General features: G+C 32.7%; 7 protein-coding genes and 4 long non-coding RNA genes across 19 annotated transcripts; 6 read left to right on the forward strand and 5 right to left on the reverse strand.

Annotated features, from left to right (window-relative positions):
- Positions 1 to 19,356: 19,356 nt before the first annotated feature.
- LOC112749247 (uncharacterized) lies at positions 19,357 to 20,286 on the reverse strand. Its single transcript, XM_025797509.1, has one exon. The coding sequence runs from the start codon at positions 20,284 to 20,286 to the stop codon at positions 19,357 to 19,359; it is 930 nt and encodes a 309-aa protein (XP_025653294.1).
- Positions 20,287 to 36,679: 16,393 nt separating this feature from the next.
- LOC112751294 (uncharacterized) lies at positions 36,680 to 41,965 on the forward strand. The gene is made up of 2 exons (XM_025800376.3): positions 36,680 to 37,571; positions 40,769 to 41,965. The coding sequence occupies exons 1-2, from the start codon at positions 36,913 to 36,915 to the stop codon at positions 41,433 to 41,435; spliced, it is 1,326 nt and encodes a 441-aa protein (XP_025656161.1). The 5' UTR covers positions 36,680 to 36,912; the 3' UTR covers positions 41,436 to 41,965.
- Positions 41,966 to 53,317: 11,352 nt separating this feature from the next.
- Positions 53,318 to 55,431, forward strand: LOC112751296 (acid phosphatase 1). The gene is made up of 3 exons (XM_025800378.2): positions 53,318 to 54,000; positions 54,557 to 54,766; positions 54,997 to 55,431. The coding sequence occupies exons 1-3, from the start codon at positions 53,600 to 53,602 to the stop codon at positions 55,172 to 55,174; spliced, it is 789 nt and encodes a 262-aa protein (XP_025656163.1). The 5' UTR covers positions 53,318 to 53,599; the 3' UTR covers positions 55,175 to 55,431.
- A 425-nt stretch (positions 55,432 to 55,856) lies between these two features.
- LOC112751295 (leucine-rich repeat extensin-like protein 2) lies at positions 55,857 to 57,285 on the reverse strand. The gene has a single exon (XM_025800377.3). It carries the CDS (start codon positions 57,283 to 57,285, stop codon positions 56,023 to 56,025), a length of 1,263 nt encoding a protein of 420 aa, XP_025656162.1. The 3' UTR covers positions 55,857 to 56,022.
- Positions 57,286 to 77,751: 20,466 nt separating this feature from the next.
- Positions 77,752 to 80,392, forward strand: LOC112751297 (phosphatidylglycerophosphate phosphatase PTPMT2). 2 transcript variants are annotated; one of them, XM_025800379.2, is made up of 7 exons: positions 77,752 to 78,092; positions 78,175 to 78,399; positions 78,824 to 78,946; positions 79,051 to 79,144; positions 79,285 to 79,367; positions 79,458 to 79,547; positions 79,633 to 80,392. In XM_025800379.2, exons 2-7 carry the CDS (start codon positions 78,202 to 78,204, stop codon positions 79,894 to 79,896), a joined length of 852 nt encoding a protein of 283 aa, XP_025656164.1. In that variant the 5' UTR covers positions 77,752 to 78,092; positions 78,175 to 78,201; the 3' UTR covers positions 79,897 to 80,392. The 2 variants fall into 2 exon arrangements, with proteins under 2 accessions (XP_025656164.1, XP_025656166.1); XM_025800381.3 differs by having other exon boundaries at positions 77,780 to 78,060.
- Positions 80,393 to 82,627: 2,235 nt separating this feature from the next.
- LOC112751299 (uncharacterized) lies at positions 82,628 to 89,930 on the forward strand. Its single transcript, XR_003813895.2, has 4 exons — positions 82,628 to 82,766; positions 82,858 to 82,952; positions 83,044 to 83,202; positions 89,315 to 89,930. It is a non-coding gene; the product is annotated as an uncharacterized lncRNA (long non-coding RNA).
- On the reverse strand, positions 86,737 to 89,466 carry LOC112751301 (uncharacterized). The gene is made up of 3 exons (XR_011872842.1): positions 89,280 to 89,466; positions 87,588 to 89,035; positions 86,737 to 87,459 (listed from the first exon to the last, which is right to left on the reverse strand). It is a non-coding gene; the product is annotated as an uncharacterized lncRNA (long non-coding RNA).
- A 2,178-nt stretch (positions 89,931 to 92,108) lies between the features above and the next one.
- Positions 92,109 to 95,656, reverse strand: LOC112751300 (uncharacterized). Of its 3 annotated transcripts, XR_011872839.1 has the most exons (5): positions 94,963 to 95,595; positions 94,476 to 94,814; positions 93,870 to 94,239; positions 92,779 to 92,983; positions 92,109 to 92,640 (listed from the first exon to the last, which is right to left on the reverse strand). It is a non-coding gene; the product is annotated as an uncharacterized lncRNA (long non-coding RNA). The 3 variants fall into 3 exon arrangements; XR_011872840.1 differs by lacking the exons at positions 92,109 to 92,640; positions 92,779 to 92,983 and adding an exon at positions 93,186 to 93,596 and having other exon boundaries at positions 94,963 to 95,594; XR_011872838.1 differs by lacking the exons at positions 92,109 to 92,640; positions 92,779 to 92,983 and having other exon boundaries at positions 93,655 to 94,239; positions 94,963 to 95,656.
- LOC140179229 (uncharacterized) lies at positions 94,497 to 95,727 on the forward strand. The gene is made up of 2 exons (XR_011872837.1): positions 94,497 to 94,996; positions 95,272 to 95,727. It is a non-coding gene; the product is annotated as an uncharacterized lncRNA (long non-coding RNA).
- Positions 95,728 to 102,734: 7,007 nt separating this feature from the next.
- LOC112751302 (NAC domain-containing protein 75) lies at positions 102,735 to 108,889 on the forward strand. Of its 3 annotated transcripts, none has more exons than XM_025800384.2 (7): positions 102,735 to 102,972; positions 103,663 to 103,974; positions 104,284 to 104,461; positions 104,743 to 105,341; positions 105,881 to 106,156; positions 107,069 to 107,176; positions 108,128 to 108,889. In XM_025800384.2, the coding sequence occupies exons 2-7, from the start codon at positions 103,840 to 103,842 to the stop codon at positions 108,215 to 108,217; spliced, it is 1,386 nt and encodes a 461-aa protein (XP_025656169.1). In that variant the 5' UTR covers positions 102,735 to 102,972; positions 103,663 to 103,839; the 3' UTR covers positions 108,218 to 108,889. The 3 variants fall into 3 exon arrangements, with proteins under 3 accessions (XP_025656169.1, XP_025656168.1, XP_025656170.1); XM_025800383.2 differs by having other exon boundaries at positions 102,829 to 103,088; XM_025800385.3 differs by lacking the exon at positions 102,735 to 102,972 and adding an exon at positions 103,240 to 103,346.
- A 5,330-nt stretch (positions 108,890 to 114,219) lies between these two features.
- LOC112751303 (general transcription and DNA repair factor IIH subunit TFB5) lies at positions 114,220 to 118,909 on the reverse strand. 4 transcript variants are annotated; one of them, XM_025800386.3, is made up of 5 exons: positions 118,475 to 118,909; positions 116,453 to 116,678; positions 116,200 to 116,256; positions 115,598 to 115,663; positions 114,220 to 115,372 (listed from the first exon to the last, which is right to left on the reverse strand). In XM_025800386.3, exons 4-5 carry the CDS (start codon positions 115,630 to 115,632, stop codon positions 115,195 to 115,197), a joined length of 213 nt encoding a protein of 70 aa, XP_025656171.1. In that variant the 5' UTR covers positions 115,633 to 115,663; positions 116,200 to 116,256; positions 116,453 to 116,678; positions 118,475 to 118,909; the 3' UTR covers positions 114,220 to 115,194. The 4 variants fall into 4 exon arrangements, with proteins under 4 accessions (XP_025656171.1, XP_072073997.1, XP_072073999.1 ...); XM_072217896.1 differs by having other exon boundaries at positions 118,376 to 118,909; XM_072217898.1 differs by having other exon boundaries at positions 116,453 to 116,809; positions 118,475 to 118,900.
- Positions 118,910 to 144,179: the final 25,270 nt, after the last annotated feature.

The following is a 144,179-nucleotide window of genomic DNA, read 5'->3' on the forward strand; positions in this document are numbered from 1 at the left end:
ACCCTCTATGATGAACTGTTTGCCATATATTTGTTATCATTTTGCATTTAAGCCACTTTACGTTTCGACCATTCACTGTTACCATTTATAAACTACTTGTCATCTCCTCCTTCTTATCGGCATTCATTAATTATTAATTAAGCCACCACGACGAGCAAACAGTCTTAGGCCGATACGGTAACCCGGAATTGATCACCCCGGGAACCATAAAATTATACGCCAAAATATGCGGCTATTAAAAAAGAAAAAAGCCACGACCTGGCTTTGCTGATTACCAACTAAACGGTAAAACGTTCATGAAAAAATAGTTAATACCAACAAAACGGTAAAGAGCAAAAAGAAAAGTAAACGCCGACAAGGCAGAAAAAAACGGTTTGTCACATGCCGGCCAGGAGGCAAACAAATTCGAATAGTACAAAAAGGTTGCAAACATTACAAGTTACAAAAGCACAAATTACAAAGGGGGGTCACTTCTTCGGAATATCGACGATCTTGCCATCCCTGATAGTCTTGAAAACGCCAACAGTTGAGGTGTCAAAGTCGGGAGACAGTAGCTTCACTTGAGCCTTGAGAGCTTCCTCGGTCATCAGGATGGCATTCTTGCCCTGCTTGACGGTCTCCTTATACTTCTTCTTAAACTCAGCAGTCTCAACTTGAGCCGTCTTGATCGAGGAAAGAGCAGCATAACGCTCTTTCTCCAGTTCAGCCACCCGACCTTGAGAAGAGTTAAGTTGACTCTCCAGGGTAAGTTCCCGCTCAGTAAGCCGGGCCACGACAGCGTCAGAGGTTTTCACTTTCTCCTCCGCGGCCTTCAGCTTGTCGTCAACAGACTTGGCCATCTCTTCGGCTGACTTAGCCTTCTCTTTGGCTAACTTGGCCTTACCCTCGGTGGCTGAAAGCTGCTCCCGGAGCAACTTCACCTCTTTTCTATACCTGGCGTTAGCCTTAACAGCAGATTCAAGCTTCACCTCAAGAGATCAGGTTCCCACCAAGGCAAATTCAGCCTTTCGAGCTAGTGCGGTACATCCACCTCGCCTGAGAAGAAAGGTCCCCACCAAAAAAGAAGTCCTCCGTACCAGGAAGCAATTGGGAGTCAATGAAGGTCCCGGCATCGAAGTTCATCTCCATGACGGTAAGAACCCCCTCAGGACTGGAGGATGGTTTTCTTTTCCTTGGGTTATCCACGATGACCACCTCTTCATCCAACTCCGCCTCTTCCCGGGGCTCCGGTTCGACCTCCACCTCAGGACGAGGACCTGCTCCAGAGCCACTACCAGCCACCCCCCCTCTTGGAAGGGCTGGGACTGAACTTCCAGGTTAACGGTATACCCATGAGATTGAACCTCTGGGTTGACGGTGTCCTCAGGAGGCCACTTCTTGAGCGGGGGTAGCAGAGTCGTCATCACTACTAGCCAAGAAGGCATTGAACAAACTCTCAAGTCCAGTCACCTCGGCAGACATTGACACTGCAGCAAAACACGGAAAACAATTAACCGTAAAATCGGGCAGATAAAACAAAACATGTAAGCAAAAAGAATTCACTAGACGACTACTCACGTATATAATTTTTGGCCATATCCCGGTCACCCATAAGAAGATGAGGGTTAACAAGGTTTTTCCCGAAAACAGCCAACAAGACGTCGGCAACCCTCTTGTTCTCGGGGGACAACCCTTTATACGTTATCTTGGTAAAGGCATTAGCCCCTGCCCCAAAGCTCCAGTACGTCGGTATGCGACGTTCCCCTCTAGAGTCAACCAAAAAGGATGCCGACCTTCGGCCGAGCGGACCTTGAAGTACTTTGTCCTTAAAACCATGATACGAATCTTCGAATACACCGAAGATCTGCCGACCCTGGACCGACCGGAAGGACATGTAGCCCTTTTTAGCCCTCCCCTCCTTGGAAGGATTTGTTAAAGTAAAAAGAAAAAGAAACACTTCAACCGACACCGGCAGCTCCAGATGTTCACACACCATCTCGAAACAGCGGATGGAAGCCCAGCTGATGCATTCGCATATTTGCTATTTTAACTAGTTAGTTTAGTTGGTTTTAGCTTGATTTCATTTATTATTACTAGAATAAACAAGCAATTTTGTGAGTTTTCTCTACATGCATTCATAAACCAAGAATTAGGTGAAATTTGGCATAACTCATGCAAATGATTTAAGAAGTTTATAAACAAGTTGATATGAATGATGCTCTTGAAATTCATTGCAAAAGATGGCAAAACTTTGAGGAAGATTCTTTGGTTTATGTTAGGTGATGAAGAAAGAAGATGATGGAGCAAGAATTGGAGCAAGAAGGTTTGGAGATATATCAATCTTGGCAAGGAAACAGAGGAAGCACGTTGCCAACTCTGGAGTGTTTGTGGACAACGCCAGGAAGCTTGAAACAGAGCAAGAAAAAAAGCTTGAAACAGAGCAAGAAGGGGAGCTTGAGAGCGTTGCCAGGCAGGGAATGAACTGGCGTGTTCCCTGGCAACGCCCATAACAACGTCTAGGCCAAGAATTTTGGCTAGAGGAGCTCACTAGCACGTTGGTGCTGGCGTGTTCCTTGGCAACTCCAGCAAAAACGCCCACTTCAAAGCACCCCTAAAGAAGGCTCGAGAGCGTTGCCCAGTGAGGGATGAACTGGCGTGTTCATCAACAACGCCAGTAACAACGCTGGTCCCTGCAAGGTGGCTATGGAAAATGACCTTGGGCGTTGCCAACTTGAAGTTGAATATGCGTGTTCCTTGGCAACGCAAGGCCAAGAAAGTGAGCCAAGGAGAGCTCGAAGGCGTTGTTGCATTGAAGATGAAGTGGCATGTTCATCAATAACGCCAGCAACAACGCCAAGGCTAGGAACTTGGGCCAAGGGAGGATTGAGCGTTGCTAGTGGCGTGTTTGCCAACAACTTTACCAACAACTCCAACCAAGGCAGCCTGACCTTACCCTCTTCAATGGAGCATAACTTGAGCTAGGAAGGTCCAAATGAGGTGATTCTAGTGGCATTGGAAAGTAGACATCAAGAGATTTCCAATGATATATAACAGTTCATATTGAAGCAAAGGATTAAAGCTCAAAGTTCAAGCAACATCAAGCATAAAAAGTGAAGAACAAGCAAGTGTTTGGCAACAACTTGGGCAACAACGCCCAAACACCATGTCCCACTACCAGGAAATTACCATGCACGTTGCCAACGTGCATCAAGGCTGACGTGTTTTCCAATAACGCCAGGCCATTGGGCCAGAGCAATGAAAATGAGCCTTGTTTCCTCTGTTTGACAAGAATTCTTTTATGAAGCAAAATCAACGAGAGCAAGGCCCAAATTGCTAACCCAAAAGGAGAATTTTAAGGAGTTTTAGGAATAGTATAAATAGAGAATAGTTTTGTACTTAAGGGCACTCTTAGACACTTTTACAATTTACATCATAGTAGTTACTTTTACGAGCTTTTCACTCTGCTTGGTGCTACACTCCCAATTGGGAAGCATAGCAGGGAGGAAGTTAGTTTTCTTTTGAAATTTTTGAATTTCAGTTTTCAAGAACTTTTTCTTCATTCTTCATTACTCTTCTCTATTCAATTGGAATGTTTACTTTTGCACTTGTTGTTGAATTTAGAGCTATGATTCACTAAACCCCATTTTCATTAGGGGGAGGAGCTCTGCTCATTTGAATGGGTTGATAACTTTTCTTTTCCTTCTCAATTCAAGTGGCTCATCTAAGAGGAAACTCTTGTTCTTCACAGATTTAATCACCATCGAGAGAGGGATTGAATCTATATGAATTATGTGGTGAACTTGAGAAAGGTGCTACATAATTCAGTTTAGAGTTCATCCTTTCATGATTTCTTTGATCAATACACTTTGGGTTGGTATGTGAGATGTAACCTCCCTTAGTTGAGATTCTGAAAGTTGTGTGGCTTGGATTAGATATTGAACTTCATCTCTTCTCATGAACAATTAGATCACGAGAGTGGTAATTGGTTGTGTTGAGAGAAATTGAGTTATCAAGAGATTGGGACTCAATTACCCACAATTTGCCATGGATCTATACCCATGATTGAGAAGGAATTGATCAACATCAATTCATGAGAATTTGCATCTATGATCCCTAATGATCTTTTCCATCATTAATTCTCATTTCTTTTGCTCTTTAGTTGTTTGAATACCCATTACCTAATTCCCTTCTACATTCTTGCAATTTATTATTCTTGTCATTTACATTCTGTTTCTCTATTTCTTGCGATTTACTCTTCTGCTCTTTAAAATTCTGCAACCTTTACTTCCTTGCAATTTATCTCTAATGTCATTTAAGTTTCTTGCACTTTAAGTTTCAGTCATTTACTCTTATCTTCTTTCTTCATTGCAATTCTTTAGATTCCTTGTCATTTAATTTTTGCAATTACATTCAAGAATTAAAATCTCATGAAATTAAAACCATGTCTGCTTGACTAAAAATACCATTTAACTAAAGTTGCTTAATCTACCAATCTCCATGGGATCGACCTCACTCTTAGTGAGTTTTATTACTTGATACGACCCGATATACTTGCCGGTTATACGTGAATTATTAATTTTCGCGTATCACCAGCTATTCGGATGTAATTAGGACGGTGCTACATCACATCGATTGAGCAGCGCAATTTGAAAAGGGGAGAAGGGAAGGCGGACTCCCAAATGAGTGAACATGGCCTTATACAACCACATCCAATCAGCAACCTAGGGAGAGTGCAGGTTTAGTTCATATATTTGCTCGTTATCGGCAGGAACGAAGGCTGCATAATTAGCTTCCTCGTCGGTTCCTCCACAAAGGTAGCCGGCCTGGCAGAACTCCTCCAGTTCCTCCAGGGGCATTTGGTTCGGGGTCTCCTTTACATCCGATGTTACCCATGCGTATCGGTCGTACGGAGCCGGCCTCACGACCCTTACGACAGGACGCTGAGCCATACCTACAGTGAGGGCACCACTCAAAATCAGTCTATAAGGCCGGGAGGTCGGAAGTACTACCAGAAAATTACAGCACTACCAGAAACTACAATTTGCCTATCCATCCACTATAATCATCAAAATAAGGCCAGGAAAACAAAACCCTATAATGGTAACCCCCTACAGTATCTACCTAATGCTAAAACATAGGCAAATACGCAGTTCACATCAGGCAGTTCAAACCAATAGTGCAAACGCACATGCAAAGCCAAAAGAATAAACATCAATACTAAGAAAAAGAACAGGAAGCTTACCAGGATGAGGATGATACTCGAAGGGGATCGAAAAATCGATAGGGATCTAGAAGAAGCAATGGTTAGCGGTGGAGATTTTTGAAAGAAAGAGGAGGAAGCAAAGAAGATGTAATGAGACCGAAGTGAAACCAAATGAAAACTGCAAAGGAAACCAACTACGAGAAGCGCGAACGACAAGGGCATAAGGGTCTATTCTCGCGGGGTTTTGAATTGCCATTAAGAGCATTAAATGCGCAGCACGATAAACGAGACGACGAAGGATGCACCCCCGCAGCGAGCAGGTCCACACGCGCATAGAAGGCGCATCTTCGTCACGGGCAACCGACTAACCGTACATGTCGTGGAGGAAAAAAGGAACGCGCCATCAACGGTGCTCACGACCACAGCTGGCGCTTTGGGGGCACTGTTACGGCCCAAGCCAGCTGAGCACAATGGCTGCCCGGCCCATGAGCAGACCGGTCCGTGCGGTCAGGTCGAACCCGCTCGATCTGCGACCCGGACACGCATCCTTGCTACCAGCTGCCTGATAACTGTGGGAAACGAAGCTTCCTGGAAGGAGGCTTCCCCTCGTGGGACCCACCCTACTGACAGGGTATATAAGGGGAGGGTCCTACCCCTCCCCGAAAGTACGTCACCATAACTTTTTCTCTCCGCCACTTACACACCCACTGACTTGAGCGTCGGAGTGTCCTTGCAGGTGGCACCCCCCTCAACTCTAGAAGTTCTCGGAAAGTCGGCTGCACACACCTTTCAGAACCCAGATCCAGGCCGGGACTCACCGTCACACTCGATAAGCAACCCTAAATCGTCCAGTAATCGACCTACTGAACACATTTATATATGTACAATAATATTATTTACTCATCTAATTTATTTCATTTTTTTGCCCCAATAAATAAATATATAGATTCTAAATATCAAAGGAAAACCAACACAAAAAAGTACAAGAATTTAACACCATCCTTTAGCACAAACTAGGGATATTCATAGTCGAATTGGACCAAGTCTTAAAATATCACGGAATCTATTTTGACCTGTCCTAAAAATAATATAAAATAAACTGGATTGATTTAATGTAAAATTAGTATGTACAAAATTATAAAATTTATATATTAAAATAATAAAATTTTAATTTTAAAAATTAAATTTAACAAATATGATCATAATTATAGTAAAATAAATTATTTTAAAATAAAAAGTAATACTATATAATATAAAAAATATTAATTAAAATATGAAATTATAATATAATATTATTAATTTTATTCTATATATATATATATTATAAAAAATTCAGATTAAATAATTCAAAGCACGACCTAAATAATCCAATTCAAAATAATATCGAATAAAAATAACAAATCCAAACCCAATAAAATAAACTTCGAATTCATGTCGAGGTCTTGAACACCTCTAGCACAAACTATATCCCAGCAATTACATGTAAATTAATTGACACCAAAATAAAGTAAACCCCATTCCCATTACAAAATCCAAGTAAGACAAACATCACAAAAACCTAAATTGATATCTATTTAAAAAGTCCTATTAAAAATGAGATTAAATTTAATGTACAATAACATAGTGACATATATATAGTGTCATTGCTTGACGGCACATGACACTGGGCATTGCCTATCTGATCTGGATTCAAGTATGGAGAGAGAGCAAACAGCCAAAAACCTTCCATTATTCATTCATTAAAGAAAAAATACCTAATGCATTATGGAAACCTTCTTTTTTAGATGCATGCATATTTCCTAGTTTCCATTATAGAATCTAGCTTATGGTCAAAGGGTATAAGCCTATAAGGACCATGCCTAGTACCTAGCTGGAAATATCTATATTACACTAAGAATTTTTGCGTGCGTCAGTTATTTGTTAGTTAATGTTATTACTAATATAAAGTTCAAAAAAACAAAAATAGAGTAATAAGATAAATAATTCTTTATAAGCTTTTTAATAGACTTATAGCTAGGTTTTAAGAGAAAAAAAATTTTTTGTCGAAGAATATTTACAATAAATTTATAAGTTCTTAAAAAATTTAAGTCTGAAAGAATTATAAGTTATAACATTAAATTTATAGACATCTAATAGAATGGAATAAAAGATTGACAGAAACTAAAGATGAAATATATTTCTTTATCTACTTAATAGTAATAATAATTAAATGGAGTCAATTTATTATCAATGGTAATAAGGTGGTCTTTGAGCATGGGAGGGGGGCCAGAAAAGTTTGGTATATATTGGTGCAAAACTACGACAAAATGGGGTTCGGTGAATTAGGCATATGATTATTGATTTATAAGCATGCATTAATTCTTGAGCTCAATCATGTGGATTGATACGAGATATATATAACGATGTGTTGTGTGCTTCATTCAACTTTCCATTCTTCATATATATATAAGGTGTATATAGTAAGTTGCAATTCACAAGCATGATTTACAAGCTAAGGTCAATTAAGTTATATTTGTGGATGGAAAGGATATAAAACTCATAAAAGGATAAAGTGTTTGTTTAAGTACTATTAAGTTTGATAGAAAAATAGATTTTTTTAACGTGTTTAATAAATTTTTAATAATAAAAATAAAAATACTAAAACATAAAAATTATCTTTTAAGAAGTTATAATTTATATATATATTTTTAAAATTTTTAAAAATATATTTTTTACATAATAAATAAATAAATAAATATTTTTATATTTTATTATACGTACTCAAACATAATTGATAAATAAAAAAAAATTATATAAAATATTTAAATATAAAATTATTTTTATTTTTTATAAGATTTTTTTTAAAAAATAACTCAAAAAAAAATTTTAGTAGCGTAACAAAGGCAACAAAAAATAATGCAATGAAAAATAATCAAGGAAAAAAATAAATTAAAAAAACAATAATAAATTAAATAAGAAACAAACAAGCTATGGGATGGCACACTAAAATGCTTGCTTCCCACGCTCCGATCATAGAAATGAAATATAGTGGATAGAGGTCCCCACTATTTTATGAAGAGATCTTTCTCAACATGCATTATCTCTTTTTCAATTCCTTCTTCTTATTTTTATTTATTTTTGCAATATATAGTTGGATAAAGTAAATAAGCATTTCAGTAGGGGAAACAATTGAGTAAGAATTTTATTACATCTTTTTCATCTGTAGAATGAAGATCCAACATTGGATTCATGGAAAATAATGGAGCACTTAGCTTCCACTTAACTATACTGCTCAAAATTACTAGGTCCAAAAAGTGCTAAAACTCACACCAAAGTAAGACCCCCGGGGGATATCCGGATATGGTTGTTTAGAGAAAATTTTAAATTTAAAGAATTTTGTCGTGAAAGTTTTACCATTAATAACAAAATAATGTGTTTCAATTTTCTTTTTTAGCTAAAACTTTAAAATTTTTAAAAATTTATCGACTCAAATGAAAAATTTAGGGTGCATTTAGTTTGCGTTTTCATTTTTTTTTTATTTTTAGTGTTTCTATTTTTTTTAGATTTTGTAAAGGAAAGGAGAAAAACAAAAAATAAGATTTTATTGTTTCACTCTTTCCTTTACAAAATTTAAAAAATAGAAAACACTGAAAATAAAAATACAAACTGTTTTGAGAGTTACCTGAAACGTTGATTTGGGTCCAAACATGAGGTTCAGGTTTCTATGTATGGCAGCATCAGACTTGTTATGCCGAGGTGCCGCTTGCCCGAGTTACTCGTGAGGAGGTAGGGGTGGTACTTGCAAGAGACTCCGATACTTAAGTTAGGAAGGGCTTTGAGTAGGTTTTTAGTAGATTAGAAAGTGAGTTATACCTGGGGGTGCCAATGTATTTATAGTAGAATTTGATGACTTCCTTGGTTGCGGTAGTTTCATCTTATCTTATCTTATATTTTGGGAGTTCATTAGAGTCTATCTTTTAGGTGGAGATAGGGATCTAGTCACTGCTTTCTAAAAGTAGGGACCTTGTCGCATTGGATAAGTGGAGCTGGGCTCCTTAGTTGATGTCCGACCTCTTCAAAGAAGTTGGGTAGGGGGTGAGAAACCACCTTCCAAGGTTGGTCCTTTTATTCTTATTGGACTTGGCCTTATATTTGGGTTAGGGTATGAACAGTGCCCCTGCTTGAGTCTCGATCTTTTTGTAAGGTTGAGCTCGAACATTTCGTGGCTTCTGTCTAGACATCGGGCACTCCTTGAGGTCGGGGTTTTGTTTATTAGTTTGAAAATTTGAACGTTGCCCCACTTTAGATGGGGGATGAATTGGCGCGACAATTTTCTTGATCTTCGTGTACGTTTTTAAAGAGAAGTTATTGAACTATTTATTCTTTGTTTCCTTATAAAAGCATCATGGATCTTTTCTTTCTTCTTTCTCCATTTCCGCGATTCTCTTCATTTTCCTTTCTTTGTGAAAAGAACTTATTTCTTTCTCTGTTTGTTTTCGTTTGCTCTAGTTTCCAATATTTCCTCTATCTTGGATTTTCTAGGGGCTTCTTCTTTGAAGAAGATCGTTCGCGTTGTTGTTGCTTGCCGTGCTCTCCTTTTTCGACTTTCACTCAGGTTGGTGTTTTAATGACTTTGTGTTTTTGCTTTATTTTTTGTCCTTTTGGGTGGTCAACATGAATGCTAGTAGTTGTTTCGTTGCCTGATTCTGTTTTTGATGACGATTCTTTGCATCTCTTGAAAAAGTTTCTTGCTTGACTTGCTGTTTCCTTGGAGATTTCATTTTTGCTTGATTACTGCTTTGTGAAAAGGTTCCTTTTACTTTGCTTTGCCTTTTTGTGAATTTGAGGGATTGTGGTTGGTTTGCTTAGGCTGTTTGCATCTGTGTGTTGCCCCTAAAGGTGTTGCTTGTGATGCGACAATGTTGCATGGGAGGGACACTTTTTGTTTGAAAATATTTTGAAAAGACTGTGTTTTGATTTTTTCTGGTTTTACCTGACATCTTTTGCCCCTGTCTGAGTTGTTATGGTGACGATATTTTTGTTGTTTGTATTTGTAGGTGTAGCTGTAGCTATATGTCTCGTCTTGTCTTAACGAAAATTTCCACTAAGGTCCCTCCGGGTCTTCATAATTAGGTAGATACCGTAGTCCTTTCTTGTGTGCCTATAGTGGATAGGGAATACTGTGACGAGTTCCGTAGGTTCCATAGGATTTGTGTGAATAGAGAGGATGAGAGGAATTATGAGCTAGTTGTTCCCAATCCTAAGGAGAGAGTTTGTTTTCCTCCTTTGGACAACTCGGAGCGTCCTTTCTTCTATGCTTATGATGGTTTTTTCACTAAGTTGGGTATTGCTCTCCCTATTACCGATTTTGAGATGGAGATCCTTTGGTCTTGTAACGTAGCTCCTTCTCAGCTTCACCAGAATTCTTGGGCGTTTTTGAGAATTTTCCAGCTACTTTGTCAGGAGTTAGACGTCCGACCTTCTGTCGGCCTTTTCCTTTATCTGTTTGTCTTGACAAAACCTGGGGCGCAAAAGGGGAAGGCGTCTTGGATCTCTTTCCGTGTTGTTCAGGGTAAAACAGTTTTTTCTATTTTTGACGAGTCATTTCATGATTTTAAAAATCATTTCTTCAAAGTTCGGGCAGTGGAGGGTGTCCGGCCTTTCTTCCTTGATGAGAGTGATGAGCTTTCCTTTCCTCTTTTTTGGCAAGAGAACGTTGTAGTAACAAAGTATACCCTAGATAGTTTAGATGAGATCGAACGGGCCTTTGTCGGTGTGTTGGAAGAGTGCTGGGGTCGAGCTCCTCACTTGGATACGAAGAGATTCTTAGGGGATCCCAGTCTTCTCCGGTCCGAGTTAGGTAGTTCTCCAACCTCTAGCTTTTCTCATTATCTTGGTGCTATATTTTTGTGATTATGACAATTTTGTGTCTTCGAGCTCTTTTTCAGAAATGGAATCAAAATCTTCTTCGATGAGATTCCTATGAAACACGAAGAAGTCGGTTGCTGCTCGTAATCTCCAGATCCAAGAAGCCATAAACTCTTCTTCCTGACCTTCGCCAAAGAAGCCGAGTTCCGGTCCGGCCGCTCAGTGAAAGATCATTCCTACTCCCTCTGTCCGCTTAGTCTCTCCCGAACCACCGTTAGTGAGTTCGGGGGCCCCGTCATCCCCATCTCTTTCCGAGCCATCCCCCAAGAGGCAGAAGACTACTAGGGAGTTAGGTATTAATGACAAGGATTTCGACGGCTTTGCTTAGAGCGAGAAGCATATCCTGCCTAATAGTCATATATCAATCGATGACGTGTCCATTCTAAACCATCTGCAGGACATGACTCGCAACTGCATTCGGATGGCTGGGGTGAACACTGCCTTGGCTAAGGAGCTGAAGAAAGCTCCTATTCGTGCCTCTCAGGCATTCTTGAACTCTGCTCGAGCTAATGTAGAGAGGTTGAGTGGTTTGATGGCAAAGATGGAGGAGAAAAATGCTAAGTTGGAGTCGGAATTGGAGAAAGCCCGTGCTCGAGCACTTAAAGCTGAGGCGGCTCACTACTGGCGGAGGAGATGAAGAAAAGGGCCAAGGGAGTTATTCTCGGACTTATGGGGAGTTGATCAATATGCGGGAGGATCTGAAAACCGTCCGGGAAGACTTTGCCGAGCTTCAGAGACATGTGGTCGGGGGTATGAATGAGATGTATGAGAACCTAAAGGCCCAAGTTCGGGTTCTGGCCCCCAACCTGGATCTTTACTTGTTCAGTACTGATAATATTGTTGTTGACGGGAAGATTGTCCCTGCCCCGGATGATGAGGAGGAGGAGCCCGTGTCCGACCCTAAGGCCGGTTAGACTCCTTCCATTTCCGAGGTTCGTGTTGGGAACCTTGTGACCCTAAGGCAGCCCGAGGTCGTCAATGTGGAGGCTTCTCCTTCATCTCCTGAGGTCATCGAGGCTGTTCCAGTCACTGTTCTTCCCCGATCTTCCCTTGTCAAGGATGTTGTGACAGGGGAGAACCTCAACTCCCTTTGATTTTCCTTCAGTTTGTCTTTTTGAGATGGCCCGACTTGTGGGTCTTTGACACTTTAATTTTGTAATAGTTGGTATTCGCTTTGAACTCTTTATTATCGATTATCTTTTGCAACTTTTATAATAGTGCTTGATTCAAACCCTTTTGCTTTTTGAGATGAAGCTAGGTTTTTCGTGGTCGTTGAATTTCCTTTCGTAGGTCTGACCTCGAGTAGTTGGCCTTTAGTAAGTTACTTTTACTGCTTGTTTTTAGTCCGATCTCATTGAGATCGTTTTATACGAGCTGTTTATGTAACTTCTTACATTAATTTTGACCTCGTCGCTTTATCTTGCTGACTCTTTTTAAGTCGGACAATGATTTTTGCGATTTGTCAAGCTTAAATTAATGTGTCTTCAGACAGGAAACTTTTTTAAAGGAGTAGAGATGGAGAAAATGAGATAGGTCATTTATTAGAAAGAATAGAACTTTTTACAGAATCTTGGGTGCTTGGGCACCCCTAGCCCTTGTGCTGGTGCCTCATTAAAAACCCTAAAATTGGGAAAAAAGAGTACACCTCCGCACAAGGTTTGCTTTCTAATTATAGTACCTTCGTAGGTTACACGCGTGCCAAGACCTCGGGAGCTCCCGCCATTGGAGGTCGGACACTTTGTAGTAACCTTTGCCTTGGACACCTGTTATCTTATAAGGTCCTTTCCAATTAGCGGATAACTTTCCTTCTCCTGAATTTTGCACCCTGATGTCGTTCCAGATCAGGATGAGGTCGTTGGTGCTGAAGTTCCTTTTGACCACCTTTTGGTTGTATCTTAGAGCCATCCTTTGCTTTAGAGCTTCCTCCCTAATCCGAGCTCTTTCTCGGACTTTTGGGAGGAGGTCGAGCTCTTCTTTTTGTGCCTGGGTGTTAGCTCTTTTATTGTAGAATACTACCTTAGGTGATTCTTTGGTAACTTCTATTGGAATCATGGCCTCCATTTCGTAAGCAAGTCAGAAGGGTGATTCCCCTGTCGTGGAGTGTGGGATAGTCCGATATGCTTACAAAACTTGAGGGAGTTTGTCAGCTCAGGCCCCCTTTGCGTCTTGTAGTTGGCGCTTCAACCCGACCAGTATAACTTTATTGGCTGCTTCAGCCTGTCCATTGGCCTGGGGGTGTTCTACTCAAGTGAACTGGTGTTTGATTTTTAAGTCGGCCACCAACTTTCAGAAGGTGGAGTCAGTGAATTGGGTACTGTTGTCTGTGGTAATGGAGTAGGGGACTCCGAACCTTGTGACAATATTCTTGTATAGGAATTTTTGACTTCTTTGGGTAGTGATAGTTGCTAAGCGCTCTGCCTCGATCCACTTAGTGAAGTAGTCAATCCCTACTATGAGGTATTTGACTTGTCCTGGAGCTTGTGGCAATTGCCCGAGTAGATCGAGGCCCCATTTTGCGAACGGTCATGGTGAGGTCACACTGATTAGCTATTCGGGCCGAGCGACGTGAAAGTTGGCGTGTTTCTGACATGGTGGGCACCTTTTGACGAACTCAGGTGCTTTCCTTTGTATGGTCGGCCAAAAGAAACCAGCTCGGATCACCTTCTTAGCTAGTGGCCGAGCTCCCAAGTGGTTGCCGCAGATGCCTCCTCCAAGACTTCCTTTGTATTATAAGTTAGTACACACTTCAAGACGGTTATTGAGATTCCTCTTTTGTATAAAACATTGTGGACTAGCGTGTAATTTTGTGAACATGCAAGTATTTACTATCATATAACTATAAGCATTAAAGAGATATATCCAAACAAACCAAACAAAATGCAAACAAGAACAAAATTTTGCAAAAATTAAGGAAAAAAGAACAAAAAGAGTATTGCAAAGTGACTAAGAAAAGAAATTTTTCCCCCCTTGAAGTTAGCAATCCCCCCCCCCACACTTAAATAATACACGGTCCTCCGTGCATGCACATGATCCGGGGGTGAAGGACTGTGAGGCTCCACCTTCAGCTGGTGGGCTCCGGGGGCTCCGGGTTGCTATATAAAGAAATAAACAATAATTGAGGAGAAGTAAGTTGTGTGTGGTGTTATGAAAGGCAATGTGTGTATTCTAAATGCGCACGGTTTAGAACACACACATTGGTGGGGTAAAAATAGAAACCTCATAATCAAAAGAAATAGCACAGTCCTCAATTAAGTAGCCTAGGTTGCAAGGAAACTTAAGGCACAAGCAACCCTAGGTAACTACAAAAGTGAATTGAGTATAAAATATATTGGATAGTGAGATTGTGCAGGTGAAAGCGCAAGGTGAAAAAAAATGGCACAATCAACAATAACCAATTTCATGATGCAAAGAGACTACTTATGCATCCTTAGGACTAATGAAATAATTACATATATAAGGTGCTTGTTACAAAAAGTGGCAAGTCTTGATAAAAATCAAGTCAAGTCGACTAAAAAAAATGCAAAGCATTAACAAGGAACAAATACCTTGTTATGTGATTATATTCACTTAAAAATCATGATGAATGAGTAGTTCAACTTAATTTCACTAAAGTAAAAGTGCAAAATTCAAGATGCCAAACAAGGATAAAGTCTAATGCATATGGTAGCTACAACATACGAATCAAATTCACAATTTTTCTAGGCAATTAAACAAGGCTTCAATACTCAGTGCACATATTCATTAACAATTAAACCAAAATTCAAGCAAGAAGCAACCCAATCAACATCAATCAAACACTTGCAATTTATTCAATTAACAAATAACTAAACAAAACTAATATAATTATGAAAATAAAAAAGAGATACAATGGAAACTAAGTAAAACAAGTAGAAAAATAAGGTAAAAGCAAGAGAAGAGAAGGGTGGAGGGGAAAAGAAGAGAAGAAGTAGAGAGAAGAGAAGAAAAGAAGGAAAGTGGTGAGAAAACAGGGGTGTGCGTACGCACAAGTACGTGTGTGTATGCACACTAGGCGAAAAATGGGGTTCTGCGCGCACACAGCAGGGTGCGGGCGCTGCGAGCAGAAGGGACATAAGGGTCTGTGCGCATGCACAGAGGTGTGTGTGGACGCACAGAAGGGAAAAGAGGGGGGTGTTCCCACGCACAAGGGGTGCGTGTGCTGCGAGCAGAGGGGTTGCTGAGGGTTGTGCGTGCGCTCAATGCTGTGCGCACGCACAGGTAAGGTTTTTTTTTTTAAAAGGATCATGTGTGTGCGCGCACACAGGTCCATGCGTGTGCAAAGAAGCTAGAAGGGGCAGGGGTTCATGCGCACAAGTTGTGCCAATGCTCCCAACAGAAGGGATGCAAATTGGCATGCGGACGCACAAACCTGTGCGCTGGCACAAAGGGTGCGAAAGAGGGAATACGTGCGCACGCACAGGTACGTGCGCACGCACAGGTGGCAGAAAACAGAGGAATGCGCGCGCACAAGGCATGCTGGCGCTGCAAACAGAGGGCATAAAGGCTTGTGTGCGTACGCACAGTTGGGTGGGTGCGTACGCACAGAAGGTGAATTTTCGTTGTTGTGTGCGTGCGCACAAGGGCGTGCGCACGCACATGCCCTGTTTTTCCCAAAATTTTTCTTCAAAATCTAAGGTACCAAGCCTTAGCCCAATCAAAACATGCAAGAACCCATAATTCATGATCCAAACCAAAATTAACCTATCTAAACTCAAAATTAAACTAATTCTAAGCTAACTTAAACAAGCAAGCATGCAATTAAGCCAAAATATATACAAAATTAAAAGAGAAGAGTTAGAATAATGTTACCAAGCACTTTTATTTAATGTCTTTAAGTTAGACAATTAGGAGAGCCCTTGCTATGGTGGCTTGTGCTTGACTTTCCCACCAAATGCTTGAATCTCCAATGTCCTCCGGGATCCCAATTCTAACCATCAACAAAAACAAAAGAGCACCAAAGAGCAAGCTATTTACATATTAACATATTTACAATAGCCAACAACAACACCATTGCAACTCCCCGGCAACGGCGCCAAATTTGATATAGAGAATTATTTCCGGTTTAGAATCAATCAAAACAAGAATCAATTCGTTGGTAGCATAGTCCAAACCAACAATGAATTCTCATAATCAAATATTAAATCCAATACAAAATAACCGAGAGTATTTAACTCTCGGGTCGTCTTCCCTAGGAGTTGCAATTAAGTGCTAAGATTATTGGCTATGGGAGGAAATGGGGTTGGATGATTGCAAGAGAGCAAGTAATGTAAATGGAAAGAAAGTAAATGATCATGTAAGGAATTAAAGGAAAGCAAGTAAAGGCAATAAAAATGGAAATGGAATGCTAAAAAGGACTCTTAGCAAGAAGTGGGTAATTAAGGATTCCTATCCTAGTTATGGACCATAAACATGGCAATTATGTGGAATTAATCCCAATTAGTCAATCCTACTAGAGAATTAGTCAAAAGGGCATAATTGATTCCAATCCCTAAGTCCTAAGTCAACACTAGTGGGTCAGTTAGAGTCGAGGGAAACCAAACCAATTAATAATTCTCACACAATGCGGAATGGACATCCACAACTCAATTCCACCTCCCAACACCCAATTTCTCAACCAAGAGTGTGAAACTAAGCATGCAAGAAATTAAACATTAAAGCAAATAAAAGTCAAAGCAATAAAAGTCAAAGTAATTAAATACAAAGAAAGAAAACTTAAAATGCAAGAAACCTCTTGGCAAGTAATTGAGAGCTAGGGTTACCTATCCTAATCATTGACCACAAACGTATGATGATTATGAAGAGTTAATCCTACTTAGTCAACCTTACATCGAAGATAAGTCAAATAGGCATAGTTGATTTCAATCCCTAAGTCCTATGTCAACACTAAGGGGTCACATAGAGTCAAAGGAGACCAAATCAACTAACTACTCTAATATATCAAACAAGAATGGACATCAATGACTCAAGGATCACCAAAGTCACCAATTTCAAGCCAAGAGTGAGGAAAAACTATGTAAAAACTAAGCCAAGCATTTTATCAAACACTTGGTGTGCATGAAAATAAAATAATATTAAAATGCATTAAAATAAATTCTAAAGCTACCACAGCAAGAGAATAGCAATAACAACCAAAGAAAGCAATAAATGAATATAAAACATAAATTGCATTAATTGAAATTAAAATTAACAAAGAGTGTTCATAACATAAAAATGACAAAATAAAAGAAATATAAGAGAAATGAAGAAGATAAAGACAAGAAGGCATGAAAACATAAATGAAACTACACTAAAACAAGAATTAAAGACTAAAATTAAAGGAAATTAAACTAACCTAACCTAATTCTAGAGAGAGGGGGAGCTTCTCTCTCTAGAAAATAAGAGAAAATCATGTAAAAACTAACCCTAATTGTCCCCCCCCCCCTTTTCACATGGAGTGAGGTCTTGTTTAATATAGGAAGAATCAGCTTCAGAAAGTCCAAAAACTAGGCTCTGGAGGCCCAGAAATTGCCCTCAGCGATTTCCATTAAGTGAGTCACGTGCTGGGACATGTGCGTACGCACAGGTGTGTGCGTACACACACATGCTGATTTTCTTCTTGTGCGTACGCACAGGTAGTTGTGCGCACGTACGTACACTCCAATATATGCTTCTCCTTTGTTTTCTTCATGCTTTCTCCCTTTGTACATGCTTCCTTCCACTTTTGCCTTGCCAAACTTGCCTTTAGGACCTAAAATTACTCAACAAACATGTCATGGCATCGAATGGCATAAAAGTGGGATAAAAGTGATCAAAATAAGCATAAAATAGCATGTTTTCACATTTAGACTCAATTAAGGGAGAGAACACAAAAGCATGCTATTTGGATGAATAAATGCGGGTTTATATGATGAAATCCATTCAAATCAACCCAAAATATACCGAAAAATATGGACTCATCACGGACGCTACGGCCCGACTTTCCACTACTAGATTGGGAACGAGCTCTTCTCCTTTTATAGGTCGGGTGAGTATAGGTGGCTGACCTAGGAAGTCTTTGAAATCTTTGAAGGCTTGTTCGCATTCTGGGGTCCACTCGAATTGTTTGCCCTTCTTTAGGATAGAGTAGAGGGAGTGTGATTTCAGGGCTGATCCCGCTAGGAACCTGGATAGGGCTGCTAATCTCCCATTTAGTTGTTGGACCTCTTTGACGCAGGTCAGACTCTTCATATTGAGAATTGCTTGCTACTTGTCCGGATTTGCTTATATGCTCCTTTGGGTGAGCATGAAGCCTAAGAACTTTCTGACTTCTACCGCAAAGGTGCATTTTGAAGGGTTCAACCTCATTCCATGTTTGCTTATGGTGGCGAATACCTCAGAGAGGTCGGACAACAGTGTTGTGCTCTCCTTGGTTTTGACGAGCATGTCATCTACATACACTTCTATGAGTTTTCCTATGTGGGAGGAAAATAGTTTGTTCATCAGTCGCTGGTATGTAGCCCCTACGTTTTTCAATCCAAAGCGCATTACTATGTAGCAATAGTTTACCTTCAGAGTAATACACGAGGTCTTTTCTTGGTCTGGTTTGCACATAGGGATTTGATTGTATCCCGAGTACGCGTCCATGAAGGACAGATATCGGTAGCCCGAGGCTAAGTCGACCAGAGCATCAATGTTGGGAAGAGGGTAAGGATCTTTAGGACAGGCTTTGTCAAGGTCGGTGTAGTCAACGCACATCCTCTATTTTCCATTTTGTTTTTTCACCAAAACGACGTTAGCTAGCCATAGTGGGTACTTTACTTCTCTTATGAATCCTGCCTGTAGTAGGGCCTATACTTGCTCTTCTAAGGCCTATGTCCTTTTGGGCCCGAGCTTCCGACGCTTTTGCTAAACAGGTCGGGAGCCTGGGTATACTGCCAGTCTGTGGAACATCAGGTCGGGGTCTATGCCTGGCATGTCCGAGGCCTTCCACGCAAAGTTATTTCTTGAAGTCTCCTTTCAGATTAGCCCCTATGTTGGTGGTCTTATCCGGGTGGTCTCCGATCTTTATTTCTTCCGTCTTGCCTCTGGGTTGGGGGTGTAGCTATTCCCGAGTTTGGATTCCTCCCAACTTAATTGTATTGACCTCCTTGCCTCTCAAACTCCCTTTTAGGTTGAGGCTTTCGTTATAGCATTTTCGTGCTAGCCTCGATCTAGTCTCCTTTAATGGTGGCAATCCCTTCTGTTGTGGGGAACTTCATACAGATGTGAGGCATTGAGACAACAGCCGCAAGTTAGTTCAGAGCGGTCCGACCTATCAAAGGGTTGTACACCAAGTTAACATCAACAATGATGTAATCTATGCTTAGTGTCTTTGATCTTGTACACTTTCCAAATGTGGTGTATAGGGAGATGTACCCGAGGGGCTGGATTGGTGTGTCCCCTAACCCGAACAGGCTGTTCGGGTAGGCCTTTAGATCCCTTTCTTCCAGCCCAAGCTTATCGAAAGTGGATTTGAATAAGATATCCGCCGAGCTACCCTGATCGTTCAGGATTCTGTGGAGGTTGGCATTTGCTAAAATTATCGTTATTACCACCGGGTCGTCGTGTCCTGGTGTTATCCCTTCGTCGTCCTCTTTAGTAAATGAGATGGTTGGCAAATCGGGAAGTTTAATGCTTTTCCCAACTTGATATACCTCCTTGAGGTGCCTTTTCCGGGATGATTTTGATATTCCTCCTCCAGCAAACCCCCCATTGATCATGTGTACATGTCGCTCTGGGGTCTGAGGTGGACGCTCTTGTTGTTCTTCCCCTTCGTCCCTTCTTCTTTTCTTTGGATCATCCGATCTGCTGGCTAGGTATCTATCTAGCCGGCCTTCTCTTACCAGCCTTTCTATGACATTTTTTAAGTAATAGAACTTATTGGTGGAATGTCCGTAGAGCTTGTGGTATTCGCAGTACTCTATCCGACATCCTCCCTTTTGTGTTTGATCGGATGTGGGGGGAGGGGAGAGCTTCTCCGTGTGGCATACCTCTTGATACACATCTACTAGTGAGACTCTAAGGGGAGTGTAATTGTGGTATTTCCAGGGCTTCTCTGTGCTCTGTTCTTCTTTCCTTTTAGGTTCCTTATCTTTCTCGCCGGCTTGGTAGGGCAGGTTTGGCCGAGCCAGAGGTTCCCTAAGTCGAGAGTTCTCCTCCATGTTGATGTACTTTTCTACCATTTCCTGAATTTTATTTAGAGAGCTCGGATGTTGTTTGGAAATTGACTAGGAGAATGGGCCTTCTTTGAGACCATTGACTAATACCATGATCAAGCTTCAGTGGGTAGGCTCAGGATTTCCAGGCATGCCCTATTGAACCTTTCTATGTAATCGCAGAGAGTTTTTTCGACCTCTTGTTTGACCCCTAGCAAGCTCGGTGCGTGTTTTAGTTTATCCTTCTGAATGGAGAACCTAGTCAAGAACTTTCGGGATAGGTCGTCGAAGCTAATTACTGATCTGGGAGGTAAGGTGTCGAACCACTTCATGGCTGCCTTAGTCAGGGTGGTCGGGAATGCTTTACAACGGGTAGCGTCTGAGGTACTTGCTAGGTACATTATGCTCTTGAAGTTGCTGAGATGGTGCCTGGGATCAGTCGTCCCGTCATAGAGGTCCATGTCAAGGGTTTTAAAGTTCCTCGGGACTTTGGTCCGCATGATCTCTTCAGAGAATGGGTCATCTTCCCCCAAGGGGCTGTTTTCCCAATTTGTCCGGGTAGTTCGGCTTCAAAGATCTGTTTCTAATTTTAGGGGCTTTTCCTCTAGCTCCCTCCGTCATCTTACTTCTCTCTGTAGTTCTCGTTCGGCCTCCGTTGTCTTTTCGCGTGGTATTTAAGTTTCTCTAGTCGATCTCGCTGACCTCAGACGAGGCCTAGTATTTTGGCTGCTTGTGGGGGTTCTTCTTCTTCGGAGTGACGAACTTTTGATCGTACCCGCCTTGGTCGAGGATTAGCCGTTAGTCCTTCTCCCCGTGGTTGAGGTAGTGGTGGTGGTGGCAGTATAATGGTGTTGCCCTTAGGTTGAGCCTCTCCTTCAGATTCAGAGGCCGTATGGCCATCTTCACGCTGGTTGCTCGTCATCGTTATGGGACAAATTCCAGGTTCCCAGCAACGGTATCAATGTTCCGAGAGTTACCTGAAACTTTGATTTGGGCCCGAACGTGAGGTTCAGGTCCCTATGTATGGCAGCGTCCGACTTGTTATGCCGAGGTGCCGCCTGCCCGAGTTCCTCATGAGGAGGTAAGGGGTGATACTTACAAGAGACTCCGATACTTAAGTTAGCAAGGGCTTTGAACAGGTTTTTAGTAGATTAGAACGTGAGTTATACTTGGGGTGCCAGTGTATTTATAGTAGAGTTTGAGGACTTTCTTTGTTGCGGTAGTTCCATCTTATCTTATCTTATATCTTGGGAGTTCGTTGGAGTCTATCTTTTAGGTGGAGATAGGGATCTAGTCACTACTTTCTAGAAGTAGTGACCTTGTCGCGTTGGATAAGTGGAGCTGGACTCCTTAGTTGATGTTTGACCTCTTCAAAGAGGTCGAGTATTGGGTGAGAGACCACCTTCCAAGGTTGGTCCTTTATCCTTATTATGCTTGGCCTTATGTTTGGGATAGAATATGAACACAAACTAAATGCACCCTTAATTCCTCGATAAAAAAAAAATTCAATTTTCTTATTTCTCTATCTCGTTTTCAAATATATTTATATGCATTTATTAACACTTAAAACTAATATGTAGTAAAACCAACTACATATTTTATGAATAAAAAATATGTGAACACTAAAATTCAATTATTAAATCAATTATCATATATTTTTATATAAATTTATGTATTATTTAATATATTTTTTATGTATATTTTATACATATAATTAATTTAGTAACTTATTTTTTATATACATGTAATATAATTATTTATGAAGGAAGATAATCTAACTATCTGTTCGAGACATACATATCATTTTGAAAATACAACTAATTTGATTATCTTAACCAAACAAAAAAATAAAAATTAAAGAAAATTTAAATACAATATTTAAATCCCCTTTCAAGTTAAAATACACTAAAATTTAAAAATAATTCATCCAAACAACATATCTAAAATTTTAATATACATTTTATATTTTACTATATATTTAATATAAATGACTGATTGTGTAGCTGTTGATTTTTTATATAAGAGTAAAGTATCGATTTTGTTCCAACGTTTGGGGTAAATCCTAAAATTGTCCCTAACGTTTCAATCGTTCTATTTAAGTTTCTAACGTTTCAAAATTGACTCAATGTTGTCCTGTCGTTAGGGATCCATTAACAAAATTGACGGCGGAATAAAATTGAGACGATTTTGAAACGTTAGGGATATAAATAGGACAACAACGTTGGAAATAAAAACGATACATAGAAATAAATTTTAGTTTTATCCTTCAATAATATCAATTTTTTACTGTGCATGGTATTCAATTATTTTTTAATCACATCTAAATAAATTACACTTAATCACATTACTTTCATTCTAAATAAATTTATTTTTTTATAATTTTACACTTACAGTTATAAATTAATATAAAAATATAAAAAAATTTATTTAGAATGAAAGTAGTGTGATTAAGTATAATTTAGTTAGATGTGATTAAAAATAATTGAATATTATATACAGTAAAAAATTAATATTATTATAGGATAAAATTAAAATTTATTCCTATGTATCATTTTTGTCCCCAATGTTTTCGTTCTGTTTAAGTTCCTAAAGTTTCAAAAGCGTCTCAATTTTGTCCCGCCGTCAATTTTATTAACGGATTCCTAACGGCAGGACAACATTGAACCAATTTTAAAACGTTAGCGACTTAAATAGGATGATTGAAATATTAGGAACAACTTTAAAACTTACCCCAAACATTAGGACAAAAACGATACTTTACTCTTTATATAAAAGTTAAATAGTTGTTAATCTAATACGAGTAAATGTAAAGCATGGTGTATGTGCCACAACTACTCTATATTACTATGGTTTCTTCTACTATTTTAATAAAAGCAAGTCTCAACAGTATATAACATTCTTTTTCTTCTCTTTTATCTATTTTTTTTTTATCTATTTTGTACATTATTATTAGTATGTGAATTCTACTATTAGCAATAAAATTAATTTAGTTTAAGAAACTGTGATTATCTACACACGAATTTTGTTTTTTTTTATCTTTTAATCAATATGCTATTTTTAAGACAAGACAAGACAATACATTATTAAAAATACTTTTTGCTTTTTTCCTAAATTAAACTATTTCCTCCCAAATAAAAGTTGAATTCGATTCCACATTTAGTTAAACCGCAATTGACACAATTTTAAAATTCCGTTGTCTTTTTGTAGCAGGTTTAGGTTGAAAAAAAAAAACTTTGTCTTTAGTGAACAAATCTGTCAAATGGCACATGGAGCTATATTTTAATTTTTAGGTATAAATTAATTAAAATATTTAAGTAAGAATTATATTCAGGTCCTCATCAAATATTCCTATCTGTTTTTTTTTTTTTTTTTTCTCTTATTCTAGACAGACATAAAATAAAATGAGATCTCATCAACGCCGCAACCATGATATGGTTTTCCATTCCTTAAGATCAAGCTGGATTTATTAGATAACTAACTTCCAAATTGGAGGGTCATACAAGTTTATACTATAGGAATTAAATTATAAATTCACAAAGAAAAAAAATGAAATGAAATCAAGAAGATAGATACAGAAGAATTAATTCATCATGAACTCTGCATGTGAACATTGAGACTTGAGAGAACTTTGGGTTAGTGCCATATATTTTAAAAAAAAAAATTATAGTTTATACTTTATACTCATTTTATTAATTCATTTTTCCATCGTTGATATGAATATAGCCATATATAATATAGGCTCATATAATATGAATTTTATATTCTTATATTTTATCTAATAATAGAAAAGAATAAATTGGTACCTTCAAATAATCCAACAAGGTAAGAATGTCCATTAAAAGTGAAAAAGAAAATATTGAAACGATATATTAAAAGAATTACAAGAATAATGACTTTTTCTAAGAATTTAGTTATCATGTTAAGATTGCTGCTAATAAAAATTTTTAAATTTTTATTTTAATAAATACATAACAAATACATTAAAAATTTATTTTTGCATCTTTTTTTATAATTAATAATTTTAACTTGTAATTTTAATATACATGTCAACTTTTTTTTAAATTTGTAGAAAAAAAAATTGCAATAAAAAAGTTGACACCACAAAATGCAAATTGAACTGAGCATGATTAACAATCAACAACTCATGCCTTTACCAAACATTACAACATCAAGAGCAACAATAACAACAAAATAAATTAACAACCAAACGAATAAATAATAAAAACTCACGTAAAATTATTTTTACGTGAAATTAATATTAAAAAATTATTAAATAATTTAATAAATTTAATTAAATTATTATTTAATAATTTTTAATTATTAATTTCATAAAAAAATTATATATGAATTTTTATTTAATTAAATAATAAAAAGAAGAAAAACGAAAAGCCGCGTCAAGTAGTAGCAGACTAGCGGCGTCGCAGTCAAGACTCAAGAGTCAACTCAAGTATATTATAGCAAAATAATTTCTGAATCAAATAAATAAAAGATGGTTTTTTTTAAGATTAATTTTATTTGAAATAGAAATAGTAGTTTTTTTTTTTTAAGTTAAGAGTGAAACTCAAAATTAAAATTTTTAGATAAAAAAAAAGACTAAGTCATTTAAAATAGAAATAGTAGTTTACTAGTTTATTTAAAAAAAAAAAAACTATATTAATATGATGATTCTTTAATCATAAAACTTTGAAACTATTATTTCATTTATCTTAACCTAAAAATGCTTAAAAGTTAAAAACTTTAAAAGTAGTTTACCTATCTAATTCAAGCTCGTCCTTCTATTCCTTTGGAAACGTGATGACAGCCTAATCCAGCTGTTGAGGACCCCCAACCCTTTTGTGGGACCCATATCTCCCTTATCCTATATAGAGAAATAGATTTTCTCTATTTTTTTAATGCTTGAGAGAATAAAGTGTGATCTCTCACATTTAATTTTATAAGTGGAACCAAAATTTAATAAAAAAAAAAAATAATAAAAAATGAGATTTTATACTGAAGACTATCCAATTTTTTTTCTACTAAAAAAAATCTACTCCCTCCTATATAGTTCTCACTCTCTTTTAAATAAATAAATAAATGCAGTTAGATATCTTGAGATAACATGATTAACTCCAATCAAGATGTCATAACTCATAACCTATGTTATTAATTTAGTAAATTATTTTTCCTACCTTCTATTCATAGAAACTTAATTGAATAAATTAGCTTATGCCATTTACTCGCTTGTATTATTGAAAAATATTTTATTCTTCTAATAAATTTTTTAAAATGTTATTTTTGGTGCTAAATAGAACATTCATCATATACAAAAAAAGAAAAGAAAAAGTCAGCATTCATCAAAGTAATTTAAAAGCTAACTAGAATATCTTTCATGTTAGTTTAAGTTTGATTTCATTTTAAAATTTATTAGATTTTATATTATACATAGTGATTTAAAACTAAAAATAAGATTTATCATTTTAATATTTAGTCTCAAATTAATTAAAATTTTACATTATTTTTAATTATTTTATCAAGATAATTATACAAACGATAAAATTTTAATTTTTTATCAAGATGACATTATCTTTTTAATATAAAATTATTTTCATTTTATCTATCAATTTAAATATAAATTATCATTTTAAATTAATTCACTTTTAAAAATATAAAAAAATAATACTCTAAAATATTTATTTAAGTTTCTAAAATAAAACACTTTAGTCTTTTAAATGAATTAATATTTAATTTGATCTTTAAATTTATACGTGACTCTTAATTTAATTCTTAAAATTTTAATTATCTCTATTTAATTCTTAAATTTTATAAACGTCACATTAATTATTTGGACAATTTCTGATACACAAATACTTTTAGAGTCCTGACATAGATAGTCAAATACCATACTAAAACTTATAAAATATATCATTTTGCAGTGACACAGTCACATAGTGAGAAAGGGGAATAATGACCTCCTAATTTTAATTTTTTACATATAAATTATATGTAAATTTCAGTTTAGCCTCTTTTAAAATTTTATTTTAGTTTTATTTTATTGTATAAATATTTTTTGTCTCCCTCTAATATTTTATCTAACTTCACCCCTGTCGTTTTGGTTAATATTGACCTCAAATTGTCCAAAATTGATGCCGGATTACTTGTTTTGGGAAGAAAATTTTTAATAAACACAGTTTATGATGTTTTTTCAGCTTTTAGAATACCAAAATAAAAATGACGACGTTTTATAAAGTCTAACGTGGTATCCGGCTATCCACGTTAGCTAGGTAGCGTTTGTTTTTGGGGGGCAGGACACGGAGACATGGACAACACTTGTTTAAAAAGTGTTTGGAAGCAGAGACATGGACAGTGTACATATTGTCCGAGACAGTTTTTTATACTTTTGTGTCCACTCTTTCACGAAGGACAATAATGGACACAGGATTTGGAAGAGTGGACACAGACAATTTTATAAATTTTGTTTTCTTTTTTTTTTCGCTATTACCCCTTCTTATTTTTCCTATTGCGTTGTTCAGAGATACTTTTTTCTTCCTGTTCTTTCTCTATCTCTTTCTTTTCCAGGTACTCTCTCCTTTCTGTAGAATTTTTTATTGGGGGTAGATAATTCTTTTCTTTTTATCGTTTTACTTCAATACCATTTTAACCTTATATTATATTATTTGATTTGTAATAAAAATAATTAATCTTAAAACTTTTGAAAGATAAATATTAGCAAAAGTAAAATTGATCTTTTAAAATGCTAAAAAATAATTTATAAATTGTAATTGATTTTATATAATTTAAAGAAAAATCAGTTTTTTATAAAGAAAAATCAATTTTTATATAAAAAAATAGTTTTTTTTTTAAATAAAAATAGATTTTTATATGCAAAAAACTAATTGTTTTTTCATGTAAAAATTAATTTTTTTTAAATTAATTTTTTATTTAAAATTAATTTGGTTTATTAACTTAAACAAAATTTTTTATTAATCAAACTCAAATTTATTTTTTTTGTTAATCTTAACCATATGTATTCCTACATATTAATAATAAATTTTAAAATAAAATAATTATATTTATTAATTTTTATTTTAATATAAATACTAATATATTTTTTTATTAAAATTTTTTGCCTCTTCAAATATTTTTTTCAAGTTTCGTCTGTACTCCTATGTACTCTTATTTTTTATTAAATTAATTTGTATTGATGTAGAAAATTTAGAATCATAGGGCCATTTTAGTCATTTCATATAATATTTTAGTCTTGTCCATGTGTATCCAAACATAATACTAGACATTACATTAGTGTCTTGTCCATCGTATCCAAACACAATACACAAAAGATAATTTTTAGTGTCTCTGTCCTATTGTCTCCGTTTCAGTGTCATGTTCTGTCCTGTCTCTAAAAACAAACACAACCTTAATGTTTGTGTGTCGAAAATTATTCGAGTGACTAACATGAGTCACATTCGCAAAGTCAGAGACTAAATAGAGGCAATTAAAATTTTAGAGACTAAATTAAGGCTCGCGTACAAGTTCAGGAACTAAATTGAATATTATCTCTTTTTATATTTTAAAATATATAGAACAATCCCTAATATTTAGGTTTGTTAGACAATATAATTCCTTTCCATTAGTCACTAAAAACGATTACTGATATAAAATATTAATTCACACACATAACTGTTAAATATTCACATAGTCAATCTTCAGAGTGAAGTACACAACAGTTCTCAGCAAATTTTAAAATTCTCAATACGATTTCTAAAAAATTTTTTAAATTTTTAAAATAATAGTCCATTAGAATATTTTTAATATTTTATAAAATAAACTTTAAAAATATTTCTAAGTTAAAAAATTTATTTTTTTGGGCACAATTACTAATTTTAGTAGCACAAACAATTTCAAATAAAAGTTTATTTTTACAACATTACAACTAGTAAATTCTCAGAATTTTTTAAGAAACATAAAAAAAAACACTTGAATTTGCCAAGATTTTTTTTTCAAATATTATAAAGTATTAGGAGTTTCATATTATTGAAATTTTGTAAATGATCCACATTGACCTTGTAATTGATCAAAACTTACAAATTTAAATTTCGAAATAACTTAATTTGCATTAGACGCAAGTTAATTCTAAAATAATGCCTTCATAAGTATTTATACAAATATTTCTAATTGTTTATATAAAATTTTTTATGTTAAATGGGAGTTCTCTCATTTCTTCAAAGAATATTATCTAATTTATTTTTTTTTCATTATTAAAGAATGATCATAGAATATGATATCTACAAATTAAATTAAAATTTTGTACTATCAAAAATAAATATGAGTTCATTTATTTTAAATTATTTAATTTTTTTAAAAATAATGTCTTTTCAAAATAATTTATAATTTATTTTAAAATATATAAAAAGATTTTGTATATATAAATAATTGATTTTGACTAAATGGAACAAAAATTTTAGAATTAAAATTTATTAATTTAAAAATAATTATATATAAATAATTAGAAGGAACTGTTTTAAAGACAGTTTTAGATTTTTTTAACATTTCAAAGACGGTTATATACTTTATTATAGAGATTGATTTGTTCATCTCACATACATAAATACTTTATGATTACGTGTCAATTAATATTTTATGTCAGCATCACTACTAGTGACTAATAGAAAAAAAAATCGTATTATGTAATAAAAATAAATGTTGAAAATTATTTTGTATATTTTAAATTCTAGAGGATTAAAGTGTTTCATTTTAAAAATTTTATGGACTAATTCGAATAATTACTCTTATTACTTTTATAAATAATTAATTCTACATTATTAAAAAATTATTTTACTTAACAAATTAATATCAGTTTTTCGTCCTATATATAAATTTTTTTCTTTTAGTTTTAATCCAGTAAAATTTATAAGATTTCTATTTTGGTCTATGTCGTTCAATTGCTCTGTTCAATGCTAAAAGTGATTTTTTTTTTTTTTAAATAGTATGATAAGAATAAGATGTGTCAACATTTAACTTATTGTATCAATACTTAATGGAACAAATTAACGGAGCTAACTAGTGTTAAATAGTAAATACTAAAGTTAAGACACTTAAATGTTATTGGACTAAAGTAAAAATATATAGAGGAAAAAAAAGACTATTTTATGAAATCCAAAAAATGGTTTAAATCATTAATATAATATTAATTTTGTCAAGACATATCCCTAAGTAATGGACGAGAGAATAATTATTCAAATGTAATTTTATAAATTATTTTTTCTATTTTCATAAATTCAACCATTTTAATTATACTTTTAATTTCAAATAAATATTTAACAGGGAACAATTAGATAGAGTGTTACGTATAAATTAAAGGGAAAAAGACAAATAGGTCACTGACTTTTTAAGTTTTTGACAAATTCATCCCTGACAAAATTTAAATACAAAAAAGTCCCTGACTTTAACAAACGGAGGACAGTTTAGTCCTTCCGTCTATTTCCCTCTCACACATCAAACGGAACAGGCTGACGTGGCTATAACGGTGTCCAGGTGTCCGTTACGGTGCCACGCTGGAAGGAAAAAAAGATCGAAGGACAAATAGGTCCTTACTGATCAAAACGACGTCGTTTTGATAAGGTAATCAATTCTTAATAAAAACCCTTTGCCAACACAGAAATTACCATATACTGCCCTAACCCCTTCATCAAGCCAGAGCTTCCTTCCCTGTGGCTCGAAACTGAAGTGTCATCGAAGAAGGTGGAGTAGGAGAGACTTAGTTCGTATGCTGAAGAAGTTCAATCATCAATCAAGGTAAGCAAGTCCACAACGTTCATGATGGCATTCGCGTTAGAGTTCCATTTAGTGTATGGTGTGATGCATGTAAATGCATTCTGCTATGGTTGCTTTCTGTTTTAATCTATTTGAAAAATGTTATTTTGTCTTCATTTGAAAGATTCTGAGGGTTCTATGCATTGTGGGTTGATTTTTTTTTGTTTGAAAATTACAGATGACTGATAGATATGTAATTCCTGTTTTTCACCATGGAAGAAAGTTTGTGAGGAATGGTGATGGGAGACTTGTTTATGTGAATGAAAAAGTAGAAAAATTTCCAGAGATGGACATAGATTTTATAAACTTTGGTGATTTGGTGAAGTTGTATGAGGGTTTAGGGTATCCTGGCTACAAGGCAATATACTGATTTGATAGTACAGCCAGTAATATAGAATCTGGGTTTCATCGTTTAACAGGGGATAATGGGATTCGTGAATTGTGTGACAATTTGATTAAGAATGAAGAAAAAGATGAGTTTCATGTTTACTTTGATCATGTTGTCAATGAACCTGAGTATGTAGAAGAAGCAGGAGGCGGGAATGCAGGAACTGGAAATGTTGAGTCTATAGAACTAGATGACATCTGTGATAATCTGATGACATCCTCCTCTGATGACGGCTACGAGAGTACGGAGGATGAACCTTACAAACCTCCACCTCCGGGGTATAATGATGATAGTGATGATGAGAATAGCAGTGGAGAAGAGAAACGTACCAACAAAAAGAGAAGTATGACTTACAAGGGAAAAAAAGTGGCTGTACCAAAGAGGAAAATGAAAGAGAAGAAGAAGAAGGATCCACTAAAGAGGCAGGATGCACCAAGGAAGAATAGATCAAATATTGGTGGAGAACTTCCCAATGTACAACCAGGTGTTGGACCCAGTGTAGACCAACGAGCTGGGCCTTCGTTGAAAACTGGTGGGCCTAGTAGTGGGCCTAGTAATGGGTCTGACCAACACTCAAGCTGCACTGATTCAGAGTATGATTATGAATACCATTCAGAGGATTTGCATACCCCTGTTTCCTCTGATGAAGAAGCTGAGAAGCAACACTGGCCCGAGTTCAATGATGAGTATGGATTTGGAGAAGGCCACTTTGAAGTAGGCACCAAGTTTGCAACTCTTGATGATTTTAAAGAAGTGGTGAAGGACTTGTTCATATCTGAGGGTAGGCAGCTTCAGTGGATTAAAAATGATAAAGAAAGGGTTCGGGTGGGCTGCAAAGGAGAAGAATGTCCATGGGTTGTACATGTATCCTACAATAATTCTCTTAGGTGCTTCCAGGTTAAAACTTTTAAATCTGAGCATACATGTGCAAGGGACATGGGGAGTAATGCTGCTGACCAACACTGGCTGAGCAACAAAATTGAAAAAAGGCTAGCTATCCATCTTCAGATGACTAGGAAGGAGGCTAGTGATTTTCTGAAAGATGAGTTTGGGATACACCCTAATGATAAGATGGTTTACAGGGCACTAAAGGAGGCAAGAGACAGAATTGTCGGAAGCGAGAGTGAGCAATATGGAAAGCTGAGGGATTATCTATTCGAACTCTTACGCAGCAACCCTGGATCTACTGCACTCTTAGAAGTGATTCCAATTCCACAATCCCCACCAGTGTTTGATAAGATATATATATGCCTGGATGCATGCAAAAAAGGCTTCAAGAGTGGCTGTAGACCTTTAATATATTTGGATGGATGCTTTCTCAAGGGGTACTTTGGTGGACAGTTACTTTCAGCGATTGCCCAAGATGCCAATAATCATTTCTATACCATTGCTTATGCTGTTGTCGGATCAGAAACAAAGGAGTCATGGAAATGGTTTTTAACTCTCTTACAAGAAGATCTTGGGAATGCAAGTGTGCATGGATGGAACTTTATGTCGGATCAACAAAAAGTTAGTAATATATTTGTTTATCCTTATGTTCTGAAATCTAGTTCATTATGCTTATATTATGAGGCTTTTGGTTTATAAAATTATGCAGAAATTAAGTGTTGTTCTGTTTCTAACTTTTTTTTACTAAATTGCAATCTCTAAGTTTTATCACATTAGTTAGCATTAGTTAGCATTAGTCAACATTAGTTAGCATTAGTTAACATTAGCCAAGGTTAGTTAGCGTTAGCATTAGTCAACATTAGTTAGCATTAGTTAGCATTAGTTAACATTAGCCAAGGTTAGTTAGCGTTAGCATTAGTCAATATTAGTTAGCATTAGTTAACATTAGCCAAGGTTAGTTAGCATTAGTCAACATTACTTGGCATTTGTTTATTAACATTACTTTATTTATGCATTTGATTTAATTTTTCAAAAATTTATAAACTTGAGTTATTGAGACTTACACCAGATATTTAGCTACAACTAATTAAAGTGTTGGTGCTGATCTTTAATTTGGATTGTGGAGCTCTCTTCATATGACAGTGTCATGTTCGTTCTATGAAATAAGCCTTTGGATGAATGTTTATTATATTAGACCTGTACCTATGTGAATTGCCTTTGCTAATGTGTTAGATGGTGTTTTAATCAATGAACAAGCTTTTACTCTCATTAGCCAAGGCAGGGGCTGCTGCATTAATTTTTCACTTGCTGATATACCCTTGTACACTATTGTTGAAGTTCCTGTATTTTACTCTTCAACATTCTGTGAACTACATCACACTTTTTAATGCTTTTTTGTTTATTTTGAGATGATATTCTGCTACTTTCAGGGTCTTCTTGAAGCAATGAAAGAGGTGATGCCCGAAGCACCACATCGTAATTGTGTGATGCATATGTGGAAAAACTTCATCAACCGATTTAAGGATCTGCAAGTCAGAGATGTGGTTTGGGAGTGTGCAAGTTGTTCAACCCCTCCTGAGTTTGTAGAGACTATGGAAAAGCTTAAGAAGATTAATGAAGAGGCGTGGGAGTATCTTACAAGATTTGATCCTCGGGTGTGGGTGAAGGCTTACCTTAACCATGGCCCCAAGGTTGATTCTTTGACAAATAATATGTGTGAATCCTGGAATGCCAAAATAGGAAAGTACAGAGTGAAGCCCATTCTTACAATGTGTGAAGAGTTGCGCTGTTATGTCATGCGGAGAATGACGAAGCATATCACTCTACTATCAAATTATCCTGGAAAGCTTGCTCCCGTACAGCAAAAAAGACTTGGCCGATTGATTAAGCCCAGCAACAGATGGAATGCAGTATGGACAGGTGACAACGAGAGGAAGCGGTTTGAAGTGAGTCGCAAAGCATCAAAAGTTGATGTTGATTTGATGAAGCATACTTGTTCATGCAACATGTGGCAACTAACAGGTTGACTTACTTACTCTTTGATTGAAAACTTGTTTTGCTAAGTAATGTATTCTAGATTGCTTATGTGATTTTGGAATTATAGGAATGCCTTGTGTTCATGCGATTGCTGCTATTAGGAAGAAGCATGATAAGCCAGAAGAGTATGTGCACAAATGGCTTTGCATGGAGTCCATCTATCTGACTTATGCACACTCAATCCAACCAGTTCCCAGTGAAGAATATTGGCATAGAACAGGTTATATCAAGCCAACTCCTCCACCTATCAAGAGGCCCATTGGTAGGCCAAAGGTGCATAAAAGAAAGAAGGATCCAGTAGAGGATTTGATCCAAGGGGACAAGGTAAGAAAAACATTTCGCATAACATGTAGCAAGTGCGGCGAGAAGGGTCACAACTACAAGACATGCAAGGGAGCACCATCTAATCCTAACTGGAAGCCTAAAACCAGGAAACCAAAGCACCAGAACTCAAGTAGTCAGGCACTAGTGGAACTTCCATTATCCCAATCTGCTCCAGAGCCTGAGGTAACAAAGCACGTGAGGATTTAGTTGTCCTCGTTATGAATGATAAAGGATTTATGTGTCTTCATTATAAATGTTAAAGGATTTATGTGTCTTCATTATAAATGTTAAAGGATTTATGTGTCTTCATTATAAATGTTGTAGGCTGGCCAGAATACACAACAGGCAGCTCCAGCTGAACAAGCACAGGACACTTCTTCACATGCAGCACCATTCAACCAAGCACCAATCAAGACAACAAAACATACTCATTCCAAAAAACCAGCTAAATTTAGGCCAAAGCAACCAATCAAAAGGCCACCTGCACCAACTACAACTCAGACTCAAGTTGCTCCACAAATTTCAACAAGTGTGACAACAACATCTAGTGGAGGAGTATCAAAGGAGACACTGGCAGCAACAACTTCTGCCACAACAGGACTATTCAAGTTTATACCAAATCCAGGCTTCAAGAACCAAACAAAGTGACGTGCTTGTTCCAGACTTATTTTGGAAACAAAAAATTAGTTTTTCGCTGCAATAGTTGGTTGTAATACATATTGGCAAACTTTATTTTAGCCAATTTAGTTGCTTATGAATTTGTATTTTGGAATCCGCGGGCTGATATACTTGCTACAGTTACTTATCCTAGATGTTATTATGTTGTGGTATGACAATATTCCTATAATATGGTTTAGGTTGAATGAATGAATTATTATTGATTGAATGAATTATATATGGCTTCTTTCTGATTTAGGTTCATCTCTTAAAAGTAAACATGTATGTTACACACATTCTATATCTATTTCAAGCCAACAAGATATAGATAATTAAAATCTTCTTTCTTTCATTTATATTAGCTAAAATAGTTAACAGATATAATTCATTACAATCCACATTTTTTTCATATTTTTCATACCCTAAATAAACAAAGACCAACAACTACAACAATCAAGTTTAGAACTATGACCCAGAAGTTACTGCTTTTCTTGTTCTCTAGGTAATTTATCCTTTGCTCTAGATCAGCCATTCTGTTCTCCAATTCAGACTTCCCAAAATGTTCTTCAACATTTAAGCTCTGATTGTCACCCAATTCTTTTGTTGGCTCCATGCACCCAATTCTTCCAACATGGTCATCAACCCACACAAAGAATTTACAATATGGTTGTTTCACCTAAATCAATTCAGATAGTATGAAAATATGTTGGTAAAAAAAAAACTCTCCACTTCATCCGTATACACGAAAAATTGTGAGCTTACCTTGAAGAATGGGCATCCGAAGAATAGTCTGTTTGGGTTGGCATTTGTCTTCGACATGTAAAATATCGCATACATCCCGCAGAAGCATTTTGGAGCGATGCAATCTTTCTCATCCCCAGCTTGAACTGAACATGGATCTGCATTTATAGAAGAGCCTTCCTGTCGTCTGCTAACACCTCCGCGTTGTCTCTTGATTGATGAGCTTCCATCACTGGCCATCAATTTAAGCAACACCACCATGAACAAATCTGAACAGGTGCTGCGTATGTTACTTCAGAAAACCCAGTTTAAATCTCATTAGGGTTACCTTATCAAAACGACGTCGTTTTGATCAGTAAGGACCTATTTGTCCTTCGATCTTTTTTTCCTTCCAGCGTGGCACCGTAACGGACACCTGGACACCGTTATAGCCACGTCAGCCTGTTCCGTTTGATGTGTGAGAGGGAAATAGACGGAAGGACTAAATTGTCCTCCGTTTGTTAAAGTCAGGGACTTTTTTGTATTTAAATTTTGTCAGGGATGAATTTGTCAAAAACTTAAAAAGTCAGGGACCTATTTGTCTTTTTCCCTAAATTAAAAGGGCCATTGGCCAGAGGACCAAGACCTATCTAAAACTTTAAATTCTGAATGCAATGTTGAACGGGCAATCCACCCTACAAGTTTTGACCATCTTTAATTTCTTCCCCACTAAGGTGGAAGGAAGTTCGAATGCATTATTCTAGAAAATTACAAAAAAAAATAAAATAAAATTAAACAACAATTAAATTTGCACGTAAATAATATTGTAATTTATATATTTATAAATAGTCATCACTTTAAATAATAATAATAATAATAATATTAATAATAATAATAATAATAATTGTTTTTATTATTATTATTATTATTATTATTATTATTATTATTATTATTATTATTACAAGAAAACCTCACAGGTGAAATAAAAGGTTGATTATATTATGATCCATCATTTTATATGCCATGCATAACGATTCTTTTTATAATATAATATATATATACCAAATATATAGGGTAACATATATAGTAAGTAATTTCACTGAACATATTGCATATATATGTTCTAAATAGGTTATCTTATATCAGATATGCCCCTTAAAAGTGATTCCATTTTCAACACATAAATTCATATTAATCTCGCTAATTAATTGGTCTTAGATATAATATATGAGTAATATCTACGTATATAAATAATTTTCAACTGAGTATTCAAATTAAAATACATGTTTTCCTTAGCTTATGCCCTTATTTATTTATTTTCTTTCTTTTTTTTTTCTCCTTTTGCATTTTGGTATAATTTTCTTTAAATATTCTATATTTCTATATTATTTTAACAGAATTTATATATTATTATTAGTTTTGTACATTTTTTATATATATTATTTTGTACCAATAAATTAAAAAACTGAAAAAGGTGAAAAATCAAAATAAGAATAGAAAAGTGATACACACTTAAAATTTACCACCAAACGTTATTAATTACTTATAATAAAAAATAAAAATATATAAGTAAAAAGTAGATACATATATAAATAAGAAATATCTTTAAATATAAGAATGTTGTTGGTAGAAGTATGATAAGAAGTATGGATAAAGAGTGAAAGTAGAAGAAATGAATGCCTGAAAATTTTCATGTGGACAACAGAAATGTATGATATATATTAAAGAGTGGGATGACATGCAAACTCTGAAATCAAAACAAAACAAAACAAAACCTCCCCCAAACAGAACTCTTCCACACTTTCACTCTAATTAAAAGCAATTCAGTTAGTTATATTCTGGTATTCCAAATGGATCCGTGTCCGTACGTGAGACTCACCGTGGACTCTCTCGCACTCAAGCTTCCCTCCTTCACCAGACGCTCGCCGCTTTCCGGTGGCGTTCACCCTTCAACCACGCCATGCTTCTGCAAGATCCGCATCAACAACTTCCCTTCACACACCGCCCTCCTCCCTCTCCTCACCTCCGACGACTCCTCTCTTTCCAACTCCTCCGCCGCCTTCCACCTCGACTCCGCCGCCATCCGCCGATTCTCCGCCAAGCCTCTCACCCTCCGCCTCTCCGTCTACGCCGGCAGCATCGCCGCCACCTCCTGCTGCGGCTTCTCTGCCGGCGCCAGGCTCCTCGGCCGCCTCCGCATCACCGTCCCGCTCTCTTCGCCGTCGCGCTCCGCCACTTACCACAGCGGGTGGTTGAGCCTCGGAAAGAAGAATAAGAAGAGAAAGAAGGAGAAGAAAGAGAGTAGTAGTGAAGGAGGTGAAGCGGGTTTGGAGGAGGAATGCTCGCCTCGGGTTCACATGGTGGTTCGCTCCGAACCGGATCCACGCTTCGTTTTTCAGTTCGGTGGCGAACCGGAGTGCAGCCCGGTGGTTTTCTTGGTTCAAGAGAATAACATCAGGCAGCCAGTGTTCAGCTGCAAGTTCAGCGCGGATCGCAACTCCAGAACTCGGTGAGTCAACTCACTTCAACTCGCTCAGTTCTTTCTATACTTCTTTTTTATTTTATTTTTTGGTTACGTGAATTGTACAGTGCATGTTAGTTCATTAATCACTACTACAAGTCTACAACTGTATAAAAAGTGAGTCCATGAACCACCTGAATTACCATATTTCTTAACAGTTCAATTAAACTTTTTTTTTTCTTTTTTTTCTAAGGGAACCTTAAAGTTTTCCTAAAATGGTTTTTTTTTTCTAAAATTGTTTTAAGATTTTTTGGGTTACTTTTTACGGAAAAAAGTATTTACTAGCAACTGAAAAGAAAAAGGAAGAAGAAAAATCATGTCTTTACTTTTTATTCAATGTAGGTGAAAAATAAAAAAATTGCTTTCACCATAGTAAAGTGTTATTTTATTTCTTCATAAATAAATGTAAAAGATGATGTATTAAATTGAGAAAACAAATGTTATTATCAATCTTCTTTTGGTATTTATTTTCAAATTTCTGTTTGATTATGATAATAAATCAACAGTAAGACGGAAGATGATATGATCTCTTTCAAACATTGAATTGCTTTTTTTTTTTAAATAAAATAAAATAAAATTGTAATGACCATTTAATGAGCTGTGTTTTTGCGGAAAATTAGCTTTTTAATTATTTTATTCTTTTAATTTAGCCATCAAAAGATGGATTCTAATACAGATTAAGATCATCTCCAATAGGGAACTCATCTCAGTCCCTATTTATGGCCCACTTGTCATAAAAAGTAACTCTACATAAGCTTTTGCGTTATAAACGGTAAATAGGAACTTAAAGCATATCTCTTCTCTATTATGAGGAACTAACTTTAGTCCCTGTTGTGGTCCCACTTAATTAATTAATTAAAATACTTAAAATTAATGTAATTGATTTTTTAATAATATTATTTAAATTTATAAATTTAAAAATAATTTACTATTAAAATATATTAATATTAAATAAATTCATATATAATAATAATACATAATATATAATTCGGGATTACACTAATTTATAGTTTTGTGTTTACAATTGCTAATTTTAATAATATCGTTAGCATTTTAAATTTTAAAAATAAAAATAACTAACTCAACTAAGAATTATTTTGTAAGGTGTAAAAATTAAATTTATTTTTTAATGTAAGTAAATTTAATTAATTATAATTTAATATAATAATATAAATAATATTCGATATTAATTATGATATAAATAATTAATATAAATTATTAATTAAATAAAAATATAATTATTTAATATAATTATTACTAATTTAATTATTATTTTATTATTTAATATAATTATTTAATTATTTCAGATTTTATATTATTATTTTTTAAAAATAACTTGCCAAATGACAAGTTATTATTGGTTAACTTGAGTCCCTATTTAGAGGGACTCCCTCACCTTGAGACCCGTGCGAAAACTCATTCATTCTCTCCTCCAATGGTTAGAATTCCTATGTGTCAGAAAAAAGTAAAAGAGGAACTCACGATTGTAGGTGCTCTAAGAGAATGATCCTGGTCAAACTTCGAGTTACTATGTTATCTTTAAAATTCTAATAAAGTTGTTTAATATTCGTTGGTTTTTAGTTTATAAGTAAATAAGTAAACAAGAATTCAACGTTGAAAAGACATTTGAAGCACTGAAATTAATAAAATTATTCTAGTAAAATAGAACGAGTATTATAGTGCCAATCAATTTGTTTTTACTTTCTATTAATATATACAGTATAGAACTATAGATTAATTCCATTTATTTTATATATAATAATCAGGATATAAGAGTCAAACAAGCTTGAATTTCATACAACAGTAGTTATCATAATAAACTGAAAAATTTTAAAATAAATATGTAAAAACTAAAAAGTAAGTCAACCAAATATAATAATTTGTCTATACAAAAGAGCCAACAAAAATGATTAGTGTGCTATTAAGGTTTTGCTAACTTTACAAGCAAGAGTGCAGGACTAATGGGTACGAATAGTTAGGTTCATTAATTATAGCTATGAGAACATTAAAGTTATGATTAAGATTTAAGATGAGGTTTAATATTTGATTAGGCATGTGGGCTGGCTTGTCAGTGTCTCTCAGAGCTGGTACCTAACAAATTCATCATTCACATGCCTACTAACTTAACTTGGGGCCTCACTCACCACCTTATCCAGCTCAATTTCATTTTCATTTCCATTATGTTTCTGTCTCTAATTTTGCTTAGTTGTTTGTTATTATAACATATCCTTTTTGTACTTGTTTTTCATTTTGGTGAAAAAACATGATATACACCTTCTGCAATTTGTTCCTTTCTCTTTTTTATGGTGAAAGAAACCTTGAAAATTAAAAATTGGAAAGTGGTACCACCAATCTTTCATTTTCATACTGTCTATGTCTATGGGCTGGCAATTTTATATTCCAACTCTGGAAAACCCCTGATACACACACTCTCTCTTTCAATTAATTTGTCTTTTGCCATATTATTAATCACAAATAATAACACTCTCTCTTATCTGAAATAAGGATTGTTCAATTATAATAATGCAGATGTATTAAAGAAATAATCAAAATCATATTTATTATACTTTGAACCATGCTTAATCAACCTTCTGGTTGAAATAAGTTATCTCATGATCTTTCATTAAATAGCAGCATTGAATTCATATATACTCAGGGTTGGTCAAACAGACAAGCTGAGATTTTCCAAACTGTTTTAGATAACTGCACTGGATTCCCTACCATGTGCTAGTATCTGGTGGGGGCGCACTCTCAATATCTCATAGGACTATAATTTTATTCTCCTAGCACGTTTGACATTTTCGTTATAATGTTTTGTTATTACTCCTTACATTATTTGATTTAGTTAACTAACATATGAATATGATTATTTAGTATAAGCTTCTTGCCAACAAGGGTAGTGATATTGAAAAATCTAAGAACCAATAATTCTTAATTTATATTGAATAATATTTTTAGTCAACAATCCAAAATTTTTAGTTTAGCCATCGAGTATCATTTTCTTAAGGTGGAAATTCAGGTGCAGTCGACTTCACGTGAAGTTAATACCTGAAAGTCGTTAGATAATTTCACTTCAATAGACCTCACATGAGTTTTCACTTTTTTTTTAAATAACATTTTTAAATATTACTAGTTAGTTATTAATCAAAATAATAAATTATGCTGATGCTTTAGCATAATTTCAGGTCAACTCCCTCAGATTTCACGAAGCAGCGAAGCAGATGGGAGAGAACCTTCTCAAGTGTGAGGGAGCGGCAAGGGAGGGAGAGAAAGGGTTGGATGATAATGATCCACGACCTCTCCGGCTCTCCGGTGGCGGCGGCCTCCATGATCACCCCATTCGTCCCATCCCCCGGTTCGGATAGAGTGTCGAGATCAAACCCAGGTGCATGGCTCATTCTCCGCCCCAGCCATAACGGGGCGACCCCAATAAGCAGCTGGAAGCCATGGGGCCGCCTCGAGGCGTGGCGAGAACGAGGCCCTGTAGACGGCTTAGGCTACAAATTCGAGCTGGTGACAGAAAGCAACGGGATCCCCATTGCTGAGTCTACAATGAGCACAAAAAAAGGAGGCGAATTTTGCATTGACTATAGAGTGATGAAGGATAACGGGGTGTTGTATGTTCCACATTATGGAAAAGGGTTTGTGATGGGGTCAAGTGTGGAAGGTGAAGGTAAAGTTAGCAAGCCCGTTGTGCAAATTGGTGCACAGCACGTGACTTGCATGGCTGATGCCGCTTTGTTCATTGCACTCTCTGCTGCCATTGATCTTAGCATGGATGCATGCAAGCTCTTCTCACATAAACTCAGGAAGGAGCTTTGTCATGAACAACATAATCTCTCCCTCTCATAGCTTCATCAACCATTATACTACATTATCGTTTCTTCTATGCAATTTTCATCTCATAATTACATATGTTTCTTATACATATATATGCTGCAGTGATAGCCATTTTGTTCCTACTTGCTATTATTCATATTAAAAAAAAAATTAGACACGGCCTTTTTTTTCTGTTAACATTCAGCTAACTTTGTTTTTGTTTCTTTTGCTAAAAGAATTTTAAATCTTTTGTTAGCTGTTTGTTGATTGAACAAAAAAGGTTAATGTTCTAATTTCAAGTATTTATAGTGGAGAACTTTGGTTTGAGCAGTTAAATACAAAAAATATTATGTATGTGTATATTAAAAACTTATTATATATATATTTTGTGAGTTAGTTTTAAGGGTTGGGTCTTTTTTCTAGCTATTTCACTTTTCTCTCTGATCCAGATATAGATTAGAGAGTGTAATTTTAACAGTATTCTTTTTAACTTTGCTTCGATTGTGTAAATTTGAACGGAGGATATGATCTATATGGGAAGCGCACAAGCAAATTAATGTCTATTTTATGTATATTTATTTTACGAATTCTATATAACTAAAGAAAAAAGTTTGGTAACCAAAATTTTTCAACCCTAATCAGCCAAAACTTTTCATATTTTACTTCATTTATATCACTTAATAACATTTTTATTTTTTACTTCACTCTCTTATCATTATACTTATCACCGTTCATTCTACTTTGCTAATTAATGATATTAATTAGAAAATTATATCCCTTTTTATTAGGCACTATTGTAATCAATACTTAATATTCTTTTTTATAATTTGATTTTTATATATAAAAATACAATAAAAATTAATAATAATTATATTTAAGAACGGTAATTATAATATTAATTATATTAAATAATTGCAATTAATTCTTTGTTGGTTATGATATTTATCATCAATTATTTAAACTATATTTTATTATGTAGTTCAAATTATTTTACATATATACTAATAAATTATTATTCAAAATATTTTAATATTTTATTTTTGAAGACATTATACATTTAAATCAACGTATAATTTTTTAAATCACCGTCTTTGATAATTTAAAAATTTATTTCATGTTTTTCAAAGTGAAAATGATTTATTTTAATTCACATATATTTCTAAATTTTACTATAATTAGATTTGAAAAAAAATGTCAAATACCTAAATTAATTTATTCAATTAACAAATTTATTCATAACATCCACAAGTTCATACACATAACATCCATAATTAAGTAAGATACACATAACATCCAAAATTTTATATTAATAACATCCATAATTTCATACTCATAACATTCATAATTTCATACATATAATATTTATAATTAACAAATTTTTACAATTAATATTACCAAATTTTAAACTATATGTCTTGTTATATATTTCAAATTATCTTACATGTACACCAAAGGGTCATAATTTTAATATTTTTTATTTCCTATTCATATGTATACTTATTTATTGATTTTAATACGACGAGTTAATAATTATTTTTTAAATTTTATTTTTTAATTTTAATTTTTTTTATTTTATAATACCCTATATGTAAAATATGAATTGTATACCAGAAGTTGTTAAATTCTCTAATTTAATATCCATATTTTTATACGTATAATATTTATAATTATATATATATATATATATAATATCCATAATCAATAAATTGGTGCTAATTTATTATTATTTATTATTTTATTTTGCAGGTCATGAACCAACAATTTTAGATATTTTTAATTTTCAATAAATAAAAATTGATCAAATTTAAAATATTTTATTTTTTATAAAATGTGTTGAGGTGATTTGAGTTTTTTTTTTAATTAAAAATATAAGAATTTGAAATTTTTATATGGAAGAAAAAAATTATACAATTATAATTACATATAATAATAATGAAAGAGAAATTTTCACAATCTGATTCACATTAAATTTGGAATTAACTTTTAGTATAATTAAATAAGGAAATATAATTAATAATAAAAAGAAATTAATTGCATCAATTAAATTAGGAGAGTGATTCACACTCTCTTATAAACGTTAATACTATTAGTCATATACCTTTATTTATTATCTATAATATTTTGGTTACGTAGCATTGTCCATAACTAAATCATTTGATAATTAAATTGGTTTAATAGTGTAAACATGGATAGTAAAATATTTTAGTTGAAGAGAAAAAAAAGAGTAAAAACATAAAAGCAAAATAAAATTAGTTAGACTTAATTACAAAAATAACTTGTTCATTTAATATTTTTTTTATCTTATTAATCTCTGCATATATATTATACTGTATTTTTTTGTTCTGAAAACGTTGAATACTTATCATTAGCCAATGATATTTGTATTCGTTTCAATTTTAATACTATATTATTCTTCTTCTTTCTCGTGATAATAACGACATCTTTTATTCATTTTAGGGTTATTGTTAATACTTTGATATTTCTGAAAATAATTTGTATCTAAATATTTCGAATTGTAATACAATTTAAAAATAAAGAGTCTCCCCCCCCCCTTTTTTTTTATCATAATTGATTTGAGTACATAAACTTTTAACTATCGAAAAGGTAAACTAATTTGATATACTTATTAGAAATTGAATTAGTTTCATAAAACTATCCAACGACTCATTGTAATTTTGAGCTAACTCAAAGTATTAAATTAGTTTATATTTTTTTTTATTATAAATATATACATTCAAATCTTTCATAATTAGGAATTACTCAAAAATAAAATTTACACAAAAAGTCATCTATTAATTCCACAAAAAACTATGGGTCGTTTTGATAGGAAAGTCTAAAATGTTTCTTTTACCAAAGTCAATAATATAAATTTACTTGTCTACCAACCTTAAGTTTTTGGATGAATATGCTTAATTACGGACATCTTAACTTATTACATGCTCCACCCAGCTAACATAGTAATAATGGAACAGATAAATAAATAGTGTACATTATTTCAAAATAAGGAACTTGAATAGAGGTCAATGAACTATAATTTAAATGGGGAGAATGCTACGGTGAGGAACATTACTTTTTTTTACACATGAGAAATTTTGTTGGCTTCATTGTTAAACTGCCATGTGTTCAACTGAAGAGACAGTTCTTACAGGCCTTAATGCAGAAATTATGAGACTTTCAATATGTGTCAGTAATTTAAAAGTGTATTAAAGTATGTAATTAATGTCTAATGCTTGAGTTATTATTTAAAAATTGTGGGCTTATTTCTGGACATTAGATTAGGGTTTGATTTTGGATTAAGTTATGTTTTGTGTATTATTTATCTTAGTTTACTTCTCAAAAGATATTTAGTGGAGTTGATCATTTGACAATAACGACAAAATTAAATTTATACATAATAAACATATTTATATATAATTTGAAAATTTTATAGAAGATTAATTTCTTCTCATTAAATATATATTTTAAAAATTTTTTCAGTTTAAATTTATAATCTTTAATAAAAAAATCTAAATATTTAATAATTTAACTAATTTTATATTGATTATTTGTTTTTGCTTACATTATTAACACTCACTATTATTATTATTATATGTCATTTTAATATATAAAGTTTATCCTTTTTTTTTTGAAATACAATAGATGACAATAAATATATTAAAATTTGTTAGTAAAAAAATTTTTTTTTCATCAACTGTGTATTTATTGTGGTGAACACACTAAGTATTATCAATAATAAAATATTTTAACCTTTTTTATACCAAATTTATCTTTAATATCAGATCAAATTTTAACTCTTGAAAAAAAATTCTTTAGACCTTAGATCATTTTACATTGAATATAATCACATTCAATATTAAATAGTGTATTGAGTTAATAGACCAATACAAAATTACTTACTTTAATATTCAAAATAAAAAACAAACAAAAATTGCAAATCATTTAGATAAAAGACAAAAAAAAGTGAGTGTCTGTAAAAAGCAAATTATCAAATATTATCTCAAATAAACGGATTAATTAATAAGACTTTATGTTTGTCAGTTTGTGCCTAATTGAGTTATAAAAAAAGTGCAATTAATTATTCCTACAAAAGCCAAAGTCCAAACATAAACATAAGCCAATTAAAGTCACCAAAAAAAAAAACATAAGCCAATTAAAAAAAAATAGCCCACAACTTAAATAATAATTCAAAGTATTAGAGAGTTAAAAAAAGTTTAATTATATTTTTTAATTAACTGCAATTTACTGATACCGCATTAAATGCTTTGTAGATTTTACATTGTGGTATGTAAAAGATTAAAAGTTGCTCTTTCAGTTGAACATATGGCACTTTGATAAAAAATGTTAACTAAATTTCTCATGTATAGAAAAAAATAATGTTTCTCATCGTAGTATTTCTTTTTAAATGGTATAATCTTTCTATACTCATACTTATTTAAGAAGTCGCGAGTTTGAATCTTATTTTTGATTTAAAAAAAAATATGAATAGAGTAATGGTATCTTCTTTTTTGTTGAAGTTGGGCCGGAGAAAACTGAAATAGGTGAAAGTGGACCTGGGCCAAAGCAAAGAGTAGAAGCTGGCCCAAAGAGATTGAGGGCGACGACCCCAATTTAGATGCAGGACTAAGTAATAGATATTGCAACAGCCAATAACAAAAGCAGACGAAGAAAAAAAGATATGAGATTTGGTAAATAAGTAATATAATTGAGAACAATTCTATTAAGGAAAAGTGGAACAGAAAACGATAAATTCAAAAATCTTTTTGATAAAATAATTGATTGAATTGGAATTGGAATTAATGGTTTGAGAAAAAATAAGAAGCTTAAAAAAAGATATAATTGTTGTGATATGAATGTCTATTTAATAATAATTTTTTTTATAATATAGGTGGTTTAATTTTTTAATATTGAGAGACTTAAGTTATTAAAAGACACCCACAACATTACATAAAATACTATTCTATTTATATGTATGCTCATCAATATATAAAGAGTGAATATATATAAACCATCTCAATATTGAGATAATAATATTAGTGAATATTAATATAAAATTTTTTATTTATATTTTTATTTTATTTATATTTTTATTTATTTATTTTACAACACATTATCAGTATGAGATTTTGATCAAAATTTAGAAAGACTCAGTTAATAATTTTTCATTACGTTAAAATTCTCTCGTCTTGAATTTAATGCTGTTAATGTATTTAGAAATAATTACTTATCATGTATATTAGATGTTAAAATTCATCTTGATTTAATGAATTTTGGAGATATTATTAAAGTTGGCAATAAAGCATCCTAAAAGGATAAAGTCAAAACCATGATCTTCTTTTGTCGGCATCTTGACGAAGGATTGAAAAATGAATATCTCACACTAAAAGATTCTCCAGATTTGTGAAAGAATCTTGAAAAAAGGTATAATCATCAAAAGACAGTGATATTTTCTCAAGTCCGATATGAGTGAACACACTTGCGTTTACAGAATTTTAAATTCATAAATGAATACAATTCAGCAATGTTCCACATTACCTCATGAATGAAATTATGTGGAAAAAAGATAACTGATAACGACATGTTAGAAAAAACTTTCTCGACCTTCTATGCCTCGAATGTGCTCTTGTAACAGTTGTATCGAGAAAAAGAATTTAAAAAATATTCTGAACCCATTTCTTACCTTCTTGTTGTTGAACAAAATAACGAATTGCTTTTAAAAAATTATGAATCACGTCTAGCTAGCGCCGCCCCATTTCTTTAAGCAAATGTGGCAAATTATAACCCTAGAAAAGGTGAATGACAAGGCTCTAGTTACAAGAAAATTATGAAAAAAAGAAAAATTATTTTCACAAGACATTATCTCACCAGAAGTGGGATAAACAAAGAAATAATAGACAAAATAAATCAACAGAAGATAAATATTTTTGTTGTAGTGGAAAAGGTCATTGGTCACATACCTGTTGTACCCCAAAGCACTTAGTTGATCTTTATGGAGCATCCTTGAAAAAGGATGACAAGAAAAATGAGATAAATTTTATTTCAAAACATACTGTTGAAAATTACACCACTCATTATAAAGTATCTAATTTTTTTGAGGATCTTGAAATAAATATTAGCCATTTAATCAATGATGACAAGTTTAATATATGAGTTCTTTATATATTAATGTTAATAAATAATGTAAGAAAATTTTTATTAAATTTTATCTCATATGCATTTTGAATTTTAAGTATGATGTATATAAATAATATTTAATAAAATATTATTGTGTTTAATAAAATATTATTGTTTATGTTTAAAAATTTTAAAATCACTAAATGTGTCCAGTTCTAAAATAATAATAATAATAATAATAAAATTTTTAGTGTGTAATACTATTTTTATATACAGTGTTACTTAAACAAATAGTTCCAATATGAAATACAATTTTATTGTGCATGTACCTTTACTTATTTTATATTATGATCTTATTATTATTTGTCTTTGAAGAAAATGACAGAAATATATAATGAAGATAGTTACCTTGCGGATAGTGTAAGTTCGCATACTATTCTCAAAAAGTAATATATATTTTACTCATTTTGTACTAAAAGAAGAATGTGTTAATAGAATTATTGGCTTAGGCAATATGATAGAAGACTCCAAAAGAGCTATAGTTTTGTTTTCCAGAAGAATAGAATTTATAATAAATAATACATTATTGCCTACTAAGTCTCTAAGAAACTTATTGAGTTTTAAAGATACTTGCCGAAATGGATATCATATTGAAATAATAAATGAGAAAAATCATTAGTACTTATATATCACAACTCATGATTCAAATAAAAAAATTATATTAGAAAAGTTACTCTCATTTTTATCTGAGTTATATTATACTAAAATCAGTGCAATTAAATCACATGTAATTGTAAACCAGAAGTTTACCAACATAAATGAATTCATAATTTAGAATGATCGACTGGGGCATCCGGGAACAACCATGATGCGAAAAATTATTGAAAACTCCCATTAGACATTTACTAAAGAATCAGAGAAAGTTAATTGTAAGGTCATCACCAGTAAAAATTATATTTGAGTCCCCTGAATTTATAGAAAAAATTCAAAGAGATATATGTGGATCAATTTATCCAACATGTGGATCCTTTAGATACTTTATGATTCTAATAGACGCATTCTTGAGATAGTCACATGTGTGCTTATTGTCTTTTTGCAACCTAAAGTAGGAGTGCACAGACCCAGACCGGCTCGAAGGCTCGGCCCGGTCCCGAACACTTTAAGGACTAATTTGGTGTGATTTCATCGGGTTTAGGGTCGGGTACGGGTCTCAAAAATAGACCCTGTCATTATTTCGGGTCGGGTCCGGGCCATAGCTCGGGTCACCCGAAGTCGGCCCGATGACCCGGTCATCATACACAATTAATATTTTGTGTTATTAGTGATGGATCATGACTATTCTTATGTGGAATTTAAGTATTGTAAACCTTAATATTTTGTGTTATTAGTCATTATAAGACTATAAATTAATGTTTTATGTTTAGAATGCATAAGACTTTAGACTAATACATAAGATTATGTTATTTGTATTGATTTAAATATTTGGTATTATTAGACAATATTAGTATTGATTGTGGTTATGTTTTAGTATTGATTGTGGTTATGCTTTAATTTTGAAGAAGGGTTGGTTCTTGTTATATTTTTCTAAGTGAATTTTACCATGTTAACTAATGGTTGGAGTCTTGAAAATTTGGATATTTTTACATGCTATCTTACAAGAAGGTATCAACGTAATGTAATGTTAACGGCCCGGTTTTCACCCGGTATAATTGTGGCCCGAAAGTGTATTGGTTTCATCGGGTTTAGGACCGGGTTCGGGTCTAATAAATAGATCCGGTGTATATTTCGGGCTGGGTCTGGGTCACATCAAACCCAACTTCACCGGGCCCATGTGCACCCCTAACCTAAAGTTTGCGAGATTACTTGCTCAAATTATTTAATTGAAAGCACATTTTTCAAAAAACCATTCAACGCAATTCGCCTTGATAATGTCAGTGAATTCGCTTCCTAAGCCTTTGATACTTATTGTATGGCTAACGGAATACGTGTTGAACATCCAACAGCTCATGTTCATACACAAAATGGATTAGTATAATTACTTATTAAACGCCTCCAATTAATTGCTAGACGACTAGACCCTTACTTATGAGAACAAATCTCTTTATTTTTGTTTGGGGCATACGATCGATTTTACATGTCACAACATTTATTCGTTTGAGACCAACAAGTTACCATCAATTCTCTCTTTTACGATTAACTTTTTTCCAGTAGTTAAATGTTTTCAATTTGAGAATATTTGGGTGTGCGATATATGTTTTAATTACCTCACCTTCATGCACTAAAATCGGACTCCAAAGAAAATTGAAAATTTATGTGGGATATAATTATCCTTCTATAGAGAAGTATCTTGAGATACAAACAGGAGATGCGTTTAAATCACGATTTGCTGATTATCATTTTGATGAATCAATGTTTCTAACATTAGAGGGAGAGAATAAGCCACTAGAGAAAGAACTTAATTGGAATGCATCATCGTTAATGCATCTAGACCCACGATCAAGACAATGTGAACTAGAAATTCAAAAGAATATACATTTAAAAAAAAATAGCAAATGAATTGCCTGATACATTTTTTATACAAAGAGGATAACTAAATCTTACATACCAGTTGAAAATGTTCTAATTCGAATTGATGTTCCAATTGGACAAATGGCTAATGAAACAAGTACATGCCAGAAGCGTGGTAAACCAATTGGTTCCAAAAATAAAAATTCTCGAAAAAAAAGAGAGGCATTTCATATTACTAAGACAATTCGTACTCCTGTTGAAAAGGATAAAGACATAAAAATTAAAAGACACAGTAAGTATCCAAAATTCTGATATAGTTTTGACATTAGAATGCGTTCAGGTACTTGAAAATTCTGAAAATGATAAGATCTCAATAAATTATATCTTTATAGGAGAAAAATAGAACCGAAATAAAATAATTGTCAATAAAATATTTGTATATAATATGCATTACACATCATGCATGAAAGTAAGGGTCTTGAACCAAGAGCAGTCGAAGCATGTCGACAAAGGAATGATTTGCCAAAATGGGAAGAATGAAGGTCAGACTCACTTGTAAAACGTGAAGTTTTTGGACCTGTAGTCCGTACATCAGAAGATGTAAAACCTATTGGATACATATGGATATTTGTGAGAAAATGAAATGAGAAAAATGAAGTCGTACGCTACAAATCTCAACTTGTAGCACAAATTTTTTCACAACGGCCCGGTATAGATTATGAAGAAACATATTTCCCTGTAGTAGATGTAATAACATTGCATTATTTGATCAGTTTATCCGCATACCGTAAACAACATATGCATCAAATAGATGTGGTGACAACTTATTTACACGGATCATTAGATCGTGATATCTATATGAAAATTTCTAAAGGACTAAAGATATCTAAATCATCCAATAAATATTCGTAGAAGTTATACTCAGTCAAATTGTAAAGATCTTTATCTAGACGAATGTGGTATAATCGTCTTATTGAGTATTTGACTAAAAAGGGATTCAGAAATGATGATATTTGCTCGTATATTTTCATGAAGAAATATGCATTTGAATTTATTATAATTGTTATGTACGTTAATGATTTAAATATTATTGGAACCTCGGAAGATATTTCAATAATTATAAAAGCTCTAAAAGAAGAGTTTAAGATAAAAGATCTCGAAAATATTGAATTTTGTCTCGGTCTGCAGATCGAGTATACAAATAATGAGATCTTTATTCATCAAACAACATGCATAGAAAATATCTTAAAGAGATTTTATATGGATAAGTCACATTCATTAAGTACTCCAATAATCGTAAGGTTGGAAAATGATCAATTTTGTCATAAAAAAAAATATCTTTGGTCCTGAAGTATCATATCTCAGTGCCATTAGAGCACTAATATATTCTGCTAATAATATACGACCTAACATATCATTTGCTGTAAATTTACTAACAATGTATGGTTCCTCTCAAATATAAGACATTGGAATGAAATTAAACAAAATTTTTTTATATCTTCATGGAACAGTTGATATGGGACTGTTTTATCCATATGAATTCAAGTCACAATTAATCGGCTATGCAAATGCAGGGTACTTGTCTGATCCACATAAATTAAGGAAGATCTCAAACAGTATACCTATTCACACATGGTAATACAGCTATATCATGGAGGTTCACGAAATATACGATAGCAGCGACATCTTCTAATCATGCTGAAATACTAGCAATACATAAAACAAGTCGCGAGTGTTTTTGACTCAGGAGTTTAATCCAATATATTCTGTCATTACGTGGACTGACTGATCATCAAATAGTTCCAACTATTCTATTTAAAGATAATACAGCATGCATTGTTCAACTTAAATGTGGATACATCAAAGGTGATAGAACAAAATATATTTTTTCTAAATTATTCTTCATTCATGACCTTCAAAATCAAGGAACAATTGATGTCCAATAGATCAGCTCAAGCAATAATTTAACAGATTTATTTATAAAGTCACTTCCAAAGTTCTTCTTTGAGAGATTGGTACATCAAATTAAGATGCGCCGATTTCAAGATATTAAATAATGTCAATAAGAGAGAGGGAGACTGTATTCTTTTTTCTTTGGTCAAATTTTTATTGGATTTTTCTTGACAAGATTTTTAACGAGACAGTCTTACCACAAAGAATATTGTACTATTTTTTTTCACTAAAATTTTTTATTCCATTGAATTTTTCTTTAATAAGATTTTAATGAAATATAACCATAAATAAAAATCTAAGGAGGAGTGTTGTGATATGGATGTCCATTTAATAATAACTTATTTCACAATATGAACGACGGAATTTTTCAATGTTGAGAGGCTTAAGTTATTAAGAGAAATTAAATTTAATGAGGTTTAAAAAAGATGACCTTTGTAAGTGTATAAAATCGGTAGCGTAATTTTAGAAAAAAACATACACAATATTACATAAATTACTACTCTATCTATATGTACATGTACGCTTATCAACATATAAAGAGTGAATATATATATAGTTATATTGAAATAATAATATTAATAAATATTAATATTAAAATTATTTATTTATATTTTTTATTATTTTATATTTATTTTTTTATTTATTTATTTTACAACAATAATAACTCAATAACAAAACATTAATATATGAGAATTTACGGTTTTCAAAACATATGAAAAAATTAGAGGCATTTATCTGATCCATTTAAGCATGACATAAGATTTTGGAGATATTGGATAATAATGATGACTAATTAAATGTTGTTATGAGTAAAACATGAGATAGAGGAAGAATATTCTTGTGGGATTATTTGTTTCAAAACATTGAATACTTGTGATTAGTCGTGTGATATTTGTATTCATTTCATTAAAGTATTAAATTGTATTTTTTAGTATTTGTTTGGGCGCTGTTAAATTGATAAAAAAAAATTAATTAAAAAATATTTTTTTTATTTTTTAGTGTATAATAAATTTTTAATAATAAAAATAAAAATATTAAAAAAATTATTTTTTTTAAAAAATTATAATTTATAATTTTTTTAAAAGATAATTTAAAAAAATATATATATTTTATATAATAAATAAAAAAATATTTTTATTTTATTTTATTCAAATATTATTAATAAATAAACAAATTTTTTTACATACAATATCTAAACATAAAATTATTTTTTTTTATAAATTTTTTTAAAAAATATTAAAAAAATATTTATTAAAAAGAACGTCCAAACAAGTCTTTATACAATTTTAAGGTTATTGTTAATAATTTGGTTAACATATCTTAATATAATTTGAGTCTAAAACATTTCAATTATGAATAAATCTAAAAAATAACAGATACTCAAAAAGTTATCTATAAATTGCAGAAAAAGCTATCGTCGTTTTTGATAACGAAGTCTAAAACGGCACGTCGTTGTAAGAAGAAGAGTAATTCTCAGCCATTCGTCGTTTTTCTTAAAACTTTTCTAACCAGTGAGATGCTTTTCTTTTCTTTTACGATCTGAGAAAACCGATTCTTTTATATTTTTTCTTTTTCTTTTTAAAAGGTCGCCGGAAAATCGTTCTTTCAAGGATCGATTTCCGGCGATGGCTTCGGGTGCATCATTCTTCTTCCCTCTCCTTCTGCTCCTCTCAGCGATCTCTGGCATCTCTTCCGAAACCGCGATCCGTCTCCCGTCGGAGAATCTCGTCGCCGGAGGGAATCGGAAGGTCCGCGCCGACGATGGCGTATTCTGCGATAGCTGGAAACTCGCCGTGGAGACGAACAACGCCGGGAATTGGAAACAAATTCCGGCGAGGTGCGCGGCCTTCGTGCAGGCGTACATGACGGGGGGACAGTACTCGTCGGATTTGGAGGTGATCGGAAAACTGTCGTCGGAGTTTGCGAGGAGCGTGAAGCTGGTCGGAGATGATAGAGACGCGTGGGTGTTCGATATCGACGAAACTCTTCTATCGAACTTGCCGTATTACGAAGAGACCGGGTTCGGGTAAGTGGTTTTGCTTTCGAACTTTTTAGCCGTTGGATTGGTCAACTAGGTTAAGGTAATTGGTCAACGGTATTCGTATGAATAAATAGAAATACCTAGTAGTGAATTTGTTTCAATAATTAGTGAATTTATTTGATATTTTGGAAGAAATTTATGCAATGAATCACTCTCGTAAGTAAATTTGTTTCAAATTCAATTATTAGTTGACCAATGCTATACAATGTTTATATTGAATACAAAAGATTATTATTATAAAGAATGAATTAGGATGACTTATTTTTACTTATGTATGGATCAACAAACAGGCTATGGCCACATTAATAACAGAAATTCTGTGTATATGTGGTCATGTTGGTTAGTTTGTAGCAGAATGACATCATGAGAATTTTTATTGAAAAACACAGCAGAGAAGGGGCATCTTGACTGCACGAATCATAACTAGTTGACTGACTTTAGAGTTTACATATATGTATGGGGTTGTTGGTGTGAATTTCTATGGTTTAAGTACATAACAATGGGTTATGCTTATGGCTTGTTTTAAAACTTTGGATACCAGGACAGAGATCTTTAATGAGACATCCTTTGATGAATGGGTGAAATTGGCCAAGGCTCCAGCTTTGCTACCAAGTTTCAGTTTGCACAATGAGCTTCAGGAGTTGGGATTCAAAATAATTCTCTTAACTGGGAGAAGTGAGCAGCAGAGGAGTGCCACTGAGGCAAACCTTCTATTTGCAGGGTACAGAAACTGGGAGAGGCTTATCTTAAGGTACATAAAGCAAAATAATTGTTTCTTACTGTTTATTGGTAATCTTCTTAGGATAGAAATATAAAGACATTGAAAGACACAGTCCTGTTTGAAGAAAGAGAGATACAAAATCAGACGAGATGCCTCTCTATCTCATGTCTTTGTATTTTCTTTCCTACACTTACCCCTTAGTAAGGATACACATTTTGTTGTTCTGTTGAACTTAGCTTGAAATTCCTTGTATGAAACAGAGGCCCTTCTGACCAAGGTAAAACAGCTGCTCAGTACAAGTCTGAGAAGAGATCAGAATTGGTGGAAGAAGGCTACAGGATCCATGGCAACTCTGGTGATCAGTGGAGTGATTTATGGGGTTTTGCTGTGGCATCACGCTCTTTTAAACTCCCAAACCCAATGTATTATATTGCTTAACAGAGAAATGGTATCCCCAACTTGTATTCTCTTCTCATGATTGCTTGTTGTGTATTATGAACATGAATGTCTCTCCATTGTTTTCATGGCCGAAGCTATGAGTGGACCATACATTCATAAGGGCTGGTTTGGGAACAATTCTCCTAACTGACGAAGATTCATTGGAGACCAGACAATTGTAAATGAGATTCTGATTGATGTTAGTTTCTTATGTACTACATTGTTAGAGATAAAAGTTGTTTCACTGGATTTCATTATTTTCACCCAGTATAACATAGAATAGCTTAAACTATTGGTTATTTTCAATTAGTTACACTTGTTTTGATTAGTATGCATGGCCTTCTCTGCATTTCTCAGCCAATTCATATGGTAGAGCTGGCACTCTAGGGTGTAGAGACTTGCTACTTTTGGCACCCTTTTGAATTTTGATTGTGGTTTTGTAATCTAGATGCTAGAGCATTATATTGTTGCGAAATTTCACTATTCAGAAGTAACCTAATAGGGGCCTTGTGGAATGCTGGGAATGAAGTTTCAAGGCATAATTTAAGAAACCCGTGATAAACTAGTGCGCATAAAGTATCCAAATCAAGCATGTCACGTGAAACATAAATTGTCTGGCTTGTATATACCATCAGGCATCAGGTGTTGTCTTTCTATAATAATCATGAAACATATTAGAAGTCTCGGAAGTCAGCAAGTATTTTTTTGATAATAATATTAAACATGTATGCTGAATGAATCTATGAAGAATTAAATTAGCAGGTGTGTAAATTGAGATTGGTAACACTAATTAGTGGAGAAGCCATGACCAACCTGTAACTAATAAAGTATACTGTAATAATTACTATTCAAGGAGATGATGAAGTAGAATTAGTGTGCTTAGAAGCACTTACAGCCAGAGAACCGCAAACAAGAGGCTTTGGTGTTGGAATTCTGAGACAACTTAGACTACCACCTGGGATCACAGAACACTCAGGTTGAGGTCTCTGCATGTCCCTTCCAGGAATGCAGTTAAGTGAGACATCAAAACCCACATTCCTGAAGAAAAGCCTTGAACATTGTTGGCTGAACCCAGAAAAGAAATTGTAAGCAACAGTCAAATTTGCAAGGCTCCTCAGAGAGCATATTACATCTGATAACTCCCCAGAAAGCTTGTTATGTGCCAAGTTAAGGACTTGAATGTCTTGCAGACAAGACAATGTGTCTGGCACATGACCCATGAGAGTATTGTAGCTAACATCCAGAACTTGAATCTCAGTGAATAGCCCCACTCCTTCAGGGATGCAACCAGTTAACTGGTTATTCAGGAACAGAATCTCCTTCAATTTAGAACCCATGAATCCAAAACTTGCTGGGATGTTCCCACTCAACTTGTTGTTGGCTAAATTTATCACTGATGCAGGGGAATTTCCAAGATTCTGAGGGATTTCACCTTCAAATTGATTGTTGTTGAGAAACAGTGCATCAAGATTCTTGTAGAAGAGTTCTTGAGGGATTGTCCCGGAGAAGTAGTTGAACCTGAGGTCCAAGTAGATGAGGCTTGGCATGTACAAAGTAGCAGAAGGGAAAGAACCTGAGAATTGGTTGTTGCTGAGGTCAAATTCTTCAAGAGTGTCGAGGTCTCTGAATTCATCAGGAACAGTACCAGTGAACCTGTTACTGTTAAGGTGGAAAAGGGACATGTCAGTGAGTAAAGATAGCTCTTTGACAAGGGTTCCTTGGAGATTTGCATGGTTGAGATCTATGCCTGCAACTACAGGGAATGCTGATGCAGATGCACCCATTTCATCTTCAGTAAAATCACAAAAAACCCCTTTGTAAGAACACACATTTGGACCAACCCATGTTCCTAGAATTTTCTTTGGGTCATCAGTGATTGCAGATTTCCATGCCTGTAGCGCTGTGTAAGCTCCATCCAGCTTTGATTCTGAAGAAGATCCAGAGGGTTGTGGGTTGTTAACCCCTCCCCCAACCCAAACCACTCCTCCTCCACCACCATTGCCAACACCAACACCAACACCTACACCACCAACAACACCAAATTCAGCTACTATTGTGTTTGAATGAAGGGTGAGGATCATAAGAAAAGCAAGTCTCCAGGTATTGTCCATGTTTAGCTGAAGATACCAAGATGCTTATTTGATTGTATGCTTGTAATGTTGTCCAAATAAGGTTGCTTGCAGCATTGAATGCAGAGAGAGAGAGTTTGTGTGAGAGTGTGGTGTAAGTGTAAGTGTGTAACTTGGTCTGCTTATTTGTCTTGAATGTGTCCCATTCTATTCTATTCAGCAAGATTTCTTTTTTGGTTTATGTAAATTGTAATGAGCTTGAGCTATACCTTGGTACAACTTTTTTCTGTAAAAGATGTTGACTTGTCTTGGATGAAAAATTTTCTGTGTCAGAACATAACGGTGGCGGTGAGTGAGATTAGAAGGGTGAGGTGAACTAAACAGCAAACACCACTGCTTTTTGTGTTCTTTGAGGTGGTGTTTGTTGTTATAATGGGAGGCTGAAGATAATCAATAATAATAATAATAATAATAGATACTTTAGATAGATGCAGCGTTATATATATGTGTATATATTAAATGCATTTGGTAGTTATGTTTTAAATAATGGATAAATAATGGTGAAGGTTGCATATTAAAATGTTAAATGGAATTGACAAAAATGATGGGTAATGGTTGATGTGAACGTACGCCTCCATTATTGCAGCATAGGCCACATGTTATCTAATAACGCATGCTATTAAGAAATAAGATTCTCAATTTTCAAAACACAGTTAATTTGCAACAATGTCAATGGGCAATTGCCACAAGAATGAAGTCAGATAATATAAAATATATGCACAAAAGAGAGTTTTTTTTTTGTTAATGCGGGACGAAAGGCCCAAACAAACAACAAGGTCTTGATCTTTTTGGGTCTGAAAATCCCAATTACATCACTGAATAAAAGGTGACTCATTATTTCAGGAGATTCATTCCAGTATTGTATTTCTTAGTTCTTACTCGTGGTCTGCCTTATCCATCCAATCAGCACAAGTATTTGCTTCACCGTGGGTATGAGTGAGGTCTTAGAGTCTGTTTAGAAAGTAGGAGGTTACTTTTTTTTTTTGAATTATAAAAAGTTATAGAATACGTGTTTGGTATCATTTGAAAAAAAAGTTTTAATTTTTTAAAAAGTTAATTCATAATTTTTAAAAAAGTAAAAATATATGATTTTTTTTTCAATAAATCATTTTATCACTTTTATAAAAAATATTTTTTGTTTCTTCTGGAAATACTAGTCTTCCATTTAAGGGTGTCAAAATTTTTCGAAGTGCGGAGATCTCTGTGGGGACTGCCCTGAATGGAGATCCGAAGGCAGAGAATTTTTTCTGTAGAGATGGGGATGGAGACTAAAATCCTCCCGAGATAGGCACGAGGACTCGAGCGAGAATCCCCGTCCCGTCTCCGATAATTCCCCAAATTCTTAAGTTTATTTAAATACCTTGAATTTATTTTTAATATAGGGACTTTTTAGTAATTTCACCTATGAAAATCCTAACCCTACCTTATTGAATGTCTTCCATTCTCTTCTACTACTCCACTTAGCACCGTTTCGAAGCCCTAACTCTCCAGAAAAGTTCAAAACTCCCAATCCCCATAATTGTATCCACAGTCACAGCCATAGCAGCATACCCCCTCGCCAGTCGCTACCGGCCACTCTTCCTGCTCAGTGCTTACCCCCTTATGCACTATAATTTGTTATGTTATATTTCTTGACTTATAATCTTGGATAAGATATGTTTGTAATAATGTTTTGTAGTTTTTTTTTTAATTTTTCACTATAATTTTCATATAAATGTTCAACATAGGGAGATGGGGAATGGGGCCCCGCGAAAAACACGGAGAACGCGGGAAATGGGGATGGGGACAATTATCCCCCCATGGCGAGGATCGGGGCGGGGATGGGATCGATTCTGGGGGCGGGGACGGGGAGCAAGGAGGTATCCCCTGCCCCGTCCTGCCCCATTGACATTCCTATCTTCCACCATCATTTTCAAAAGTCTTTTGAACAACCTTGGCATAATCCTAAATAATTATGAGCTATTTGGGGTCTCATGAAAGATTGTTGGAATACCTTCTTATTTCTTCAACTCCACATCTTCCAACATGCTACTACAAAGATGTTGCACCACCTGGTTTGCGATGCATTTTTCCAATTCGATCCCAAGTATTTGGAGATCCAATCCTTCAAAAGAACGAAGAAGAAATTCTGGAGTTTTCTTTGCTCTACTAATTTTCAACAAATTTGCGCTGCCCTGGAGCAGTCCCTTAAGACATGAATGGTGCTTTCTATCTCAGTTTTGCAGTGGTGACATAACGGCGATGCACCATACCATCTCTGTCTCATAGAGTTTGTTTTCAGTCTATCATGCGCAGCTTGTAGATGAGATTTTTCATTCTCTGTGGTTCTCTCCAACCCCAAATTCTTTTCCAAAGCTCCTCTACATTGTCTATTGCTTGAGCTATGGCTTGATATGCTGATTTAACCGTGAAGATACCATCATGAGTATGTTTTCAAGCTAGGTTATCTGGAGGATCCAATTCCTTAGGAGCTGGGTTAGCCCGCAGCCAAAGTAAACATTCATCTGGGAGTAGCATTTGCAGATCATCCCATTTTTAATTGCTATCCGCTGTTACATACTTCTTGACTTCCACCGTTGCATTTGGTAGGATATAATCTCTGAGGCAAGATTTCCATATTCAGCCAATTGTCCACCCAAAACTTGGTATCATCTTCATTTCCAACCCTGTGAATTACTCCTTCTTCTATGATTGGACAGCAACTGTGCAAAGCTTTCCACAAATCTAAACCACTGCGTTTTACTTGGAGGAGAGTGTTTTTCACCTCAACATGGTACTTGCTCCACAACACCCTTGTCCATATAGTTGGTTAGGTTTCATTACCATCTCCCAACAAATTTTAGTCAGGAAAGTAGTATTCATATGCTCAAGCCTCTTGAACCCCAACCCACCTTCATATTTGTGTTTGCACAATATGTCCCACTTTATCATGTGGACTTTTCTATTGTCTTCATTCGATTCCCATACAAAGCTTCTCTGAGTCTTCTCAATATTGGTACAAATAGTTTTAGGAACTCTTCCATGTTGCATTGCAATGTTGGCTACTGGGCCAATTGCTGTTTGCGCAAGAACTACCCTACTTACCATAGACAAGATCTTTTGTTTCCACCCCTTCAACTTTGACTTGACCTTCTCAAGAATGTGTCCATATCTTCTTTTCATACCCCGCCCCTCAATAATGTGTGCTCATAGATACCTCCCAACTTCCTTTGTTTCATTGAACCCCAATGTTTGAATGATCATTCTACGAGTCTCATTTCCAACCTTCTTGAAAAAATACACTTGGGTTTTCTGAGAATTCACAATTGGCCCCGACGCAGCACAGAATTTATCTAAGCAATTTTTAATAGCATTCATTTGTCCTTGTGAAGCTTCTGCAAATAATATCAAATCGTCGACGGACAGGAGGTGGGATATAGTGGGTTCATTTCTACCAACAGTGATTGGTTTTCACGTATCATTGTTAATCATGTCCTCTCTTATATGAGATAACCGATCAAGATAGATGACGAATATATATATGGAGACATTGGGCCATGTTGTCGAATGCTACAGGACGGTTGAAATTTCTTGGTAGGCTCTCCGTTCCATAGGATTTGAAAGTCAGGTGTCCTTATACAACACATAATAATATAAGGTATTGAGAAATCATAAAGGCATTGCTTGATGAATTTCCAACTTAGGTGGTCATATGCCTTCTTGAGATTGATTTTTATTGCCATGTGCCCCTTCTTGGCAGCAGATTTTCTCATGGTATGGATGAGCTCCTTGGCAATAATTATATTGTCCTGTATCCTTCTTCCAGGTACAAAGCTGGATTGGGCAAGGGAGATTCTGTCGCTTAGTATCCTTTTGATTCTGTTAGCGATGATCTTTGTTACAGTTTTATACGAAACATTACACAAAGATATCGGTCTAAAGTGATTAATAAACTCCGGGTGTTCATTTTTTGAAATAAGGGTTAGGAAAGTGTTGTTAACTTCTCTAGTAATACCTAGGCTGCTCCAGCATTTCAAGACAAATTCCTTTAAGCTTTCCCCTACCACTTGCCAATTTTGCTTATAGAATCCCGCTTGAAGTCCATCCTCGCCAGGTGGTTTGAGGGAGCCCATTGTGTTGATGGCCTGAATAACTTTCTTTGGTATGACGGGGCTTTTCAAACTCTCTTGTTCACCACTCACTAGAGCAGGGTAGAAGCTCTTTATATTAAGCACACAAATTCTATTTAGATCAGACTCTTGGAACAAATTGTTATAATAGTCGCAAGCAAGGGTCCTTAAGGCTTCATTGTCTTCAATCCATTTTCCGTTCGTCCCCTTCAATTTCATGATCTTATTCCTCCTTCTCCTAATTATTGCCTTGGTATGGTAATATCTCATATTTCGATCTCCATCCACCATCCAATTTTCTCTATAGACTTTTGAATCCAAAAGGTTTGCTCCCTATCCAACACCTCTTCTAATTCTTGGTTGAGCTCTTCTTCTAAATTTTCCAAAAACACATTGTAACCATACCTCAGTGAGTTCTGCACACCCTTCAGCCTGTTCAAAATGACCTTTTTTTTAATAAGTGACCAAAAGTATCCTGATTCCATTTTTTTCTCCGCAAAAGTGGAAGTAGCAATAGGAAGTGACATGTTTTTGGGCCAGGCCTCAGTTATAAAGGATTTGAAATCATGATGTTGCATCCACATGAACTCAAATCTAAAGGGTTTAGTTTTGGGTAAATAATGCTTACCTTCGCATCTTATAAGAATAGGATGGTGGTTAGATCAGACTCTTGGAAAAGTTTCTACCATCACTTCGTGAAATGCCAACCTCCATTTTTTGTTGTGTAAACTCCGGATAATTAGTAAATAATTGACCCATAAATTAATTATTATTTAAAAAATTAAAAAATTAAATTTTATAGCTTAATGGAGTAGAAATAATTAAAATATGAATTTTGACACTAATTTTAAAGATTTTGGCCCAAAGTTGGGCCAACAATTAAATCGGATGAACCGGGCCCAGGTGGGCCTAAGCCCACCTACACAACCCATATATATAAGCTTGCTTTAGCCACCCCCCCAAACACAATGAAACACGCTGAACTTGGGAGAAAGGGGAGAAAATATGAACCCTAACTCCACTCAATCTTCTATCCTCCATATCTTTCAATCTGGAGCTCCGATTGACAAGCCGTAAGTGGTAATGCGTTTGTCTCAAAATTCTCTACAAAACCCAACCAACAATTTGGTAAGAAAATTCTGATTTCATGCCCAGTTATCCCCTTTTCAGTTTTGTGATTTGAGATTTGGTATTGAGAGATTTTGTGATTTTGATGGTTTAGGGGTACTCTACCAGTAGATAATTATTGGATTTTGTCTAATTAATCCGCGGGTAAGATAATGAAATTCTAAACCCTTGTGATTATTCAATTATATGAACCCTAGTTATTAATTTAGTAAATTTCATGAAAATACATTGAATTGTGTTGAATTTAGTGTTGAATTGGCAAATTGGAGCTTGATGGATTTGGAGTCTTGGAAGCTTGACGTTTGGTGTTTCGAGCTTAGGGAGGAATCAACCAAAGTATGGTTTTTGTTTCTTGTAGTTAATATATAATATTGCGTGAAAACTTAGGCTAGTTATCTGTAAGATAGATTGAACGGTATGAGTTGATTGAGTAATGTGGTTAGTAAATGAGTATTTGTATATGTATGTATGACATTGGTGGTAGTATTGTGAATTTGAGTTGTTGATATTTAATGTTGATGTTAGATTTGGTTGTGAGTGGTTTTTGTTTTGTATGGGTTACATGTGTGTATATATGTGATATATGATGAGGCTGATGATGTATTGGTGGGATTTATGTTAGAAGGGAATGTGTTGAAATTGATATGTGATGAATATGATGAGGATTTGAGGGTTATGAAGTGATGATAATTGTTGATGTTCGTGAGGATTGGGGATACTTATGAATGTGTAATGTGAATTGATTTGAGAAATTGGGTGTAGAATGATTGAGGAAAGATGGAGAGGTAATTGGTAGTGATTTATATTTGGAATTGAAGTAAGTTGGATCGAGGATTTTGGAAAACTAGTGTTTAGAAACTTTTGGTAAAAGATTGATTTTTTACTAACTTCGGTGGGTCGTAACTCAGCTTCCAGATTCCCGATTTTTGCAAAATTTATTTTGAATTAAAATTGAGTCCGTGAAGTTTATTCCGTTCAAAGAACGGATGAAAAATCATTTAAAACGAAAAAGTTATGCGCGATTGAAGTTTGGTACAAATATTTGGTTTTTTGCAAACTTAGTAACTTTTCAGGAAAAAGAGGTGGTCGCGTACGAAAACGTGCACGCGACGCGGGATTTGGGCTCTGCCTAGGCGTTCCACGTACGCACACTTGCAAATTTGGACGCTCGCGTACGCGAGCAGTATACGCGACATGAGAATCCCCATTGTTTTGAAATCTCGCGTATGCTGACATAGTCTCGCGTATGCGGAACCTCTGTTTTATCCAAATGTGATATTTTTGAATGTTTAACCAAACCTCTAGCTTTTCAAACCTCTTTTATACTTGTTTAAGGTCCGTTAGTGAGTCTTTAAGCCTTAGAACGGGGATGAGTTTGTTAAATAAGTTGAGGAGATACTTGGGAGGATTTTGCGAAGTGTTATCTGAATTAATGAGGCATTGGTAATATTGAATAAGAAGTAAATAATGAAGATAATGATAATAGTAATGAAATTTGGTTGAGTTTAGAGGTGTTTGATGATGAGGTTGGCTATGAGAAAGAAGAATAAGGAGAGTTGAGTTAATTATGAACTTTGAATAAAATAAAATGAGATTGATTGAGATATATGAGACCGGGTAAGATGCAGTGGTGTTGTCAACTTGCTCTAGGTAAGAAATAAAGAAGAAGAATGGTTGAAAGTGATTATGAAGACAATGATTATAAATGTGAAGTGTGAATGTATGTTCTGTTTTATTTTGTTGCATCATTTTCTCTCTTGTAAAGTGTGTCGGACACTATATCCCATGAGTGTGACGGACACTATATCCCAAGAGCATGGCCGGCGCTATATCCCAAGAGTGTGAGAATAATTTATCCCAGGAAATGTGATGGGCACTATATCCCATGAATGTAGCGGGCACTATATCCCAAGAGTGTGACGGACATTATATCCCAAGAGTGTGGAGGCATGTCAGAAAGACAATATCCGGATTAGCTACCTGGTGTGTCGGGTTCTGACAAAGTAACCGACACGTGAGCTCACAGCCAGTAGGACAGGCATACATAATATGCATTTGTATGTTTTGCTTGAGTGTGCATTGTTTTGGTTTGCTTAACTTCTTTACCTCTGCTTATCTGCTACTTGTTCTACTTGCTGTAACTGCTATCTATATCTGTGTTTTCCTTGTATGTTTTGTTTGTCTTTGCAATTGAGAGGTTCCTCATTTGGCGGAGGTGTAATGAGGGTAGTTCCACTGGTGTTTTGGAGGGTTGGAAGAAGCAAAAGTGAAGTGTTGAGTTAGGATTAGATTCAAAACTTGAGAACCTTAGACATTTACCAAATTTCTGGTTTAGTTATTCGTTTAAGTTTAAATCTGAGTGTCAGAGTTCTAGGATTGCCTCTGACTTTTTCGAGATGTTTTATATTAACTATGACGACACCTTTACCATACTGAGAACCTCCAGTTCTCATTCTATACATATATTGTTGTTTTCAGATGCAAGACGCGAAGCACCACACTGAGCATTCTGGAGACTCTTGGAAGCGAAGAACTATCTTGGGACTCGGTGTTTGTATTTTTGTTTATATTTATGTATGTAATAGATTCTCCACCTTGTATTTTGTATTTTGTCCCTCCTAGAGATTGACTTGGAGAAATAGGGATTATGTTTATCTTTTAGTTTATTTTGTATTATCTTCAACTATATGGACATGGATGGCTTGGTTGTGTCTACTAATCTCCTTGACCTATATATTCAGTTTATTCCATATTAATCAAATATCGCTTAAAAATTCATTAGCATCTACAATGAGATAGTGGTTGAACCCTGCCTTCTTAATGGAGTCCTCTGCCACCCTGCCTGCACATCTTGTTTCTTGAATAGCAATCAAGTCTGATTTGTATTGAAGGAAAGATTGCTTTAAAGCTCTTGTAAATTTTGGGCTAGTTGCCCTTCTAGAATTTGAAGAAAAAATTAATCATCACACTTGATTAAAAAAATAAGCCCATAGGCTACAAATCTCAAATTAAAAAGCCACAAGACAAGGAGGCCCATTTAGGCCAGCTCCATATCACCCCCTGTCGGGGCTTTTTTCTTCCTCCATTCCATGACCGCTTGAGTCTCTTCTGCCATAATATCATCCAATTTCATCATAGAAAAAGTGGGCTTGGTTAGGTCAGGTGGTTTTGGGTCCATATTTTTCTCTAAGAGTGTTTCCATTACCATGGTGTATTCAGTTGAAGTATCCATATAATTTGGGTTAGGGTGTTATGGGCTGGGTATTGTCTCAACGATGCTTATGTGGATGGATTCAGGTGGGTTGTCGATTGGGCTAGCCAAAGGGACCACTATTTGGGCTTGATAGCTGTGTGATTTTCTTTTAGGTGTAGATGTTAGGGTTTCACTAGGTAGGTTTGCATGATTGGGCTCAGGTTATGGTGTCTTAGATAGGGACTTAGCTCTTCTCATTTGGCTTCCCATTAAGTATTCCTTGGGAGAATCTCCTACTGACGTTGTTTTCGAGGATGATAGCTGTGTATAGTTTTGTTGATTATCCATCATTTCGTTCCCCAAATCATCTTTCTCCAGTACCTCATACCTTGTCCTTCCTTCCACTATCTCCCTTTTGTCATGTTCCTCTTTCTGCTTGCGCCCATTCTTTGCATTGCTTTCCTCTTTGTTGGTTACCATTTTTTTGTCCTTTTTGGTTTTTGGACAAACATCCAAGCACTAAAATTGGAGTTTTTTGTAATTACACCATTGCCCTTGTCGATTCTATATCCCTTTCCTGCTCCATTGGTTTCATGGTGATCTGCTGTCCTTGGCGGGTTCACCGTGGTGGTACCACCTCCTTTTTCCATCTCTCCATTTGCTTTCTCATTAGTTATTGCTTTGTTGGAGCACTCATCATTTATGTGGCCAAATCTTCCGCAAGTGAAGCACACCATGTGCAACCCTTCATATTTTATATAGTAGCTTCTGCCATTCACCAGGTACTTTGCTTCCAGAGGTTTGCTGAGATCTAACTCAACGCAGAGTCTTGCAAACTTGTCTCTTGACTGGTTTTCTGTATTCATGTTCACCTTGAGGGTTTTACCTATTTGGTCGCCAACCGTCCCCAGAAAATGCTTGTCATAGTATTCAATTGGAAGATTGGGCAAACGTAACTATTGATGCGTGAGCATCTTTCCTATCTTTTCTTAGTGAATTTGCATTCAAATTATTGAGTTTAATCAAGAATTAATTATCTTTTATCCACTATGGATGCTACTTTGAGTCGTGTGTAATTCTGTTTATTTTAGGTGGCATTCGGATGGATTTGACTTAGTTTCTGCATGATCCTTTGTTATTTCAATTCTTAAGTTCTATTTTGATTTTCTATTTTAATTCTGTTATTTGCCTTTAGTTCTAAAAAATGTCTCATGTATTGCTCACTGAGCTTGAATTCAAAAGAAAAAAAAAAGAAAAAAGATGTATTGCATGAGAAATAGAGTTATATCAAAGAGCAGTCTTATTCACCTAATGTGGTGGTATTCTTTGTGATTCTAAATACATGACACGAACTATGCATATTTGAATTTGAATCAAATAATGTTGATGTATAAAGAACAGGAATTTAGAGAACTATTATGAATTCTCTGAAGTAAACAAACGCTTAATTCTTGAAGCAAAAGAAATATAAAAGTAAGGTCCAAGGCTCTAAGCATCAATGACTAGGGAGGTCAGACATGATTAAAAGCTCAAAGAGTTGTTTCCCTAGTCATATGCTTGTGGTGTAAATGTGTCAAGTAATCATTGAGACAGAGCACTAAGAGTCGAGATCAAATGCATTTAACAGAGTATGCCAAAGGTTTTAAGCACCACTGTCTGGGAGTAACTGAAAGAAAAATCAGAACTTAAAGAGAGTTCCCCAGTTAAGTGCTTGTGGTGTTTTTGTATCAAGTGAAGCTTGAGACAAAACATTTAAAGTCACGGCTAGGCTCAGGATGCAAAGCATAGAAGAAAAGAGAATTAAAGAAAGTTTTCTGTGTTCAAGGATTAAACTGAAGTATAAAATATTAGAGAATTCATAATATTATCCGGATTCTAATTCCGAATGACAGTGACATTCCTCTTATTCAAAGGAGAGTGAGATGCCAAAATTGTTCCGGATTGCAGTGTATAAACCCCACTTTAAGAAGAGACGTGAGCTTAATTGAACTCTCACTCTCATACAAATTCACATCTTAAGCCTGTATCAGTTTTGGTTGCTTGAGGACAAGCAACGATTCAAGTTTTGTGTTGTGATGCGTGAGCATCTTTCCTATCTTTTCCTAGTGAATTTGCATTCAAATTGTTGAGTTTAATCAAGAATTAATTATCTTTTAGCCACTATACATACTACTTTGAGTCGTGTGCAATTATGTTTATTTCAGGTGGCATTCGGATGGATTTGATGGAGTTTTTGTAGAAAAAGAGAAGAAAGCGAATGATATTGTCAACCCTGACCTCCCTGCACTCTAACATGAATAACTTGAGTTACAGAGGTCCAATTGATATAATTCTAGTGGCGTTGGAAAGCTAACTTCCAGAGCTTTCCAATAAAGTATAATAGTCCATACTTCTTCTCCAGCAATTCGGCAAGAGTGGCGCCTAACTTGGGAGTCTCCAAGTTAGGCGCCAAGACAAACTTAATCCATCAAGTCAAGGCTGCATAGGTGGCGCCTAACTTGGGTTTTACCAAGTTAAGCACCAGGACAAAGGAAAAGCTTAAAAGGGACACTACCAAGGTGGCGCCCAACTTGAGGTTTCTCAAGTTAGGCGCCAAGTACAAAAAATGCATTCACTTGGATTCGGCCACCTCCAAGTTAGGCGCTAAGTCCTCCAAGTTAGGCGCTAGCTATAGGAATCAAAGTGGTCCCCATTCATCAATTGAAGATGCACGAAGATCATCATTTAATTTTGATTAAAATTTTATTTCATTTATAAATAGAAAAATATATTATTTAGTTTTAGAAAATATATTTTACATTAATTAGGATTAGATATAAAAGGGAAAAGAATCAATCCTTCGGACTCTTCTCTCTTCTCTTCTACCTCATTCCGCACTTTACAGTTTTACCGAATCCTTGTTTTCTCTCTGAACTATGAGCAACTAAACCTCCACTGTTAAGGTTAGGAGCTCTGTCTATTGTATGGATTGATACTATTATTTTTCTATTTTAATTCATGTATTGATTTCTATTTCAAGAATTATTTTCGTTCTTTATCTTATGAATATGGGTGGAACGGAAGTATGACCCTTGTTCTAATTGAATTCTTATGAAACTTGGAAAAGCTCTTTACTTGAACAACAGCTTGAAAATAATTTCTCCTAAATTTCTAATTATCTGGACTTAACGGGATACGTGACATATAATCCTCTTATATTTGGGTAATTAGGGTTTCTGTGACATATAAACTAGAATTGAACTTAACCATCTAATTGGAATCAAGTGACCAAGGAATTGGCAGTTGATGAAGGTTAGAGGAAACTAAAAAGGTCTAAGGAATTAGGGTTTAGTCACATATAGTATACCATGAATTGAATCTTGCATGATTAAAATAGTTAGTAAGAAAAGTCAATCCGGAAGATAGATATCTCTAAAACCTTAACTGTTTTCTCCCATATTATTCACACCAATTTACTGCTTGCTTTCTGATATTCTGAATTTACTGTTAATGCTTTTGAACTCTCAAAACACCATTTTCTGTTTGTCTGACTAAGCCAATCACTCAATAATTGTTGCTTAATTCATCAATTCTCGTGGGATCGACCCTCATTCACTTGAGGTACTACTTGGTACGACCCGGTGTATTTGTTGATTAATTTGTGGGTTATAAAATCCGCATCAACCATGCAGCCACTTTGTTAATACTAGTCTCAAATGGATTGAATTCTGGAGCCCACCTTCTAATGGTAAGGTAGTGATAAAATAAGAGCCAGGGATCTCCTTCTAGCACATGCCAGTAATCCTCATCATTAAATAATCTCACCACGTAGAAATTATTTCCTAGGTCAATAAGATCCATCCCTCCAGATTTTGCCCATATAGTGTCCAGCCGCCTCTTGAGAACCTCATAAGCTACTTTCCTGCCAAGAAGTTTTATAATCAAGGCATTCTTCCATGGCTTTTCAAGCCTCTTTCTCTCTGCCTTATTCATCTCTATACTGATGGTACCGTTATGGAGCTTCTTTACCGAGAAAGCTGGGTTTCCTCTTTCCTTTTTCTGTACTCTTTTGATAGCCTCTCTCTGAAACTTGCTCATGGTAAGCATGTCCCCTCTCTCTTCCTGGTCCTCTTCATCTGAGGAGTCTTTTGATTGGCTATCCTCAGTCTCCTCCGACTCTGAATAAGGATCATCACTACCATGCATGACCAAGTCTGCATATGTCCTTCTTTTGCCATTTGCTCCATAGAAAGAGGTTCTATCGCACATCCACTCTTCCTTCTTGACTACTCTGGACGTCTCCCCTTTAAACTCTCCCATGTCATTTCGTAGCTTTTTCTTGCTCCTATTCATTTGGTCTGCTTCTTCTATGATGGTGTTCGGTAACCGATTGCTCATCAGTTTTTCGTAAAATTGATGATGTCACGAATAATTTTTTTAATTTAGACTCTACACATACTTCTTCCCTAATTTCAAATTATCCTGTATTTACAAAAGAGAGTTAATAATTTGAAATATTCTGATCTCTAAGAAGCTAAAAAATTGTTTTGTGTTTTTTTTTGTCATTACTAAAATTGTATTTAAATAATGTGTTATTCATGGCTCTACCGAAAAAGATAATCATTCATTGACTATGTACACCAATCATTGGGCCAAGCCACCCTAACCCAATGATTCAAGCCCTATTTTTATCCTCGAGGCACAAATTTGTTTGTCACTTAGTCAATCTACTATTGGTAATTTGGTATTAAGTATTAACTATGGAATGCCAAAGAAAAAATAATAATAACTATGAAGCACCATACTTTGAGTCAATTCACCAAGGAAAAAATAAATAAGAGAATGAGAATGTGAAACAATAATTCAATATTGATTGATAGGCATAAACAAGAAATTATTCCAAATTGGTATGCATCTATTGGACAAAAAGCTTATGCAAAAGCTATATGTTATTTACTGCAAATAAATGACTATTATCATACATAAATGTTATATCTATATTTCTAGTCTCCATGGTGTATGGATACTCTTCACATTCTCTTCTACAGCAAAGAAACTAAGTTGCATGCTCTTTCTCCAATAAGAATATGGTTAGAACTTAGAAGAGATTAGGTGTAGTGTGGTCTCAGATAATTAATGCAACATGAGTTTGATTTAGGTCCCATATAATACATATAAATATAACATATTAGTAGGTTTGTCCATAAATGTGGGTCACGTATGTGCCTTGGCTTTTAATTCTCCGTCTATTATTGTTATTGTTCATACGGATCTTGGTATGCTGCATTTAATTACTACCGTCCCATTGTTTGCAAAATTAGGACTAGCAAAATAAATGGTGGTACAAGAGAATTAGAAAAATATATCGTTTCGTGATTATGATTTTCTGGGTTCCTAAGTTGAGGAAATTATAGGACTTAGGAAATAAGACTATATATTAAGACTTTTTGTATAATGGGCAACTACAAAAAGTTTCAATCATTGACAGAATTGAAAAGCTAACAATATTAAGATTAAAATAATAAAATATATTATGCGTGCAAAATGCGGGAGGATAAGATTTTTATTTTTTTTTCCTTTCATTTTTGTCTTTTGGGAGGATAAGATTGAAATCTATGTGATAGGAATCTTAGTTCTATAACTCAAATTTATAGCGAATATTGTTTGTGTGATGTTTTTATATTTCTGAAAATTTTATATTAAAAATTATTTTAATATACAAGTTTTAGCGTAATATAAAAAAATTATGTGAATCAGATAGTTTAGATAATTTAATAGAAAATATAGACATGGAGCTAGTGAAATACTTAATTTGATAACTAACTTTATTTTAGTTGAATCAACTCAATTATTTAATATTTTTTTAAAATTTATTTTAAATAAATAAATATAACATAATATTATTATCAATTTATGAAGTCAGTTCAATATATTTTAAGAAAAGCTTCTAATTAATACTAGTAAAAGAGCAGTTTTATCCAAAATTTAAATTAGGCCTGGATTATAGGGCATGCTATGTGTAGGAGCAGTTATTAGTTATTAACATAGAGCGTCAAAGTAGGGTGCAGAACGGTCGTCAAGAAAACAAGTGCGGAATTGACGAAAATCATTATATGAGTAACTGTCAGTTGATATTAGATTAGTTTATAAATAGAATTTTGGACAAACATTGTAATCAGTTCAGTTCTTCTTGAAAAATACTTGGAAACTCAAAAACACTCTCAGCCTCCCTAGCATCACAGAGTAAAACTGAAAATCTTAAATAATTTTTATGAAGTCTGAACTCAAACGTATACTTTATTTTCTATTTTTAATCAAAGCTCTTTATTTTTATTTGTTCGTCTTCATCTTTTTCTTCCATTCTCTTTTAATTTCTGCATTTTACTTTGCTTCCGGCACTTTGCATGTTTTCTTTTTATCTTTAATTTTACTTTCGAAACTATAATTGAGACCTTGAGACACCCACAAAAGGAGTCGTTTCCGCTCCTTGAATTAAGATCATGAAACAAAAAATCGAGTAAAACAAATTGGCACACCCAGTGGGACCTTGTCAATAGATTGTAGTTTGTCAAAAGAAAAATCAGGAGTTTTGAATTTGTATATGGTTACGTAGTAAAAAGATTGTGTTCCCAGAGACCAAGAAATCAGCGTCAGTTGACATGTTAAATACATCTGCAGCATCTTCTTCTACTTCCAGCGAAGAGACTAGAAGAAATGAGTCAGAAAATTCTCCCGTGATTTCGAACGCAGAGCCTACCTTGCTGTCGTGAGACATGATGGTGTTGGCCATGCCCATCCAGGGTTAAATACAACTCACATAAATACCGTGGGGTGGCCGTCTTATGGCTTGCCACTGGAGTATGTCCCCCATGGTGACACAAGGATTGCCTATGCCTTTCTACTCAACTTTTCAAAATCTTCTTTACCAGAGTCCATATGGCATGTCAAATGTACCTCTTTCTTGGGTGTCAGGTTCACATATGTCACAACAAAATTTTTCACATGTTATTAACACAGGAAATAACAACGCATCTAATTCTACTACACCTACTGTTATTAGAATAGAAAATTCCAAGTCTGTGTTTTCTGACATGTCAAGAGCAATGCCTGTTAATCAACCTAGTCAAACCATTGGATCTTTAGCAAATATTAGGCAACAGATGGATGAAAGTCCCCATGATCTAGTAAATATGTTAACTCATCAAATGGTGACTGTTTTGAGTCTTTTCTTAGAAAACACAAATATTAGAATTGAACAGTTAAATAGGAAAGTTAATAGAATTGCTACTGTGGTCAATTTAAAAGAAAATGACAACTATGATTTAGGATTCGATAATGTCAACCAAAATGATGGAACAATTCTTAATTATGATATTCATATGTTTAAACATTGTCAGAATGGTTATAATATGTTGGAAAGACTTAGACAAAACAATATCGGGGGGCAAGATGTCAATCAAGTGATTGAATAAATTGTAAAAAGATTGGGATTTAATGTTGGATTTGCAAATCAACCTCAGTTTATGTCTCATTTTCTTGAATTTATCCAACAAACTAAATTGCCTGAGGGATGGAAGTTTCCTAAGTCATTAACTACATTTTCTAGAAAAGATGAAGAATCGTCAGTAGAGCACATTACTCGTTATACTATCAAAATCAACGAAGTGGCATCAAATGAGTACTTAAAGATAAAATTCTTTCCCTCCTCATTGACAAGAAATGTCTTTATATGGTTTTCTAACCTAAAGCCAAATTCAATTCACTCTTGGATGCAATTAGAAAAAGATTTTCATAAACAGTTTTTTCGTGGTGAATTAAGAATTAGTTTAGGTGATTTATTCTCCATCAAATGCAATGTTGGAGAATCAATTGATAAGTATTTGGCTAGGTTAAAAAACATGAGAAATAGATGCTTTACTCCAGTTCCAAACTCTGAAATTGTCAAAATAGCTATAAATGTATTAGAATTTGGAATTAGGAAGAAGATTGTAAATCAACACTATCATGACATGACTCAACTTACTAAAATGTTAAACAAATTGAACAATTGAAAGCTGAGAAAGAAGAGAAGTATAAAGAGATGATAAAGAAAGATTGAATATTCATAAACATCTCATTAAGTAAGCCATATAGAGGATGATCGAAAAGAAATTTTTGAAGTACAAGATAAATGACTTTTCTGCAAATAAGGGGTAATTTTGATAAACAAAAAAATAAGACAAAAAAAATCTCATCTTCTTTGTTTTTTTATTGGTTTTCATTTTTTTTATTCTTATCTTTATTTTTTCTCTTTTCTCTTCTTTCTTTGTTTCTCTATATCTTTTCTCTTTTCTATTCATCCTAATCTTCTTTGCATTAATTTTCTCATTTTTCTTATCTTTTAAATTCCTATTTCTTTCTTATCTTTTGGTTCTAACTTTTATTTACCTTGTTATGGTTTAATTTTTTATTTTTTAAATACATCAAGTTTAAAATCTTAGACAAAAATAATCTCTCATTGATATATTCATATTTGGGTATGTAATTCATAAGTACAAAAGCCTAATTGACTTAGAATTTTTGTTAAATCTATTAGTGCTTAGAGTCAAAACTATTAGAATGTTAATGTGGAGATTTTATAGTATTAAAAATTTTATCAAATCTAATTGACAACTAGAGCTTAACATATAAAAGAGATGACTTCACGAAGTTAAGATTCTGTTACTTCTGAAGTTAGAAAAATTGTGTCAATTAGAACAATGAAATTGTATGTATCAAAAACTCTCAACTGAAATGTCAAAGGTTAAAACAAAGGTCAATTGACACACATTTAATACGCCAAAATTAGAATGGATATCATTTGATACACTTAAAAGCTTCGTACAAAAGAATAAACTCCATTGACAATTCAACTATAATGTAAAAGCTAGCTTTACAGTAGGCTTAGAAATTCTGTTAAGTCTAATATTAGTAGGCATTCAATTTGTCAAGTAGATGTGTCTAAAGTGTCAACTGACTCTCAGTGTCAAAGATAAGATAAATGTCAACAAACAAATAAGTTTTCTCACTTTTCAATCATTGCATATTTTCAAATGAGAAATCTTGGAGGCATCTTGTTAGACAAAAAATATTATTACTTACAAAAAAGAGTTATTTTAAGTAAATAAATATAATATAATATTATTATCAATTTATGAAATCAGTTTCAATATATTTTAAGAGAAGCTTCTAATTAACACTAGCAAAGAAGCAATTTTATGCAAAATTTAAATTAGGTCTGGATTATAGGGCATGCTATGTGCAGGAGCAGTTATCAACATAGAGCGTCAAAGTAGGGTGCAGAATGGTCGTCAAGAAAACAAATGCGGACGGTTATTCAAATTTGAAAACTGACCAAGATCATTATAGGAGTAACTGTCAGTTGACATTAGATTAGTTTATAAATAGAGTTTTGGGCAAACATTATAATAAGTTCAGTTCTTCTTGGAAAACACTTGAAAACTCAAAAACGCTCTCAGCCTCCCTAGCATCACAGAGTAAAACTGGAAATCTTAAGTAATTCCTCTAAAGTCTGAACTCAAATTTGTACTTTATTTTCTATTTTTAATCAAAATTATTTATTTTTATTTGTTTGTCTTCATCTTCTTCTTCCATTCTCTTTTGATTTCTGCATTTTACTTTACCTCCAGCACCTTGCATATTTTCTTTTTATCTTTAATTTTACTTTTGAAACTACAATTGAGACTTTGAGACACCCACAAAAAGAGTCGTTTTTTGCTCTTTGAATTAAGATCGTGAAACAAAAAATCGAGTAAAAGAAGTAGATAGACAAAAATATATATAAAAAATATAGAAAAGATAAAAGTATATCCTAAAAATTTAGAAAATAGTTTAATACGCTTCAAAAATTATTTTTATTGGACAAATTTTTTTTTGTTTATTATTTGAGTTTCATTAACATTAAAAAAAGTGTCTAGACAATAATTATGGCTAAATTTTTAAAGTGATCCTTCGTATTGGTCCTACACTAATTTTACTCATAACTTTTTAATTGTATCATTTTTATCCTTGAGATTGAATTCTGGACTCGATAAAAGCCCTCAAGTCCATTTTGGGCACAAATCAACAAATTGGAGTGCTGATGTGGCAAGTCACTGCCATACTAGATATAAGGGACGACATCGTTTAAGGCTTTAGTGTCTAATGAAATAAAAACATCACCATTTTAGATGGATGAGGTAAACAAAACGTTAGAGGCATTCATATTTTGATCATATAGACTTCTTCTCCCTTTTTAGAATTGAAATTATACTCAAATAAGTCTGACTTGGTGAAAGTATTTAGCTCTAAACTCAATATTGTAAATTTGTAACAACAGATCCTCACTAATAACAGCACGAACTCCACTAAAGTGTTTCTTTCCTCTATGGTGGAGGTGAAAGAAACATCGCCAACGCTCTTAAGTGTGTAGCATATTAAGAAAGAGAAAAAGAGACAGATACAAATGTGAAGAATGTTCTGGAAGCTAACATTCAAAAAATACAGTATCCTAACCATTGCAACTTCTTTTTAGGATTAAATTTTGCGTTTTCTGCATAATTTTTTTAATTTAAAAAAAAGGTAGAAGACAAGAGCCAAAAAGAAAAATAAAATAAACAAAAACCTAAAAACAATACCTATGTTGTCGGTGGGATAGAGCTCCTTAGATAGGTTGACAACTGTAACAGCCCAGACCACTCGCTAGCACGATATTGTTCGCTTTGACACACAAGGTCTCACGGTTTTGCCTTTGACGATAGGGATGATAGCTGAAACCCCCCACACTCACTCGTCAAAACGCGTCATGTTAGGGAGAGGTATCCACACCCTTATAAGGCATGCTTCGTTCCCCTCTCCAACCGATGTGGAACCTTACAATCCACCCCCCTAAAGGAGCCCAGCGCCCTCGCTGGCACATCGATCCAGACTCTGACTCTGATACCATCTGTAACAGCTCAGACCACTTGCTAGCACGATATTGTCTGCTTTGGCACACAAGACCTCACGGTTTTGCCTTTGACGATAGGGATGATAGCACGATATATATTATTATTTATTAAAATAAAAAATATTTTAAATACTTTATATAGTTAAAAGAAGACATTAAAAATAATTTTATATTTTATATATATATCGTGTCCCATGTCTTATAAGATTTTAAAATTGATGTGTCTATATGTTTCGTATCCGTGTCAGTATCCGTACATTATAATGCAAAACAGACAATTCAATTTTAGTTATCCAAAATTAGATGTAACATATAAATTATAATCCAAAGATAATAAGTTAAGATTATTAATTAATTAATTTTTTTATAAAAGATATAAAAAATTTAAATTTTTAATATATTTAGAGTAATATTAGAAAATAAAAAAAATATTAATTAAATTTTTTAAAATTATTTTATTTATCTTAAATTTTAAATTTTAAGTGATAAATTCTTGATTTTACATTTTTAATTATAAATTTTAAATTCTAAATTTTTTGAAAAATGATATTTTTAGAATTTAAAATAAAAATTGGCTAATATTGTTTGAGAATTTAATTTTAATACACTATCAGTGTAAACTATAAAATAATTTTACACATGTATCGAATCATATGATATCATATTGGAAAAAATAAGCTACAAAAAAAATATTTTTTTATATTAACTTAAGTGAATAGCTATTCAAAAAAATAAATATAGTTGTACGATTATATAAAATTTTTTACGCATCAAAATTAAACTCTATTATCTTATTAAAATTTAATTTTTTATTATTTTTTATATATTCATTATGAATTTAATTTTAATACATGTATAATTAAAAATATTATTATCTAACTAGATTCAATATTCACATGTTTAAATAATTTTTTAATTAATAAATTTAAAAAATAATTATTTTTATTGATATGATAATATATATTTTTATATTATATTATTCTCCGGATATTAAAAATAAAAATTAAATTTATTTATTAATTATTTATAACAAAAATCTATAATAAATATTATTTTGAAAAAAGATAATATTTGTGTTAAATATATTCATTCATATTCAACATTTTATTGGTTCTTGTAGCGTTCTCACAACATTCAATTCCATTTATTATAGCATCTCTCTCGTTTTGGTTCTTCTCTGCAAAACCATGCTCTTTCATACTCTCTTCCAAACCCCTCGTTACTCTAACTCTTCCGTTTAGAATCCATCAAAACTTTTTAGATTCAGTTTCTAATTTTTAATTTCGCACCTCAAAAAACCGTAATTCCCATTTCTCCGATCCGTTTTTCCCCCTAGCTGATTCTGCTTCAAGATTCAGTTTTTCATCTTCCTTGATTCCCAAGTCAGTAGAAAGTTCTCGTTTTCGCACATTTTGTAAGTTTCTACAAGTTTCTGTTTTAACCGATTGTTGTTGTTTTTTTTTTTTTTATAATATATTTCTTCGTTTTTATTTTAGGGTTTCGTGAATTCGCTGTGCCTGGTGATGAAGATTGAGGAATTGGAGGATGGGGAGTGTGTTATGGATGAAAGAGGGAATCACGAGAGGCAGATCGTGAGGGTTGATGCGAAGAGAGCGTTGGTTGGAGCGGGTGCAAGGATCCTGTTTTACCCTACGCTTTTGTACAATGTGCTTCGGAATAAGATTGAAGCTGAGTTCAGGTGGTGGGATGAAGTTGATGAGGTTTTACTCTCACTCCAACCTTTTTTTTATGGTGGTTCTTACAGTTTGTTAATTTTTTTTCCCTCTGGCTTAAGCATGTTTGACTTTTTTTTTTTTGCTATGGAAAAGGGAAAATTGGTTGTGATTGTTGCAATATTGAGGTTGAGAATGGGTTTTTTATGTTTGGATTTTTTTTTTCTTGTGCCTTGAATTTGTGTTTGTGTTGCTCGGGAAAATGGGATTTTGATGTTTTGATTCTTTGCAATGGGAGGATTGTTATGAGTATGATCAATGTTTCATAATTGATCTCATTTAGTTTCCATGGATGCTATCCTATCACTGAATTCTACTAGTTTGCTGCTGCTGCTTCCGGTTTCAATTTTGATTGTCTTTGTAGTTAAACTTAGCTTATAGTTGCTGTTCTGTTGATTTTTTCCCCCTGCAGTTTGTGTTACTGGGCGCTGTTCCATTCCCAAAAGATGTTCCACACTTGAAGAAACTCGGTGTGGGTGGTGTAATTACTCTAAATGAGCCTTATGAAACTTTGGTGCCTTCTAAGTTATATCATGTAAGTGATTTCTCACTTTCACCGGGTTGTGTGTATAAATTGGTGGATCTGTTCTACTCTTAATGGTTGTTAATATTCTTGGTTCATATTTTTATTTGTTTCAGACTTATGGGATTGATCATCTGGTAATTCCTACAAGGGATTATCTCTTTGCCCCGTCATTTGGGGATATAAGCAAGGCTGTTCAATTCATTCATCGTGAGTGATTTATTTAAGTTTCAGAAGGGGAGGGGGGAGGGGGTAAATGTACCTATCTACCTATAGAAATATGTTTTGCCCGATGCAGTTTTCCTGTTTTGGGGTTTAATACTATCTTCTTTTTTTATATACATATACAGAGAATGCAAGTAGTGGAAGAACTACTTATGTTCACTGTAAAGCTGGGCGAGGGAGGAGTACAACAATTGTTCTTTGTTATTTGGTAATGTTTGGTCCTAAAGACTAGTAGTTATGTTTGCCCGGGGCATTAGTTAAAGCTTTTGATACTGATAAGTTTCCTCATATTTTATAGGTTGAATACAAGCACATGACACCTGCTGCTGCAATGGAATATGTGCGATCTCGGAGGCCTAGAGTGCTATTGGCACCGTCTCAATGGAAGGTATGGTGTAAATATCGAGTTTTTTTTCTCTATGATTGTACCCTTTTAGTTTTACATATTCTTGCTTGTTGATCATGATATGCAGGCTGTGCAAAAGTATAGCAAGCATAGAGCTTCTTCTTTGCCCTACTCTCCCTCTGCAGATGCAGTTCTTATAACCAAAGACGATCTTGAAGGCTACCATAGCACATGCCATGCTGGTATGGAACTGGCCATTGTACCTAAAGTCACGAAAAAGACCATGCCCATGATAGCAAGATTGTCTTGCCTGTTTACATCGTTGAAAGTTTCGGGTAGCAGTGTACCAACATCCCGGCGGCTGCCAGTATCCGAGGCACTTGCTTGCTAAAGCTAGCTTGAGATGAACATTGCAAGCTAGGGGAATGAAACTTAGATGAAGTTCTTTGTATGCTTGTGGTGCTCATCTCCAATAAAAACCAAAGGAGTGAATTGTTTTTTGTTTTTCTCTTAACCACTTCAACCCCTACTTTAATCCCTTGCTTTCAAATAGATTACTTGTTATGTTTTAGTTAGAGGGCAGCACCACCAGCAACTGAAGCACTTGATCTAAACTTTTTCCCTTCAAGCAGGGGCCTGTACAAAGAGGTATGGTTCATAATGACATGATCATGGAAATAAATAATTTCTGATCATTTCCAGTGTTAGAACATGAAAGAATAGGAAGAAAGAAAAGGAGGGAAATATTTCTCCAATGTTGTGTGTGAAGATATTATAGGAACATGTTTGTAGTCCTGTCCCCGTGTACATAGATTTCAAACACAGTTTACTTGTCCTTGAAGTAAATACATGTTTTGTTGATAAATAAAGTATGTTTTGTTTGTTAATCCAAGTGAAACCCTCGTGTCAGTAAAAGTAACATTGAAGTTGAAACCAACAGAATCTATGCACTTCTTACCAAACTAAGATGCATTTATGGGAAGGCCGTTACTAAAATTGAAAGCTAATTCAACTTTCTTTTCCCTGTTTTTGTGCCACAAAACAATGAAGGTTGTTGCAAATCTAAGCTGTGATTTTTATCTCTATTCCCTGTTCTATCTTGCAGCACCAAGAGGAAATTACGTAGTGGGAATGAAAGTGGGGAATCTTTGTGATATAGTGTGATGTTCCTCTGTCACTCTCAACATTAATCAATATCTCTCATGGTTGGTACACATCGTTTTCTTGGCCCCCAACAAGTGTATTATGTTGCTCGTAGGGTATATATAATATATCATATATTTAAGAGGTTTTACTCTTATTACAAAGTACATTTTATAACAATTTTATCAATTGAAATTTGAAAGTGGCAATATTCACCTAGATAAAATTCGGTTAATCTCTTTAATTCATAGCCTCATTATTGCTAGGAAAAAGAGATTGATGAGGACACTGTTTTCTCTTGGTTATATGTGTTTTACGTATATAATTTATTTATACTTTTGACTTTACATAACATTTCGATTTTCTCTACTTTGGTTATATTGTTTAATGAGAATGTGTGGTTACTGGTTACCAAAGCTATTAGGTAGCGTTTGGTGGAGAGACAGAGACGGAAAGACTGAGAGACAGAGACTAAGAGACAGGGATTGAAATAAATCTCAGTATTCTGTTTGGTACAAAATGGGAGACAGGAATTGAAACAAGAATGAAACTCTAATTTAATTTGCACAAAGGGTAAAATTGGAATTAATTAATTGAAATGAAAGTATTTTAGGTATAAAATGTTATTAAAATTTCAGTCTCCATCTCTAAAAATTTCAGTCCCCTGTGTTCCTACTTTTTGGAGGTACTGAAATACTGAAATTTTAGAGACAGAGACAGAAATTTTAGTACCAGTCTCTGAACTAACAAGCACGATACTGAGTCTGAGTCTCTATTTCAATACCTCAAAACAAACGCTACCTTAGAGTTGGTCTAGTGCTAAGAAATAAAGAAATTTGGATTGCATGCATAAGTCCTAGATTCAAACTTAATAATTACCATGTAACAGGAAAGAAAAAAAATGGTGGTTACCATTATTCATTGCATGAAAGATTTGTTTCTAAAAGATCCAAGTTTACACATTTAATTGTATTCAATCTTTTGAGGTACTTAGAAGATATAGTTGCATTGATCCGAGGCCAATGAGAAAAATTTACGCTTTCAACTAATTATTACAAGCACTTTGGATTAAGAAAATACTAGTAATGGGTTTGAAGGCAAGTTGTTGTTATCATAGCCATTGGAAGTTCAACCTAATTGCGCCATTGGAATAAAATTATTATTCGAAAAAATAAAAATAGATTAATTTATATTAAAACTATGTTCAATAAACAGGAAAAAAGAACACAAAAATAAATAACAATTCCGTGTGTATTAAAGAAGTTGAAGATTTGATGAATCATCGACATAGAATATCCTACATATACTATTATTATTATTATTCACTTTTTTTTTTTGTTTTTGTTTTTGTTACATTTTTCTCCCATAGCAAAATAGACTAAAATTGAAATAACAAAACAAAACCGTATTTGCTTAATCAAATTTAACAAAAATATATAAATAATGACTTTTTCTAACCGCTAATGAGTTATACCTTAAATGACATAATCTCTCCATATTCAATTAAGATGTTGCGAGTTAAAGTCTCCTATTTTTAATTAAAAAAAAAAAGAAAAAGACTTTTTCTAACCTTTTTTTATTTCGGACGTCAGTAAGGTCGGGAAGATCCGACCCGTCCGAAAGGCACCCTGACCCAAATCCTACATTCAAAACAGAAAGACCCACCTCTTCCCTCTCTTCACTTCAGCGACACCAAATCCTAAACACCACCATCAACAAATCATTATCGCCGGCATTGATTATGGATACGCAGCAAAAAGCACCAGAATTGGATGGTAAATTTAGCTGCTCTAGATGCTCTCCGTCCAGCCGTTCTCTGGTGCGGATCCTCTCTCCACAAATTCTTCCTGCTGTTCGATGCTAAACCCAAAGAAGATGACTACTTGCAGGTCAGCGGCGGATGGATGAGATAATAGGGACACCGATTCCGCGTGACACTCTTGATGAGCGGAGATGCTGCCCCACGGATGAGACTGAGGGAGGAAACCAACAACTTACCAATTTGAAGAGTTAGGGCAAAACGACTCAAGGAAAAGGAGATGGGCTTGCTGTGCAAATGATAGAATCTGGTATAGGCAGAGAAAGATAACTGATATGCATTTCAGTTCCTTGATTGCGGTAAGCCCATCCTATCTTTTCTTGAGATACTTGCAATTTGATTAGTTGGAGATAAAATCCAATTGTTGTTAATTTGACCTTGTAATTTCAGATTGGCAATTATGTGAGCCAATTGGTTTCTGATGTCTTGCAGGAAGGGGTCTATTTACCAGATGGCTCTTCTAGACTTGAGGGCTTCCACCAAAGGTAGGCATTCGGACTCTATGGTCACTCTTTCCATGTTAAGATTAGCTGCTAAGATTGTTGCTTCCCTGATTGCCCATGCTTCTGCTGCCAGGCTGGAGTTTGCGTGAAAGGTTGCAGATGTTCCACCTCTTATCCTCCCATTACTGTCTCTAATGACTACCACTGCAGCCCCCTTTTTTGGAAGTAATCGAGAAGGCCGCGCTCACATTGATCTTTAGCCAACCTTGTGGGGGAGCTCTCCAAATTACTGGTACAACTCTTGATCCTCTTTGCTTGTGGTTACTGTTTGTGTGAGAGTCTAACGATTTATATATTTCTTGCTCAATGATTCTTGCTTGTATTAGAGTAGATATTCGATTAGGATCTGCTTGTTGAAATTGCTTGTTATTCCTTGCTTTCCATATTGTCTATTGTCTAGGTAGTGACTCCAATTCTACTCCAATTCACTTTCTTTTCTTTTGTGTCTCCTGTTTTTAATTTGTTGAGCTCTTCTTGTAACCATACTGCAACTGATGTCACTGTTTTCCTAGTTGGTATGTACTGAGTTTGTGAGCCGAACCAAACTGCTCTAGTCCAGTCACAAAGTAAAAGGGCATGTACAATAGTTTCTTCCTCCTGCATACAAATAGGACATAGACTGTAGTGAGTGACTTTCTTTTTTATTAAATTTGTTCTTACCGGTAAGATGTCATGAGTTGCTCGCCATAAGAACATTTTTATTTTTTGTGGGACCTTCATCTGCCAAATTCCTTTCCATAAGTCCTCCAACCTATTGCTCCCTGGTGACATGCTTATTTGTGCATATTCCTCCTCTTTTTTTGCTATGTGGTACCCAGTCTTCACTGTATATTCTCCATCCTGTCTGAAAGGCCAAATCAGCTTGTCTTGACTTCTAATCCTGCATACTGGGATTTGAAGTATTTTTTCAGCTATGTAGGATGAAAATATGCTTTGAACTTTGGATGCATCTCATTCTCTAGCACTAGTGAGGAGCTCTTCCACTTTAAAATCGCAGGGATTTTCTTTATTTAAGGGATAAGTAAGACCATGAATCCAATTGTTCTCGAGACGTTTATCTTATCACCCTGACCTATACTCCATTTCGCATGATTTTTTAGGAGCTCCCTTCCCCGAAGTATACTGTTCCAATCCAAGAGCCTTTTCCTTGTTTTTCCACCTCCCAGAAATCACAATTGGGAAAATAAATAGCTTTGAGAATTTTAACCCAAATAGCATCTGTGCTTTTGACGATTCTCCAAGCTTGCTTTGTTAACTGAGCTATGTTCTGGTGATGAAATTCCTTGAATCCAATGCCTCCTTCTTTTTTGCTAGTGCATAATTTAGACCATGCTTTCCAATGAATTCCTCTTTCTTTTCCATGGTTTTTCCACCAAAATCTAGTCACTTTTGCGCACAGCTTCTTGCAGAATTTTTTTGGGAATTTGAGGACGCTCATTGCATAGGTTTGGATAGCTTGAATAACTACTTTGATGAGGACCTCTTTTCCGGCTTGGTTTAAGAGACTCTCTTTCCACCCTTCGATTTTACCTTCTACCTTTTTCGCAATCCTCTCCAGGGATTTGTTCTTTTATCTACCCCATTGGGCTAGTAAACCTAAGTATTTTCCCGGTCTATCCCATGTTGGAAAGTTCAAAATTTTTTCGATGTTGACTCTGGTTTGGATAGTAAATGATTGCCAAAGGTTATTCCTGATTTCTCCAGATTGATTACTTGTCCTTATGCGGATGTGTAGCGATTTAATACTTGAATGATTTGATATATCTCTTTTTTCTTGGCTCCTGAAAAGATAATGCAATCTCCAGCAAAGAGTAAATGAGTTATAATAGGGGGCTGATGGGGCTAATTTTATTCCCGAAATCAAATTTTTATTAAGAGCTTTGTCCATTAGAATAGTAAGAACTTCCGAAGCAATAATGAAGATATAAGGGGATAGAGGGTCTCCCTGTCTCAGTCCTTTTTGCGGGATGATTTCATTTGGGAGGACTCCATTGATTTTGAACTTGTAGCTCACACTTCTGATGCATTCTATCGTCAGCTTGATCCACTTTTGGTGGAAGCCAAAAGCTCTAAGTACCTCCTCTATGTAATCTCACTCCATTCTATCATATGCTTTGTTCATGTCCAGTCTGATAGTAAGATCTTGAAAACTTCCTTTCCCTTTTTTGGTTATTTTATGGAAGGCCTCCTGAACTATTATGATGTTGTCTTGTATCATTCTTCCTCTAAGAAAGGCGCTCTGAGTTGGAGAGATGAGCTTGTTCATGATATTCCTAAGACTAGCCACCATGACCTTGCAGATGATCTTATAAATAAAGTTACAACAGCTTATAGCTCTCAATTGGCTCAATGATTCTGCTTGTTTGGTTTCTGGCACTAGAACCACTTGAGTTTCATTGACTTCCTTGGGTATTGTACCAACCTGAAAGAAATGCTTGACCACAGAGCATATATCTTCTTTGATGGTGTCCCAGTGTTTTTGGCAAAATTGGCCTCCTAAGCCATCCGACCCTAGTGCTCGATTCTCCTCCATGCTCAATGCCACATCTTTTACTTCCTCCATTGTGAGCTCTTGGAGGAGATTCCTGTTCATCTCTTCGGTCACTCTATTAGGGATGACTTTGATGCATTCTGTTAAATTAACCTTGCCTCTGGTTTTGTACAGCTCCTTGTTGTACTCTTCGATCTTCCTTAGGATATCAGTTTGGTTTTGAACCCAATTACCTCTTGTATCCTTCAACCTGTCAATGTGGTGTCCCTCCTTTGGATAGTTGACACATGAAAAAACACAGTGTTGCTATCACCTACCTTAAGCCATCTAATTCTAGCCCTTTGTCCCCAAAATTTCTCATCCTGATTCCAAAGCTCTTTTATCTTCTGTTTGGCTTCCTTGATCTGATTTTGTTGGTGAGTTGTGTGTGGAGAATTTTGGAAGTGCTGAACTTTTAGTTTCCATCTTGAGATTTCTTTGTATGCCCTTTTGAAATTTCTTCTATTCCATTCTTTTAGGTCAGTTATACACCTTTTAGTTTTGTTGATTAGTGTCTCCCATTCTTTTCCCGACCTGATTCCATTTTGCCAACCTTTCCTAATAACCTCTTTGTAGTTGGTGTGGATTTTGAAAACCACAAACTAACCGACAAGTGCATCGGGTCGTATCAAGTAATACCTCAGGTGAGTGAGGGTCGATCCCACAAGGATTGATGGACCAAGCAATAATAGTTGAGTGATTCACTTAATCAGACAAGCAGAAAAGAGTGTTTTGAATTCAAATTGTATTAAACAGTAAATCAGAAAGTTTAAGAAAGCAAACAGTAAATTGGTTGTGAGAAATAATGTGAGAAAACAGTTGAGGTTTTAGAGATGTTCAGATTTCAGGATTAACAATTCTTACTAACCACTTTGATTATGCAAAGATTCAATTCACAGCAAACTTTAAGTGATTAGATTTCAATTGCTTGGTAATTTAATCCTTCTCTAACTTAATCAACCGCCAATTCCTTGGTCACTTAATCTAATTAGAGGGTTTAGGTTCAAATCCTAGTTTATAAGCCACATAAAACCCTAAAGATCCAGAGATGATATGATTATATGTCATATGATTATATGTCACATATCACATTAAATCCAGATAATTAGAGAGTTATGAGAATTCAATTTCAAGCTGTTATTCAGGTGAGATAACTTTTCCAAGAGTCAACAAGAATTCAAGTTAGAAAAGAGTTATTTTCCAATATACTCTAATTCTTAGGATGAAGAACGAAACTGATTCTTGAATGTAAAATCAATGCATAAATCAAAAGTAGGAAACAATAGTTATTAATCCATCCAAATAAATAGAGCTCCTAACCTTAATAATGGTGGATTAGTTGCTCATGGTGTGAAAAACCCTAACAGAGAAAAGTGTCAAGTGCGGAATAGGAGAAGAAGAGCAGAGGAGAGAAGAAAGAGAGAAGCCCGAAGGGTTAATCTTTTCTCCTTTTATATCTAACCTAATTGTTTTGAAAATTAAATTCAGAAACCTAATTAATATCCTTTTCTAATAAAAAATAAATTAAAATATAATGTAAATACACGTGGGGACCATCCTGGGTGCAGTTGGTGGCGCCATACTCGGAAGAAGTGGTGCCTGACTTGAGCATCACTTGAGTGCATGGCGTTTGGCTTAGAGAGAGTGACGTCCAACTTGAGGAGTAGGTGTGGCGCCATACTTGGTAATCTAGGCGTTTGGCTTGAGGACTTGTGATGTATGGCGTTCGACATGGCGCCAAACGCCGTGACGTGGCGTTTGGCGCCACCTTCTGCTCCAAATCCAGCGAGTAAGTATAAACTATTATATATCGTTGGAAAGCTCAGCTTTCTAGTGCCGCTGGAACCGCGTCATTTGGACCTTTATAGCTCAAGTTATACTCGTTGGAGTGTGAAGAGGTCAAGGTTGACAGCATCCACGAATTCTCTTTGCACTTTGCCAAACTCGCCCAAATGCCACCTGTAATGAATCAAATTGCAAAACAACTCAAAGTAGCATTCATGGTGGCTTAAAACACCTAAATCTCAGAATAATATAGAAATCCACATGCAAATTACTAAGAAAAGATAAGAAAGATGCTCACGTACCAACAGTCTTTCCTGTCATCCCAATATGATTCATATCTGAACATTCTAGGTCTTCTCTGCTCTGGTTTAGTGTTGAGAAGGAGGGGCTAGTGGTCAGATGAAATAGCTGGTGTAGCTATGAGTGTGACATGTTCAAACATTTTTCTCCAACCCCAATTCACTAATGCTCTGTTGATTCTTTCTCGGGTGACAATATTGTCTCTTGGATTGCTAAACCATGTGAATTTACTCCCCTTAAGGTCAATATCCATGAGCTCCCTCTTATTAACTAGCTCTCTGAACTTTTCAATTTGGTTTTTGGTCTTGGGGTGGTTGCCGGTTTTCTCCTCCTGATTTAAGATATCATTGAAATCACCAATAAAGCAACATGGGTCATCTGCCAAGTCACTGGCTTTGGCCAGCAGCTTCCAAGTTTTCCTCCGTTGCTGAAAAATGGGATTGCCATAAGTAAAACAACACTTTCATGGTTGGTTAGCATTAAAATTATGGCACCAAGAATAAACTGAAACATCCACTTTTTCATTCCTCAAGTCACATAGCCCTTCGGATAAGCCCTGGGCTCTACACAAAATGCATTCTTGAAATGTAAACTCCTAGCTAACTTCCTAGTCTTTTCTTCTTTGGCTTTAGTTTCCATAAGATAGATAATGACCGGCTTGTACTGTTTGCACAGATCTTTTAACTCAAAAACTGTCACAAAAGCCGCCACTCCACAACAGTTCCAACTGAGAATGATCATGGCTGAGTTGGGGGCATCATAAGACCCGCCTCTTCGGCCATAGATGGCGCTCCTTGGTCAGCAGTATCTCTGTTGCTTCTCCCTTGGTCATTTCCTGCCTTGCTTTTCTTGTTAACTCTTGATTGTTGGTCTTCTTCCCAACTCTGTTCAGTTAATCTCATGGGGATAGTGTTGTCTCTCTTTCTTTTTATCTTCAGATTTTTTTTGAAGCCTCTGCTAAGCACTTCCTCCCATCTTGCCATGCCCCTGCTCTTTTGGTTGTTGGCCTCTGAGTCTTTCTCTTCATTATCCGATGCTGGCTCTACAAAGTAGGTTTCTCCTTTCTCTGTTTTGTGAATTTGCTTTCCTTGTTGTTCGGAGAGTACTTCATTGCTTCTTTCCCTCTTATCTCCCATTTTGATCGAAAAATTCTTATGGCACGGCCTCTTGTACTATAATTTTCTCATTGTCTTCTTTTTTCCATTCGGTGCGTACCTTGGAAAGGGGGAGATGATAGTCTTTGGGGCCTTTTCTTTGTTTGAGACATTTTGGGGAGAGGTTTGGTTATTTTGTAGGTCCATATTCATCTCATTGTTACTTGCTATTTGGGTTTGGTTTTCTATGTTGAATTTTCCTTTTTGTGTTGGATTGGGCCCTGTCCACTTTGATGGTTCAGCTATACATTCTCCTGTATATTGCTCATGTTGAATTTGTGCCCCATCTTTTTTCCCTGTGGTTTTGGCATTGACTTTGTTTAGGGTGTGTGTGGTTAAGGGAATATTAGAGTATTTTCAGAAATATTTAGATGGGAATATTTTATTTCTATGTTTGTTTTAAAGTTTAAAAATATATTCTCAGATAAATTTTATTCTCTGGAATCAAAATATCACCAATTTCATTTCCATTTCCCTCTTGGTTATCTTTAATTCCAATGGAAATAGAATGTGTATAACAAAGTAAAAAGACTAAAATACCTTTACTAATTTAACTTTTTTTTCTCTTTTTTCAGATTTTTCCCAACTCATTTCATCAAAAAACCAAACCCTAGCGGAGTCCTTCCTCCATGAAAACCAAACCCTAGCAAGTTTTTTTCCCAAATTCATGGAGGCTCCGTCGGCGCCGCTTTGCCGCCGATTTGGATTTGCATGACCACCGTGCTCCTTGTTTGCATTTGTGTTCGTCATCACATCTCACCTCGGTTCACTGCGACTGTATTTTCGCACCACCATCGTCATGACTCTATTCGGATCCTTTGCGTTGTGTGGTCACGTCTGTCCTCTCTCCTCCGTCGCCTCCGCATTTGCTCGAGTTGTGCTTCCTGTTCGTGTCGTCTCCCTCGCCTCTCTCCTCGCGTCTCAACAATAACCATCAAAGCATAGAATTTTTTTCAAGCATAGAATCTTCTTCTTGAGGTAAGGATTTTACATTGTTAGCGCTGTATGACTTTCTGCTAGAACTTGTGGTTTGACATTGTTTATGTTTGGATTTTTATTTTTATTTGTTATTTATTTTTTTTCTGAACTCTGTTTCTGCCCGAATATGACATGCTAAATTGAATATGACATATATATTTGTACATATTATGGTGGATTGAATCAAAGGTTGAATGCTAAGGTTATAAAACAGAGTTGTGTTTCACCTTTTGATCAATGTATATATAATACAAAGGCTATGGTAGATTGAATCAAAGGTTGAATGTTGAGATTATAAAATAGAATTGTATTTTTTTTCTACTGATTCTGTTTTCAATCACATGAAATTGATAGGCATATATTCTGCTGATTCTGTTTTTTTTTTCTCCTGAGATTTTAAGACATATATTTGTCCTTTGAATACTTTTTTTTCCAATTTTTTGCCCTACCCTCAGAATAATTATTGCATACTGTAATGAGTCTAGTGACATTACATAGGTGAACTAAATTTGACAATTTAGGGCTGCGAAAGAACAATTATTTATTCACGGTTGCTAAGAGAGAAATGTTTGTTGGTAGTTCATGTGTATAAGTTATGTCCAAGCTTCGTTTTTTCTGAAAAGGTGAATCGATTGAGCTTTACTTATTCATAGTTCAATTTTCACTTTTGTTTGAATTGATTATGTGAGATCATTTCAAATTTTTAATACATGGATATCAGTATATGTATCTGTATAAATCTCACCCACGTGTTCATATTCTTTTGATTTTAGTGATTATCTTAGTTGTTGGATTATATAAAATCTTGCAGCTTTAAAAATTTCTCTTCAAATATTGACAATTAGTGTAACTGTTTTACTTTATGCTGATTTGAGGAATAGTCTATACTTCAAATATTGTCATTTGCTTGGATATCAGGATGTGCTTTTATCATATTTTTTCTTATATTAGATATAATGTATGCTTTTTCCAAAGTGCTTATTAGTTATTAATTTGTAAATGAAAAATTGTTTTATTTGTGTTATTTTCTGCTTATTAATCTATGAAGAATGGAAGAAAATTCTTGACCTAATTTAAAGCAAACTAAGCGTCAATAGACGCCATGCAAAACTAGTTGAGTATTTGGTGGAGTTTGCAACTACTTATTGAAGGTGTGACAATAGTACATTCAAATTCGGTTATGGAAAATATTTGAAAAAAAATGATGTGATCTTAACGTACAATTTTTTAACATAATACTTGTTTTTTTCATTTATAATTGTATAGTTGTGTTATAATTGTATAGTTTGTTAATTTACAATAGAAAAATGCCTTTTTGGATGAATTGTGGGGCCATTGTATGAAAATTCGGTTTATTGAATTTAGTCTTAGAAGTAATAATTCTAAATTGTTATGCTATGTTTAGGCTAATCCACACATTGGATAAGGGTGAAATTGCTTAAGAGATAATATTTTGCAATAATTGAGATGATGGGCACGGCTGGGAGTGGATTTGGTTGAAACGATAAAGATAAAATGATTGTAATGAAGCGACAAATTTTTAATGAATAGAAGAGCATAAATTCTAGACAACTTTTCTTAATTCAATTTTATTTATCTTAACTTTTTAATATTTATTGCTTATTTTTCTTTTAATTTCAGTCCCATCCTAATGTTAATGGCCTCTACAATAAACCATTTTCACATTTTGAAGAGTTAGAAATAGCATTTGGTAGAGATAGGGCTCAAGAAGCAATGTAGAAAATGTAACTCAAGCAGTTGCTACTATGGAGGCTGAGCGCAAAGCAAACTTGAGTGAGGCAAGTGAATAAAAATATCCAATCAAATTTGGAAGAGACTAAAATTAAATATGAAGCTAATTCTAAACAATTGACTCTAGTTTATGTATATAAATTCACTTATTGTTGACTCTACTATTGTGTACTTTCTTGAATTTCATTAGTTCAATATATTCTTGATTCTTGAGTCACATATTCATATATTATTCTTCCCTTACAGAGCAATTTTTTATTTTAAAGTTGCCCTCACTCACTCGAGCCTAAAGTTTTAAAGATAGGGTGTAACATAATTTTATTGATTGAAAAAAAAATCAAATAGAGATATGAAAGGTGTTCCTACCATTTCAAATGAATTTGCTATAAAGTAGAAACACCTTTAATATCTCTAACTAATCTTTTTTTTTTTTCTTCAATCAATGAAATTGTGTAACACCCTATATTTAAAACCTTAGGCTTGAGTGAAGGGGACAACGTTAAAATAAAAAATTGTGCTATAAGTAAAGAATAATATATGAATAAGTGAATCAAGAACCAAGAAAACAGTAACTATTAAACTAACGAAGAATAAAAAAACAAACAGTAACTATTGAACTAATGAAAAATCACTCCAAAATTTAAGGAAGTACACAATAATAAGATCAATAATAAGTGAATTTATCTACATGAACTCGAGTCAATTGCTTACAAATCAGTTTCATATTCAATTTCAGTCTCTTCCAAATTTGCTTGGGTGTTTTCATTCACTTGTCGATCATTCAAGTTTGCTTGGTGCTTAGCCTCTATAGTAGCAACTGCTTGAGTTACATTTTCTGCATTGCCTACTTGAGCCCTATCTCTACCAAATGCTGTTCCCAACTCTTCAAAATGTGAAAATGGTTTATTGTAGAGGCCATTAGCATTAGGATGGAATTGAAATTAAAAAAAAAAAAGTAAGTAATAAATATTAAAAAGCTAAGATAAATAAAATTGAATTAAGAAAGTTGTTTAGAATTTACACTCTTCCATTCATTGAAAATTTGTCGTCCCACTACAATCATTTTATCTTTGTCGTTCCAACCAAATCCATTCCTGTGCCCATCTATCTCAACTATTGCAAAATATTGTCTTTTAAGCAATTTCACCCTTGATTCAATGTGTGGATTAGCCTATAAATAGCATAACAATTTAGAGTTATTACTACTAAGACTAAATTCAATTCATCCAAAAAGGCATTTTTATATTGTAAATTAACAAACTATATAATTATAAACGAAAAAAGCAAGTATTATGTTAAAAAATTATACCTTAAGATCACATTGAGGGATCTTTTCATGAAACATTTTTTCTTTTTTCCAAATGTTTTTTATAATCGGATTTGAACGTGCCATTGTCACACTTTCACGAAGTAGTTGCAAGCTCCACCAAATACTCAACTAGTTTTGCATTTTCGTGTGGCATCCATTGATACTTAGTTTGCTTTGAATTAGGTCGAGAATTCTCTTCCATTCTCTATAGATTAATAAGCAGAATAATTTTTCATTTACAAATTAATAACTAATAAGCACTTTGGAAAAAGCATACTTTATATCTAATATAAGAAAACTATGATAAAAGTACATCCCAATGTAGATGTAAATTAATAGCAGCAAAAAAAAGCATAGATCATTCCTCAAATCAGCAGAAAGTAAAACAGTCACACTAATTATCAATATTGGGAGAGAAATTCTTAAATTATTATCTATAACAAGCAGATGACAATAACTTAAATCATATCAACCATCCAAGATTCTACATAATCCAACAACTAAGATAATCACTAAAACCAAAAGAATATGAATACGTGGGTGAGATTCATATGGTACATATTCTGATATCCATGTGTTGAAAATTTGAAATGATCTCACATAATCAATTGAAACAAAAGTGAAAATTGAAAAAATGAATAAGTAAAATTGATTCGTCTTTCCAGTAAGCTTGGACATGATTTATACACATGAACTACTAACAAATTTGTCTCGCTTAGCGAAAGTGATAAATAAGTGTTCTTTCATAGTCCTAAATTGTCAAATTTGGTTCACTTATGTAATATCACTGAAATCATTACAGTATACAATAATTATTCCTGAAACAGAAAAAAATAGAATCAGCAGAATATATGTCTATCAATTTCATGTAACTGAAAATAGAATCAGTAAAAAAAACACAATTCTGTTTTATAACCTTTGATTCAATCCACCATAACATGTACAAATATATATGCCATATTCAATTTAGCATGTCATATTCTAGTAGAAATAGAGAGAGTTCAGTAAAAAAAATAAAAATAAAAATCCAAATATAAACAATGTCAAACCACACGTTTTAACAGAAATCGCTAACAGTTTAAAATCCTTACCTGAAGAAGATTTTGTGCTTGAAAAAGATTCTGTGCTTTGATGGTTATTGCGGAGACGTGAGGAGGGAGACGACACGAACAGAAAGCACAACTCGAGCTGGGGAGAGCAACCGAGCTCAAATGGAGAGAGGCCAGACATTACCACACAACGCGAAGGATCCGAACAGAGTCGCGAAGATGCAGTCGCAGTGAATCGAGGTGAGCTGTGATGATGAACACGAACGCAAACAAGGAGCGTGGTGGTCATGCAAATCGGTGGCGAAGCGGCCTCCATGAATTTGTAGAAAAAATCTCGCTAGGATTTGGTTTTTATGGAGGAAGGACTCTGCTAAGGTTTGCTTTTTTTATGAAATGAGTTGAGGAAAAAAATCTGAAAAAAGAGGAAAAGAGTTAAATTAGCAATGGTATTTTGATCTTTTTATTTTGTTATACACATTTCATTCTCATTGGAATTAAAGATAACCAGAGGGAGATGGAAATGAAATTGGTGATATTTTGATTCCAAAAAATAAAATTTATTTGAGAATATATTTTTAAACTTTGAAACAAATATGAGAATAAAATATTCCCATCTAAATATTCTAATATTCACTCAACCACACATACTCTAAGGATAATAGCTCCAATGTGATTGATGATGTTGTGATTGCTGTCTCGAGGGGTTTTAACTTGTAACAATGGATTTGCATTCTATTTTGTTTCTTTCTTATCGCCACCTAAATCTCGTGCTTCTTGTATTTTCAATTTTCTGGATGTCACTTCCATTTCAGAAATTCTTTGTATAATTGTATCCAGCGGGTTTTGCTATTGTCCTCTGAGCTGTGGTTGTCACAACTCTCCCTCTCTTTCGCTTGGTTCCCACGCGCCTCGTCTCGTTTCAATTTTCTTCATCTTTCTCCTGTCCTCCTTCCATGGTTAGCGGTTTGGCTCCGGTTGTTCCTAAACCTACATCATACCGCAGTTTGGATGGCTTTAAAATTTTTGTTCCTAAACCTACATCATACCGCAGTTTGGATGGCTTTAAAATTTTTGCAGTTCTTTTTCTCGTGACCGATGATACCGCAGTTAAAGCAATAGCAATCCTGAAGCTCACCTCTGCCCAAGTAGAAGCCGGTGTGGAGAGGCTGGTAACATCTATGAATACCCAGATTTCGTTTCTTTTTGACTGTCTTTGAAGCTGATTAGGACAGTGTTTCTTGCAACTTTTGAAATAGAGACATCTTTTGGGTTACCTCACATTCTTAGGATGGAGTTCTTGATCATTTTGAATTTGACTTCTTTTTCTGACATGATTTTACCTACTATGTTGTAGCAATCATGTTTATATCCTGGGCTTGGGTTGGGATTCATATATATGGTCTTGCCTTCAATAGGATCTAATCCCATGTTGGCCATGTTTCAGGTTTGAGAGAGGAGATCAAAAGATGAGATAGCCTATTTGGTGAAGAGATTTGGAGGGGATAAACTGTGGGAGCATAAAGAAGAAAAAACGGTTGGGTAAGTTAAGGTATGGAAGGTCTTGATAAAGATGGTTAAAAGGTTGAGAGTGGTTAGATGAGGGGAATACAATGTTTTAAGGTAAGTATGGAATGGGGTCAGCTTCTGGTTAAGGAGCACTTGAAATAGGGAAAATGGTGTTTGTTGAGTTAGAAGTTTTCAAGAATGTGAGAAGCTCAGAGTTGAATGATGTTATGTTCAAGGAGATGTTTTCAATAATATGAGTTGGAGATAGGAAAGGGAAGAACCTCCCTCATGAAGAACCTAAAGTTCTTAATTACTCTCCAAGCGAGAGAGAAAATCCCTCCACCAGGGGAAAAATAATAAAATATACAATGATGACTCTATTTTTTTATTTTTATTTTTTGTAATCTCTCTTTTTTTCTTTTCTAACTTTTCAAAACGGAATTTCAGTTGCTCCAAACTAAAAGGATCTACAAATCCCTTGCCCCAAAGTACGTACTACTTGACCTGTCCATCTCTCATGAGTTGGTAAAGCTAAAACAATAAATACTTGTAGGTCATAAAAAATGGGTAAAACGGTCCACTTCACATATGAACAAAAAATACTTGTTGGTGGACATGATTTTGTTTTTTCGGTATAAGTTGGTGGACTTTAAGTAGGTCATTGTTTTTCTTAGCCCAAAATTATTGGTTCACACAATGATGGGCCTAGTAGACTTAAAGAATCTAAATTGTAATGGTTTCTTAGGAGACTAATCACCTTGAGTGTTTTTTTTTGTCTAACCAACGTGAGTTAGTTTAGTAATTAATTCACAGATCTGTGTAAATAAATGTTGGAGATTAATAAAATTCTATTGTTTTTATAATTTTTTCTTTTTTTTTGTTATAAAATTTTTAAAATAAACACGAAAAAATGAAGATATAAGATGAAAATACAATAGTTTGTTAGATATCATATAATACATAGATTTCAAGTGTATGTATACGATGTATATCCTATTCGAAAATAATGGTAGCCTCCAATAATGTATAAGCTCTTTCAATTCCTGCCAAAATGTTGGAATTTTTATATTCTTTCTTATGCTATACAACTTGCATTATTATTGTTCCCTTTCCATGCCAAGAATAAGTAGCTTAAATGGCTTCACCATTTTGTCAAAACAAAATTTTGAAGATTATGATAGAAGGAAACTATTTTCATATAAACTAATTAATTAAATAATATATAAATAGCAGGTCATACCCACTTCTGTACTTACCGATATATATCCCATATGTTCTTCTTTTTCCATCACTCAATATAAATATATAGTTCAATAATTATTCTTATCCGAATCTTCAAATTCTGAATCAATTAGAGTCTAGATATATACTCATCAATCGGGTCACATGTTTATGGAAATGTCTCGAATTGAATAGGACTAATTGAGTGATTATTACTAATTAGTCTTAATTTGGTGGCTTTGTGTTCCCTCAAGTTTTCAGCATCTCTTACCCACCAAAGAATTCTAACTCACAAGCAATGTTACGTTGTATAGAGCCCATGCCAATAATAATTTATTTAAACAAAAAAAAAAAAGACACTTGTTATGTGAATCAAAACTAATATAATAAGTTTAGACTTCAAAAGAGGAAGAGAAAAAAAAAAAGGAAAATTCTATTTATAACATTTAATTCAATCCATTTAGACATTCACTTTTGTTATATATCTTCTTTCTTTATTTTGTTTTAATCTTCTTGAAAACAAAAGTTGAGAACTGAAATAAAGAGGTGAAAAACTTTATTTGATGTCAAGTTTAGAATTTATATAACAGTGTCTCCCAAAAAAAAAAAAAAAAACAGATTCAATATGTGAGTTAACATAAAGTTGTTTGATTGGAAAAATAATTGAAAACAAAAGTTTGAGAAGTACTTGGCCTCAACCTCTTGAAAGCACTTTTATATGAATAGAGACATTTAATGGACACATATATATGTTTTTGTTGATAAATAATGTTGATGGGAACTGAAAACTTTTGACCATTTCTTAAAGAAAATTTAGGGTTCAATGAAATCCTAACTTGACATCTTGAAGAGATGTCATATAGCTAGCTGGAACAATTGAAGCTCTCTTTCGTTATATTACATGGTCTTGCTAGTCTACTTGTTAAGAAATCATTTTGGGTTGGTTAAGGAATTAGTTCATTTATCCACTTATTAAATAAGTGTTAGATATTCAAATTTTATCTATGTAATAATTCATTAACTAATGATAAATTTTTAAATAGAACTCTGTTTTGCAACGATCTAGTCCTTTATCTATAGTAATGGAAATACCATGTAAAAATAAAAAAATTACACTTATTAAAATTACTAGAAATAAAAAATATAAATAATAAAAAAAAGCATTTACTTTCTAAATTTTTCATAAATAAAAAACTATAATTGTTTTTTTTTTTTTGTCATTCTTTTAACCAATATTCTTATAGTTTTCTTTAGCTAAATCATCAATTATTATTCGAAAAATATTAAGAAGACAATATCTAAAATCACTTTATATAATATAATATTTATAATTTTATACACAATATTTATAATTACATATTTATTATATTTAAAATTATATAATTATTCTAACAATAATTAATAAATATTAAATAAAATAATTTTAAATTGTTTAAATTAATTTTTTATTGCCTCACAAATATTATTGTCCATAATGTGGGGGTGGCATAGCATAATTAATGAATAAGTCCCCAATGGATATAACTACCTGTGTAATTAATGTATTGTTTACTAATCATTAATTACTTCGTACTTATTTAATGAAAACCATCATAGTGCATGCCAAAATCCTCTCTCATTATATTAATAATTGTTGCTAATATTGGTTATAAGAATAACTATTATTTTTATTGTTGCTAAAAATAATACAAAGTGTTGACAGATAAATCTTCATTTGCACTCTAGAATATACACAAACAATATCGTATCAAGAATTGTACTGTTGTACTCCCTAAGAAATATTCTTAAAGATGAATTATGCAGAAAATTAAAAATAAAAGGAGAAAGTATTTTGGAATATTTGTATGTGTATACAAATTAAATTCTTTTTCTACTATATAATTATCATTAGTACATGAGATGATATATATATTCCTCGGAACTGTGTCACCAACCATTTTATAGGTGACAAATATTATAAACAGTGGAATATTTATGTATGTATAGTTTCATGCAAAGCAAATAAAGCTACTTGTGGTGGGAATTAATGGAAGATAATTAAGCTATGTGGGCTCCATGGTTGGTTCGTCAAAGGTCAACTAAAATGGATAATAATCAAAATAATTTTATATATAATTCTCTCATTCTAATTTCTTTTTCTTCCTTTTTAACCTTAAACTTTATTCATGAGAAAATACATGTGTCAAATAATAATAACTTTGCAACTTGAATTATTATTATTTATTCATTATTTTCTTTGGTCCTCTTTTTCTTATTGATCCAAATTTCTCTTTGATACATATACCCTTGATGATAGATTCCCAGGGTTTGTCTATGCTATTTAAGCAAAAATTCCACTTCTCAATGATAAGTCCATGACATGAAAAGAAAAGCAATTTAATTAATTCTTGCAATTTGCAAAATACAATAAAATAAAAAATATTACGTGTATAAAAAAATTAATTAATAAATTAATAATTTTTATAAAATATATTTAAAATATAAAATACATATTAAAATTAGAGTTTAATTTTGATATAATGACAATATTTTATACAGTCGTACAGTCATATTCGTTTTTTTATGACAATTCACGCAGCTAATATTGTAGTATTATGTAATTAAATATACGTATAAAATTATTTGATATTAAAGTACATAAAAATTAAATTTATTAAAATTATATAAAATTAACGTATATAAATATACACAAATACATAACTGTCGATTTATAATATATTTTTTAGAAAAAAAAAAATTACTAATAGACAAAGGGGCAATGATAGCCATCTATCTATATGCAAACACATCATTAGAGAGGCTCCATCATAATTTTTGTATTGACTGATCCAAACATCGTTCTAATTTCTTTCTTTCTTTCTTCCTTTTGAACCTTAAACTTTATTGATGAGAAAATACATGTGTCAAATAATAATAATTTTCCAACTTCAATTATTATATTTATTGTTTTCTTTGGTCCTCTTCCTTCTTGATCCAAATTTCTCCTAGATACATACGTATACCCTTGATAAAAGATTCCCAAGGTTTGTCTATGCTTTTTAAGCAAAAATTCCCCTTCTCAATCTTAAGTCGTCCATGAGATGAAAAGAAAAGCTACTTAATTCTTGCAATTTGCAAAAAGAATACCTTTTAAAATATAAAATACATATTAAAATTATATAAAACCAACGTATATAAATACATCTAATCGTATAATACCACATAAATAAAAATAATAACTTTTTATATTGATAGTATGGATAATTATTTAAAAAAACAAATATAATTATATAAAAATATTAAATATTTTACATTATTAGGACATTAAAATTAAACTGTATAAAAAATTTATAATATTTTTTAGCAAAAAAAAAATTACTAATAGACAAAGGGGCAATGATAGCCATCTATGTATATGCAAACATCATTAGAGGCTCCATCATAATTTTTGTATTGACTGCTCCAAAGAATGTTGTTATAAACGTGAAACCTAACCATCATCTGATTGGGATACTTTATGGGAGCATAAGATTTCCATGGTGGACCCACATACATACACATACATAGTGGTGTGGACCCACTTCTTGCTTCATACATTTGTGAACTACATAATTCCTCTTCTCGTGATATCAATACTTTATATAAGCCTTGAATGGAAATAACACAAGGCAAGAACATGGCACATAACAAAAGGGAAAAAAGAAAAAAGAAAAAAGAAAAAAGAAGAGACTAAATAATGGTGCTCGCTCCTATACTCCTATTCTTGAATATGGTCATTGCTATAAACAAAATCTTTGTAACTGTTATGATGTTGGAAAAGCTACTCTTGATCTTATAGTAATAGAAAAATTTTGCTATACTAATTTTATTTAATTTCATACATCAAATTATGTATGCATATATTTTATTGTTAAATAAAATGTAGCTACAACAATTTATATATTATTTTTTCTATTTTAGGATAATTCTCCAAAAAATACATGGTAAGAAAAGAATTAAATGAATTTTCGTAATATTTAAAATTATATAGACAAAATACTTTTATTTAATTATCACATTTAAATTAAAATTATTGTTTAAATATAAATAGACAATTTGAAATATTAATGTATTTAAACAGATATTATAAATAAAAAATATTAAATGAACAAATTATATTTATAATCAGATTTATTTAATTTTTTTAATACGTTTTCTCTTTTTTCTTCAACTAGTGTTTATTGTGTTTAAACACTAAACAAACATAATTATTAAAATAATTTGATCATAAAACATCACTACTATTATTTATAAATATGTATTGATTCAGCATATAAAAAATAAATATGAATAAAGACAACTTTTCCGTAGCAATATTGCTATCATCCCAAAGAATTATTTAAGTCCACCACTTTTTCACTTTTCCCTCCATCTTAACCAATTTTATATAGATAAATAAAGGAAATATATAATATAAGGTGAAAATTCAAGTGAAGTCGACTTCATGTGAAGTTAATATCTGAGAACTGTTAGATAAAAAATTAGTTAAATAAGTCAAATCATCTAACAGCTCTTAGATATCAACTTCACGTGAAGTCGACTGCACCTGAGATTTCACTGTAATATAATGCCAAGTAAATTTGTTTTCAAAACTGTTAAAAAACAATTTGGTACTTGTAATCCAAGTTACAAGCATAGATTATTACTATTTAATTATATTTTAGATAATAATTATATTTAAGGTAAATTGTATAGGTAGGTAACTAATTAGAAGAGGTGGTGGCGTGGTCCATCAAGTACTATACACACACTGCTTTGTCTTGTTTATCAAGCAACCTCCTAAATAATCAATCTCTCTCTCTCTCTCTCTTGCAATGTGTGAGTGTTTGTGCATAAAACATTCATGGCAAAAGCATCATCATGATCCATTTTCAGCACTCCATCCACCTCAAAACCCATGTGAGTTCCTATCATCCCTTTTTCCCATATCTCTCTTTCTCTCTTTTTATATTCACATACATTAATCAATAATCGGTTATGTGAATTATATATATAATGAGTGTAATTAATTTCTCCCTTAATAATATATATGTCGTCGTTATTACTCTAAGCTCCTACCCTTATGACACGTCACGCCTATTAACGTGTAATCACTAATCCTTTTCATTAGTGATGATTAGTGATACTAGTTTTCTATTTGCTTTTTTTTTTCTTTAATTTGTTTGACTATGAAAGAGTTAAACTACTGTAAATTAATGATAGAAACACATAATTTAAGAGAATTATGTTCCAATATCATACAGCGTAAAAATATTTGTATTTCTTTGACATATATCATCAACTCATAATTTATTTATTATTGAATAATATTTATAAGAGATCTAGACCAATCTTATCTATGATAAATAAATTGTGGGTGAAAAATATACCATTTGATATTATCTTCACAAGAATGGTTATGTTTATAATATGTTCTTTTATGTAAGAATTTTTATTTATTTTATATCAATTTTTTTTAGAATAATCAAAAATAGAATTCTAGACTCTAAAATTATAAAAATTCTGATATTATATTATAATATTATTTTTTAATTTAAATTAATAAAAAATTTATAAATAATTATATCTACTCTAACAGAGTTGTTAATATATCTATTAATAGTTAAAAAATGTACGATATTTAGTATAATTGATTAGTTACACATAATAAAATTTAAATAATTTTAATTATATGAAAATAGATAAATGAAAAAATTGTAAAATATCAAAAAAATATTTAATTATTTTATTGATTCTTATAATTTTACCAAATTTATAATTAAATGCTTATATTTCTTTTTACTTTCAATTGGATCTTATACTACTTTTAATTTTGTAACAAGATCCTTTTTAATCTAAAAAATATTAGAGTTAATTGAATATTTTTTCGTAAATTAAAGGTATCACAATTAAAAATATAATTAGATCTTTGATTATTTATTTTTTAAAAGAAATATTTCGTTAATTTTAATATTTTTTATATAAAAAAATTTAATTACAAAATTAAAAACAATAAAAAAATTTAATTCAAAAAAATATATAAAAATTTAATTATAAATTTAATAAAATTATAAAGATCAATACAATAATTAAAATATAAAAAAATACACTAAATAATGCATCAAATCGAATAATTACATGTAGATGTATAATATACGTAAAGATATAGAGACAAAAATTCTTGGGTTGGTAATTGGTACACACTTGAAAAGGGGATCGTCAATAGTAACTAGAAGATGAGAGGCATATATATATATGTATGTATATATATATATGTATGTATATGTGGCATAGCTTTTTTGCTTTTTGATGTAGTCAAGGGTCTCTCAAAAGAAAGGAGTAGCTTAGCTTGAAGAATTGAAGACCTTGCTTCAATAACTTTGAGCTTTATTAATTAATTAGCTAAGAAAAAACCAACCAGGTTTTCTCTCTTTTATCTCTTTTCTCTTTCCGTATTCTTCTTCTTCTTCTTCTTGATCTCAAAATTTAATTAACTAGAAGCAAAGTGTTAAAGCAACTACTACTCTATCTATATGTGTAAGTGTGCTTCCTTCTCCTTTTTCTTTTATTATTATTATATTCATATTCATCACTTCCTTCTATCTATTCTCTGCTAATTTCCATGGTTAAAGCACAGGTTTATAGCCTCACACTTTTCCTCTTTTTCTTAGTTTCTTGTTTCTTCTCAATATTTTCCCTTTTCTCCGGTTTTTCCTGCATATTCTCCTCTTTCTTTTGCAGATATTTTCTTTTCGAGTTCATGTTTTCAATCATCTTCTTTTGTCCATATTCAAGGTTCTTTGTTTTTTTTATTTTTTCAAAATTTTATTTAATTTTAATTTTTCTCTTCCTTTTATTTATTTATGTTCATGTCCAGTTTTTTCAATCGGATAATAATCATTCTCCTCATGCATATCTTATCAACTTGTTCCAAAAAAATTAAAAAAAAAAATTCCAGTTCTTATTTTATTTTATTTCTTGGTATATATGCCTTTCAAGTCACTGCAATTTATTATATATAATCTATCCGAGTATCTTTTATTTTTATTTAATTTTAATTTTTTTGTATATTGATCTGAATGGTTGTAATTCTCAATATTCTTTTTTGCAGCAACAAGATATTATTGAAGAAACAAGGACACATGCTCATTTGTGGTGGAGAACTGTTCCATAGAAAAAGAGATCTTCAAATAATTGAAGAAGCTATATCAACTTCTTCTTCGTCTTCCTTCTTCTTCTCGTGTTTTTATATCAACAACAATAACAGTGCAAATTGCGAGTCGCCGCCATGAATAATAATAAGATAAGCAACTTGAGCTCCGTGAGTAGCTCCGATCTCATAGATGCCAAGCTTGAAGAGCATCAGTGGTGTGGAGGATCCAAGCAGTGCCCCGGTTGCGGCCACAAGTTTGAATCCAAACCGGTATGATTCAAAAATAAAAATATTAGATAATTAATATTCTCATTATGGAAAGCAATTAATTTCTTTGTTTTTTTTTTTAAACTCACTTATTATATCATCACTAAATTAAAGTTTTAATTTAGCATTAATGTGTTAAAGTTTTTTATCCACTCTCTCTTTATTGATATCTCTTTAATTTGTTCTCTCCAATCTATCTTTCTTTATTTCTTTCTCTACTCCTTCTTTTGCTTTCTTTTTATTTTTTTATTTTTTGTTTTAATTTAAATTTAAATTTTGCTTGAAAATAAACTATTATTATTATTATTACAGGATTGGCTAGGTTTACCAGCAGGAGTGAAGTTTGATCCAACAGATCAAGAACTAATAGAGCATCTTGAAGCCAAAGTGGAGTCAAAGAACATGAAATCACACCCTTTGATAGATGAATTCATTCCCACCATTGAAGGTGAAGATGGGATTTGTTACACCCATCCTGAGAAACTTCCAGGTATGTATATATGTTACATACATTTATTTATATAATTATTTTAATACTTGAGAACTTTATAACATTTAAATGCCAACATTTCTAAATTATTTTTGTTTAGTAATTATTATTAATCATATATTATTGTATTTACAAAATTAAATCTCTCCTTGTATTAACAAAAAAAAAAAGGATCAAAATAGAAATTTAAGCAAAAGGGTTTGTGTTGTTGTTGAAGTTAGTTCAGCTAAGTGAACCTAACTTTGATTTTTTTTTTTTTCAAATTATTATTATGTTATTAGGAGTAACAAGAGATGGATTAAGTAAACACTTCTTCCATAGGCCTTCAAAGGCATACACAACAGGAACAAGAAAGAGGAGAAAGATTCAAAATGAGTGTGACTTGCAAGGTGGAGAAACAAGGTGGCATAAGACCGGTAAAACAAGACCGGTCATGGTTAACGGAAAACAGAAGGGTTGCAAGAAGATTTTGGTACTCTACACTAACTTCGGCAAGAATCGGAAGCCGGAGAAGACGAATTGGGTGATGCATCAATACCATTTGGGGCAACATGAGGAGGAGAAAGAAGGAGAGCTTGTTGTGTCTAAGATATTCTACCAAACTCAGCCTAGGCAGTGTAATTGGTCGTCCGATCGGAGCGCCACCACCACCATCGCAACGGCCGAAGGGAGTGGAGAGCCATTACAAAATAGTAGAAGGGATAGTGGGAGTGGAAGTTGTTCTTCTAAGGAAATTAACATCGGTCATAGGGATGAGATGTCTGCTGTGGTTGGAGTTAATAATACTCCAATCACGAGCTTCACTCATCCCTTGGACATTCATCATCACCTCAAATCGGATCATTTTAGCTTCATTCCATTTAGGAAAAACTTTGATGAGGTATGTTTTAATATTTATTATGAATTAGGATCAAGTTCTTATAAGTAATTGTTGTTTACATAACAAGTTGAAATTTGATGGATTTTAGCCACCTTTATGAATTAATATCAGTGATGAAGATGTTTCACTTATAATGATAAGCTTTATTGTTGTTGATTGATCCACCAAACATATAACAAGTCACTGGATTTTTTCAACAATTAAAAAAAAAAAAAAAACCCAAAATAGTGAAAAACATGAAAGCATATATAGCATATAAATATATATATATTGCTTGGGTAGAACGCATGAAATTGTGGTGTATGGACATGGCGTGTGATCATAGATGAGTGTCATTCCCAACCACTAATTGTTTTTCTTCACCTACCACTGAAAATTCTCTAACTAATTAATTAACAGAAAATTAGAACCATATATAGACTCATGCAAAAGTCATATAATTAATGAAAACAAAAAATTGATATGTATGTATTTGAGTAGTGACGGTTTAATTAACAGTTGCAAATGATATATCATATGGTTGGGAGGATTTTCATCAGGTTGGAATAGGAGAGGCTTCAACAGCAAGAGAAGTTCAAGCATCAGGGTCATGTGATGAAGTAGTACATGAACATGTAAATCATCATCATCAGCAACAACAACAACATCATCATCATCAACATCATCAAATTGCAACATCGGCATTCCATATAAGTAGGCCTTCACATCCAATCTCTACCTTGATATCTCCACCACCACTTCACCACACATCCATCATCTTAGACGATAATTCCTACCAAGTCTCCAGAATAATGCTCCAAAATGAACATTTCCAGGTTAGTAATTAATTTTATGTAGTAATAATCATTTTTTACAAATTTATTATATACATTAAATCATATTAAAAGAAACCAAAGCATGGAGTTAATTAATTAGCAGTATTTCTTTTTCAACAACTATTTCTTTTTCCCTCTCCCCCCTCTCTCTCTCTTATTATCTATCTATATAAAATTAGTAAAAAAAATTTCCAACATATTAAAACTATATTTAATTTATTATAAAAAATGCTATGTATATAAAAAAATTAGTTATTTATATATCAATATTTGTATATTATTTTATTTATTTTTAATGTATATTTTATATTATAATATGTATTTTGTATAAATAATTAATTTAATAACTGATTTTTTACTATCCCTTAGCATGATGCTTTTAAGTTTAAAATAGTCATGGAAAGATTTTTATGCAAATAAAAAGCAATTATATCTTAAAATAAATCTATAATAATAATACTAGTGAAAAGAAAGAGTAAAAAATCAAGGTGCAAGATGAGTTCATAATCTATAATGTATAACAATATATAATAATAGTAAATAATAATTAAAAAGGAGAGAAGAAAGAGTTATTTAGGGTATATTTGTGGTGCAATAAATAAAAAGAATGAGTTAAGATGTGATGAGAGAGTAGTAGTAGTATAGGAAGCAATTAAGTTCTGCATGGCATTGTGCATGAGTCAAGAGTAATCAAGTATAGTTGAAATTAAAGGGTTTATTTTTTGAGTGCTTGCTAAATAAAACACAAGCATTGAAAACTGTCTTTTTCACTTTTTGTATGTTATTACTAATAATTTATTATTGTGTGTGTGTGTGTTGAACATTATGATTGAGAAGTGTGTTTTGAAATCTTGATTGTTATATTGACCCTTTGAAAATGGAACTATGATATGGATACACATGGCATGGCAGCAACAACAACAACAACAACATCAACACCATCATCATAAAATTGGAGCAAGGTCTGCGTCTGGTTTGGAGGAACTCATCATGGGGTGCACTTCTTCTGATATCAAAGAGGTATATATAATATATATATATGTAACCCTTTTTTGACTCCGAATTCTATGAATTGAGCTACTTTGTGTGTTTATATATGCTAAGCCAATCAAATTTTCTCCCTAACATTTTGTTTTCTAAATATTATAATGAGAATAATGCTAGAGCTTAATTTTTTTTCAATATTAATTAATTTCTTAGAATTATTTACTTATATATCTTAAATAATAAATTCTTCACTAAAAATCTTAAATTTTAATATTTCAAAAAATAAAAAATTTTAAAATTAAAAAATATTGATTAATTAAAAATTATTTTTTTTAATTTTTTTTATTATAATGATTGGAGTTTTTCTAAGATTTTTGGTTAAGAATTCAAGGAATGCAATATTTTACGCTTCTATAATTTTCAATGCAAGCAATTCAATTTCTATAAGTTTTTAAAACCTATTTTTAAAGATTAGTTAACTAATAACTATATTGAGAAAGTTTCTTTAAAATAAAGGTTTTGTAAGCTCTTAGGGTCTTTTATTAAGCCTATTATTGTAATTATAAATAAGTTAAATTTGGTTAAAGGTAATAATGAGTTAAAATTCTCCTTTCTTTTTAAAATCCATTCTTTGGACTTAGCTTGATAATTAGCAAAATATACCCTTGACTTTTGACTATGAGTTGGAAAAGATGATATTATTCCAGACAAAATCCATTTTCTTGTCTTGTGGTTGATAAAAAAGAGAATATGATATTAAATTATTATTTTAGAGGAGTGTTAGGAGTTAGCAGAATTTGTGATGTTTAGCCATCAATTAACCATCATCAATATTTTTAATAGTGTGAAATAAAATCTAATGGTATATGATTAATCATTTTTTCTTTAATAATTAAGTACTAACCAAATTTCAACAAAAGTACTGGTCCTTAAACTTTCTCTAAAACTAAACCCTAACCCTAATCTTTTGATTTTTGTATGTAGGAGTCATCCATCACAAACACACAAGAAGCTGAATGGTTGAAATACTCTTCCTATTGGCCAGACCCTGACAACCCGGATCATCATGGGTAGAACAAAGAGTCAATCAATTTTTTTTTTAACAAAAAAAAAAAAAGAAAAAAGGGAGAAGAAAGAGAGAATAAACAAAACCACAGAGACACCATCATTGTCATCATCATTAATGCTTGAAGCCTCCCTTAAGTTTCCTTTCAACAAGAAAAGGACAAGGAAATCATCATCCAAATAGTTTTCTTTTTTTTTTTTCCTTTTTTTTTAATTATAATTTTTTCTCTTTTTCTTTCTTTTCCAATGAGGCCTGTTTATAATTATAACAGTGTTTTACACTGGACAAGCTGGAAAGAAAAGGAGAGAAAAAAAAAATAGAAAGAACAAAGAGGAAAAGGAAAGAAAATCAAAGAAGAGAAAAGAAAAGAAAACACCAAGAAAAGCTGCTCTTAGTTCTGACAAGAACATATAGAGAGGAACAGAGAACCAAAGATGCATGAAAATCATCACTATTTTGATTACAATATATATATACCTAGTATTCATATTATTATTTTATTATTTCTATAAATGTTTGTACAATTTATTTTTTACTTTTCTCTCTTTTTTTTATTTTTAATTTATAATAGAAATATATAGCAATGAGTTTGTGCAAACTGCAAACCACCTTGTTACTTGTGCTTTGGTTACTCACTTTGTTATTATTAATTATATATAGCAAAGTATAAATTATTCTTATACTAGTCCCTTTTATGTTTCTATATATTTGTGTATAGAGGAATGAAAATGGGCAAAAGAGTATGTCATAGAGCTTTACCTTCTCTACTTCTTTTTCACATTTTTTGAAAGGTTTAGAAAGGAATCATGTAGCTTTCACTTTATCTTTTAGAAATTTTATTATTGATTAGGAGCTTTACATGGAACCTTAAGCGGTGCAAGAATTTTCAGATTAAGTGTGGTGTCAGTTTCAAATTATAGTTGTTTGTCGCAAAATGAAAATATTTGACAATAAAAAAAATATTAATAACAAACTTTTAAAAAATTTTATTTTTATTTAATACACCATGTAATAAATAAATATTAAATAAAATAATTTTAGACTGTTTAAACTAATTATTGTTTATCTTTCTAATATTATTGATCAAAAAATGTGTACATGATATCATAAGGCAAATAATAATTAATTAAATGCATAAAGCAAGTGTTTAATTAGTTTCCATTTTTACACTAGATATATAGGACCTAATAACCATGCATAGTGTCATATATTATTCCCAATAATTTGATGATCACATGCCTTTCAAAGCGTGGAATGTGACATATATATATACACCACAAATGCTTTAGAAAATATACTATTAATGATTAATATTTCGTGAGTAAAGATTCAGGTAATTGAATTTTCAAATTTGACACATGACTCAATGTAGTCTTTCAAATTTCAATTGATCTAAAATAGTTCTTTAAATTTAATTTATTCTCTTCAATTTTCAAGACCCAATTCAGTATCTCAAAAAGGAGAAGTGGGTAGTTAAATTTAAGGAACAATTTTAGGCCAATTAAATTTTGAGGGAGACCAAAATTGAACATGTATATATACAACTTTATTTTGCATTTGGTACCTTGATTTTCTTTGGAACATGCACAACTAACAGGCAATGCGTTTAATTTACTATGATTTAAATTAAAGTAGTTAGAATTTGATCTAATTTAGTTGATTTTATGCTGAATTTTATATCTTTATCATTTATATTATTTAATCAATTATTATTGTAATTCCTTTATTTATACAATTAAATCTTTTATTTGATTCATATTTAAATTTAATATACTTTTCATTCAAAAAATCTTCATAATGTATAAAGTTTTCCATAGTTTAATCCATTCCTTACTCATTAAGAAGTTGCTTAGAAAGCAATTAATTATAACTTTCTTTGCACATCCCATTTCACTAATCTCCATGCATGTCTACTACACCATGTTATGCTTTCTCATGCATATATTAATAATCTGCACTAATAACTAAGAACACTCTTAGCTTGGAGCCTTTTATACTAGTGTTGATGAGGTTTTTTTCTTAATAGAAAGAAAATTTACTTTAAGAGATGAAGTTCAATAAGATCTTTTAGTTTCCATGGGTCCCTTAGCTTAATTATCATAAAATATACCAACAATTTAATTATTTTCTCTTGTTAGAGAATCATTAGAATCATTTTAGATTAGTTAGTATCGTTTATATTTATATAGCATATCTGTATATTAATTGTAGGATTTTATACTTTTATTACTTTGATTCTTCTGGCACCTATATATACCCCTTATACATAATGCATAAACACACTTTCTTCAGATTACTCTCTTGTTCTCTTGTTCGTAACATGTCTTTTGTACCTAACATGAAAATGAGTAAATGACTGAAGATGACTATATATATTCTCTTTAAGCTCCACTTTACTAAAGACATTTATCAACAAATTGATATGATAGAGGAGGAGGGAACCGAAGTTCAAAACCCTTGATGAACAAAATCTTTAGTTTGATTTTGAATAAACAAAACAATGCAAGCTAGATTTTATTGGTGAAGAAGTTTCTATCTTTTCTTCTTTCTCATGTTTGGTTCTTCTTAATAAGAAAGAGATAAGAGAGTGATATTACTAAGAGACATAGGCTTCTTTATTGCTTTATTCTGTCTTAGATTCGAGCTTTTTTCCCCCTCAATATGTATTATTATTATTTATAGAGTAATAAAGATAGATGTAGTTATCCCATTGAGAGAGAAAGAAAGAGAAAGAGAGAGTGTATGTGTAACGTGCATGTGTTAATTCTATATATATATATACTTGTTCTTTTTCTTTCATGGGACATGCATGCAATAATAAAGCTAAAATATATAAATGAAGTTGAAGAGAGAGAAAGAGAGGGCAATTTCATTGTAGTTTCTGAAGAGGGGAAGGGAATAAAGAGGGAATTGAATGAACATGGAATAATAACAAGACAAGAATAAACTTTTTATGTGCTTTTGTTTCTGTGCTACTCCTTTTTAAATCACCACGTACCATTCCCTCCATCTACTACTCCAATCTTCTTAGTTATGTATCTTCCCTAACTATTGCTACATCATTAACCTTTAATTAACATAATAATTTGATTTTTTAATACTTTGTTAAAATTAGTTTTAGTAGCAAACTTTAAGTGACAATAACGGCTACTATTTTCTTGAGTTTTTTTTTTTTTTTTTTGCAATTATATATATGTTATAACGATAAATTATAGAATTTTTACGATTATAAAAGATGTCTTTGTCAATATTTTAGTAACAAAACACGATTAATATTTAATTGTTAGTATAATATGTTATTAGGAGCTATTTTTGTCGTTAAAAATAATACATCGCCACTAAAATTAATTTTTTTTTATGGTGATTCACTAATTCTTTTCCTGCATTAAAAATAGCACAAAAAAAATCAACTATTTTTATTTAAATAATACATTTTGATAGAATATTTGTATGTTACTTTTACATCACTACCAATAGTGTATAAGAATTAAACTCGTCTATATTTAACTAATAAGCGCATTGTAATATAAAATTATATATATGTATAACGGCTTTGGATCTGGTACAAACACAATCAAGTGCTGTGAGAATCTTACTATTTCTCAGATTGATATAAAGGTTTGAACAAATTAGGTTTTGTGTGGTATGTTATGATTTAAATAAACAAGGGATAGAAAGAATGAGATGGTGGTGGGTTGGTGGCATATGAGATTAGAAAGAGGAAGGTGTCTCTTTCCACATGCAATTTTAAATTTAAAGGAGCAACCCCCTAAAAAGGTGATATTCAGTTCTTTCACTTTTATGGAAGATTTTGGTGTGCTTTTAAAGGGGGATCAAAGGAGGATAGATATATCATATATGAAGTACTATAGCAGAATTAGGGTTTCTTGGTATGCCAAAGATTTGGTGGTAGTGCTAGTGCAAGAAGGAATATAAGTATATAACAACATGTAATTGGTTTTTTTTTTTTTTTTTTTGTCTGTCGTATCTTCAATCCGACAAGTTAAGGACTGATTGTCGGAGATCTGAATTCTATTTAAGGGTTTATTGTTGGCCAATGAATTATTGTATATACAAGACGAAAACCCACAACATTTATTTAAGCGGACGAGTCGAACAATTTAAATTGGTTCTCAACATGGTAATGCTATCCAACTTTCTTTTATCCTTCAACAAACAATAAGGGCCCATCAGCTTTTTGGGCTGCTTAGTCCATTCTGAAGACCCTACCATCCACTTCATGCTTTCAATTTTTCACACCTAGATATTTTTTCCCTCCAAAAACTATTATTTATCACATATGTCTTGCATTTTTTGTTTATATAGTAAACAATTTTAGTAAAAATCAACTAAAAAATCAGCTACTGACATGAAGAGCATGTTATGAGTTTCATAGGATCAATACCTGAAAAAAATTTCTACATGAAGGCCAATATTGGTATATTAAGCCTTGAGCTCTGAACCAATAAAAAAGGTTGCTCTCTCAGCATATGCTGCAAAGTGTTTTTTTTTTTTTTTTTTTTTTCTTTCTTAAACAATATCAGATCCATTTCTATAGTTTTTAATTGCCATTAGATGCCAATTGCATATATCATCCTCTAGCTATGTAAATTCTCCATTTTCACGATTTGATTGAGTAGAGAATAAGTTTGGTTTGCTTAACTATATATTAATTGTCTATAATGGAAACAGAGGTTCTCATTTAACTGAAAACCAAATAAAGCCGTGTGCAGTATAAAAATGGTAAAAAGATGCATGAGTATTCTCAGAATTTGCTATAATGTAAAACTTTGTTGGAACTTATATGGGAAATATTAATTATACAATTCAAAAGCAAGTAACAACCAACAATTTGGTGTTACTTGTTTTAGGGTTGTATAATCAAGTATTTGTCGACGTATATACACATATACAAATCTATCTCTTAAACTATTATATATTGATCGCAAATGTTATAACTAACTTGCAATACTATACAAGATATATAGCCTATTTTTCTAATAATTTTTATAATAAATTATCTCATAGATACGTCATAATTCACATCAACTACATGTTGGATGGGTTCAATTGTATAAATTCGACCCATTAATAAATGTTGAAGGAGGCATCAAAGCCATCATCCTAACTAATTTTGATCTTATAATTACCTGTTAATCTGGGCTAATAACAAGGCCCATAAAGACTTAAGGAGGAAAGAATCATTCATGTAAAATAACTTTTTCAGCTTTTCATACCCAATACTCGGGCTTGCACACGGTACAGGTAACGACGATCATGTGAATATGAAATAAAATATCGGCTTAAGAAACAAAAACTTAAAAAGAATATGAAATAAAAAATTGAGCAAACAACTAAATTGGATATTAAAAATTTTAATCAGGTATTTTATTTTTTAATATATTTTTTTTAATTTAGAAATGTTTAAAAATTATTCCGGTTAAAAGGATTGATTCCTCCAGAAATTAATTTATCTTATAACGATATTTTTAAAAAATTTAATTATTTTATAATAAAATTTGTTAAAGACTTATTTATCAAACGCATACTAAAATATAATTGTAAGCAGCAGAGGGATCAATCTTGGAATAATCCTGAAAGACTTTCTGAATAACAAAAATTTGCCGAGAAACAAAAGGTGTTGTCCAGTCTAATTTTTTCTTTTAAATCAATTTAGATGTTTATTCAAATAAAATAATGTAGAAAGGTGTTGAGAAAACTTTGAACCGTTTCTGCAATTAATTAGTTAAATATAGCAAGACGTTGAAAAAAATGATATCTGGTTGTAAGGTACTAAACTAAGGTTTGGGTCCATCTTGTCGTGCAAGTATTTCTCTCTCAAGTTGAACCTTGATGAAGGGGTATCTTTTTTTTTTTTCCTTTTAAAATATATATTTCTGAATATTATGTAAATTTGACTAGGTCACCCCAAACTAAGCGTGACCATCACGACAGTATAGAATACTCAATACTCATTCATTATATATATCATACTTTGTTTCACTTTACCATCATACACTTCACTTCAGTTAATTAAATTCCACTTTCATATAAGATTTTTGTCATCTTGAACCCTTAATATATTACAACTAATATGAGTACTCCTCTTAAGCTAGGCGCTGCTTTCGGCTTTGGAACCATGTTTGGAGCCCTAATGAGTAGAGGTGCAAGAAATTTCCACTGCCATAGGGCATGTTATGCTGGCCACCATCCATGTCGCCGCCACCACCATCACCATCATCATGATCATAACCAAGAAGCTCAACAAAAGGAAGTGGCTGTGGCAGAAGATGCTCCAAAGGTTGAGGAAACTAGTGCAACTAATTAGTAGCAATATACTGTTGTTATGTGCACTACATATCTATTAAACCTATTCTTGTTGCACCAAATCTCAGTAATGGTGATGTTGTAGTTTGTAGGTTTTGGAGTTGTGCTGTATGAGCTATATGTGATCAATAACAGTATTTAATTTTACTATATAATATACCAAGTCCTGTTTAAATATTTGATTTGATTATTATTCGGATTTTACTCGGATGTCAATACTTGGAATCAATACATTCACTATTTAAAGGAAATTGCAACACAATTCAAAGTGCACAAAAGTTGCAGAGAGCTTTAAAAGAATGTTTACATTTTTTGTAAGTTTGAAACACAAGGAATTAGCCCTCACCCCTATCAAGATTTATATGGTTTGGTTTCTTCTTTGGCCAAAAAATGGCTGCAATGAAGATTAATCATGCATGAAAGAACAATAAGCAAAAACAAGCATATAGAAGATGGAACCTCTAAAGTGCATGGTTCCTTTGGTGTGTAAAGCACACAAATTCAATATTAACAACAATACATCATATTTCCCTCTGAAGAAGTTTGGTTACAAGAAAGGGCCTTAACAGATTCAATTAAAAAAAAAGTGTAAACATGTTCAATGTAGTTCAATGCAGGTATAACATGATATGATGATGAAATAGAAGCCCTTTTGGAATCAATTGGGCTTGACATAGGTATTGTCCTCTCTAAACTTGGCAATTTGACTTCTTATCATTTGTTCCACCTGGGGTTGAACAAACATGTGGGTACTATCCAAAATATGTATGATGAATTTGTCAGATGCAGGAAGTGAAGCATTCATATTGATGATATATTGAGCCATAGGTATGTCACTGCACAAGCCAATTTTGCTAATCTTTTTAGCAGAAAACATAATATAGATCTGCAACTGTGACTGCTGTTATCTCAGCTAATTACCAGAAAACCAAATCTAATGACACAAAATTCTCCAACAAATAAGAGCAAATCACTTACTACTCTCTCCATTAATAAATCTAACAGTACATAAGAAAGCTTTTCAAATAGGAACAACATGCACTAAGAAAGAAAAATGTTACCAGGAAATGAAAACTCCTTTAATGGCATTAACCATGATGTGTAACCTATTGCTTAAAAAATTTCTCCTGAAAAGAAACCAAGACCAAGTTATATGATAGTCAGCATTCACCAAAAGAGGTATCGAATACAAAGGCTACAAAATAAAAAGATTTGCTGAACTCAAGTCCTTCAACACTATGTGTGCATGATATTTAAAAGTATTAATCCAATGGCAGACTTGTATCAGATTAAACCCTAGATCCTTAATTTTCCGAGTAATGACTATGGTGATTCACTTTATCCTCTAAAGTGGATGCTGCACTTTACATAGAGGACCAATATCTCTGTTTTTAACCCCTTTTACAAGAGGCAGAGAGAATGCTACAATTTTCTGACAATCGAACAGTACATCGAACCATTCCGACTATAGATGTTCAACTAGTTCAATGGAATAAACCGATTACAATGAAATAATATATAATCACCAACTCAACACAAAAACATAAATATATTCTAATGTAAATCTAAAAATTGCACAAAAATTAAAAATTCAACATCATTATTCATTGTATTTGATTCCTATTATTAAAGCATAGGTAGCCTTCACAATTTCATTACTTACCTAAGTTGGTTATCAGGTGAAAAACTTGTCACTGTTGCGCTTGTTATATCAGAATACCTGGAAAACAAAATGATGCATATTAGTATTCAAGACAAAAATGAAAACTCAAAAACTCCACGAGCAAAGAAAATTAAACAATTGCTTGAACATCGTGATACACTATACAATGAAATTTTCAATTGTAAGCATCAAAGCTAATCCAAGGGCTTAAATAGAAATAACATCCCGAGCAAAGGATCAGAGGAGAGAGGACCTAGAACAGAGGCAGCGACGGAAGAACGACAGAGCGGAAGCAACCCCTACGACGGCGGCACGGGAGGAAGCGGTTTTCCTTCCTTTGTTGCTCACTACTTCTTGTTCTCAGCTGAGTCCCGTTTTTAATTTTTTGATCTTATTCTCAGATGGGTTGGGCTGGGCTTAGCAAGTCAGTTAGGCCCAAAAACAAAATAGAACTCCATTTGAGTTCAAGACTTGAAGAGCTGCACCAAATGGATTGGAATGGAGTTTAATAACCTCATAGTATGAGTGAGTAGGTACGTGATTTGTGTAATGGAGGCTTTGAAAACCGGACCGGTCATCGAACCGTTCTAGTCACTGGTTCACTGGTTTACTGGTCCAACCGGTCCAACCAGTGATTCAACCGAAAAAACCGTTTTAGAATAAAATAATAAATAAATTATAAATAAACATCCTAAAATATAATTATAGTATAATATAAATCTTAAAATATCTTCAAAATTTAAAACACTACATAAAATATCATCAACCTAATCTATATGATCTTATCAAAATATAAACTCAAAAATTAAATAGTAAAAAAACATATCTAAATATTAAATCCCAACATCATGATTTATCAATCATCAAAATCCACAAGAACTTGTTGCAAATTTGCTTCGGTGGATTAGGATTAGGATTAGCAGCATCATTCGAAATTAATAAAAGTTTTATTAATCTCTATTTGATTAATACTATTATCCAGAACTGAAATTAATAAAAGTTTTATTAATTAAAACAAAATTAAAGACCAGCCACAGCACAATGAAAAATAAAAAAATTATCAACATGACCATATCTAAATTCTGCCACCAACATTCAGCAACAAACAAAGCCAGCAAAACCAGCAATAATTAGGAGCCAGCAACTACAAATCAAAGCAAAACCAGTAACTACAAAACAAAGAAGTATCCATAACCAGATACAAAATTAAAGACTAGCCATAGCACATTGAAAAATCAAAAAATTATCAAGATGAGCATATCTAAATTCTGCCACCAACATTCAGCAACAAACAAAGAAATAAAAACAGCAGGACATTCAGCAGCAAAAACACCATTACCAACAGCATTCAGCATTCAGCAACAAAAATTATCATTCAGCAACAAACAGGGCATTCAACAACAAAAATTAGCATTCAACAACAAAGTGTGATCTTATCAAAATACAATCTCAAAAGTTAAATAGTAAAAAGAAATATCTAAATATTAAAAACCAACATGAAGATTTATCAATCATCAAAATCCATAAATTAGAACCTTGTGACTGACTATTATTCGAACTAGGTGGATTAGGATTAGCAGAATCATTTGAATTAGGAGGATTGGCAGACGAATTATTACTCAAACAGGCATTATAAGCAACTGCTTCTTGATTAATACTTTCATCCATAACTAAATTCAATAAATCATAATCCAAATTAAAAACAGCAACAGAACGGCTAGAAATCCAATAATCATCCATAAGACCATAGAACAGAATCAGTAACAAATCCATTACTCAATTTCAGAAACAAATCCATTACTCAATTTCAGAATCAGTAACAAATCAGTAACAAAAGCACATATTAGAACAGAATCAGTAACATATCAGAAATCAATCACTAACTTCAGAGTTCAGATTCACAAATCCCTAATTTCAGAAATTGCATATTTGAGTAATTTGAAATTTCAGAGTTCAGACCACTAACCTTGACTGAGAAATTATAAAAGCTAGAAATTATAAAACCAATCAGAAATATGGTTAAAGCATTTCATCAAACATGTTGAGTGCGGTAAAATTAAAATGAAATAAGAGAATCCAAAGCTTAATTTCAATGTGATAGAGAAGAGAACAAAACTATTGTAACTTTAATTTAATCTATGAAAAAATCCAAACCACTACCAAATCAAATAATTACTTATTGTAGTAGAAATCAGAAGTTGCAGAGTTTGAAGAAGAGTATTGGTGTTGTCTGTTGTGTGAGTGTATTGTCTGGTGGCTGGTTTAGGGAACTCACGGCGGGACAACAGAGAGCAGTTCGACGAGTGGAGCACGCGGGTTGGTCGCAGAGTTTGAAGCAGAGCAACGTGGCTTCCAGACGAACGCGAACGGTGAACGACGAGCGAACGCGAACGGTGAACGACGAGCGAACGCGAACGGCGAAGAACGCGAACGAAGACGCGAACGTGAACGGCAAACAAACGGCGACGGAAGCGTGGCTGAGCAGACAAAGACGACGGACGCCGAGCTCGAGGAAGCAACCGCGATCGGTGACAGCGAACAGGGGTTGAAGACTTCGAGCACGAGGGAAGCTAGATGACGGATGGCGAGCTTTGAGTGCGACGGACGGCAGCAGTATGCCCCTCCTTGTGGCGGTGGTGTAGGCTTACAGTGCTAGGGTTTTGTGGTTAGGTTTGTGATTTCTGACTGAAAGAAAGAAAGGGAGAACGGGAGAAAAGAAACGAAGGAGCTTCCCTTTTTGTGTAAACCGGCCGGGTTCCGGTTCGATCTGACCGGCCGGTTCTCGTCCGATTCAACGGTTTTTAGCCAGTTTTCTGATTGTCAATTTTATATGCCTGACCGGACCGTTAATACTGCCGGTTCGCGGTTAAGCCGGTCCGATCCGGTTTTCAGAACATTGGTAATGGCCAAAAATAAAAAAGAAATATAGTATTTCTAAAAAAATCACCTATTATTAATAAACTAAAAATACAACATTCATTGTTTAATAAGGATGTTCAAGGATCAACCTTTTAAAATTATAATACATGTAAAATATAATAATACATATACATTAAATTATAACCTTAAAAAAGATGAAATAAAATGTATAAGTCATTATTATTGCACCTGTTGTAATAGTATAAAAAATGAACTTATTTTAATTAGAAAATTAGGAACCGAAAAAGAAAATAATTAATCAGATAAACGAGAGATTCAGGATGAATGAGGAACGTTCTAAAATATTTTATAATTAACATATTTACTAATTTGGTATTACAATACTTATTTCTTATTTATATTACTTTTATTAATATTTATTATCTAATTCTATCTCTAATAATAATTGAGTCCAGTTCCATATCACTCAGTAAGTAAAAAAAATAAAATTAAAATTAATTAATTAAAATAAAAATATTTTAAATATAAAATATTATTAAAATTTTAATATTCGTTCTTAAAAATTTTAGTTTTCTGTATTTTTATTTTTTGAAGATAATAAAATATTAAAATTTTTAAAATAAAAACTAAAATTTTAATAATAATCTTTAAATTAATAAATATAATAATAAATTTTAATTTTTCAGTTTCTGTCTTAATATTTTAAAATAAATGCTATCTTAAAATATACTTCAGCTCATTATTTGGAGCAAGGTTTTTTCCAATTGCATTTCACTGAATATCCTAAAACGGCTCATTTTTTTAACTAATGGAAGTTGTTGTTGTGTTATCCTTAGTTTAAAAAAAGCTGTGTTTTAAATCATTAAATCAGAGGTTCAGATTTATATGAAATAAAAATTAAATTAAAATTTACAAGTCAGCTTTTTAGTCGGATAAGTTTGAATTGTGGGGTCATTTGTGAAATATTTTTTTTATTTTCACCCAAAGACAATTAGACGGGTCAGATTTGTATGTAAATAAAAAATTAAATTCAAAAATAGAAAATTGGTGTATTAAATTTGTAAATTAAAACATTTTAAATTCAAAATTGACGGTCTGATCATCAAATTTATGGACTATATATAACTCAGCTCGTGGTCAATTACACATAGTTCATTTTCTTCTTCTCTCTCCTTCGTTTTTCTCCAACTTTTACTACCAATGTTAGAATGTGAGTGACAATGTATTAAAAAAAATTAGATGATAGAATTATATTAAAAGTATATTATTATAATTAAATTTTATTATAAATATTTGATGGAATAAAATTTATATGAAAAAATTTGTTTAAATTTGTTATTTTTTATATTATTATTTGAAGAATTAAAATGTGTAATTTATAAAAGGATAAATTTTGTATAAATATCTTATATCAATATTTGGTGGATTTATTTATTTTTAAATTATATATTTAACTGACAAAGTGAGTATGTAAGAGATCAACTAGATCACAAGTATCATTTATCGAGTTATACATTGAGTTTGAATAATTTAAAATTGATCGAAATATCGAATAGAAAGACTACAATAGTGACAACGAGAAAAAATTTAAAAGTAACTATAAAATTATTTATCTAAATAAAAGATGAGAATTAAACTGATAATATTATAAAGACAAATGTGATAGAACGTAGAAGTGACAAATGCACTAATAAATTAATATTCTTTTGAGGAATTATCTTTTATGCATATTAAATTTAGAGGCTATACATGTATCAAGATTTTTTGAATATTTAAATGTAGAAATATGTAATTTGAATAATTAATATGATAGCTTTATATTATAGAAATAATTAAATTTGACATACCTAATATAATATGATTATTATTAAGTACTTTATGCAGTTAGTCGAATAAAATTGGTATTATCAGAAAAATAGTATAAATATAGTATTATTTTATAGAAGTTATGTATTTGTATTTGTTTATTTAGTTATGTGTAGTATTTTTTTATTTTTAAATTATATATTTTTCATTTTATTTATATATATTTATTTATAATTTATAAATTTTATATTATATGTTTTTAATTATATGTTATTTATGAGTTATATATATGTATTATTTATTACTTTTATGTATAGTTGTATAATTGTTTAATTATTTATGGTGTTGAGTTGAAATGAGACCAAAAAAAAAAAATCAACCGGATCGTATTTATCATTTAAGTATTCGTAAGTATATAAGTAAAATTATTTAATTAAATATTATTTAAGTGTTTATACGGTTTTTATATGTAATTTAAAATTTGTAGCAGAGTTTTTTATTGTGGCAGATAATAATAAAATTCAGTACTAAAAAGATTGTGATTGTGGCCGTAAAACATTATTTCATTTGCAAAGGCGTAGATTATCGGGTGTATGAGTCGGAATCTTAGAATTTTTATACCAAATATATACAGTACAGCACAAATTGTAGTTAGCTGATTAGAGTTAGCATATTTGTACTAGAACTACTATTTTTTAAGATTATTTTAAGCTGGATTCCATTACAATTGCAGAAGTAATTAAGTCCTTAGTGGAGGCTGACCCATCTATAAAGGTGAGATTTGTCATTAATGAAGTTTAGTCGAAATTTAATCACATCATAAGTTATTACAAAACATGGTTAGCAAAGCAAAAGTTAATGAAAAAATTTTCAGAAGTTGGACAGCTTCCTATGAAGTTTTGTCCAGATGGTTTGAAGCTATGTGTCACAAGGAGTTATTGATGTATGAGTATCTTTAGTTGTTTTCTTTAGTATTTTTTTCAATAAAGTTAGTGAATTTTTTATTATAATTAAAATTTTTAGTGCTTTAATCAATATTTTTTGAAGTTGCTTTGAGCTTTGTTATGTAAGAAAGGAGAAAATGACAAATAGGTTCTGACTTTTTGCCCCGCGGACATTTTCGTCCCTGACCATTGAAAAATACTTTTAAGTCTCTGACCTTCACAAAACTTGGACGGATTAGTCCCTCCATCCAAATGCTTCCGTCAGACCCAACGGAAAAGTCTGACGTGGCTCCCATAATGCTTGTCACGTGACAAAACTCTGTTCAAACCTACAGAGTTGAATGGTAAAATAGTGGAGCAAGCACCGTATGAGAGGAAGGCTCTCAAAAGAGAGAAAAAGGCAGTTGAGGATGAAAAGCTCTGTTACCTTTGTCATTACTATTATTTAGGGGTGTTCGCGGTGCGGTTTGGTTCGATTTTTTAGAGAAAAGTCATTCGATCCAATCAATTAATTCAACTGCGATTCAGTTTGGTTCGAATTTTTTATCGAGACCATCCGAACCAAACCAAACCAATTGAAATCGATTTGGTTTGGTTCGGTTTGTTCGATTTTTCAATTAATTTCAAAAAAAAAAAGCTTAAAACTGCAAGAACTGTTAGAGCCAACACTGAAGTATAAAAGAATAGTAAAATTGCTATGAAGGCTGTGACATTCATGACAAATTAGTGGAACTTATTTAGTAAAAATCAAGTTCAATTAATCATGAAAATGAGCAAGAGTTGAGGGCTGAGAGTGGAGCAAAATAGCTAAAAATAGTTTGCAATAATACAATAGAATAACTAAGATAGTTCAAAGTTTAACAAATCAAAGGAAACATTGGCATTGTGTAAGTATAGATTTGCACCATTATATTTTTCTTTTGCCCAATCCTCCAAATTATGTATATCATATATTCCCAATTTTCTATTACTCTAAGGATCACAACCCCTTCATCTTCGTGTCGCCAACAGAAGCTTAAAAATTCAACCCACCAAAAAAATAAAACAACCAAATTAAAAGAACCCCATTTACGAATACATAGTATACTGAATAGTGAATACAACAAAAAATGAATAACAAAAAATAGAGAATTAACCAGTTAGAATTGGCTATATAAAAACAGAGGCAAGAACAAAAATTACAACAAAGACTACACGTAACAAATAATCAATAAGAACAAAAATAATGAAATTAAACAATCAAAGCTATCAACAAATAATCCTAAAAAATAATCAGATTATAATTAGGAAAAACAAAAACAATGAAATTAAACAATCAGAGCCATCAGCAAATAATCCTAACAAAAATCAGCAAGTAACAAATGATAAATTAAAAATAGAATTATGATAACAAATTGTGAGAAATAAACAACATTAAAATTGTGAGAAGACTGGGACTGAGAGAGGAGAACGGAGTCTGAGACTGCGCGACTGAGAGAGGAGTTTCTCTAGCAAGATAGCAAAACATTGTTCAACAAGCAAAGAACCTAAAATCAGAAATAGAGTTATAACAAAAAAATTAATACCAAACAATGAAACTGAGTTATATTGATTTAAGTTAAAATTCAACATAGGCTAGAGATATGTGATTACTAGACAATGAAACTAAGTTATATTGGATAATCATTACCCTCTTGGCCTAACTAACCTTCAAAATGGAAATCAAAAAAATTTCTAACTTATAACATGTGCAGAAACTTGTTTGAAACATCATTCATTAACTTATTTTAATCTCAATCTTCAAAGTCAGCAAACAATTCAACAAACAGAACAAAATCAGCAAGTCAGCATCAATAACCAGCAACAATAATAAATAACAAAGTCAGCAAACAATTCAACAAACAGAACAAAATCAGCAAGTCAGCATCATTTTTTTTTTGGTGACTGAAATAAATTAAACAAAGAAAAACAAAAGAAACAAAACAAGGAACTGCTTAAATAGAGGGACAGTCCCGTTTAAGACTACTCTTAAACTCCTCCCAAGGTGAAAGAAGCTCCACATGCGAAAGTTGTAACTTCATCACCATCTTTGCCATAGTATCTGCCACCGTGTTTGCATCTCTCATAATCAAACGAAAGTCAACACGCCAATTCCAATGCATGATATCTCTTATTTTGAGCACCAGTGGATCAATAAACCCAAAACCATCTTGAGTAACAAGATTAAATGCTTCCACACAATCCGTCTCACAAATAACATCTCGTTGACCCACATCCCAAGCTAAGAGATATCCTCTCCAAATAGCAAACAATTCTCCTTGAAGAATACTATTACTCTCAATCATTCCCAAACACCCCCTTTGCCAGCTCCCATTACAATCTCTAATAACACAAGCAAAACCAACACTATCACCCGAACCAAAATAACTGGCATCACAATTAATCTTAAAAGTACCAATGGATGAGGGATTCCAAAAACCATTTAGAGTAGAGGGAAGGGACATACGTTGTAATTCAAAAATATTTCTAAGCTCCTTTTCTGAAGTTAATGCCAGACAAATGACTTTTTCCGGAGGCCAAGTTTCATGGGGATTAAAGATGTCGTTATTCCTTGCTCGCCATATCCACCAAAGTCCCGAAAAGAACTTGAACGGGTGTTCTCTGCTATGATACAAGAACCAGTTCTTCAAATCCAAAGGATGACAAGGAATATCCAACCTTTGCCAGACAAGCTGAGCTTTTGGACAATCCCGAATACAATGTATAACCGATTCCTGGCTAGAAAGACATCTTGGACACCTATCCGATGATGACATCCCTCTTCTAAAGCGAAAACTTGCAGTAGGAAGAGCCTCCTTAAGACACAACCAAGCCAAAAACTTATGCTTTTCCGGAACAAGCTGACGTCAAAGCCAAAGCCAATTCTCCCTCTCCTCCCAACCAAACAGCTGCTTACACAACCACAAGTAACCATTGCGTGAGTCATAGACTTTGGCAGCAGACCCACTCCAATACCAACCCACTTCCGGACCTGCTTGTTCATCTGGATTGTAAGAGAGAATATTATCTTTCAGATTTTGAGATAAAGGAGAATAAAGAGTATCCAAATGCCACCTACCAACCGACCAAATATCCTGTATCCGGAGATTCGAATCAGAAATGTGGACATAATCCATCTCATTAGATAACCGTCCTTCTCTCCTCCAGCTAGAAAACCAAAAATTCTGGTTCAAATCTCCAATACACCAAGCAAACCCATCCTTCAACACTTTCCAAGCCTTGCAAAGACACCTCCAAATGGGAGAGTCCTTGTTCTTAGGATAACTAAAACAGTCATATAGAGATGATCGGTATTTGGCATCCAATAATTGGACCCATAGCTTGTTTGGCTGCTGGAAAAAAGTCCAAACTAGCTTCCCAAGAAGAGCAATATTTACACAATAAGGATCTCTAATCCCCAAACCTCCATATTTTTTTGGAGTAACCAGTACCTTCCAACTAACAAGATTCAATCCTCTTCCATCAACTTGTCCTTTCCAAAGAAAATTCCTCATCATAGACTCCAATTTACTAATGATTCCTTTGGGAAAAATAGAGACTTGCATCTGGTACGTGGGAATAGCAGCGGCAACAGAATTAACCAAGCAGAGTCTACCAGCCCGATTGAGTAAACTCCCTTTCCAGCTTGCTAGCCTACTCCGAATCTTATCCAGGACACCATTGAAAGCTGAACGAGTCACCCTAGAATGGCTAAGGGTAACTCCAAGATACTTGCCCAAATCCTGGACAAATCTGATAGAGGATACCCCAGTGAAAACCTCTTTCCTTGTTGCAGAGACATTCTTGGAGCAAAGCGCTTTAGACTTCTCCACATTAATCTTCATCCCAGATGCTTTGCAAAAAGTCTCTAAAACCAACATCACATTTTGCACTTGTCTCTTTGTAGCTTTACAGAATAGAAGCAAGTCATCCGCAAACATTAAATGGGATATTCTTGGTCCCCCTCTAGAAATAGCAACCGGCTCCCACAAGCCCAAATCAACCTGATGACTAATAAAGCATGCCAGTCGCTCCATACACAACACAAAAAGATAGGGTGACATAGGGTCTTCTTGTCTAAGACCTCGGCTAGGAGTAAAGCCATTCAGACGACTCCCATTCCAAAGAATAGATAAGGAAGAAGCAGTGACACAATTCATAATCAAATTAAGTGTAGGAATAGGAAAACCAAAGCTCTTAAGGGTATGAGCTAAAAACCTCCAGTCAACTCTGTCATAAGCTTTCTCCAGGTCAATCTTAAAGGCCAGTGTGCCTTTCTTTGATTTAGTCTTCTTCATAAAGTGGAGGACTTCTTGAGCAATAATGATGTTGTCAGGAGTTCCTCGTCCCGGAATAAATCCTCCTTGAAGCGGGCCAACAATCTCCGTAAGATGAGGACGAAGCCTATTAACAAGGACCTTCGTGATGATCTTGTAAACTACATTGCAGAGACTAATCGGCCTGAAATCTTTCATAGATACCGGTGATTCAACCTTTGGAATGAGAACCAGTAAAGTCTCCAACATTCTCGGATCAAGAGTAACACTGGAGAATGCCTGCTTAACCATCTTCCAAACATCAAGACCAATGATCTCCCAATATTCTTTGAAGAAGAAAGCTTGAAACCCACCGGACCTGGAGCTTTAAAAGAGTTCATGTGAAAAACAGCTGTTTTGACTTCCTCCATAGTAACTGGTGCCGTAAGATTATTGCAAGCTTCCTCATTCAGAGAAGGAAGAGGCACATCACCAAGGCAACCCAAATCAACATCATCCAAATGACAGAATAAGCTTTTATAGAAAGACTCTGCTTCTTGTCTCAGAACCTCTGGATCAGTTTCCCACACTCCATCCTTGAGAAAAAGGCCATGAATCTTATTATGCTTCCTTCGCACAAGAGTTTGAATATGAAAGAATCTTGTATTCCTATCCCCGAACCTTACCCACTGCTCTCTGGACTTTTGGAACCATAGGAGCTCTTCTTGCACTAGAGTATTATTATAATCATCAAGCAACTGTTGCTCTTTCTGACGCAAATAAATACTATCCACCACTTCCAAACGCTTTTGTAAATAATTAATCTGCTGCTCTAATTCACATTTCTTAACAAAAATGTTACCAAATACCTTCGAGTTAAACTCTAGTGAATTCTTCTGTACTTCTGAAAGCTTGCCATGAATTCCTCTATTACCAGACCACCATGACTGGTTCACAATATCTTTATACCCAGGATGAGTAGCCCAAGCAGCAACAAATCGGAAAGGTCGATTCCCTTTAGGCTGAGGACGACCTTTACAACGCACCAGAATAGGGCAATGATCAGACTGAAGCCTATTTAAAACTTCTGCATAAGCCTCTGGAAAGATAGATAACCAACTACTATTTATACAGACTCGATCAAGCTTTTTTGCCACGTCAACATAATTTTTCACCCTCCTGTACCAAGAAAACTGCCTCCCGATAGTCTTCAGATCAAACAAACCACTATCCCCTAATGAAGTAGCAAACATGTCTGCTCTTTGATGAGAAAATTGACAGCCCTTAGATTCATGAGAAAATTTGACTTCATTAAAATCACCAAGAACAATCCAAGGTCCTTGAAAAACCATGGATTGTGCAACAAGATAATCCCAAAGGAGAACCCTTTTATTAAATTGAGGACTGCCATAAATACCACTACACCTCCAAATTAAATTATCAAAGTGAACCTCAACAGTAACACCCTGATCAAAAGCATCAATGAACTTACAACAAACACCCTTCATAGAGGATAGAAACCAAATACCTCCCTTATGCCCCTCTGCCTCTACTATACCAACAGAGTGATACCCCAACCTTTCCCAAAATAATTTTAAATGCTGAAAAGGGGAGTGAGTTTCAACCACAATAAAGAAAACAGGTCTAAATTTCCTAACAAGTTCCTTACAATGCACCCGGGCTAACTTATTAGAAGCACCCCTAATATTCCAAACAATCATATTTAAACTATCCATAAATAATAGGGACAGAATAAATAAGAACATAAACTCTAAACAGAATCACCAACCTCAATAGGTGGTTTGTCCTGCGGTACTGGCACACTCTGATCCTCAATAATTGCCACCTTTGGACCCCCTGACACTGCACTTGCCATGCTTCCATCTACTAAGGTTTCCTCCGTTATGCCACCATTTTTATCAACTGGCGAGTTCTGCAAGGAGGAAGGCCGAGGACGCTTCCGTAGAGAAATTCCACGACGTGCAGGAGTTCTGCGCGATGGAGATGGCGCAATTTCATGTTTTTCTTGCTTCCCCATCCTAATGCCAGTTGATTTGCCTCCATCACCATGCAAATTGGGCTTTGGAACCCTTCTCGAACCAAACTTGTTCTGCTTTCCATCTTGGTCCTTCAAACCTGATGACTGGCCCATTGTAAATTTTTTCTTACGCAGCACTTGTTGCCAGCCCTCTCCATCATCCATGCATACCTCATTAACAAGACCATCAGGCACGTGAGGAGCCAATGATTCCGTAACCACATCCTTCCCTTTAACAACTCCTAATTTCTCACCCAAATCACGAGCTTCTGATTCAGCCTCTTTTTGAATCTCATGATTGTTGTGTGGCACTAGTGTTGGGGCTTCATTATTTTTTCCATCACCAAAGAAATTTATGTTTCCTTCCAAGGACTCCTTCTCCATGCACAACGATTTATCATGCCCATACCGTGCACAAGTAGCACAAATCAACTGTAAACTCTCGTACTCCACTTCATAAGTCACACCCTCCACTATAATATGTTTGATTACAGGCAACTCAAGATTAATTTGAACACAAGCTCGGGCATATTTTCCTCTTTCTGCAAGCTTAGTAGCCAAATCTACTTTCACCGGAATCCCAATTGCAAAAGCAATTCGCAGCATTGCTTGTTCCTGGTAGCACCAAATTGGAAGTCCCGAGACTCGAATCCATACCAGCGTTGATCCAAAGGATTTTTCGCATGGCCTAAAATCCACATCCCATGGCTTTACTGCAACATAGTGACCGTCTATCAACCACGGGCCACCAAGAATGACTTTCTCACGATCCCCAGCAATATCAAATTTAACCAAAAAATATCCAAATCCCACATCCAACAAATCAAACCCTCCTTTGATGCGCCATACTATCCGGAGCTTATGCATGAGAGCCGTGTAGCCATAATACTTATCCAGCACCTTGATCACGATGGCTTCCTTATAAGGTTCAGCTAGACAGCTCTTTGCCTCCTTTGTAAAACTGACACTTGGTGGATGAGAATCACCCTGCTTACCTGTCACCGTCGCGATACCATCCCCAGATAAAGACCCTACTAATGCAAAGGCCTTAGACTTTTCTGCACCAATGACTTTATCTCTGAAAGAGACTTTGGATGGCTTTCCTAACCCCTCTCGAGAAGAACCCTCCTTAACACCGGATACACACCCACCCACGCTCTCCCCCTTATCTCTTCCGATGGCATGGCCATCTTCCTCACCGTGTTTCACCCTCAACCGCTCGCCCCCGCTTTCTCCTTCTCTCATTCTCTTTGAGTACGGAGTACGTACTCTTTCTCTGCTAAGTATAATTTAACCAGCAACAATACCTAAAAAATACCAATGCTGAGTATAATTTAACCAAATTAACAATGAATCAACAAGTCAGCAATAAAGTAAACAATACCAATGCGGTGGCTGGGTGGGAGACTTGAATCAGTGACTGGTGGGTGCTGTGTTGTGGGTGGCGACTGGCGAGGGTTGTGGATCTGCTACTGCTGGGTGCGAGGCTGTGAGGGTCGGGCTCTGCTACTGCTGGGTGCGAGGGAAGAGGGTCGTGCTCTGCTACTGCTGGCGCTGGGTGCAAGGGATGAGGGTCGTGCTCTGCTACTGCTGGCACTGGGTGAGAGGGATGAGGGTCGTGCTCTGCTAGACTGTTACTGCTGTGTGCGAGGGTCGTTCAGGCTGTGGCTGGGGCTTCGTGGTGCTCTGTCTGCAAAGAACGTGGTGGCAGACTAGGAGGAACGTGGGTTCGCCGCCGTGAGAGGAGAGCGCCACTGCAGAGAGGAGAGCGCGACCGTGAGAGGAGAGCGCGACTGTGAGAGGCTGAGACTGAGAGCTTTGGATTGGGGGTGGGAGGCATGGGGTTAGGGCTCACTGCTGCTCAGGAATCGCGCTCAAGGGAATTGGGGTTTGGCCGTTTGTAGGTGGGGTCGGGGTGTGGGGGGGAGTGGGGTTGGTTTTTTAGGGGTTTTTTTACTTTATCGGTTCGGTTCGGTTCGGTTAGAATTTTCCTGGTCAGAACTAAAAACTGAACCAAACCGTAAAAAAACTGCAAAACACATTTTTTTGGTTTTTTTATTTTCGGTTTTGTTCAATTTTTCGGTTTTTTCAATTCGGTTGGTCGGTTTAATTCGGTCCGGATTGGTTTTGAACACTCCTATATACAAGAACATTAGACACCCTAACCCTAATAAACATATTCTATCTAACCATCTATATACACCAGAGTAAGGAGTACCTAATTAACAAGGTAAAATACTATTTAATATATAACCTTAATTACATCCCCCCTCAAGCTGGGGTACATGAAAATTGATGAGACCAAATTTGTCATTACAAGAGAAGAAACTTTTAGGTGGCAGTGACTTGGTTAGGATATCAGCAACTTGGTTTGTTGAAGAAATTGGAAGAAGCTTAATCAGTCCTTCCTGAACTCTATCACGAATAGTATGACAGTCAATCTCTATATGCTTAGTCCTTTCTTGAAAGACTGGATTAGCAGCAATATGGAGAACGGATTGATTGTCACAGTACACAACAATAGGACGAGAGAGGTATTCTAAAGTCTTTCAACAAGTAAGAGAGCACACTCCCTCACAAGTGGCAAGAGCCATGGCTCTATATTCAGCTTCAGCCTAGGAGCGAGCTACAATGTGTTGCTTCTTACTTCGCCAAGAAATCAATGACTTTCCAAGAAAGAAACAAAACCCAGATACTAAAAGTCTAGTGTCTGAACAAGCTCCCCAATCTGAGTCAGAGAAGGCAGTGAGTGTGATATTGTTGGAGGTGGAAAATAACACTCCCTTGGCCGAAGCACCTTTAAGATATCGAAGTACATGCAGAGCGGCTTGAAAATGTTTTGTTGTGGCACAATCTAAAAACTGACTGAGTTTGCCAACTGCGAAGCATATATCCGGCCATGTATTGGTGAGGTAAATTAAACGTCCAACTAGCCGTCTATAAGGTGCAACATCATCAAGAGGAGTTCCTGAAGATTTAGATAAATCAGTTGTATAATCTATTGGCGTGGAGGCTGGTTTTGTATTCATCAACCCAAACTCATCAAGCAAATCAAGTGTATATTTGCGTTGATACATGGCAATGCCCTGCTGACTTCTGGCAATTTTCAAATCAAGAAAAAATTTTAATTCGCCAAGATCCTTAATTTTAAATTTGTTATCCAAGAGCTGTTTAATCCTTGTAATTTCTCTCCAATCATCTCCTGCTAAAACTAGGTCGTCCACATAAACAAGGATACATGTGAAGCCTGAATCAGATAGTTTAGTGAACAAACAACTGTCTAATTTTGATTGAGTATATCCATCTTCAATGAGAACACAACATAACTTCTGATGCCACTGTCTACTAGCCTGTTTCAAGCCATATAACGATTTTTCCAACTTACAAACTGAACCAGCTGGCATTGTCAATCCTAATAGAGGTTTTATATACCATCCTTTAGTAGCAGCAATAGCTAAAAGCATTCTTAAAGTAGTGAGTTTGATGACTGGACTAAAGGTATTAAAGTAGTCAAAATCTGCTGTTTGAGTGAAGCCTCTTGCAACGAGCCTTGCCTTGTGGCGTTCTACCTCACCATTGGGTTTGAACTTGATCTTGAAAATCCATTTGCAACTGATTGCCTTCTTTCCAAAAGGAAGGGAAGTCAGTTTCCATGTTTTATTCTCCTCAAGAGCCTTCAATTCAGCACTTATTGTCTTACGCCAGCAATCATAGAGGATGGCCTCTTCATAACTCCTTGGTTCTATGGTGGAGGATATAGCAGTTGAAAAAGTTTTATGCCTTATTGACAATATGTTGTAAAATACATAGTCAGAGATTGGATACTTCACTTCAAAGGAAGTTGGAGATTGCTGAGCCGAAACATTGACTTGCATGCAATGATACTCTTGCAAATAAGATGGCTGTTTTCTTTGCCTGCATGATCTTCTAAGTTCATTAGCATCAGATGTGCTGTTTGGATTACTTAATGATGTAGCAGGATTTAAATTATTTGCTTCAAAAATGGAAGGTTGGCTAGAAGAAAAATTATGAGATGCAAATTCAAGTGAGTGAGAATTAGAAGAGGATGATGCATGAGAATTAGATGCAGGTGCATGAGTTTCAGAAACAAGAATTTCTTCATTAGAATGAAAGTCTCTTGATCTTATCAGTAAATTATTTTTTAAATTAGAAAGAGTGTCCAAATTAAGAAACTTATTTGATGTTTCACTACTGCAAAAAGGATCTGAATGAAAATTCATTTCAAGATGAGAAGCATTAGAATTTTGAGAGTACATATTTTGAGAGTACGAATTTTTAGTGTCTAAAGATTGATCATTTGAAGACAAAATCTCTTTGAAAGAAAAATAGGATTCATAGAAAACAACATTTCTAGAAATAACAACTTCTTTGGTTTTAATATCAAGTAAAATATAGCCTTTTGTCCTTGATTTATATTCAAGAAAGACACACTTTTGTGCTCTATGATCCAATTTCTCTCGATGAGCATATAAAGTAGAAGCAAAGGCTAAACAACCAAAAACCTTTAGAGATGTTAATTCTGGAATGTTGCCATTAAGAATCTGATATGGACTATGTTTAAATGTAACTTGGGGTACTCTATTAATTATGTAAATAGCATGAGCCACTGCATAATGCCAAAAATAATTTGGAAGATTAGAAACAAATATGAGAGCCCTAGCTACATTTAAAATATCTTGACGCTTTCTTTCAATAATTCCATTTTGTTGTGGTGTTTCCACACAACTTCTTTGATGTAAAATTCCTTTCTTCTGATAGAAAGAAGTCATAAAAAATTTCTGGCCATTATCAGTTCTAATGGATTTTACTATGATTCCCTTTTGTATATAAATCATTTCAACAAAATTCTCTAAAAGAGAGCGAGTTTCAGATTTTTTTTCATAAAGAAAATCCAAGTAAATCTGCTCCTATCCTCAACAATGGTTAAAAAATATCTACGACCAGAAGTAGATGCTGTGGCAATAGGCTCCCAATGTCAGCATGGATCAAATCAAAAGGGAATTCAGATTTACTCAAACTATTCGAAAAAGGTAACCTCTTTTATTTTGTAAAATGATATGAATCACATGGTACATCATTGTTTGGACATAAGATGAATGGATGCATTTTTCTTAATTGTTGTAATTTACTAAAAGAAATATGGCCTAACCTATAATGCCAAAGAACACTCTGTGAAGTGTGTGAAGTGTCCTGTTCTTCTGTCATAATATTCAAAATCTTTTCTTCTAATTTGCTAAAGTTAGCAGTCATCTTTGCTTGAGTATTCATTGTATACAGTCCTCATTTTTTATCAGCAATTCCAATCATCTTCAAGGTAGGCCACTCCTAAATCTCACAATTATGAGCATTGAACATAAAACAAGATAAGACATTAGTAACTTTTGAAATAGAAATGAGATTACATTTAAAACTTGGTACATATAGAACCTCAGTCAAATAAAAATTAGCTGAGAAGAAAATTGTTCCACATAAGGTTGTAACAATCTGTGAACAATTTGGCATGATAATTTTAACAAATGTGAGCAGTTGCTCCAGTATCTAAAATCCAATCTTGAGAATTCAATTCAAAATCGAAAAGAGAAATGAAATGAAATATACCGGCTAAAGGAGCATGAATGGTTGCCAAATTTTCATCATGAAGAGGTTCTTTATGTTGCTGGAATAGTGCAATAAGTGCTTCTTTCTGTCTATCCGAGAATATCCCATCCAAAATGATATGGCATTCATTTTGGATAACTGTGGGGTTGCATTCTATATTACTTGCAACTACCACTGAGTTCACTGAATTAGCTGAAAGAGGTACTCCATTAGAGTGATTTGGTTGCAGATGTGGTGGAAAGCCATGCTTCTGGTAACATGTATCCACCAAGTGACCTAGTTTTCCACAATAAGAGCAAAGTTTGGGAGCTCCTCTAGTAGTACCTCTACCACCTTTACCACGCCCTCTTCCTCTGATATTGTTGGCCCCAAATTGACCTTTTTCACCTCCAGTATTGACAAATTTGACATTGCCTTGGCTAATCTGGCATGGCTCTCTTTCACCTATAGTCTATAGATTTAGTGTGAACAGCAGTCACTAACATTCTAGAATCTAGTTCGATGAGATGCATCATTTGTCTCTCTTGTTGAAGAAGTAGAGAAAAAACAGTGTTCACATCTGGAAGGGGCTTCAGCAACATAATATAGGAGTGCACACTTGCACATTGGTCATTTAAACCTCCAATAAAATGAATCATATAAGACTGCAACCTATATTACCTCATTATGTCTAATCCACAGCTACAATTACTCAAGCAAGCACAAGTTGGTATAGGTCTGAATTCGTCTATTTCCTCCCAGATCCCTTTCAGTTTTGTATAGTAAGAGGTGATGGATAACTCACCTTACTTTGTGCTGAACAGATCTTCTTCACGCTCAGCAATCCATAGATCTCACTTAGGTGAAGGTAGTAACAACTTGAAAGATCTTGAAGAAGGTTGGTGTTAGATCTAGAAGTGGCTTGGAAAGCTTGAAATGAGCCATCATCTTTGCAAAGTTCTAAAAATCTGCTGCAGTGAAATTTTGCGTATCTGGATTCATCACCTCTGCCTCATTTGTTGTCATTGATGAATAAATCGAACAGATCTACCTTTCACGAGCTACTCTCACAGTCTCACTACAAGTTCTCGTATGTGGTGAAAGATTCACACTTTGTTGTAGGCTCCACGCTCACCGTACCATGACAAAATTCTGTTCAAACCTGCAGAGTTGAATGGTAAAATAGTGGAGCAAGCACCATATGAGAGGGAGGCTCTGAAAAGAAAGAAAAATGCAGTTGAGGATAAAAAGCTATGTTACCTTTGTCATTACTATCTACTTAATATACTAAAACTGGATTTTCCCCAGCTAATAAAGGTGACATGTCGATTTCTCGTGACTCTGTTTTTCCTCCAAAATGAATGAAATTTTTTTTATTCTAAATTATTTTATAAAAAATATCTTTATATCTTTATTATAATTATATTATAATTAATATTTAATGAATAATATATAATTATACTAATTTAGGAACATATCTTCATTATAATTATATCAGATCAATATCTAATGTACTATTAAACTACTTATTAATTATCAATTAAAAATACTTTTAATCATTTTAATAATAATAATAATAATAATAATAATAATGATACCGGTCGTAGTAATCATGATAAGAATATTTGATTCTAATTATAAAATGATCAAATCTTATGATATTAATAACGCATATTGATTTTAAATATTTTTAGTTATTTTAATTATATTAATTTAAAAAATATTGATATAATTCTAATTCTTATTCATTATTCAATAATAATAATAATAATAATAATAATAATAATAATAATAATAATAATAATAATAATAAATTGTAATAATAAAATTAAAATTATCACATGGGTAAAGTAACAACTTAAAATTATAATAATTTATCACGGGTAATCATAAAAATTATAATAGGGTTACGTAAAATTATTTTTAGCATTAGCATATAATAATTGTACAAGTTATTTTTTTATTACTTTAAGTCGTTATAATTCTATTTTCTTATGATATTTATTTCAAACATTTTAAGTTAGCTGACCCGTGCATGATAATATATCTCTAACCCCTTTCTATTTCAATTTGTGTATATTAAGTATAATATTCTTATTCATTATCCGAGATTTCTTTGATTATGATAGAAGATAATAATTCTAATCATGATATGACAAAATTATATAATTTTAACAAAATTAATATATACGATGCGTAATTACTGTATATAATAAAAAATTATCTTAATAATGAATAATTTACATATTTATTTTCGTTTTACTAAAGTCTATATATAGTGTTTTTCTGTGGTACATGAATCTAAATTTGAGAGTCAACTCATAATTTTATATTTTTTTGTTACTACTTCATAGAATAAGAATGTATTCTTCGTTTTTTATTGAAGTTGATCCTTTTAAGGTACAATTTATAACTTTTTATAATATTTTCCATATACTCATTCTATTATATTATTTTTTTGATAATTTATTAATTATTGTTAATCTAAGTTATTCTTATCGTCTAATGTTCCAGTTCGATTGTCTTTTGCCACAATCGTTTACAATGCATCACATCCATGAAATACCTCATCGAGTTGTCTTCACTGATTCGAGTTCCAACTACATGGATGTAAGCGTTCAAAGAAAGGGCAATAATCTCTATTTTATCGAAGGATGGTTGGATCTACTCACCTATTATGGCCAACCTAATGGAATGTGGTTAAAGTTAACTTTCTTGAGAGGAGCTCGATTTTTTATTGAGGAATTGTTTCCACGCAACTTTATAAGCCAAGTTCAAGTTCCATCCCCTCCATGCTTTTTACATCTGCCAGAAAATCTTCGAAGTGGAGCATATAATGAGATTGAATTCTCTCAGCTTAAGTTCAGTTTTGCTAAATTCATGACAAACTCGGATATGTAATTTCAACGATTGGTAATATATTTAAATTTTCTTATTTTAAGCTTTTCGTTATTGGAATAATTTTATAACATATTGTGATTTTTTTCAGAAATTACTGGCTTTCTTTTGCATGCATGCAATGCCATTGAGGGGAATAAGGGTTAGTTTGGTTTTTCGGTGTGACAATTCTATACTTTGCCGTATTGCATGGATAGCGGATGATGAAGCTTATTTAATAAGAGGATGGTTTGAATTTGCACAAATTCTAAATGTTCAAACTTACGATGTTATTTCAGTTGGTTGTCGTTACGAGAATGATTCTATTCTATATGTGACTAAGGATTAGAATAGATTCAATATTGTTTAAGTAATTTGATTTTAATATTAGTATTTGATTAAATTAGTATTAAAGAATTTTAAATTATTGCCTCAATTTATATATTATGAATATTTTTTTGTGAAAATGCTATTTTTAAATATTTTAATAAAATGAAGTGGTGTCAGATATATTTAAGTTTATTTTTATCCTTTATTTCTTTATTTGTATTTTTATTATATTCGAAAAAAATTTCTACCTAAACATATAGTAAATCGTTGACCTAAACACAATTTCTTTGCCGATGAAAACAGATTTTATCTAAAAAAAATAATGAAACATGCATCTTTTGATGATATATACAAAATGTAATAGAAATATAGTAAGTAGATATTATGTTATAATAATATCTTTATTGTATATAATTAGCTCATAAATAATGTATAATTATATTATTTTAGGAAAATATTTTTAAGTTAATTATATCAAATCAATATTTAATATATTATTAAACTAATTATCAATTAATGATATTTTTTATTTTAATAATAATAATAATAGTCTATCCTTTTATTAAAACACTTGTTTATCTTAATTAATCTAAATATTTAATAATGAAAATAAAGGATGAATTTGTGTTTTGAATGATAATACAATTGTATATTTTTACAAACTTTAAGGCTGTGAGTAAATAAGTGATATAATAGAAAAATGCTTCTGAATATATAAGTTATAGGGTATTACTTTATTTAAATTATTATTAATTAAACGAATAAAAGGTCAGTAATTATTTTTAAAATAGACATTAAATTTAGTTTTATGGTATTAATTTGATTGAGTTGTTAATAAAATTTTATAATTTTTAGATTTATACCTACTCAATTTATGTATTTTATTTTATTCTACTTTAATAAAAAATTGAGACGTGCATTTTTAATTATTTATTTAAAAAAGTATAGCGAAATGAGTTATATCAATTAAAATTAATTATTGATATTGATATCAATTAATTGATTGTATTAATTTGTAATAACGTATAATAAATATTGTGAAATTAATTATAATAAATTAATAATTAATAAATAAAAAACTAAAAGGGATTTTTTTATTGCTTTTTAATGGCTACACGTTTTTATAATTTTACTTTCTCTTTATCTTTTCCTTTCACATTTATTTATTTTAATTTATTGAACTAAATCAATTATATTAATTATTTGTATTAACTAATTAAGTAATTTTTAATAGGTTATTATAATTGTGTCTTTAGACCATAGGTTAAAAATATTATAAAAAAGTATTTTATAAAAATTATTAAAAAATAAATATTTTTAAAATGTATCCTTAAGACAAATTAACTAAATTATTTTTCAATTTAATGTGTTTGATTCATTCAATTGTATTAATTATAACTAATCAATTATATAATTTGATTTGATTAGGATAAATATTTCATCATTTAATATTTTATTTGATTCATTAAATTACATTAATTATAACTTCAAATATTTAATTTAATTGGAGTAAATATCAAATTATTTTAAATTTTGTTTGATTCATTAAACTAAATTAATTATAACTAATTTATTAGTTAATTTGATTGAGATAAATATTAAATTATTTAATAAATAATATATAAAGCAATGAAATAAATGAACTCAAGTAATTTAATTTATTATCTTATTATTTTATATATTTTTTTCTCCTTTTCTATTTTGTACTTCATGTAAAATATTTGTAATTTTTTATATTTATTTTTTATCTTAATTTTGCTAATATTTTTCTATGATTTTGGTTTGTATTAACTCTTTTTTTATTTATTTTGATTAATAATTCTTAAGTGTATTATTATTTTATTTAAACATAATTTAAATTTTTTGTAATATTTTTATAAAAGTTGATTAATAGGTTCTTCTTTAAAATATTTTTTTTGAAAATTTTTTAATAAGATCGTATTTTGATTTTTCTCTTTCATCCTTTGTATTAATTAATTATATTAATCTTCTATTGTAATACATTTTTTATCTACTCCACACATTATCTTTTAATTTCTATCTTCTTTTACTTTTTTTAATTGCTATTTTTACTTTATTTTTAATTATTTATTTTACTTTTACTTCTGATTTATCATAATTCATCACAGGTACTTTTTGAATTTAAGTAATTTTTTAGGATTTATTTTATCATTGATGCTTTTATTTTGTTTAGTGTATTTTTTTAGTCCGTGTTTAATATAATAATCTATAAATATCTATTCTATTATATAAAACTTAAATTTCTACACTTAATGATAAAATTGTCGTGGCATGTTTTTTATGGTGTTTTTTAATTTATTTTTTTAACTCATTAAATTCAATTTATGATAATAAATTAATTATATCAACTAATTAATTTAGTTAATTATTTAAATATTATACAATTTATTATAATTTCTATCAATCAATTAATTATAATTCAAATTGAATGATTATTTTGTTACGAAAATATTATTTCCTAATCTATTTATAGGCAATACATATATTAATTATAATCGCAAATTAAGTTATTTTATATTAAATGACTTATATAATGGTCATCTCATTTATTATCATAAATGATGAATTAAATAAGTCATTATTACTTTTGATTTAGAATTAAATGAGAATAAAACCAGAGATACTATTTTATTTGACCTTTAGGGTTTAATGGGTGTCACACTCATATATAAATAGTGACTTCCGAAATTTGGTTTCTAACATACCAAAGCCACATATGTAACTCCTTTTCCATAAAAGAAATTGTGATGCAACTCTATCAAGGATACAGAAGGTTTTCAAAGAATAAGGGAATGATCTGAATTTGCACGAATTCTAAATGTTCGAACTTACAATGTTGTTTCAGTTGCTTGTTGTTACGAGAATGAATCTAATCTATACGTGTCTAAGGACTAGAATAGATTAAATATTATTTAAGTAATTTATTTCTAATATTGGTATTTAATTAAATTAGTTTTAGAGAAATTTAAATTGTTGACTCAATTTATATATTATGACTATTCTTTTTGAATATATTATTTTTATATTTTTTAATATAAATTTTTTCTTTCTGATTTTTAAGTTTATTTTCTTTCTTGGATATATGTATCACCTTTTTTTCTCATTTTATATTTTAGATTAGTAATGTAATTATTAAAAAAATAAATATTAAAACATTACTATTTTAAAAAAAGGAAAGATACGTGAAAAAAAGAAAACAAAAGTTTAAAACATCACTATTAGAAAAAAAATTGTTAATATGCGTACGAATCGGCCGGGATTGAGGAATATATATGGATATAAAAAATAAAAAATTATTGCACGATTGTAGAATAAAAAATAATCATATATATAAAATAACATAATTATAACCAAAAAATAATTAATATACGTGATTTAAATGTTTTTAATATTCGGTAATATAGAGAAAATTAATATATAGAGAAAATTATTTAATAAAATTAATATATACGTATACATAAATAAAAAATTATTATAATTTTTGGAAATTACACATTAACTATTTTTTTCTCAAATAATTTTTTTTTAATTATATTATAATTAGCTCATGAATAATGCATGATTATATTAATTTAAAAAATATCTTTATTATAATTATATCAAATCAATATTTAATGCGTTATTAAACTACTTATCAATCATCTATATTTCAATCATTCTAATTATATCAATTGATATAGTTATAATTCTCATTCAAGTACAATAATTTTATTAAAAGATAGTTGATGCACACATTAATAGTGACCCATTTAATTTGATAATAATAATAATAATAATAATAATAATAATAATAATAATAATAATAATAATAATAAAGGTCTACACGGTACATGCATTATATTTTAAAAAGGTAAAATATATTTTAAAAAAAATAGGGTATCAATAATCAATTGTGATTAATATCAATATCAATAATTAATTCTTATAATTATTTTTGTACTACTAAAGGTTACATATAGTGTTTTTTTTGTAGAATAAAAAAGATTGTGATTCATAACATTTTCGTAAAGTTATATCGTATGAACACAAGATTAATTAGATAATAAATTGAATTTTAATTAATATGTTTTATTCTTTGCTCAATTTTTTTATTACTTATTTTACTTTTTATATTTACAGTAAATATTGAATGTAAAAAAGAAAAAAAATATTGAATATTTTATATTTTATTTATTTAGAGTCATAATTAAATTTGATATAATTATAACAAGTATCTAAATTAATAATAACATGATACTATAATTTTAAGTTGTATAATATAATAAAAAAAAATGTAGTAATTTATGTATACTTTCTATATAGCAATAATATTATATATATTTATATATCTCCTCTTTTAGCTCTTTCCTAAAAATATTGGCATATAATTAATGTCGATAACATATATATTGAGTAAGTATCTCTATTGAATTAATCATAAAGGTTAATAAAATATAATGGCATAAATTTCACCTAATTGTAGCAAGTATCTCCATTAAAAATATTTGCTAATTATTACCGTGTATAATTAGTGTATATATATATATATATATATATATATATATATATATATATATATATATATATATATATATATAAAGATTAATAGTGAATTGTTACAATTATTTATTATCTAGAAAATTCGTACCTCAGACATAGATCTTCTTCTATTTATTATTTTTCATACCTAGGGGCTACTAACTACGATTCTATCAACAGTATTACTTATGATTGATTATGTAATGAAAAAGCTTGAAAAATAAAGGCAAGAATTATAAGGATATGGAAAGTCCCATCCAAATTTGACAAGAACAAGACAATTTACATAGAAATGATTCTCATGGATGATAAGGTAAGTTGATTATTTTCCATTATTCTTTCAAGTGATACTTGGTCTATTTTATAAATATTTTTTGTTCATATTTTAAGTTTATTTGATAAGTAAACCCTTGCACGAATCAAAGACAGTGCGATTTTATAGATTTATAAATGCTAATAGCATTTATATTTAATTTGTTTTATAGTGTGATAATAGTCAATATATTTGTTGTGGATTTAACTATTACTATATTATTTATAATCATATTCAGCATATATATTTGATTTATTGCAGAAAGTAGATTATTAAAAAAAACAATGCATAACATACATATTACTTTTTTATTAATCAAATTATTATAATTCAAATCAATTTTTAAAAAATAATTTAAAATTATAATTTCAATCTTATCACGTGCATGGCACGGGTAATTATACTTGTTATCCATATATATACAAGAACATTAGACACCCCTAATAAACATATTCTATCTAACCATCTATATATCAGAGTACCTCAGGAGTACCTAATTAACAAGATAAAATACTATTTAATATATAACCTTAATTACGTGGGTCACGCATACGCGTCGCCATTAACAAATTCCCATTTCTTCATGAATTCTCCACTTTGCATGCTTTTTTTTTTATTTCTTTCAAGTCATTCTTGCCTTCAAAACTTTAAATCACTCAAACAACCATATCAAGATATCGAATCAGAGAAAAGTAAATTAAATTTAACAATTTAAAGTGTGTTTGACGATTTAGTTTTTTTAAAGTTTCAATTTTTAGTTTGACTATTTTTTTTAAATTTAAATCAATTTAATTCAATATATTTTTTATGTACTATTTTTTTGAGTACTAATTCAAATGACTTATTTTTTAAAAAATGATGTATTTATTTCAAATAAACAATTTTAAATCACTAGTTTTGGATTAAAATTAAAATTAATTTTATTGTATAAAATTAAATTATATTAAAAAGACCATTTACAAAAATATTTAATTTTTAAAAATTAGATTAATTTAATAATAAAAATTAAATTAATATTATTTTAATTATAAATTTTTTTTATAATAATACACCTATATCATTTATACAAATTATGAATTATCTCTGTTCATGTACGGGCGGTGGCGTAGCATGATCTTCCACCGGCAGCGCCTTTCTTGCACGGTACTATAATAACACCCATTCATGCACTGTAAAAAAATGATAACTTTTGCGTTTACATTTTTACGTTAGATTGAAATTTATTTTATATCTTCTAATTTTATCTTTCATTATTCGTATGATTAATTTTGTTGCTTTTTTTTATAATATTTTTTCTCTAGTACTCTCTCATGAATATTATTATTCTTTATAGAATTCTTATTTTCTTTTGTTTATATATATTTTTCACCTATTATTTTTTTTGTATAGAATAATAATAGTAAAATTATAGCGTACTAAAAAAGAGTACTAAGAGTACTAAAAATATCTATATAAAAATATCATAAAAAACTTTAGATTTATTTTCATCACTATCAAGATAAATATTTAAATTTTATTATTTTTAGTACTCTCTTTTATAATTGTAATTCTCGTGTACTATATTTTAGTGTAATTTTTTTATAATATAAATTATGATCTCATTAAAAAAGATAAATTAAATAAAAAATTAATCATAGGTAATAATATAATCATAAACGTTGGATTCCAAAATAATATTTATTGTGATAATAGTATGCCCAGGATCCAATCTAACATGATTGGCTCTCGTGCAAGTGGGAGATTGTTGGGAATAAGGAGTATGACCACAATCCAATCAATCATGTGTCGAATAATTTGTTATTGTTATTATATTAAAATCTTAATATAATAAAGTCCTTGATTAAATTTAGAGATTTATCATATATTTAAAAACTTTATTCTTCGATTGTACGAAAACTCTCGTATTTTATTCTCATTTCATTCTTATTTTCTCTCTATTCTTGGCATACATATATATAGTATGAGATTTGTTACTGATTTTAAATTTGAATCTCAATTCAAATTTAAATAATATCTTGTTATTTTAATTCTGAATCTTTCAAATTTATGAATCATATCATAACAATTTAAAATAGAATCGATTTGGATCTCATCCAAATTTATAATTCAAATTCAAGAAATAGAATAACTAATTATTCTCAAATCTCATTTAATATTCTCAATTATCATATTATTATTATATTCTTGGTGCTAGCAAAGAATATAATAATATTCTATTTGAATTAATATAATTATTTATTTGATCAAATCAAATTAATAATTAAATAATTCTACAGCAAAGATTAGAACACTCGTTAGTGTGTGACCCCATAGGTTCAATACTAAGCGAGTAGTAAATTAGTCATACTAAATTTACTAATCAAGGTTGGCGTCTAGCAACA

The sequence above is a fragment of the Arachis hypogaea genome, chromosome 15 (assembly GCF_003086295.3).
Source record: "Arachis hypogaea cultivar Tifrunner chromosome 15, arahy.Tifrunner.gnm2.J5K5, whole genome shotgun sequence".
NCBI lineage: Eukaryota > Viridiplantae > Streptophyta > Magnoliopsida > Fabales > Fabaceae > Arachis > Arachis hypogaea.

What these genes read in the sequence shown, in the direction of transcription:
- LOC112751295 (XM_025800377.3), bottom strand. Translation starts at nt 57,285, where the DNA reads ATGGACAATACCTGGAGACTTGCTTTTCTTATGATCCTCACCCTTCAT.
- LOC112751296 (XM_025800378.2), top strand. Translation starts at nt 53,600, where the DNA reads ATGGCTTCGGGTGCATCATTCTTCTTCCCTCTCCTTCTGCTCCTCTCA. An exon ending in TACGAAGAGACCGGGTTCGG is followed by an intron (nt 54,001 to 54,556) that starts GTAAGTGGTTTT and finishes TTTGGATACCAG; the next exon opens with GACAGAGATCTTTAATGAGA. An exon ending in TGGGAGAGGCTTATCTTAAG is followed by an intron (nt 54,767 to 54,996) that starts GTACATAAAGCA and finishes TGTATGAAACAG; the next exon opens with AGGCCCTTCTGACCAAGGTA.
- LOC112749247 (XM_025797509.1), bottom strand. Translation starts at nt 20,286, where the DNA reads ATGGTAGAAAAGTACATCAACATGGAGGAGAACTCTCGACTTAGGGAA.
- LOC112751302 (XM_025800384.2), top strand. Translation starts at nt 103,840, where the DNA reads ATGAATAATAATAAGATAAGCAACTTGAGCTCCGTGAGTAGCTCCGAT. An exon ending in CCATCCTGAGAAACTTCCAG is followed by an intron (nt 104,462 to 104,742) that starts GTATGTATATAT and finishes TTATGTTATTAG; the next exon opens with GAGTAACAAGAGATGGATTA. An exon ending in CTTCTTCTGATATCAAAGAG is followed by an intron (nt 107,177 to 108,127) that starts GTATATATAATA and finishes TTTTGTATGTAG; the next exon opens with GAGTCATCCATCACAAACAC.
- LOC112751294 (XM_025800376.3), top strand. Translation starts at nt 36,913, where the DNA reads ATGGATCCGTGTCCGTACGTGAGACTCACCGTGGACTCTCTCGCACTC. An exon ending in GATCGCAACTCCAGAACTCG is followed by an intron (nt 37,572 to 40,768) that starts GTGAGTCAACTC and finishes GCATAATTTCAG; the next exon opens with GTCAACTCCCTCAGATTTCA.
- LOC112751303 (XM_025800386.3), bottom strand. Translation starts at nt 115,632, where the DNA reads ATGGTTAATGCCATTAAAGGAGTTTTCATTTCCTG. An exon ending in AAAGGAGTTTTCATTTCCTG is followed by an intron (nt 115,373 to 115,597) that starts GTAACATTTTTC and finishes TGGCTTGTGCAG; the next exon opens with TGACATACCTATGGCTCAAT.
- LOC112751297 (XM_025800379.2), top strand. Translation starts at nt 78,202, where the DNA reads ATGAAGATTGAGGAATTGGAGGATGGGGAGTGTGTTATGGATGAAAGA. An exon ending in GGTGGGATGAAGTTGATGAG is followed by an intron (nt 78,400 to 78,823) that starts GTTTTACTCTCA and finishes TTCCCCCTGCAG; the next exon opens with TTTGTGTTACTGGGCGCTGT. An exon ending in CAATTGTTCTTTGTTATTTG is followed by an intron (nt 79,368 to 79,457) that starts GTAATGTTTGGT and finishes CATATTTTATAG; the next exon opens with GTTGAATACAAGCACATGAC.